This window comes from Acomys russatus, chromosome 24, assembly GCF_903995435.1.
Source record: "Acomys russatus chromosome 24, mAcoRus1.1, whole genome shotgun sequence".
Classification (NCBI taxonomy): Eukaryota; Metazoa; Chordata; class Mammalia; order Rodentia; family Muridae; genus Acomys; species Acomys russatus.
Window position 1 is genome coordinate 57383510 of NC_067160.1, and position 133317 is coordinate 57516826.

General features: G+C 52.8%; 14 protein-coding genes and 1 pseudogene across 26 annotated transcripts; 7 read left to right on the forward strand and 8 right to left on the reverse strand.

The window, feature by feature from the left end:
- Positions 1–2115: 2115 nt before the first annotated feature.
- Slc34a3 (solute carrier family 34 member 3) lies at positions 2116–7887 on the reverse strand. The gene is made up of 13 exons (XM_051166744.1): positions 7791–7887; positions 6952–7079; positions 6616–6705; positions 6044–6172; positions 5605–5748; positions 5416–5527; positions 5130–5325; positions 4894–4974; positions 4676–4757; positions 4400–4567; positions 4013–4129; positions 3811–3935; positions 2116–2747 (listed from the first exon to the last, which is right to left on the reverse strand). The coding sequence occupies exons 1-13, from the start codon at positions 7871–7873 to the stop codon at positions 2283–2285; spliced, it is 1920 nt and encodes a 639-aa protein (XP_051022701.1). The 5' UTR covers positions 7874–7887; the 3' UTR covers positions 2116–2282.
- A 1664-nt stretch (positions 7888–9551) lies between these two features.
- On the reverse strand, positions 9552–10083 carry Rnf224 (ring finger protein 224). Its single transcript, XM_051166935.1, has one exon. It carries the CDS (start codon positions 10026–10028, stop codon positions 9558–9560), a length of 471 nt encoding a protein of 156 aa, XP_051022892.1. The 5' UTR covers positions 10029–10083; the 3' UTR covers positions 9552–9557.
- A 2092-nt stretch (positions 10084–12175) lies between these two features.
- Cysrt1 (cysteine rich tail 1) lies at positions 12176–14979 on the reverse strand. 2 transcript variants are annotated; one of them, XM_051166333.1, is made up of 2 exons: positions 14907–14979; positions 12176–12869 (listed from the first exon to the last, which is right to left on the reverse strand). In XM_051166333.1, the coding sequence occupies exon 2, from the start codon at positions 12859–12861 to the stop codon at positions 12427–12429; it is 435 nt and encodes a 144-aa protein (XP_051022290.1). In that variant the 5' UTR covers positions 12862–12869; positions 14907–14979; the 3' UTR covers positions 12176–12426. The 2 variants fall into 2 exon arrangements, with proteins under 2 accessions (XP_051022290.1, XP_051022289.1); XM_051166332.1 differs by lacking the exon at positions 14907–14979 and adding an exon at positions 13183–13350.
- A 1119-nt stretch (positions 14980–16098) lies between these two features.
- Rnf208 (ring finger protein 208) lies at positions 16099–18198 on the forward strand. 2 transcript variants are annotated; one of them, XM_051166679.1, is made up of 3 exons: positions 16287–16381; positions 16498–16727; positions 17016–18198. In XM_051166679.1, the coding sequence occupies exon 3, from the start codon at positions 17024–17026 to the stop codon at positions 17819–17821; it is 798 nt and encodes a 265-aa protein (XP_051022636.1). In that variant the 5' UTR covers positions 16287–16381; positions 16498–16727; positions 17016–17023; the 3' UTR covers positions 17822–18198. The 2 variants fall into 2 exon arrangements, with proteins under 2 accessions (XP_051022634.1, XP_051022636.1); XM_051166677.1 differs by lacking the exon at positions 16287–16381 and adding an exon at positions 16099–16222 and having other exon boundaries at positions 16498–18197.
- Positions 18199–19222: 1024 nt separating this feature from the next.
- Positions 19223–20902, reverse strand: LOC127207014 (uncharacterized). Its single transcript, XM_051166305.1, has 2 exons — positions 20864–20902; positions 19223–20345 (listed from the first exon to the last, which is right to left on the reverse strand). Exons 1-2 carry the CDS (start codon positions 20900–20902, stop codon positions 19314–19316), a joined length of 1071 nt encoding a protein of 356 aa, XP_051022262.1. The 3' UTR covers positions 19223–19313.
- Positions 20903–21413: 511 nt separating this feature from the next.
- Positions 21414–29715, reverse strand: Ndor1 (NADPH dependent diflavin oxidoreductase 1). Of its 3 annotated transcripts, none has more exons than XM_051166531.1 (14): positions 29534–29715; positions 29196–29273; positions 25725–25822; positions 24097–24195; positions 23913–24014; positions 23592–23801; positions 23183–23304; positions 22879–23099; positions 22688–22795; positions 22411–22525; positions 22121–22267; positions 21912–22030; positions 21751–21845; positions 21414–21635 (listed from the first exon to the last, which is right to left on the reverse strand). In XM_051166531.1, exons 1-14 carry the CDS (start codon positions 29666–29668, stop codon positions 21491–21493), a joined length of 1794 nt encoding a protein of 597 aa, XP_051022488.1. In that variant the 5' UTR covers positions 29669–29715; the 3' UTR covers positions 21414–21490. The 3 variants fall into 3 exon arrangements, with proteins under 3 accessions (XP_051022488.1, XP_051022486.1, XP_051022485.1); XM_051166529.1 differs by having other exon boundaries at positions 22121–22270; XM_051166528.1 differs by having other exon boundaries at positions 21751–22030.
- Positions 29716–29921: 206 nt separating this feature from the next.
- On the forward strand, positions 29922–31177 carry Tmem203 (transmembrane protein 203). Its single transcript, XM_051166696.1, has one exon. The coding sequence runs from the start codon at positions 30015–30017 to the stop codon at positions 30423–30425; it is 411 nt and encodes a 136-aa protein (XP_051022653.1). The 5' UTR covers positions 29922–30014; the 3' UTR covers positions 30426–31177.
- A 4785-nt stretch (positions 31178–35962) lies between these two features.
- On the forward strand, positions 35963–43653 carry Tprn (taperin). The gene is made up of 4 exons (XM_051166410.1): positions 35963–37879; positions 42585–42816; positions 42904–43010; positions 43129–43653. The coding sequence occupies exons 1-4, from the start codon at positions 36014–36016 to the stop codon at positions 43189–43191; spliced, it is 2268 nt and encodes a 755-aa protein (XP_051022367.1). The 5' UTR covers positions 35963–36013; the 3' UTR covers positions 43192–43653.
- Positions 43654–45888: 2235 nt separating this feature from the next.
- Positions 45889–46911, reverse strand: Ssna1 (SS nuclear autoantigen 1). Its single transcript, XM_051166355.1, has 3 exons — positions 46800–46911; positions 46420–46619; positions 45889–46082 (listed from the first exon to the last, which is right to left on the reverse strand). The coding sequence occupies exons 1-3, from the start codon at positions 46849–46851 to the stop codon at positions 45975–45977; spliced, it is 360 nt and encodes a 119-aa protein (XP_051022312.1). The 5' UTR covers positions 46852–46911; the 3' UTR covers positions 45889–45974.
- Positions 46912–47016: 105 nt separating this feature from the next.
- Anapc2 (anaphase promoting complex subunit 2) lies at positions 47017–59188 on the forward strand. Of its 2 annotated transcripts, XM_051166454.1 has the most exons (14): positions 47017–47189; positions 47401–47842; positions 47951–48023; positions 48288–48420; positions 49177–49351; positions 50082–50201; positions 51353–51470; positions 52141–52322; positions 52971–53112; positions 53359–53434; positions 53517–53720; positions 58271–58400; positions 58660–58895; positions 58974–59188. In XM_051166454.1, the coding sequence occupies exons 1-14, from the start codon at positions 47034–47036 to the stop codon at positions 59184–59186; spliced, it is 2400 nt and encodes a 799-aa protein (XP_051022411.1). In that variant the 5' UTR covers positions 47017–47033; the 3' UTR covers positions 59187–59188. The 2 variants fall into 2 exon arrangements, with proteins under 2 accessions (XP_051022411.1, XP_051022410.1); XM_051166453.1 differs by having other exon boundaries at positions 47401–48023.
- Positions 59189–61992: 2804 nt separating this feature from the next.
- On the forward strand, positions 61993–63009 carry Tmem210 (transmembrane protein 210). The gene is made up of 4 exons (XM_051166780.1): positions 61993–62080; positions 62244–62379; positions 62615–62644; positions 62797–63009. Exons 1-4 carry the CDS (start codon positions 61993–61995, stop codon positions 62984–62986), a joined length of 444 nt encoding a protein of 147 aa, XP_051022737.1. The 3' UTR covers positions 62987–63009.
- A 636-nt stretch (positions 63010–63645) lies between these two features.
- On the forward strand, positions 63646–65221 carry Lrrc26 (leucine rich repeat containing 26). Its single transcript, XM_051166856.1, has 2 exons — positions 63646–64507; positions 64581–65221. Exons 1-2 carry the CDS (start codon positions 63835–63837, stop codon positions 64901–64903), a joined length of 996 nt encoding a protein of 331 aa, XP_051022813.1. The 5' UTR covers positions 63646–63834; the 3' UTR covers positions 64904–65221.
- Positions 65222–65341: 120 nt separating this feature from the next.
- Positions 65342–90195, reverse strand: Grin1 (glutamate ionotropic receptor NMDA type subunit 1). 8 transcript variants are annotated; one of them, XM_051166425.1, is made up of 21 exons: positions 89658–90195; positions 88188–88322; positions 86172–86348; positions 83978–84040; positions 83069–83169; positions 78611–78732; positions 78365–78539; positions 77107–77251; positions 76926–77009; positions 72343–72484; positions 72134–72261; positions 71670–71834; positions 71468–71586; positions 71238–71350; positions 71015–71163; positions 70751–70908; positions 70431–70592; positions 69821–69930; positions 69579–69724; positions 68217–68327; positions 65342–65962 (listed from the first exon to the last, which is right to left on the reverse strand). In XM_051166425.1, exons 1-21 carry the CDS (start codon positions 89913–89915, stop codon positions 65894–65896), a joined length of 2832 nt encoding a protein of 943 aa, XP_051022382.1. In that variant the 5' UTR covers positions 89916–90195; the 3' UTR covers positions 65342–65893. The 8 variants fall into 8 exon arrangements, with proteins under 8 accessions (XP_051022382.1, XP_051022384.1, XP_051022386.1 ...); XM_051166424.1 differs by lacking the exon at positions 65342–65962 and adding an exon at positions 66087–66322; XM_051166427.1 differs by lacking the exon at positions 83978–84040.
- A 13268-nt stretch (positions 90196–103463) lies between these two features.
- LOC127206886 (NHP2-like protein 1) lies at positions 103464–104044 on the reverse strand (annotated as a pseudogene).
- A 7863-nt stretch (positions 104045–111907) lies between these two features.
- Positions 111908–133026, forward strand: Man1b1 (mannosidase alpha class 1B member 1). Its single transcript, XM_051166423.1, is given in 16 exon segments — positions 111908–112141; positions 112595–112703; positions 113599–113714; positions 117424–117572; positions 120391–120500; positions 122052–122237; positions 124847–124995; positions 126022–126160; positions 126163–126209; positions 130528–130627; positions 130630–130717; positions 131039–131159; positions 131627–131741; positions 131744–131823; positions 131906–132037; positions 132737–133026. Coding segments are annotated over 16 exon segments (1956 nt in total). The 5' UTR covers positions 111908–112030; the 3' UTR covers positions 132941–133026.
- The last annotated feature ends 291 nt before the right edge of the window (positions 133027–133317 follow it).

A 133317-nucleotide genomic window follows, 5' to 3' on the forward strand; every position in this document is an offset into this window, starting at 1 on the left:
GAAGGCTCTGTTTACTGGTGGCCATGGTCCCAGTGGGAGGGTGCATTACTGCCAGGCAGGAGCAGCAGGCAGACAGTCTCTGCGGCCTTAAAGGACCCTGTGGCCAGCTTTTGTGGAAGGCCTCCCCTCACCCCGGAAGGAGAGGTGCCAAGGTGCTTCCTCAGCAGACTAGGCCTCACTTCCAGGGAAGCAGTGTGGCTCGGCCCCTCCTCCGGAACATCAGAGAACACCATGAGGCTCTGAAGAGCACCCTGCAATCAGTTGTAAGAGTGGGTGAACTGAGGCTACGCTGCACAGACCTTGCTCTGTCCTTGCTGGAGCTCTTCTCCCCAAGTCCTCCGCTCAGCCAGTCAGTTCTCCTGGTGGACAGAGTAAATCCTGGGCCTAGGAAGTCTTGGGGCTGAGGGTAGGGAAAGGCACAGGACCTGGGTGACACTAGAGGTAAAGACCGCCTGGGATGTCCTAAAATGACAGAAAGGACCATGGGCACACCCACTGTGTGTGAGGATCAAAGGAAATTTATAAATATAAAGGGAGCTGGCTGTGGCTCAGGGTTAAAGAGTTCCTGTTGTGGGCTGGGCGTGCGTACCTGCCTTTAATCCCAGCACTCAGGAGGCTGAGGCAGAAGGATCACTGTGAGTTTGAGGCCAGCCTGGTCTACAAAGTGAGTCCAGGACAGCCAAGGCTATACAGAAAAACCCTGTCTTGAAAAACCAGGAAAAAAAAAAAAAAAAAAAAAAAAAAAGGTCTTGTTGTAGGCTTAAGAGATGGCTCAGAGGTTAAGAGCACTGTTTGTTCTTCCGGAGGCTTAAGTTCAATTCCCAGCAACCACTTGGTGGCTCTCAACCATCTGTACTGGGATCTGATGCCCTCTTTTGGCCTGTAGGTGTGCACATGTACACAGAGCACTCACATAAAATAAATACACCTTTAAATAAAAAGAGTTCTTGTTGCTCCTGCAGAGGGCTCAAGTTTGGGTCTCAGTACCTACATGGTGATCTGACGCCTTCTGACCTCCGATGGCACCAGGCACAGGAGGTGCATGTACAAAACACGCAGCCGAAAAGGACCCCACTCAAGCTGGGCAGTGGTGGCGCACGCCTTTAATCCCAGCACTCAGGAGGCAGAGGTAGGCGGATCTCTGAGTTCCAGGCCAGCCGGGGCTACACAGAGAAACCCTGTCTCAAATATCAAAACAAAAAGAACCCCACTCAATTAAACGAACAAGCCGGGTGTGGTGGCACACCTTGGTCTGATCGCTATAACCTAGTTTCTGAGTTTTAGGTTGTTTTCTTTGGTGGTGTGGAAGGGGTGGTATTCAGGTTGAGAGCAGCCTTAAACTGTAGGAGGTGTGGCTGGGTGCCGTGGCGGCGCTGTAATCCCAGGCAGAGGCAGGTTGATCTTTGTAAATTCAAGGCCAGCCTGGTCTACAAAGTGAGTGTGGAACAGCTGGGGCTACACAGAGAAACCCTGCCTCGAAAAACCAAAACAAAACCAACTATAGGAGGTGTCTCCAGGAGAGGTCTGTGCCTCTTCTCTGGTGTCCGGTTACCTGTTGGCTGTGGGACAAACCTGTTTGAAAACCAGAAATGTCCCGCAGGAGGAGAGGAGGAAGGGCGAGAGCCCCAACCAGGGCCCCATGCTCTTCCCAGGTCTGTCCTTAAACACCCAGGTGAAGAAAATGGTGTTTAGGCCTCGTATCCTTTCACCTAGTTGGGCAAGTCTTAGCAGGCTTTCTGGACAAGTCTGGGCACCAAGGTGGCGGAGGATGGGGGGAAGGGTGCCCCCTGGCGGCTGGGGAGAGCGTGCTTGACAGAGCTTGCCGGCAGGACGAAAACTCAGCCTCTTGTACAAGTCATATTCTCTATTGCAGCTCACTCCCACCCATCGTTGGGGGGGGGGGGGCGGCGTCTCTCTGCCCTGCCCAACCAGTCTTCCCAGGCTGCGCTCGCCCTGAAGGCCTCCGGTAAACCGGCTGTTACCAGCCACCGCAGAAATAAACAAGCCGTGGCCACGGGGTGGGTGGGGGTGAGTATAAGACCCTAATCCCCGAGACTCCCGCTAGGGGCAGCATAGCGCCACTTGTTCTTGTCCACTCAGACAACCCAGTTTGAGAGAGAAAGTCAACACTCCTCAGTAATAGCCTCGTTTATTTTCAAAGAAGATGATGCAGGAGACTAAGAGGTCCACGTGGAGCCCTGGGAAGACCGGCAGGCAGTCTCGCCAGGCTCCACTGCCCTGAAGCTAATGGAGCTGGGTTGATGGACTATGGCTCCTACTTTTCACAACTGCTGGGAAGCTAGGACCTGTGGGTTCTCATAGCAGTGAGCCACTTTGTTGGTCTCATGGGAGTTGCTGCAGGCCCTGCAGGGGCAGCAGCCAGTCACCAGCCGGTCCCAGGGCTCCAGAGAACGGAGCCAGAGTGGCAGCCAGGCCCAGGCCTGAAGACAGCGTGGCAGCCAAGATGGCCGGTGCCTTTGCAGGACGTTAACCAGAATGACAAGGAGCACCAGTCCCACCAGAGGACCCCCCACTGCGACCAGCACCAAGCCCCCTGCCAGGGAGAGTCCGAAGGCTGCCAGGGGCAGCAGCAGGAAGGTGAAGAGCAGGTAGACGATGGCCACCCAGCGGTACTGGGCGGTCAGCTCCCCAAAGCGCTTGGCCAGTGGAATGGGCAGTCTCAGGACAGGCACCATGTACCACAGCAGGATGCCAGCCAGGTTGAAAAAGAAGTGGATGAGCGCAACCTGGTGGGCCGGAAGGGCAGGAAGGGGTGAGGAGCTTGGATCAGATGACACGGGCCGCCCGGGCTCCTCAGAAACCAGGCCTTTCCCTACTTTGTTCAATTCGAAAGCTTGTCTGCTGTGGCCTGTGGATTGGTTCACACAGACCACGTAGGACAGCACGTGCCCCTCCCCCACATTCTAGGAGATAAGGGCCTACGCCCCACCTGTGTGGGGAGCACATGCCTGCTGGTGTCAGAGACTACGGGAGGTGGGCAGGGAACACTACACATGGCCTTAAGTGAAGGAGCATCATCCAGAGGGCCAGGAGAGGGCGGTACAGGGTCAGGAGGGTCTAAGTGACACAGACGGTACAGAGGCAAAGTGGCAGAGGCAGGCGGGATGCAGGGGGAGCTAGACTCATTTCCTTCCTAGGAGCAGCAGACAGTGCAACCCAAGATTTCATACCCTGATCCCATCCTGGGCAGAGGGTAGCTAGGGTCAGGGCAGTGGACCAAAGACTAAGGTGATTTGGAGAGTCAGAGCTCAAATAGGGCTAAGAGTGAGGCACAGAGCTGGGCTGTTTGGGGTTAGAGGGAGACCATTTAGAGGCAGAATCAGGTCTCAGCTCGGGTGGCCTGACTAAGCTGACACAGTTGGGCAGCCCCAGGATGGAGTCTGGGAAGACAAGACACTCTTTAGTTAGTGATCTTGGTACGTGGAAGAACAGGAATTTGGGAACAGTCACGCTGGAAGTGTGGACCAGAGAACCATCCCTGGATGCCCAAGGGGTCTCAGTGAAGAGTCCAGGATGGAGGGGCCAGAGGGGCAGTGGTCCTTGGGGGCAATCTGGAGATGCTGCCAATGATAGAAGGATAACGGGCACAAGATGACCACAGGTCATTCTGGGAAAGCAGTCCTGGAAAGGACTAACTGAGCCGAGGGCTGTGAGATGGCTGCACTGTCTCCTTGGGTCTGTGAGGTGGTGCTGCGGGCTTGCCGGTGGAGTCTAGGGAGGCCAAGGGCCGCTGGGGATGTCACCAGCCTGGGCTGTGCTGGCAGCAGGGGCATGGTTGAGGGGAGGTACCTGGACAGCGATGAGCAACCTGTCTACAGGGCTGGCCAGAGCAGCCAGCAGGGCTGTGGTGGTGGTGCCAATGTTGGAACCCACGAAGAGGGGGTAGGCCCGCTCCAGGTTGATCACCCCAACCCCTGAAGGAAAGAAAGGTCACCAGGAGGCCAAAGCCCAGCTATCCCGACCCCAAGCCCTCCTGCCGACTTCAGCTTACCCATGAGGGGCACGATGGCTGCTGTGAACACACTACTGCTCTGAAGCAAGAAAGTTAGGCCTGCACCAACGAGGATGGCCAAATAGCCACTGAGCCAGCCAAAGGGGAAAGGAAAATCTGCAAGTATGTATGGTGGGGGTGTTGAGTCATTCTTTTATTTTTATTTTATTTTTTTTTTTTGAGCCAAGGTTTCTCTGTGTAGCCTTGGCTGTCCTGGACTCACTGTGTAGACCAGGCTGGCCTTGAAGTCACAGAGATCCACCTGCCTCTGCCTCCCTAGTGCTGGGATGAAAGGCATGCGCCACCAAGCCCGGCCTGTTGAATGATTCTTAAATCCAGGCCTTGTCCTCTAGCCCAGGCCCAAGCCCAGGCCCTCCTCACACCTACCTGCGTTGATGGTGGTTCTCACAGCCTGTGCAACACGGCCCTGCAGCACAGAGTTGAGTAGCTTCACCAGGAGGACCAGGCAGGCACAGAGCACCAGCAGAGAGCCAGCCAGCAGCATGAAGCCCACAGCCAGGTCTGTGAGTTCTGAGCCCACAAACAGGTGGTGGCCTGCGACAGGGCAGGGCAGGGCAGGGCAGGGCAGGGTGGTGAGGAGGAGGAGGAGAGGAAGAGGAGGAAGAAGTCAGGGCACCTAGCAGGATGGGTGGAGGTACTCACAGGGTAGCTTGCTCTCCTCTGGAGATGCTGTGCTGTTCCTCTCTGTGCAGGAGTTGGAGGTGCCGCAATCCTCTCCGCTCCCCTGGGGTCGAGGGATAGGGAGGACTCAGGCCAGGCTCACAGCAGGCCAAACAGAGGTCAGAAGGCTCAAGATCAAGTGGCTGGGATGATTCAGCAGGTCAGAGGTCAAAGGAGAGATAGAGTCAGAGGCACCTCACCGGCTCCCCCCTGGTGCCGCACCATTGCTTAATCAGGCTGCTGTTAGTGGCGTTGTTGCTGGCAATCAGGCTGCTATCCAGCTGGCAGACAGAAGAGATGTGAGTATGTGTCTGGCACCCCTATACCCCAGCCTGTGACCAACCTAGACCCTCTTCTGTCCCATTCCAGGACAGGGCTTCTGCCGCCTCCTCATTAGCCCAGCGCAGGTACCTTCCTACAGCACAACTGTCCTCACCTGGATGATAAGGTGTGTGAAAGGCTGCGTCAGTGCCTTGAGGATGTCAGGGGCCTGCCCCCCTGGCTGCAGGCTAGCAGTACCCAGGGCCAGCTCACTCAGCCTCTCTAATGCTGCTGTGGCACTCTCCAGCGGCAGCAATACCAACACTGTCAGCCAGTTGAAGATGCCATGAACAGCCGAGCCGCTGAAGGCCCTGCAGTCATCACACGGGCCAGGCTGTCTGTCTGAGGAGCCTCCACTGAGGTCAACGCAGACCCAGCCTGGCCCTTCAGCTCTCACTCACCTCCGGAACTCATTCCGGTCCCCTGACTGTGCCATGGAGACCAGGGTGCTGGTAATGGAAGTGCCCACGTTGACACCCATGATGATAGGCACGGATCCCTGGACGGTCAGCACTGTAGGGGTGCCATTGTCAGCACTGCCTGTTCACCAAGCCACCCACCTCTACCCTGGGACCCAGAGGTGCACTCACACTTAGAGGCCACCATGCTGACCACAATAGAGGATGATGTACTGGAGCTCTGTACAAGAACTGTGACCAGGACGCCAATGACCAAGCCAGCCACAGGGTTGGACAGCACCACATTGTCCTTGAAAATGTCTCCAGCCATTTTGCCTATACACACACACACACACACACACACACACACACAAACATACACACACGGGAGTGGGGAGGGGAGATATGCAATGAGGCTGTAAGAAACGTTGACTTCCATAGCCGGGCGTGGTGGCGCACGCCTTTAATCCCAGCACTTGGGAGGCAGAGGCAGGCGGATCGCTGTGAGTTCGAGGCCAGCCTGGTCTACAAAGTGAGTCCAGGATGGCCAAGGCTACACAGAGAAACCCTGTCTCGAAAAAACAAAAAAAACATGTTGACTTCCCACCCCAGCCTCCCACCTGTCACTCACTGCCTAGTAGCTGGAAGGCCGAGCTGAGGATGTCCAGGGAACAGATGAAAAAGTAGAGGCTTCCCAGGAGTCCACACGCCTTGAGGAAGCCGATGACCACCCGGTGGAGCCTGTTGGCCATGCTGACCTCTAGGGACACCGGATAGGACTATTTTTAACCAGCTAGCCACTGCCCAGCAGCAGCACCCTGCCTCCACTTTGCTCCCTGAGAACAGGGACCATATTTCCTGTTGCCTTGCAGGGAGAGCACAGATCTCCCTTCTGTCCCATTGGGCAGGATCCCATGTGTCCCCTTGTGTTTGCTTCCCGGGGCATAGTCTGTGTCCCCTGCTCTGTCCTCCCTTGCTCCTTTGCCATATGACTAAGCCCGTGACCTTGAAGCGGGGAGTCCCAGAATTGGAGCCATCAGCAGGGAGTGAGGAGAGGACAAGAGGCCGGAAGAGGGGTTTTCTCACGCAGAGCAATGTGGGTCTCTAATGAGATGTGTCCTGTTAGGTCCCAGACTACTCTGCTGGAAAAGGGGAAGCCAGGAGCGGCCTGCCTGCATGCTGTCTCATCACCCTGAGTCCTACCTTTCCGTAGGCCAGTGTTCTTCAGGTGAGAGAAGGCCCAGGGGTCTGTGCCTTCCTCCTCCTCCAAGCCTGGGACAGAACTGGAGATCCCTGCAGGGGTCAAGTCAAGTAGAGCTGTTTGTAGAACTCCCTCCCCCAAGGAGGAGAAGCAAGAGGTGAAAGGAGCTGGGGGCACAAGGGGACGTGGGTGAGGTACAGAAACAGGAAGTGTTTCAGTGAGTCTGGCTCAGGCCAGAGGTGTGAGGAAAGCCCTCCACTCTTCCCGAGGAAAGAGAGAGACACCTTGCTGTGCCCAGAGCAGCTGGCAAGAGGTAGGAGCCCTGGGCCACCTGATACCTGCATTTTTCAGACTCTGGTCCGCCAGGTCAATCGCAGCCAGAGTAGGGTTGGGGGCCTGGCCACCAGCGAGGGAATTCGGCATGGATTTCGAGCAGAGAAAAGATCCAGGCCCAATCCTAGATTTGCTGAGGGCAAGGCAGGTAAGAGCTGGTCGTCCCTCCTACTTCAGCTTCTATCCCACCAAGCAAGGCTAAAGTTAGGCCCCCAACCTGAAACTTCAGCGGCAGCCCCCACCTTGCCAGTCTTGGTAGCTCTCCCTTCCCTCTGACCACAGATGGATGGCTACAGTGACCTCAGGTGGTTGTCAGGCGAGCCCAGGCTAGTTTCGGGGGCCAGGTGAGAAGGGCCACTGGCTCCCCAGCTCCCTCACTGGTCTTAGCTGGAAGAAAGTTTGGCAGCTGACTGAGGGCACAGGGTTCTGGAGTGCTGGCAGGAAGTAGATAAGAGAACCCTGGGATTTCTCCTATGAAGTGTCACTAAGGACACTGCAGATGGTCCCAGCTTAGACTTTGGTATTTGATACCAAACAAGTGACATCTTCACTTGATAAGAGCCCCACCCCCACCCCCAGACTTAGGAGCAGGGCTTGGGAGCCCCCTATCCACATCAGGGCCCTCCTGACAGCTCTGGCCCATGGGCCTCTGGGTCTGGTACTCTTTGAATCTTAACTCTACCCTGGCCCCTTCCCTAGAGCTTGGGCTCAGGCCCAGGGGTCCTTTGTGCCTCCTCCCTCCTGCCTGTCCCTAGGTTCTAAATGGCACCCAAAGCCTGGACCTGGTGGTCACTCAGCTCTGGTCCCAGTGGCCTAGAGCTTGTCTGGTTGTAGGAGCTCCTACCTGCATGCGTGGTGAGGGGGTACCAGCGGGGAGGAGGCACAGCGGGAACAGCTGCAGGTCAAAGATCTGCTGGGTGCGCACATGACCTGCTGTGTGTGGCGCCCCATTAATGTTTACCCAGGAGCTGGGGCCCCCAAAGGGAGACCCTGCCTGGTCCCAAGGCCTTCTTCAGACCCTTGTCATCTTAGGGCTAGGAGTTCTGAGCCCCTAGCCCGACTCTCTTGGGGTGGGACTTCTTCCAGAGATGGGCGACATCTGGCCAGTATAACAGAGCTAGAGACTGCAGCCACCAGTAGGCATCTGATACATTTAATGGACAGTTTCCACCACCCAGGCAGGAGATGCTGTCATTCTGGCTGGGGTGGCTTAGGGACCCCGTGAGAAAGTTGTTCTCCTCCTCCTCTTCCTCCTCCTGTGTTCCTCTGAACTCTGCAAATTTTATCTTGGTCATCCCTGCACCTGATAGAGGTAAGAGGGGGAAGCCCTTTGTACCAGGTGGGTGTGGAAGATGGATTTCCTCAGGTGGCTTGGGGACGTACCCAGGCTCTGAGGTCAGCAGATTCAAATCTGAGTGTACGGGGTGGGGCCAGATCCAGTAGGGCTTTCTGTGGAGGCAAGCAGGGGGTCCAGGACATGGAGTCTCTGTCGGCAAAGAGGATGGAAGTAGGAGGGCAGAGCTCATTGCCTGACTCGGTTCAATATCGATTCCCACTGGAGCCCTGTCCTGTCCCCACGTGCATGTGCAGTGTCCCTTTCTGTGGATCAGGCCCCTTCCAGGCCCTGGGATGGGGACTGGGCCCTCCCCTGCAGGCTTTCTCTGCTCACTGACCAGCCCTGTCCTTGGCTGCTTTGAGGGACTTTGCCCAGGAAAGAAGCTTTCTCACAGTCTATTCAGCAAATTCTCTTTCCTCCCTTCCTACATCCACTGCCCAAGAGGCCCCTCCCAGGGGCTTCCGAATACAGCTCTTTCCTAGAGGGACGGAGGCTTCGGCCTGGAGTTGTCAGCAATTTATGACCTCTAGCACCTCCAGAAAGGTCTGCGTTATGGCCACTGGTGGCAGAAAGAAGCCGAGAGTCTTGATATAGGATACTGCGCTGTAAGACCTCAGGCAAGACCCCCTGTCAGAGCTAGCCCTCTTGTGACACCCTTCTTTAGTGCCTGTGAAAAAGAGGGAGCTTTGGGCTGCAGCAGACCCACCCTTGCTAAATGATAGGATGTAAGGCTCGGGTGATAAAGGAGGCCACTTGCCCTCCTTCCTGGCTCACACTTCTGCTTGTTTACAGAGAGGACAACCTGCTCTGACACCAGCTACTCACGTACAACCATAGCCTGGCCCTGTCCAGGCCCCTGCACCCCCGCCCGCCCCCACACACAGACTCTTCGGAGGGAGCCATTCTCTGAGCTGAGTCCCGGGTTTGCAAGTGACATAGCCAGCCAGCCAGCCAAACAGCCGGATGCTGGCTAGCCAAACAAAACCAGGCTAGTTTGGGGTATGGGAATCTAAACCAGGATAATGGGAGATCACCAGCCTACTGTGGGGTCTTGTGGCACCATGGCCATTGACTCTGACCTTAAGCTATGGCCTGAAATGTTTCTGGTCAGGGTGACAGTACTATCTTGGGTCATGTAAAACGATAAGACGGATACGCGGCTAGCAGGGATGTTCCATCTCCACTGTGTATGATTATTGGCTCCAAGGCAGGCAAACTACTAAGCAGTTTCCTTTGTGTGTGTGTGGAGGGGTAGGGGGTGGGGATAGCCAGAACTTAGACTTCAGGGCTCCCAGGGGGGAACCAGCATAGTCTCCCCCAGCCCCAGCAGCAGCATCCAGGCTGAGGAAAATGGGGCTGGGGGCCCAAGGTCGGGTAGAGTGCAGCCGGCTGCTGAGTGATGGCAGTGCTGACTTTGAGGGGGACAGAGGACCTGGGTTCTGTTCTCAATGGTTCCCGTTCAGCTTTGACTGCCAAGAAGGCAGCCAGGTCCAGGTCCAACATTGTCACCCCTCCGCGGGGCACAGGGGTACTTTGACGGCACTGTGGGCAGGGGATCCAGTGTTGGTCGTGGGCTGGAGTGTCCAGCCGCCGCACGCACGCCTGGCAGAAGGTGTGGCCGCAGTAGAGGCGGCGAGGCAAGTGTGCGGAGAGATCGTAGGCTGAGTAACAGATGATGCAGTCGTTCCGTGGGGCTGTCGGGGCTGCCCCCTCCTCCAAGCCTCGGAGGCCTTCAGGCTGCAGCATCCTAGGGAAAGTACGAGGGAGCCAACAGGGCAACAGCACAAGCTACAGTTCACCTCTGCCCACCTATGTGACAGTTTCGCCCATGCTGGCCTTAGAATGCCTTCCAAGAAGACAGAAGCCAGGACTGTGGGACCGTAGATGTCTGCACATCTGGAGGGAAGATGGTAGCCTCAGGCTATCACAAACTCTGGGCATATCTGTTTCTGTGGCCATTGGCTGGAATGGCACACTATCCCACTGATGAAACCTTTCTATGGCCCCTCCTGCTTGCCCCACTGCCACCCCCCCTAGCCTTCCTGAACCCCAGGCTTCTTACCTGCATCCACTCCACCAGAAAGCTATTCCCAGCTAGAGGATTGTGGGAGGAGGGGTGGGGACCCTGGACACCTCATGGCTCCCTCCTTGGGCTCGCATTACTGGCCACACAGGCAAGACGGCAGGAGGCAGGTGGTGGCTGCATCAAGTGAGAGTGGGCTCCCCTTTCAGCTACAAAGGCCTGCAACTGGATCTGATGCACCACCCACTGGGCAGGAGATAAGGTGAGCCAGCCCCCTGCATAGAACCGGATGCAGACCAGACCACTCCCCCCTCCCCCCCCCCATAACTCTTAGAGACCTGGCTTTGGCTTTGTCCACCCTAGATGTCCCCAGTGTTTCTGTCTGTCCCCCTCCACCCCGTTCTTGTACTCTTCTCCTAGGCTCAAGCCTTCACCCGTCTCATCCGATCCTCCCCACCCCCCACCCCCACTGCAGTATCTTCCTGCTTTGGCCTGAGTGATGGCCACCCTTGGGGAGCCTGCTCCCACCCTGAACTGGCTCCAGAGTAGGGTGCATATTCATGATAATTTGTGGCACTTCTCAGCATCACCTTCCTCCCTACCTAGACTGGGTCTATCTTGTGATGTCACAGGCAGCAGCCAGCCCATTGGCCCTGAAGTGGAACTCAGACACAACCAAAAAAACCCCAAAAGCACTCCCCCAGCCCCATCGGAAGCATCTCCGAGTTGGCTGCCCATCTGACCTTCAGCCTTTGCTATAAATAGTCTGGGGAGACAGTGCAGGGAAGTGAGGTCAGTGTTCCCCGTGATGAGGACTGGAGACAGCACAGAATTAGGAAGATCCAGTTGTGTTGGGATAGGCTAGCAGGGCCCCTAGGACTGCACACTGGGTTGCAGACCAATCCTCCCTTACTCACTTTCACCCACTCTTTTAGCCCTTGGCAGACCAGCTGCCTTTAAGACTTGTCAAACGGGTTCCTGTGCCCGCCTTCACTGGCACAGGGGACAAAGAGCTCAGAAAGGAGAGTCGGGGCAATGACCTATCTGCCCAAACCTGGAGACCCTGACACACCGCACATCTAGCCTGCCCTCTTGTATGACCCGTCTCTGCATCAGAGGAGGGCCAACTTCAGGAGGACTCGTTTGTCTTGTGAGGCCAGCTCTTCCTCCTCCCTCACGTGGTGCCGTGGCTCTGCCCCGCCCCGGAAACACCAGGCTGCCAGAGCTGAACTTGCACACTCCCTCCCTTGGCATCTCATACGTGGCCCCCCTGACAGGCATCTTACGTTGCTTGGACAGACAAAAAGAGGACACTCCCCCTCGGCCCTTCACTGCCTCGACTTCAAGGCTTGAAATCGTTCTGCAGAACTCTACACTGTAAGAATTACAGTTTGTGGGAAACCAGAAGCAAACCTGGCTGAGGCTGAGAGGTGACTCACGTTGGGCAGGGCTGGGTTCTGGGCTCTGCATCCCAAGCTCCAACTCCCTGAAACCTCTAACACCAGCCCCGCCCACCAGTAGTCCTCCAATCTGATCCTCCCCCCAGGGTGTTATCCTGGAGCCCCCCACAGTGGCATGCACTGGCACCCTCCTGCCTCATGACTCCAGGTTAGCCTTGTTTACTATCTCAGCTTTAGCCCTAGGGAGTACAGGGCCCTGGACATACTACCACCTACAAGCCCCTGGGCAGACTGAGACCTACAAAGCGTCTAAATTATGGATGTCACAAGGCAATGGCTTTCCAGTCTCTGGAAGATCCCACAGAGTCTGGGAGCCTGTTGGGCAGACTGTATTTGTCCTGACTGGGACCCTCTCTCAAACGGACGAGCCCTGGTAAAAATAAAAAATAATTTTACAAAAAGGACTCACTGGTACAATGCTCACCCAGCTTTATTGCCAAAGTCTTGCAAGAACTGAAGGGTGTCCCTGTTGCTGCCAGCATGGCTAGCAGCTGGAACCCTATTCCAGAGGGTTCCAGATAAACCTTCCTGGTGGACAGGCTCCCCTGTCCAGGGAAGGAAGTGGCTGATGCCCATGACAGTAGCTGCCCCTGATATCCAGTACCACTTTGGCATTGAGCAGAGGCCTGAGCCCCACAGCCCCGGAGGGTGGATAGTCAGGCTAGGAAACAACACAACAGCAGCTGTGACAACGGCAGAACCGTGGACAGTGGCAGCAGGAGCAGCAAGGGCAGCAGCAGCAGTGGTGGGCGATGTCATCGCCGCGCCCCACAGGCGGCAGGCCAGCATAGGTCAGTCCTGATGGACGTTGCCCACTGCCATAAGGATTGCAGGGTGACTGCCAGGTCTGGGGGCTCTGCTCAGAAGCAGTACCCTTGACGCCCTTGATACCTTTGGGCTCCGGGGCTTCAGTAGTTTGCAAGAGGCCCGCTGGCTCGGGGTTACAGGTTCCTGAAGGCAGAGACTGAATCTCAGAGGAGGAGGAGGATGAAGCCGGAACCTCCTCTAACTGCTGCCCCAGGTCAGAGCGCAGATGAGCCCGAGGGATGCTGATGTGGGCATATGGATTCTTCACAACCATCTCATGGGGGTCCATGGCCCAGGCTGCAGGGGTGAACAGAGACACATATATGGACTCCAGGAAAGAGAAGCTGCCTGAAAGCCTGTAGCCCAAGAAAACATCCATTTAGGAAGAGTCTGCCCTGTGGAGAGCCATATCCCTGAGGCATCTATGTGCAGATGTGGACACATTAGAATGTGTGCAAGGTCTGTGTGTGCGCAGTCGCCACCCTCCACCAAGTATCCAAGAAATGCTCCAGGATGCAGCTGAGAACGGGGACGAAAGGCTAAGAGCCACTGATGAGCTGGTCCAAGGGAGAGCAGGGGCTGTCCAGTCAGTCTCTGGACAATCACTCACCTGCAGCAGGCAGCAGCAGTACGGCTCCCAGTCAACCAGCTCCAGGTCCCAGTGCCTGTGAGGAGAGCTACCAGCAAGTGCCTTTTCCCTCCTAGAGCGGGGTGGGGCCTTGGGGGCGGAGCTCAAAGATGGGGTTCCAAGATCCCAAGAGGCTGGAACGACTAGAGCATACGGCCAGGCAGCGAGTCACCCTTCATTCCCAGATGGGTGAGGCCAAGATTTGGACTCTTAAGGGGCATTTGCCAATCTGGGGTGACTCAATCAGGATGCATCTGAGCATGCCCTACCTCAGTAGGGTCATGGCCCCAGAAAGGAAGTGGAGGCAGGCCTTCAGATTCTGGGGCCTTCAGATGGGCTGGGTTACCCAGCCATTGCTCACATATCTGCAGCCACTGTTCAGAGCTCCTTCTTGCCACCTACCGCCCATACCCAGCAGATACTGGGATGTTTGAATCCGCAGGACCTTTTTTTTTTTTTTTTTTGGTTCGTTTTTCGAGACAGGGTTTCTCTGTGTTGCCTTGGCTGTCCTGGACTCGATTTGTAGACCAGGCTGGCCTCGAACTCACAGCGATCCACCTGCCTCTGCCTCCCAAGTGCTGGGATTAAAGACGTGTGCCACCACCACCCACCTGCTTTTATTATTTTTTAATTTTTTATTTTGGTTTTTCGAGACAGGGTTTCTCTGTGTAGCCCTGGCTGTCATGGATTCCCTTTGTAGACCAGGCTGGCCTCGAACTCACAGAGATCCACTCTGTCTCCTGAGTGCTGGGATTAAAGGCATGCGCCACCACCTGCCTAGCAACTGTCCACTTTTCTAATACCAAAAAAAAAAAAAAAAAGTTTGACACAACTTTACTTATCTTACTGTTAGTGACGTGGGGTTCAGACACAAATGGCATTTTCAGCTCGTTTCTGAAACTGCATTTTCCTGTGTTGGTGAGTTGGAGTGAAAGCGCCCCGAAGTTTTCTGTTGCTAGTATCCATCCTTGGTCCTGGCACCCTTCTCCTTTTGTAGCTTCACCTCTTTGCCCATAGTGGGCACGGGACGGTGAGGATAGGGGTTAGGCAATGGTTGCAAGCTTACTAGCCGACCGATGGGCTCCCCTGGGTCTACACTACAGTGGGACAGGCTCAGACTCCATTCTGGAAAGGAGAGACCAAGTAGGACAGGCCTGCAAGCCAGGGTGACTGAGTAGCCTGAGCTACAACAGTGCTACCAGCTTAGCAAGTAGAAGGAAGTGAGTCTGGGGGAAACATGGTTAAGAGATGGAAAACAGAGCTCATCACATGAGCACCTTTAATCTTGCCCATTGCCCCTATAGACTCCGCCCCTAGCCGCGAGCATGCGTAAAACCGGCCGAGAAGCCCAGTGGAAACTTAATTCCCCAGAAGCCTCCGCGCTCCAGGGTTTCCTAAAGACCCGGCTTGGAAGGATCCTTGGCTGGCGTCGCTCAGTTCAGAACGGCACGGAGGCGGGAGGGGGGGGGAGCGGGACGGGGGGGGCTTTTCTCCCATGGGGCGTGGCTTCATTTCACGGGGCGGGACTCTGGGCAGAGGGTGGGGCCGTAGGTGGCTGAGTGGGTGGGTAAGCTAGCCCTTCCCGGAAGGGTGGGCTCATTCCTTCCTCTGGCCACAGCTACCTGAGTTACCCCAGCATCATGCCATGATCCCCAAAACGCCTCCCCTCTACAGCCCCTCGTATCGTATCTGACCCCTTCTCTCACCTGGTCTTGCTGAAGGAGCCGCGATGTGGGCCCTTGGTTCCACAGAATTGTAAAGTCTGGCCCGGCTTTGGTTCCATTCGTCAAATTGTACAGAAAGGGGCTGGCCTGAAGAAAATGTAGACTGTCCAGGGTCAGGCATAGTACTCGGTGTTGGTCACAGGTATCGCGGCCACAAGAGGGTAGAGGATGGCATTCTGAACATTTAAACATTTAAACATCCTTTGTCTTTTCCTCACGGAGGGCTTCCCTGAGGCAAAGGTGTAGCCCAGGTAGAAGAGGACTAGGTAGGAGGAGGAAGGGGAAAGGAATGGGGCCTCTGCTGGGTGCGGTCAGTTTACTACATAGCTGTGAAACATAGAAGCACGTGCTGACCCAATGATGAGATACAAGAATGGGCTACCCCACCCTTGGCAGGTGAGTGTGCTCAGGGGGCCCTCCACCCTACACATGGAGTGCCAGCCTGTCCAGGTATTTCCAAGTCCCCACCTCTGGTCAGTAAACCCTCCGAGCCTCCTCGTGACTGCCCCAGCTTTCTCTGTCCACTCTTCTGCTATCTGGTTAAACTCTTACCCGTTTTGTTATCACACATCGCTCTCTTAGAGTTGACGAATCCTGGTACAGTGTGGATACGTCAATGAGTTGGAAAACTCCGGGCGTTCACACAGGGGGTGTGTCGGGGTTTGGAGGGAAAGGACCCTGCCCTTTCAGAGCTTGAAAGGTAGCCGAGACACAGGTGGACGGCTAGGACCCCTGCGAGGGCATTGTGAGGCTCAAAATGTGAGAGAGTAAATTGTGAGAGTTTCCCTTACAAAATTCGGCGAAGGGTTTGGCCCCTCGTGGGATCAGCAAAGAGGGGAGGGAATGCTGGCGACACGGGGATTCTGACCCGCCGGTAGCTAGCCCCGAGGTCGACACTAAGAGCAGACGCCAGGCCTGGCGTGGATCGAGGGGCGGCAGGGAGACTGGCCCCGCCCCGTGGACCCCGCGCGGGTCCCCAGACGGGGGGTGGCGCTGCGGGCGCGGGCGGGCGCCGCGCGCACTGCGGTCCCCGCGCCTCCGCCGCAGAACGCGCCACGCTCCGCACGCACCTGCCGCCGCCGTCGCCGCTGTCGCCGCCGCCGTGCCGAGCCTTGCGTCCAGCACCAGCGCTCGCGCCCCTGGGTGCCGCCTGCGCCCGCCATCGCCCCAGGTCGCCGCTGGAGCTACCGGAGCCGCTGGAGCCGGAGAGCCAAGGTGCGAGCGCCGCATCCGGGCCTGCCTTTGAGACAACCTCTGCTGCGGCGGCGGCGCAGCCAGGGAACGCCAGGCTGGGGCAGGTGAGCGGGGATGGGGGGGCGGGGGGGAGGGGCGGGGGTCAGACACATCGCTCCTTCCCTTTCTCATAGGGTCAGTCCTCCGGACAGTGAGTCCGGCCTCGGCGAGTATACTGGGGAGGGGGTTGCATGTTCCGTGGAGACTTGGAGCCCACGGATGAGGTCAGGGTCAGAGGTCGGGCACCCTGTCCTTTGTGCCGGGGTGGGGGCAAGGGCGAGAGTGAGGGGGAAGTGGCCCCCCCCCCCCGTGCTGCCCTCACGCTATCTCTCACCCGCAGCTCGGGCCTGGTGCAGGCCTCTCCATTGCTGTTGCCGCGGAGCCTGCAGCCCAGGTCCTCCGGCAGCCAGGGATCAGGCTAGCTGCCTTCCCTGGGCGCCCTGTCCTGGAGCCATGGGGCCCACCTAGCCCCTGCCTGCCCAGATGTCCCGGCCCAGGGACTGCTGACCTCTGCTACAGGAGGAGGCCCCTCCACGCCCCCTTGCCAGCCTCAGCAGACAGAGACCCTGGGTGAGCCTCTGGGTGAACCTCACAGCCCAAGACAGCCTCCCATACCCCCTTGTCCCCGCCTGCTTCCCCCTCCCCCTCCTCTCCCTCCCCCTCTTCGGACTGAACCAGATAAGCCATTGTGGCCACTAGGAGCGGGGCTGTCCTCCAAGCTGTCACCGGCTGCCCCTTGCAGTCCACGGAGTAACCGGGGTCCTCACCAGGCCTGGCAGGACCAGGATGCAGCCCCCTCTCTTCCCCCACGGCCCCACCCAACACCCCCACCTGTGCCAACGTCCGGTCTGACTGTAGAGAGCCGGATGCCAGCTGACCCTGGGCCCGAGGTGGGCAGCGGATGGCCGGGCCTCCTCATGTCCTGCCTGAAAGGCCCCCATGTCATCCTCAAAATGGAGGCCATGAAGATTGTCCACCCTGAAAAGTTCCCTGAGCTCCAGGCGGCCACCCCCTGCTTCCCACCTGCACCCAGGCCAACTCCCACTCTGGCACCCAAGCGTGCTTGGCCCTCAGACACAGAGATCATTGTCAACCAGGCATGTGGGGGGGACATGCCTACCTTGGAAGGAGCACCCCACACTCCACCCTTGCCAAGGCGGCCCCGCAAGGGCAGTTCTGAGTTGGGCTTCCCCCGGGGGGCACCAGTGGATGAGGTCATTGTAAATCAATATGTGATTCGGCCCGGCCCAACAGCCTCTGCATCTTCATCATCTGGGCCGGTGGTAGCAGGTGAGCCCCTGGAGTGCCCCACCTGTGGGCACACATACAACGTCACCCAGCGGAGGCCCCGAGTGCTGTCTTGCCTGCACTCTGTGTGTGAGCAGTGCCTGCAGATTCTATACGAGTCTTGCCCTAAGTACAAGTTCATCTCCTGTCCCACTTGCCACCGTGAGACTGTGCTCTTCACTGACTATGGCCTGGCTGCGCTGGCTGTCAACACGTCCATCCTGAGCCGCCTGCCACCTGAAGCCCTGACGGCCCCATCCGGTGGCCAGTGGGGGGGTGAATCCGAAGGCAGCTGCTACCAGACCTTCCGGCAGTACTGTGGGGCTGCATGCACTTGCCATGTTCGGAACCCACTGTCTGCCTGTTCCATTATGTAGTATTCACCTGCCCACTGCTGCCTGCCGGCCCTTGCTCGCCGCTTCTTCAGGGAACTGGCCCTGTCCTGTTGCCCGCTGACCCTTTCTTGCCCACCGTGGCTTCTGGCCCTACCCCGTGTGGCATTGTCGCTACAGCCAACTTTGCCATTAAAACTCTTTGCCAAAGTTTGCACTTGTTCATTGACTGAAGGTTACTCCTGTGGGCTGTGCTGGGCCCAGGGCAGGTTCCTAGGGCTGTAGTCCAAACAGGGTCTAACTGGAGCTTCTAGAAGGCGACCCAGCTCCACTCAAGGTTGGCCTACTCTGCTTGTTGAAGGCCAAGCTGGGCCAAGGGTGCTGCTCGGGTCTGGGACTGGCTATGGACATAATGTTAAAGAGGACTGCTAATATGTGGCCCAGCTAGGCAGACAGAACCTTCAACTGTGTGTGGTGGTGCTCACTGGTAGTCCCAGCACTCTGGAAGCTGAGGCAGGAGGATTGTGAGGTGAGCATGGGTTACCCAGTGGGATCCTGCGCCCCCTCCCCAAAGTACCTTTCTTCTGGCCAAGGGTGTGTGGAAATGGCCTTTGGACGGTGTGAGTAGAGGCTCGCAGCTAGCAAAGATGGCAGGGACAAGGACCCAGCAGTCTCTTGTATGGCACTGTTGTGCCTGCAACTGGAACGGGTATCACTGAAGGGTTGTGAGGAGAGCTGCCTGGATGGCAGACACGGGTAATGAAGATGGCTGTGGTAAAGACAGTATCATTAACAGCTGTTTATTGAGAGCCTTTCTTGTACTGGTTACAGCACTCAGTCTGAAACATCCCACTTTTCATTGTGTCACCAACAAACCATGAGGTGGACTTGCATTTGTCTGCATCTCCCAGGCGAGGGCTCCTGGCCCAGTGACATGAACTGCATGGTCAATTAAGGACAGAGCTGAACCTTGGGCCTTTGTAGGGTTCAAGGTCTTGGCCCTTGTAGGACAAAACCCAGCTGTCGCAGGCTCCCCTGTCTGGCGAGGGTATCTTAGGTTGGGTGAGGAGCCTTTGAAAGCAGGGTCTGTGCAGTGCAGGCCTCACTTGCTAGCTCTTGTGGCCTTCAGGGGACCCCAACAACTTCTGTCTGGAACAGGTGAGAGTCCCTGCAGCCCCCGCCTTCTCCTACAATCACTGCCAGATCTCTGTTTACATTTGTGGACACCCTTAGCAGCTGGACACAGGAGCTGGCGGTATGGCCCCGCCTCTGCCTGTGGCCAGTAGAGTGCCTGTCCACGGGGAGCACATGGGCTTCTGTTCACAGTCCCTCCTGCTGGGCCACAGTCTCCTTCAGACGCTGTCCTTGGCTTAGTGTCCTTGACTTTAGCCAGTATCTGGGCCACAGGGGAGTGTAAGCCTTCTGGCTGGCTCAGGCTCTTGGGCAGATCTGGTCTTGGTGTTGGTGATAACAAGTCTTTGCTGATTACCAGAATCGGTGCATGGACTTTAAAGCTTGGCCAACACCACGGGTCTGCTTAGTGGCTGGAGCGGTCCAGGAGCATCAGGAGCACCCCTAGTAACATGAGTGGCATAAAAATGAGTGCCAGCCCCAGCAGTTCAAGTGCCAGCAGGCTCAGCAGGGACAGGCGGCGGGCACAGGGGCCACGTTCCCGCAGTGTCCACAGCCAGATACCTAGGCTGGGGGGGCAAGGCAGGAAGGGGAGACAACTCCGTCCTCCCACGGGCCCTGCCAGGAAGCGCAGCCGGTAGCGGTGCTCTAAGGACCCCCAGGGCCCAGGGCCAGGGCGCAGGGGTGTGGCAGGTGCAGTGGGCACTGGGCGCTGAGGTCCATCAGCTTGAAGCAATTCCTCCTGTAACTGACAGATCTCCCATTCTAGCATGGGCGTCTTCTGACGACACAGCGGACAGCACACACGGCCCGGGTCAGCTCTTGGGGTCATGCCTAACAGCTGGTGCAAGCAGCCCACACACAGGTTGTGGCCACAGTTCAGCAGGGCCAGGTAATGCTCACCGGGCCCGTAAGGCTCAGTGCAGATGGGGCATTCCTCCTCCTCCTCCTCTCTCTGCTCCTCACCTTCTTCCTGCTCCTCCACAGTGGATAGGGCCCAGGCGCGGGTGGGGTCTCTGGCCCCCAGTTCCAGCTCACCACCTGGAGTTCCGGCACCCTGAGAAGCCCTGAGATTATTCTCTTCATCTGCTGGTAGCTGGCACAGTGGGTCCAGGAGCTCAGGGCACAGAGCATCACAGGGTGAACTAGTGGGTGCAGAGCTGTTGTCATTAAGCCTCAGGGTAGAGCCACCAGAACACAAGTCAGGATGGGCAGATTTTGACTCCAGGGTGACAGCGGGGGCTGTCGCTGGTGTGAGATTAGTGTGGCCCTCAGGAGCTAGGCAGAGCTTGGCCTCCACCCACTCACTGGAGTGCTGGCATCCAGATACAGCTTTTAGTTTGCTGGCCCCACTGGAAGTAAACTTCACTTGTGCCCCTGCAGTGTTGGCAGCTCCTGGTTTCTCAGGCCTAAGAGTGGTGTTGGCCAGGTCTGGTCCCTGCTCCAGCAGTTGATGGACAAAACAGGTTCCTCGGCTCCCAGCTGCCCTCTGGACCTGTCTGACTCCTCCAACTGGGTTTCTTTTTCCAGGCTGAGGCCCTGCCCATGGGCGGGCCACCTCATGTCACACACCCCTCCACCTGCTCATTCTTCCAGCTTTTTTTTTTTTTTTTAAGATTTATTTATTATGTATACAGTATGCACCAGATCACATTACAGATGCTTATGAGCCACCATGTGGTTGCTGGGAATTGAACTCAGGACCTCTGGAAGAGCAGACAATGCTCTTAACCTCTGAGCCATCTCTCCAACTCTTTGGGAAGGAAAAAAATTAGTGTGTTCCAGCACTTGGCTGGGACTTCCCACTAGTTCCCCGGGCCCTGTTTGGCCACCAGAGAAGAGCATGAGCTGGCTCGGCTGTGTGACATTCAGGAGGGGACTAGCTTGGCTCAGCTGTTAAAGGACAGAATCAGGACCTATTCTCTAAGTACAAAGAGGACACAGCCAGGCACTTACGTATCTGACATCCAGGGCAGTGCAGTGTGACTCAGGCATAGGTATCTGACAAGCATCTATGTACAAAGGCTGTACTCATGTCCTGAACGGGTCTTTGGCCACCACTAGCAGACGCAGATAACCCATGTCCCACCCACCACCCTCAGATCTAAGAGAAGCAGGAAAGCACAAGGTGGCAGCTCCCCACGCAGTTTACTGAAGATGTTTATGGACCTGAAGGCAAAGTGATTGAGTTGCCCATTCTCAATGCTCAGGAGACTCGCCCCACAGGGCTCAGGACGAATGGAAAGAACATGAGGTCAGAGGGGCAGTGCAGCCCCCCAGGGCTCCACACCCCTCGGAGTGTTTAGCAGGCCCCTGGTGCTATGGACCATAATGTGGATCTGGGGCAGAATGAACGGGACTGAGAGGAAAGCAAGAATGCAGGCTACACTGGGGTTGGGGCTCAGTGTGAGCCACTGGGTTCCACCGAGTTTGCCTGTATGCAGGGAGTGTCCACCTGGCCACCTAGAACCAACTAACAAGTGTTCTGGCACCAGATAAGGCTGGGGGCGATAATGGGCCCTCTAGACCCCAGGAGGCTCTCCAGTGGAGCTGTTAGTGTGGTATGAGCTGGCAAGTTGCTCCTCAGGCCCAGGTCTCAGTCTGGAAGCGCAGTGTCTGCTGGAGCCTAGCAAGGTAGGTGTCTGCGTCTGTGTTGGAGAGTTGTCCTTCTTCTTGAAAAATGGACTTCAGGGCTTCCGAGACGTCCGTAGGCATGTCCTTAGCATTGCTGGGGGGTGGAGGGGGAAGAGGCAGGCCTCAGAAAGCTCAATGACCCTGGGGCCCAAGCCCAACTCCCAACCCTACAGCGTGGTCCACTCCTCTGCAATCCCAAGTCAGCTCACCCTGCGAGGTAGAAGTAGGCAGCACGGCGATCCAGCAGCTCCCAGACAAGCGGCCCCAGCTCTCGGAGCCGGTGCTGCACATATATCTTCCGCTCCTGCGGGCGGCAGAGGCTGAGCATCAGCCATCCCGACTCCTGCCCCTCTCCCCTGAGCACACTCACCTGCTCCCGGGAGAAGGCTGTCACCAGGGTCAGGCTGCCCTTCTTCTCCAGTTCCTGCCACTCAGTCTCCCAGTAGAAGTCCTGGTCCCGCAGGCGGCAGCCAAAGAACAACAAGTTTCCTGGGATATATAGGGCGGCCCCCATCTGAATGCAGGGACTCAGCCAGACCAGTCTTAGTGGTCACACTGCCCTGGGAATCCTGTACTCACCAGTTTGGCCATGGGCCACTCGCTCTTGAATGGCAGCTCGGAAGGGGGCCACACCAGTTCCAGGCCCCACCATGATAACGGGTGTGTCTGGTGTTTCTGGGAACCGGAAGCTCCCAGGCCGTACCCACAGAGGCACCCGGACAGGTCCTGCTGCAAGACGGGGATGCATAAAGGAGATCAAAAGACAAGGCTGAGGCGCTGGCTGGGGTTTGAGCTCCTGCGGCAGAAGGAACAGGGAAAGACAGGAGCTAGAGGCTACAGTCTCTCCCACCCCCAGAAATACGGATTACCTTGCCCAGGATTCAGGGATGCCAGCCAAGAGGAGCAGAGGCCACGGCGGGGCTCCTTGAGGCGAGTCTGGTACTCTACCACAGCCACAAGGATCTGTAGCCTCCCGGGATGAGCCTAGGGGACGAGAGTTGAGGGCCCTGCCCTGCTAAACCACTCCTGCCTGCTACTAACCCCACCCAGGCAGTCCCTGTTCATAAGGCTGCCCCTGTGGGCACCACCCTGCCCGGTCCCAGCTTTCCCACACCAGTCCTCAGCCTTACTCAAAGAGTTCCTCACCAGCAGAGAGGAAGCAATGGAGAAGGCCCGCGGGCGGATCCGAGGGATTAAGTCCAAAAGGCAGTCGGGAGGGATGGCAGCTGCTGTGTGTGGAAAGTCACACAGCACCTGGAGGGAGGGAGTCTTAGCATGGCAGTGGTGTGTGCACACACTGCCCAGGGCCCATCCCGCCTGCCTGCTCACTAGCCCACCTCCACGATGGTCCTGCGGGGCCGATTACAGTACTCCCAGAGCTCTTCCTGACCTCTGGCAGAGCTGAATTCTAGCAGCTTCTCCCGCTCCAGCGCATGGGGGGAGAGACAAGCCAAGAGCTCAAAGAAGGAACGGCGGGGTACACTGGCAATGTCCAAGTACTGTGACACTAGATGCCACACAGTGCAGGGCTGAGGCAGCCCTGGTGGGTAAGGGACACCTGCAGGAATGGCGTGGAGATTTAGTGGTCAGGGACATCAAGTGGTGCCTTAGACTCAGAGGTGGCCCATCTCCCATACTCACCTGGCTCCCGTGGCTTAAGCATGAAATACTGATTGGGGTCCAGGCACAGTACTTGGCAGAACTGCTGGGTGTGGGCCTCTGAGTTAGAGGGCAGAATTAATACGACATCGCCCGCAGCAAAACTGTATGGAAAAGTCACCAGAGATGTGGGAATGGTATGGGACAAACACAGGAGCTGAAGGGAGGGACTTTGCGGGAGGATGAAGGGACTAAAGAGACCAAGGATGAAAAAGTGAATATTCACAGGGGCTGCTGCCGGCAGGGATCTCCAAGCTGCTGGGCCGCCTAGTCCTTGGCTTTGGCAGACCCTTCTGAACCCCACCTACTGCCTACCTTCTCCCTGACCACATCAGCTTCTTAGGAGCACTCTGGCACCTTGCCTTATGGCTTGAGGGCTTTGGGCCCTTACCTGATGCTCGAGTCTGTAATGTCAAACTCAATCAGCCGAACATCCTGGAAATGCTGGGGGCCAGTGACCCTCTGGTTGGTGACCATGGGTGCCAGGAAGGGCTGTAACTCTGATGGGGGTCTCTGAGGGGCTGAGCTGGCTATGTTCAGCTCCTCAGCTCCTATCCTGGGGGCCTCCTGAAGAAACTGGAAGATGTACTTGGAAGGTAAGCTGTGGAAAATGGAAATATCAGTTGTGCAGGGGCCGCTCAACCATACCAGGGGCGGGGAATTAACTGGCTTGAAGTCCCTTGGTATTCATATGCCCAAGGTTCAGACTCACGGAACGCCGGGAGGGATCTCAGGAAGGTCGAGGGGTGCTGGGTACAGACCCTTTATCTTCTCCCAAAGGTTTCCCAACCAGGGGTCAATGGCGGCATCAGGCCTAGGGGACAGCACAAGCATTGGCTTCTGCTGGCCAGAGCCACGGTGAGGGGACACAGTGGGACACTGGTACCGACACTTACCCCAGCTCATGCTGGTCATCGCCCAGACATGGGGGCAGGAGGGCATTTCCCCCGAGCTGCAGCAGCCGGCGATGCAGCTTCTTGGCCACAAAGTTGAACCTGTAGAGGCAGCAAGGCAGACCCAGGGTCTGAGGTAACCAACAGCGAGGAGTGGTAACTTAACCGACCTCCTGTGCAGAGTAGGGCAGTACAGGGCTTCCCTCAAGGGTGACTGCCTCAGTGGTGCACACTGGAACATTCTAGGAGAGGGTGGGGCTTCAGCATGCAGGGAATGAGAGACTGGAGCAACAGCTAGAACTACCAACAGCAGGTCCCCGATCTCAAGAAGGTGCCATGTGGAGGCCAGTCTCATTTTATTCATCACCCGTGTCTCTGACGTGACCAAGACTCTGGTTGTTGATGGGGTGAAGGTGGGGGTGAGGGGCAGATAACCATGTTTTCCTGTAAGAGGATTTCCTTTCTTTGGTCTGTAAAGACTCACCTGTCCCTGTACCAGCTTGAGCTTTTGGGAACCACAAGCATAGTCGGATTCCCTCCCACCTCCTCGGTGCATCCACACACTAGCAGTGAGCCAAACCTCCAGTAGAGCAAGGCTACACCCCCCCACCTTCCTATTTCTATTCCTTTTGGTTTAGTGGGAGAGGGTCCTGCTCCTGAGTGCTGGGGTTGTAGGTGAGTGAGCCACCATGCCTAGGCTCCTGAGTGCCAAGGTTGTAGGTGAGTGAGCCACCATGCCCAGCTTCCATCTTCTATTCTTGTTATCTGAAGTAAGTAAGAACCCTGCCATTGGGCTGTAGAGATAGATGGCTTAGAGGTTAAGAGCACTGAAATAAAAATTTTAAAAATGATTTATTTATTATTATGTATACAGTGCTCTGCCTGCATGTACACCTGCAGGCCAGAAGAGGGCACCATTATAGATGGCTGTGAGCCAACATGTGGTTGCTGGGAATTGAACTCAGGAGCTCCGGAATAGCAGTCAGTGCGCTTAACCTCTGAGCCATCTCTCCAGCCCTATAATAAATAAATCTTAAAAAAAAAAAAAAAAAAAAAGAGCCCTGCCATGCAGACAACTTCTTAGGTTGCTGGAGTGGCCCTCAATGATGGGTGACACTAACCTCTATGACAGAAAGTTCAAAGTGCTGTTATCTTAGGTATTAGATAGCTAGTTGCACCTTTGAGCAGAAACCCCTCATTACCACCCCCAACATGAACGATGCTAACAGCACTGCTTGGTTGGGAGCACAGCTGCTCACCTCAGTGTTCTTTTCAAGTTTCAAATACTTCACAGTATGTAGGCACCTAGTGAGGACCAGGGGCAGACTGGGTGCGACTGACCTTCATCACGCATTTTAATGCAACGCTGGTGGTCTGAGCCTTATCATGCCCTGAATCCCATGGGGGTACCCTGGCACCCTGTTCCTTCCCCAACAGTGGCCTCCTCTGTGCTGAGTCCTTACAAAGAGTTGGGTGCCCACTAGGAAGTATCTGTGGAGGTTGGTCACCCAACAGTGCACAGCCACATGGTCTATGGTGGATGGATATCTGGGGACTCTGCTGCCTGTCTCATTTCTTGCTTGATCTTTAGAACTGTCCCTATCTGGCTAGCAAGTCTACCCGCTACTCACTTGGCGTATGAGGAGTCCCCGAGGCCCAGGACAGCAAAATCCATTTGACAGAGCGAGGTGGACAGCAGGCTCTTCCGAAATATGAACTTCCAGAAGTTCTGTAGCCATAGGACATTGTGTTAGAACCCCGTTTCAGGAGGGTTTTCTGTCTGTCTGCGGCCCCAGCATGGAGCAGATGGTGTTAGGGGCCAGGAACCTGCACACAGAGAAAATTCACCCTACCCGTGTAAGTACTTCTCATAAATGCCGACCTGTAGCTCAATGCTCTGTGCTACAGGCAGAATCTAGTTACCCTCTTGAGTATACTCGGCACACTATTCTTCCTGTCCTGGTCTAAAGGATGAATTCACTTGCCACCCACCCACTAGAAGGGATGCGCCAGACAGAAGTTCTGACTGAAGTCCTCTGGGTGGAAAAAGGAGATGGGCTGTTCCCTGACTCTCTGAAGGTGTCAACTCACGGATTCATGCTCTCAAACTCTGGGTTTATACTGACCTCTTCCAGTTTGGGGACTACTGTTTGTTCTCTGTCCTGCCCCAATAGCTAACCCTGCACTCTGGGGGTGCCTCTTTGCAAGCGCACTGAGGCTGCAGTCTGTCTGTCTGTCTTTCTTTCTTTTTTTTTTTTTTTTTTAAGATTTATTGATTCATTATTATGCATACAGTGCTCTATCTGCATGTACACCTGCAGGCCAGAAGAGGGCCTCAGATCACATTATAGATGGTTGTGAGCCACCACGTGGTTGCTGGGAATTGAACTCAGGACCTATGGAAGAGCAGTCAGTGAGCCATTTCTCCAGCCCTCAGGCTGCAGTCTTGTGTATTATGTGACAGGTGTTTTTTTTTGGGGGGGAGGGGTTGTTGTTTTTTGTTTTTCAGAGACAGAGTTTCTCTGTGTAGCCTTGGCTGTCTTGGACTCTCTCTGTAGACCAGGCTGGCCTCAACTCACAGCAATCTACCTGCCTCTGCCTCCCAAGTGCTGGGATTAAAGGCGTGCACCACAATGACCACCATGCCAGGCAGGTTTGTCTGTTTGTTTAAGATTTATTATGTATACAATGTTCTGCCTACACGTGTGCCTGCCTGCCAGAAGAGGGTACCAGATCTCATAGATGGTTATGAACTACCATGTGGCTGCTGGGAATTGAACTCAGAACCTCTGGAAGAGCAGTGTTCTTAACCTCTGAGCTATCTCTGCAGCCCCATGTGACAGTTTCTTGTTTGTTTGTTTGTCTTGGTTTTTCGAGACAGGGTTTCTCTGTGTAGCCTTGGCTGTCCTGGACTCACTTTGTAGACCAGGCTGGCCTCAAACTCACAGAGATCTGCCTGCTTCTGCCTCCCAAGTGCTGGGATTAAAGGTGTACGCCACCACAGCCAGCTGTGACATTGTCACTGTCCTTAGTAATTTCCTGCCTACACCTTTCTTTCCATTACTCCTGCACGATCTGTAAGTTGTTATTTGTTTCCCTCCATTTTCCAATTTGTCCTTTGTTACAGTTCTTGGGAGAACCTCTCAGTTATGTCTTCCAACACTTTGAAGATCTTTTCCTGCTTCCCCACCTCTGTCGGCCAGGAATCTACTCTGCATTCTGAGTTCTGTTTGTCTTTGTCTTTCGCTAGAGTCTTATTCCAGGAGACACATTCATTCATTCATATTCTTGTGTGTGTGTGACTTAAGGAGCCGATGGAAAAGCTCTAGGACATGCCTGTCACACAGAGGGTTTCACCAGCAGGGGATATAATTCCAATGTATTGGAAAGAGGACCAAGGCAAAGAGGACCAAGGCCTTCCTGTCCGACAGACAGACTGAGGAGCCATGTCCCTACATGTGCTTTCAGGCACTGGGTCTGTTTTGTTTTAGTTTTTTTTCTTTTTTTTTTTTTTTGAGACAGGGCTTCTCTGTGTAGCCTTGGCTGTCCTGGACTGGCTTTGTAGACCAGGCTGGTCTCGAACTCGAGTGTTGGGATTAAAGGCACTACTTCACCTTTTCTAGTGCTGGCAATTTCAGAGCTCGCCCCACACAGACCGTTTTCCTTGACAATCACCAATACTCCTAGGGACACCTCTTAAGTTTCCCATCTTCCCATCGGCCTTGGGATCGGGGAACTTCTCTTGTCTGACCCTGACCATGTCAGATGGCGGTCGTGGCGAATCGGGGCTTTGGTTTCTCACAATTTGATTTGGCTGCTTCAACAGTGACTCATGCCAGGGCCTTCCTGGTACTACACAGCTACCCGCAGCTCTTCTGCGTGCCTCCTGGCACCTGCGCATGGTCCTCTTGTTCCACAGGTGGAACTACTGTGAACCTTGTTTCCTCTGTTGTGATTCTGTCCCTCACCTTTAAATTACACGTCCTGCTGACTCTATCTTTTTGGCCTTTCTGGAATGTGCCTGCTTTATTCTGCCTTGTGTCACCATGTTTGTGGTGGGGTGCTCTCTAGCATCATTCTCGCCACCTTTACACAGGTGGCAGTCTTGCTACACTGCCAGTGCCCCTGTGTCACTTCCATAGTTTCTATAGCTTTCATCTTAAGCACACGTGTGTCACTGTGGCCATCCAAGTTTGTGGGATGAACCTTTCTTCCTTCCCTTCTTCTGCCGGCACAGTCCATGGCTGGGGGATTCCAACTTTCTGCTCTTCACACAGGTTGCTTCTCACCACCACCCACCCCTGCCTTTTATTAACTTATTTTGGAGACAGGATCTCACTATGCAGCCCTGGCTAACCTGGGACTCACAGAGCTCCACTTGCCTCTGCCTCCCAAGTGTTGGAATGAAAGGTGTGCTCCTTCCTTCCAAAAAGTTGTGTCTGATTCCATGACCCCCTTTACTTCCAGAACATCTGGCGCTTTCGTTAGCATTGGATATTTTCTGGTAATTGACCACTAAACCTGCTTTCTTTCTTGCTTGCCTTTTTTTTTTTTCTTTAACCAGTGAGCTCCATGAAGGAGAAATGTGGCTGTGTTCCATATGGTGCCAAGAATATATGTGCTTGAAAAAAATAGAGAGCGGGGTGAGGAGAGGTTAGGGGAGTGGGGGTGGCATGGTGACACATGCCTTTAATCCCAGCACTTGAGGAGGCAGGTCTCTGTGAGTTCAAGGCCAGCCTGGTCTACAAAGTGAGTTCAGGACAGCCAAGGCTACATAGAGAAACCCTGTCTCGAAAAACTAAAAAAAGAAAAAGAAAAAGGGAAAAAATAGAGGATTAAAGATTGTTTCTCAATGTTACAAAGCTTGAACGTCAACACTCGACTCAGACCAAATGCCTATGCAGGTCTGGGAGACAAACAAAGTGACTAAATGTGGAGATCAAGATTATTAAGAGCTATTTCTCTCCCTAGAGCTACTCAAAGACTATCTCTCAAAGCCACCTCTCATAGACACATGCTTTGAAGGGAAGCCATTTCCTCTGCACCTTGGGACTCTCACAGCAATGAAAATGGGGTGAGGGAACACATCAGGCCAGCCTTACCTTCATGTTGTCAGGAGGGTCTCCTTGGCCTGTGGTCGCACAAACAAATATCACCAGGGGCTCCCTAATGAGATTCGCCTCAAGGACAAGACACAAGTAGGTGTAAGGCCTCTGTCCCCTCCCTGTATCCGCATCCCCCCACCCCAATTCACCTAGGGTACCAGAGTAAAGTGTTTGAAGAATTATCCCAATGGCTACCAGGCATTCTCTTTCTCAGGCTGTGGCCTCATGCCAAGCCTCTTTCTCCCCAAATCCGCCTGGGGCCAAAGGGCCGCATTCAAAACATCCTCCTCCGGATGGTCATGTGGAGGGTCTCCGCAGTAGCGCCCGAGCCTCACCACCGGATAAGAGTCCAGCGGCTGCACACAGCAATCTAGCCGCCGGCGCCGGGCATGGCGGCCCAACCTCTCTGCCTCGTCCTGGGCTGTGCCAGTCTGGCTGCCGAAAAGCACCAGGAGCTGTGGAACGGGCATTACTGCACACGCCGATCAGAACTGCACACTCCTCTAACTTCCCGTTTCCGCTGTCAACAGGAAATGACGCGTTTAGTGTGCGCCGCGAGGCGGCGGCGGGGGTAGGGTGGGGATAGCATCCAAACGTCGCGGGCTTCTGCTAGCATCCCGTTCCTGGTCCAGGTTCGGGCTCCGGAGGGCGGCAGAGCCCTGGGGTCGAGGCCCCCCCCCCCCCAGGCTGGGCTGCTTGCTACTTCGCGTGTGCAGTGGCGCCAGCAGGCGGTAGCCAGGCCCGCGGACGGAGGGCTCACGGCTCGATGCGCAGCGCCGTCGTCGGCCAGACTCGGGCCGCTGTTAAACAGGCGCGATGTTATTCTCGCTGCGGGAGCTGGTGCAATGGCTGGGCTTCGCCACCTTTGAGATCTTCGTGCACCTGCTGGCCCTGTTGGTGTTCTCTGTGCTGCTGGCACTGCGAGTGGATGGCCTGGCCCCGGGCCTATCCTGGTGGAACGTATTTGTGCCCTTTTTCGCCGCCGACGGGCTCAGCACCTACTTCACCACCATCGTGTCCATTCGTCTCTTCCAAGACGGGGAGAAGCGACTGGCTGTACTGCGCCTCTTCTGGGTTCTCACCGTCCTTAGCCTCAAGTTTGTCTTTGAGATGCTCCTGTGCCAGAAGCTTGTGGAGCAGACTCGAGAGCTCTGGTTCGGCCTGATCACGTCTCCGGTGTTCATTCTCCTGCAGCTGCTCATGATCCGGGCCTGTCGCGTCAACTAAGCCTCCTGCATGGGGCTGGAAATAGAGCGCTGCGTGCAGCTGGAGTGCTGGACCTTCCAATCCAGACCCTACTTGGTGCCACACTGGAGGAGCTTTGGTCAGAAATCAGTGTCTGCTTGTGCCCAGTTTACCGTCCAGTTTTTCCTTATATCTAAGATTGTTTCCTCAGCAAAACTTAAAAGCGAAGCCTCGGTTATTAAAATGTATTTCTTGTTAGCCATGCTCTTGAGTTGCCAGACAATGCTGAACTTTTCTGACATTTTGGAAACTGCATATAAGTAAAATATCCTGATAGACTCTGATTATTTCTCATGGTGATATGCCCCTGTATAAATCAGCTTGTTCACTCAGCAGTACTGATCTCAGAGCTTACCCCTCCATCTGTCCATGCCAGACTTCTTTATACAATTGATAATGTGCGAGGGCTTGTGTCACCTTTTCTCTGTTCTGGGGAAGAATAGTCTTTTCTTCATTGCATCTCACATAGAGCCAGCAGACTGTTGAAAGGAGCTTGACCAGGACCCTGTGTGGCTATCTGCCATCCTGAGATGGAAAAATCTGGTCTCAAGACACTGTTTGATTTCCTGTCCCAACAGATAGAAGTCTCACGGACTTTCCCACCACCTTGTGGCAGGCATTATTAGTACACCTGAGACAGACAGACTTGATAAGGGACCAAAGACAGGAACTGGCGCTCATATGCCCCTGGAAATGTATACTTACACATAGAATTGTGAACAGCTTGAGTTCTTTGGTCTTTTGTTTTATGTCGGTCATGTGCCAAATGAGACCATTTGCTGAGATGGAAAAAAAATGTTTTTTGAAATCAACAATACACTCCTAAGCATCTCAATGTTTGAGTAAGGAGAAGGCTAAGGTGTTCCTTGCCGTGTTGACAGCTGGTCAGAGGGTTGAGGTTGATAGTGCACCAGAAAATATGGCTGGAACACAATGGGTGCTAGAGTGTTTTTGGAAAGTCCCTGTTTCTTGTTTTAGGAGATAGGTAACTTGCACCACTTACCTGCCCCCCCCCCCTCCCTCTGAAACAAGTGGCTCTACTATGTGACACCAGAGCTGTCGCTTCTTATTAGTGTATAGCCATTGGTGACTCTGATGACACTCCATAGAGTTGAGATGACAAATGATCGACTGAGGCCTGTTTTTTCATGGCCCAGATGTGAGGATGATTTTTACATTTTTAATCAACAGGGATGACCTTTAACTTACAGTCTTATGTGATTCTGGGAATCAGATCTGCAGCATCATGCATACTAGGCAAGCCTTCTTCTTCTTCTTCTTCTTCTTCTTCTTCTTCTTCTTCTTATTATTATTATTATTATTATTATTATTATTATTATTATTATTATTATTATATCTTCATCATCACTACTACTACTACTACTGAAACAGGAACTCACTGTGAAGCCTTGACGGGTGTGGAACTCATAGAGGCCTGCCTCTGCCTTCCAAGTGCTAGGTTAAAGGCATGTACTACCACATCTGCTTAGGCAAGCATCCTAGCAACTGAGCTATCTTATGTTTTTTACATTCTAAGACTATTTCTGTGTGTGTGTGAATGCAGGTGCATGCATACCATACCACTCATGCAAATTATTTCTTTTGGCCTTGTGATATTGGGAAGCAAACTCAGGTGGTCTGGCCTGCTTGCAAGTGCCTGTATCTGCTGAGCCATCTCATAAGCTCTAAGTTTTACGTTTTTAGAGGCTTTAGAACAGGATGCCACACTTTCCTGAAGTGGCTGAAAAAAAAGAAAAGAAAAGGGACGTGTGGCTATAGCTTTGTTGGTAGTGTTTACTGGTAATCCCACTTTGGGTGGGGTGGAAGCAGGAGGATCAGAATTATGTTGTCATTGGAAGCATAGCTGGAAGCCAGCCTGGGCTGGGAGGGGGGAAGGGGAGGGGGTAGAGGGGGGGAGGGGAGCAGAGAGTCTAAAAGAACATCAATAAAAGTTAATAGTTGACAGATCAGATGTGCCGTGCAGATCACAGGGTTCCTCAGCATGCTTAGCTATTTGAGCTGGATCATTCTTCCATTTTGCTTTGTCTTTCAAGACAGGGTTTCTCTTGTGTAGCCCTGGCTGTCCTGGAACTCTTTTGTAGACCAGGCTGGCCTTGAACTCAGAGAGATCTGTCTGCCTCTGCCTCCCAAGTGGTGGGATTAAAGGCGTGCGCCATCACCGCCCAGCCCCTGGATCATTCGTTATTGTAGATGAAGAAGAGACTGCCCTGGTGATGTGAGACCTGTAGTAGTGAGCCCGGTCTTTACTTACTGGATGTCAGTAGCAGCCTTCATTTGTGATAATCAAAAGCTTATCCTCATGTCGCCATGTTTCCTGGTGACAGAGCTGTCGTTGCTGAGAGTCACTAGGGTGATAACTTAGTGTGGCCCTTTGCAGAGCGGGCAGGTATGCGGGTCTGGGCTCCAGCATGGCAGCTTATGCCTCTTCTGCTGGGGACAAATAGTCTTGTCACACACTAAGCAAGATATGAGTTAAGAGGTGACATGGTTGCTTTGCCCCCAGCTAGAAAACATGTCTCCAATTCAGGATTGGGCTAATTTTTTTCAAAAGAAGACACAAGCTGAACTTTGGACTGGTTTTCCTTGTAACGTTTCTTAGGTTTGGTTTTGTGTGTTTTTGTTTTATTTTGGTAATTTGGAATTGGGAAGTCTGAGTATAGAAGCCTTGAGTAGTAGAAGTTTCCCTTGGAGAAGTGATTTGAGGGGCGGGGGCCATATATAGCTCAGTGGTGGAGTGTGTGTCCAGCATTCAAAGGCTCTATGTTCAATTCCTGATACTACCAAGGGGTAAATAAGTTGTTTGTGTGTGTGTGTGTGTGTGTGTGTGTGTGTGTGTGTGTGTGTGTGTGTGTTTTAAAGCTTTTTTATTTGGGATTTTATTTTATTTTTAATTCTTTTTTTTTTCATTTTTTAATTATTTTATTAATTTATTCTTGTTACATCTCAATAGTTATCCCATCCCTTGTATCCTCCCATTCTTCCCTCCCTCCCATTTTCCCCTTATTCCCCTCCCCTATGACTGTTCCTGAGGGGGATTGCCTCCCCCTGTATATGCTCATAGGGTATCAAGTCTCTTCTTGGTAACCTGCTGTCCCATGGTCAAATGTGAGGCACCAGAGTATGTGAGAAAGTCATATCCCATTATTTGGGATTTTATACCTCTACCTCTCTTCCAATCCTTATCCACCCTAATCCCTTCCAACACCCCAGCAGCAGGTAAGAGAAAAAGGTTAGTGGAAAAGGGGTTGGCATATGTCTCTTTAGAGACATAGTTCCTAGGGGCAAGTCCAATCTTCGTTGTCAGGATATCCTGTAGTTCACCAAACCAGCAATAGCAAATACAGCTGCAGGACAAACCGGCAGTGGAGGAGGGGGGAGTGCAGGGAGAGCAACAGCTGGCAGTGGAGCAGGAGTGGGGGGGTGGGGGGCATGCAGGGAGAGCAGCAGCCGGCAGTGGAGAGGGGGTGCAGGGAGAGCAGCAATTGGCAGTGGAGGGTGGTGGGTGGGGAGAATGCAGGGAGAGCAGCAGCAGGCAGTGGAGGGGGGTGCAGGGAGAGCAGCAGCTGGCAGTGGAGGGGGTGCAGGGAGAGCAGCAGCCTTTCAGAGTACCTGTTCCCTCTGCCCCCGACATATATCCTTCTCCAGAGTCCCCAGAATTAAAACTCTCTGCAACTAGCAAAGTACATGCCCTTCTCAGAGCCTGCACAAGATTGATTTATCCGTTGTTATTATGAATACAGTGGTCGGCCTGCATGTACACCTGAAGGCCAGAAGAGGGCACCAGATCACATTATAGATGGTTGTGAGCCACCATGTGGTGGCTGGGAATTGCACTCAGGACCTCTGGAAGAGCTGACTGCTATCTCTCCAGCCCTGTTTATTTTTTGAGACAGGGTTTTTTTTTTTTTTTTTTTTTTTTTTTTTTTTTTGTTTGTTTGTTTTGGTGTGTGTGTGTAGCCTTAGGCTGTCCTGGAACTCACATTGTAGACCAGGCTGGCCTTGAACTCACTGAGATCTACCTGCCTCTGCCTCCTGAGTGCTGAGATTAAAGGCGTGTGCCACCACTGCCCAGGATCATAACTGAGTTTTAAAAGAAACCAAACTATCACTACAATAAGTGATTTGGGAAAGATTTCTCGAAAGCAAGAATTTAGTTTATAGTCTTCAGTTTAATGACGTGGGCAGGCAGGTAAGCTAAAGTTACGGTTAAAGTGGTGCCAGCTATAGACTGCAATGCAACCCGGAAGCCAGTAAAGGTACCTCCCCGCTCCCCTCCCCAGGCTGAATTTTCTATTTCCATGAAGCAGAGTCCCTGAAAGGCACGTAGCAGCAGAGGCAGCAATGCCAGGCCTCAGCTGGCTGTTGACTTGTAGGGCAGATAAAGGAAAAATAGACCAGCAGTCTGTAGCCCCCAATTCCTAATGCCGTCAAGCACTTGCCCTGCTGTGTACGCTGGGAAGGGGTGTGTGTTGAGCACTAGGCAGCTCTGCCCAAAGAAACTGCAAGACTTGGGGGGGGGGGGCGGGGAGGAATGGGAGGATACAAGGGATGGGATAAACATTGAGATGTAACAAGAATTAAAAAAAAAAAAAGAAAAAGAAAAAAGAAACTGCAAGACTTGTCGGCTGTGAGGTTGTGCCCTTCAGTCACTAGTCCCTACCCGTTCTTGGAGTGGCTGAGACCTGCTCTTACCCTAGCGTTTGTACTCTTCTGCACGACAGAAGTGTGAGGCTCTGTTTCCATGTGTAATCTGTGTACAGAAATGAGGCTATTTGGAGCCTCGTACACATACGGGTACATGGCAAGACCATGGACAGCAAGCTGTGTATCAGATAGTCACACACGTAGATCTAATCAACAGGTCTGGGACCTACAAAACTAAGATTCTTGAAAAAACATTTCCTTATGCCTGGGTGGATTTCAGAAGGAGCATCCATCTCTAAGTCCGGAAGGGGCCCTTGCCCCGGCTGCCCATGGCGGTTCAAGGACTCCAGACTGACGCAGGGCCGGGGTCTAAATGTGGCGGGCAGGTGCAGCTTGTGTACTTTCTACAGAAGCAACGACCTCCTAGGTCCCGCGTAAAGCTCTCTGCCAAGAAAACAGAGCGGATGCCAGAACGACGATATAGTCAGAACGGGGCGAAGATCTTCTAGGTCGCGAGGGTCCGCGAGTCGATAAACCAAACGAGCCATGTTTTAACTAGGGATGCAAGGCACCGGGTCAAGAGCTCAGAGGCGGAAGTGAGGAGCAGCCATTGAACGGCGCCTTACTAGGGAGCCTGTCGACGGACCTTCACCAATAGGGACTGGTCGATGCCGGTCTTAGTCCAATGAAAACGCCAGAGGGGCGGGCCTAAATGGGTGTTCTCCAATCAACCGAGCCGTATGCCTCTGCTATGGGTGGGCAGGTCTGCTCTTGGAAGCAAGCGAACTTGCCCAATTGGCGGCCACTAAGGGGGGGCGTGGCACGGCGCGGTACTAAGGCAGGACCTGAGAGTCTGTCCGGCGAGCGGCCGCCGGTGCAGTCCAGTCGGCGGCCGCATCCACAGCATGGCCGGCCTGGGGCGGCCCGACCCGGGGCCGCGCACCGCGATGCCCGCCTGGAAGCGGGAGATCCTTGAGCGGAGGCGAGCTAAACTGGCTGCCCTGAGCGGAGGACCGGGACCCGGAGCGGCGTCGGAGGGATCGAACGAGCGGCTGGTGCTGGCCGAGAGTCTAGGTCCACTGAGCGAGAACCCGTTCATGCGACTTGAATCGGAGCGGCGGCGCGGGGCACGGCCCGCTCAGCAACTGCTGGAGCTGTACTGTCGTGTGCCCGGCGTGCGTACCATTCGAGCCGACAACATCCTCATCATCGAGTCAGCGCCTGGCTTCCCGCCCGCTGTGCGGCCCGCTGCGGGCATCCGCGCAGCCGAGGTAGTGGTGTACGAAGCGCCACAGCCCGGCCGTGTCAGCCGCCTGCTGGAGAAGTTCGATTCGTCAGCGGTGCCGCGCCGCCGCGGGAGCCCCGAGCGCTTCCGCCCTGCGCTCCCGCTGCTTCCCGTGGCGTCTGCACCTACTGCCAAGCGCGCTCCCAACAATCGGTCGTTGGCTCCTGCCCCACCTGTGTCCCCCTGCCAGCCTGCACTCCCTATTTCACCTGTCCCCGTTACCCAGCGCGCGGGTCATCGTTCCGCCTGTTTCGAGCCCGCGCACCCCGATAACACTGTAGGCCCCGCTCGGCGCGGCGACTTCCTACAGAAGACCGGCAGCAACTCTTTCACCGTTCATCCCCGGGGCCTGCCCCGCGGTGCGGACAATCGCTCGCTTTCTAATGGACCCATGACCCAGGAGTCCCCTGCCAGCCCTGCCAATGGGCTGTCGGGCTCTCCGCCTGTGCCGGGCAAGTGGAAGCCAAAGGTGGAGTCAGGGGAACCCTCCCTCCACCCGTCCTCAAGCCTTGGGACCCCAAGTGCCACTACAGTTGGGCCCCCTGCCTTTCCGGCGCCCAGCCCAGCCAGTGCCACCCCCAGCCAGCGTCAGTGGGTCTCCTCTGCTACCAGCGCCAATGATTCCTTTGAAATAAGGCCAGCCCCCAAGCCAGACATGGAAACTATCCCAATAGGGGACCTTCAGGCCAGGGCCCTGGCCAACCTCCGTGTGAACTCCCGAAACTCCTTCGTGTTGATCCCCAAGCGCAAGGCCCCTGGAAACTATCCTTCGCAAGGGAGGCAATCCGAGGAGCCAAACGGGGAAATGGGCCGGGCCTCCAAGAGCCAGGGGCTCGGAGCCCAGCTGGTGTCTACAGATGATGGTTCACCTGCCCCAGAGAGGAGTCCCTTGGTTGCTGAGATGCAGTGGGCGGTCAGGGAGGGGGGATGCCCTAGGCCAGCCACTTCCATCACAGACAGGTCTGTTAGGTGGCAGAGGCCATCCTCGCCACCTCCATTTCTACCAACCACTGTTGAAGCTGAGCCAGTGGAGGGCTTGGAGGTTCCTGGCTTGGCCAAGGATGGCCAGGAGCCTGTGAGGCCAGGACTTCCAGTCACCTTCATTGATGAAGTAGACTCAGAGGAGGAGGCCTTTCAAGAAGCCAAACTGTCCTCCTCAGCAGTTGGTGTGCCTCCCCAGGACTACCTGCACCTTGCCAGGCCTGGGCACACCTCAGAACTCCCCAACCGAGGCAGCAACACTTTCATAGTAGTGCCTAAGAGGAAGCCAGGGACCCTTCAGGAGCCACACTTGATTAAGACCAATGGGCAGTCCCAGCAACAGGAGGCTGAGGAACAGGATGCTGACAGCCTCTCAGGCCCCCACACTGCCCTGGAGAACACCCTAAAGAAACGCTACCCCACTGTGCATGAAATCGAGGTGATTGGTGGATACCTGGCCCTGCAGAAGTCCTGCCTCATCAAGGCTGGCTCCTCAAGAAAAAAGGTAAGTGCTAAGGAGAGGGCTGCTGGCATAGACAGCTTGTACATAAATCACGGAAGAATTGGGCTGTGTGGCTGTGCCAGGTCCAGGGCCTTTGTTGAGCTGTGACTGCCCAAGCTTACTACTGTTTACCTCAGAGATGTGGGAGACTGGTTAGGTAATGCAGAGCTCCTGGATCTCTTTGGAATGGGTAGTTCCAACTAACTGCAGGTCTACCTTCAGCCTGGTCTGGCCTGGCTTTTGATTTGAAGGTAGCCTGACAAATTCCTATGGGACTCGGCTTGGACAGATATCCAGAGCCTAGATGGAAACAGAAGGAAGTAGGCCAGTCGTTCTTTGTAGGTTCTCCTCACTTTGAGTTCAGTCTGGGCACATAAGCCAGTTGGAGGGGGTGCTCAGCACCCTAGAAGGTGCAGGAGCCAGAGCTTGGCAGGCCTTTGCCTTCTGCAAGCAAGGATTGAGCACTAAGGCCCATGCCAGGCTTGGTCAAGAAGGCCTTGGGCAGAGAGACTCAAGAACAGTCCTCCCCAGAGGCTCAGAGCTGGCCTGGGTGAACTGTATTTCCTGGTTAGCTCTGGCCAGTGGCTTGGAACCCTGTGGGCACATGGAAAGCGTTCCTCAGATTCTTCCTGATTCCAGGGTCTGTGTTTGTCCCCTGGGGCAAATTCCAAGGCCAGCTCCACATGACTCTCAGTCAGCTGGTACAGGGAGGTGCACCTTTCCCTTCTGCTGAGATGGTACCTGCAGTGTCTTCTCCACAGCAGCTAGAGTCGAGGTTCGCCCGGGTTAAGCACCCCACCCCCACCCCTTGCCTCAATTTCCTTGGGGGACCTTTTGTAATGAACTGTTTACCATCTCATCACTCTTTGTTTTCTCCCTCACATTTGGCTTCCTGTCACAGTTGGCCTTGGCATCATCTCTCCTGCGGGCTCCATCTGCCGGGTCAGGTAGCCATGTGATTTTTGTGAGGGGATTGTGGTGAGGGGACTCAGGGCTGTAACAGTTTTTTTTGCCCCATGAGATCATGTCTCTCCCACTTGCCCCTGGGCTCTGTACCCTGAGTCCTTGGGGCAGCTGATCTCGATCCCTTCCCCTTCTTTTCTGCTCCTCCCCTCCTTGCTTCTTAGTCTCCACTGTGGCTTCTCTGTGATGCTGCTCTCTATGTGGATGAGGTCCTGAGGCTTGGGACATCCATGAGGCCACGGAGCTATACTCAGGCTCCTATTTTCAGAGCCTTGCTCCTATCCTGGGATACTCCTTCACCTTGAATTTGGCTTCTTGAAAAAAAAATTTTTTTTCTTTCCCCAGACAGGGTTTCTCTGTGTAGCCTTGGCTGTCCTGGACTCGCTTTGTAGACTAGGCTGGCCTCGAACTCACATAGATCCACCTACCTCTGCCTCCGAAGTGCTGGGATTAAAGGCGTGAGCCACCATGCCCAGTCTGCTTCTTGAAACTTAAAGGCTGCCACTAAGAGCCTGGCTCTCCTGCGCCTGTCTAGAGACAACTGTGAGAATCATTCATGGCTGGGTTAAAGTGAGAAGGGCAGGGCTACCAGGTAAGGCCTGGGATGGGGCCCTGGCCAGCAGCCTGCTGTCCAGCCAATCTGAGGGAGCTGGGGTCCAGATGGATGATATTTATGATGGCCAAGTGGCCTGGGCAGGGCTTCCATAGCAGCACAACCTGCTGGTTGTGCTGTCCTGCCTGTGCATGCACCAGATGCCCTGCCCAGCAAGACACAGAATGCCTGTGGGAGGGGGAGGGTACAAAGCTGCCCAACCTTCAGAGCAGTGTGCAGGGTGAGGCCCTCTCGTACTTTGTCCTTCCCCTGACATTTCTCCTACCTGCAGCCCCTGGGGAAGCCCAGGGTGCTCCTTCTGAAGGCCAAGCCTTTGGCCTACCACAGGCTCGCTCCTCCTGTGGGAGCAGGGGGTCCAGAGGACCTTGGGGGCAACTGCACCCTTTGTTTCCCTTCCCCACTGTGACTGGGTGACCCCAGGGCAATGCTGCTGGCTTTCTAGGGTAGAAGTGAGGGATTGCTCTTCATTGGGCCTTCTAGGTAGTAAAGCATGGTGTGAGGTAGCCTGCCTCGGGTTGGCAGTTTGGCAGCACATTTCCATTTAGGTTATCTATTGGGAGAAAGGGGCCTTCTCTGCGCTTGTGGAGGATGTTGCAGCCTCCCAGTCCCACTGTTTTTCTGGTAAAAGGATGTCCTTTCACCTTTCCCTCCCTGGCTGGGAGCACCAGTGGCTCCTACCTGTCTGGCTGCTTCTTCCTCTTTCCCACCTCCTGTTCCTGTGCCACACCCAAACATGTTAGTGTCCTCAGGGTTCAGGTCTCCCACCCTCCCCGGCAGTGGAGCCTCCACCCGAACTTCTGTGGCCTAGTTATGGGCCTCAGCCTGGCTCCCACTTGAAGGTGTATCTATCTGTTGGCTCTTCCCAGCAACATCGTCTTCTTCTAGTCTGCAACTATCTTCCTGAGTTGAAGCTGGCCTGAATTCAGTTCCTCTCACCCAACTCTTTTCATGAGGAACCCCTAGATGGTCTTTCTGGAGCCAGGGACCCCAGAGAGGGACTGGGCCCTTACTGATGAAATCTCACTGGCACAGGGTCTGCCCTCGGGAGGAAGCAGCTGTGGATATCCCAGTTGGTTAGCTCTGATCTATTGTCCTGGCACCCTTGGGAACTTTGGCTGGGGGCCAAGGTGGGGGATGGGAGCCGACAGTATATGCAGGGAGTGGGGGCAGGGTCCGGCCAGTTGAGCAGTTTCCCAGCTTTGAGTCCCAGGGTGGACACCTTTTGGTAACCCAAGCTGGGTGTGTATGGGTAGAGCAGGCTGAGGGAGAACAAAAGGGCCCTGTAAAAGCTGGGAGGTTCTGCCACCAAAGGCCCTGTGAGGGCCCAGAGGTTCCATCACCTGCCTGCCGTATTAGGTGTGCTGGGTAAAGTCCCCCAGACACTGGTGACCAGGTATATACAGTGACAATCCCTGTCTATACCTTTCCCACCTGCCCTGGCGGCTCCACCCGGGGAAGGGGTCATAAACATGAGTCACCCATCCGACCCACTGACCTACGCTAGGAGGAGGAGGAGGCCTAGAACACTGGTCTGGCAGACAGACAAGGGAGATAGTAAGTGACTGGGGTCGGGGGAGGGGGACTAGGTTCCAGCTGAGATGCGCAGGCTTATGAGCCATTCCCCACCCCCAGCCTGGCCAGGCTGTGCCAGGCACCGTACCCACACGTGTCTATCCCCTCAGCCTCCCTGCTGGGAACTGGTCATGCAGACTAATAGGGTGTGCTAATCTAGCTGGGCTTGTATTCTTAGTAGGGGGATGGGCCTCAAGGACTCCATCCAGGGGCTTTTTTCGTATAGAAGGTCCCAGGCCTGTCAGGCCCTATCCTGCCCTGGGCTCCTCCTAGGGTACCTGTCTCAGAATGTTAGTCAGGAAGGCCAGGTGACAACATCCCTCAGCTCACACCTCATTGTCTCCAATGGGATCTAGTCTTCAAGGTCCATCTGGTCCTTGGGGCGAGAACAGGGTACACTGTGTATTCATACGGCAGGAGTGGACATCTCTCTGTTTTGCCTGATGGGGGAGAGGACCTCCCCATCTGCCTGTTCATGAGTGGAAATGGACAAAGTATGGAGGGCCTGGGAGAATAGATGCCTCTGAGCAGGCTGAGGAGGATCCAGGAGCTCTGGTTCCTGGGGCAGAGGATCTCTCAGTGGGTAGAGGGCTCAGGGGTATGATAGCCAAGTGGGCAAGTGTGACCATTGCTTGAGAGGGATGGAGGGCCTCCTGCTTTTGTGGGCCCTGGGTGCCTTCTGTGGCCTGTGCGAGGGTCACTTTGCTGCCTCAGGACAGGCTCAACCCTCCTGCCAGGCTGCTCTTCTATCCTGCTGGGCCTCTGGCTCCTTCCAGGGGAAGAGGGGGAACCTGAGCTGGCTGTTGGTGTCCTGTGCCTGGGAGTTTAATATTTCGAGCCCAGCAAGGCTGCCCCATCTGCTGCAGCGAGTGCTCAGGTTCACTACCAACCCACCGTGGAGCCCAGCTGAGAGGGCTGGGGAGCTCCAGGCTGAGCCCAGCTGAGAGGGCTGGGGAGCTCCAGCAGAGATTGTGGAGCTGGGCTCCCAGCCCATGTAGCAGGCAGGAGGAGCATCTGAGGGTTGCCCACTGCTTTCTGTCCCTCAGATCCAGGCCACTGGGAGAGAAGGGAGACTTCGCTTGAATATGAGAGGTACAGAGTATGGTAGGAGCTGGGGAAGTCCCTGATGGTATTGCTGGTACCCTAGACTAGGGAAGTGGGACTCCCCACCAGCCTGAAACACGGGTGACGTCCAGCACCTTTTGTTTCCTGTTTGAGAAAGGGTTTCTCTGTGTAGCCCTGGCCATCCTGGAACTCATTCTGTAGTTCAGGCTGCCCTCAAACTCAGAGACCTGCCTGTCTTTGCTGCCTCGGTGCTGGGATTAAAGGCTTGTGCCACCACTGCCAGCCTCTTAAGCAGGCCTCAACAGTACGACGGCTGGTGCCCAGGATCCTTTAGTATACAGATACCCAGAACATGGAATTAGCTTCAGGAGCTGCTGCCGGCAGAGGGTGGGGGTAGGTGGGGCCTATAACTCTTGGAATAGGGTCTTCTCTTCCTGCGTAGCATCTCTGCCTCCCTGGGTGGTAGGGCCCTGCTGACATGGCTCTTACTTCTAGATGAAGATCTCCTTCAATGACAAGAGCCTGCATACAACATTTGAGTACCCCTCTGAGAGCTCCCTGGCACAAGGCGAGGCAGAGGAGGAGGAAGAGGAAGGAGAGGAAGATGAGGAAGAGGAGGAGGAAGCAGGACCTGACTCGGAGAAGCCCTTTGCCCTTTTCCTGCCGCGGGCCACGTTTGTAAGCAGTGTGGGACCTGAGAGCCCCCGACTACTAGATGGCAGCTCAGGTAACACTACCTGTTGGGACGGGCAGCCTGGGAGCTGAATCTGGGCCACATTTCCAGGGATCCATGCCTATTCTCTTTGGCGCACAGGTCTATCCAGCTACACTCCAAAGCATTCCGTGGCCTTCAGTAAGTGGCAGGAGCAGACACTGGTGCAGGCTCCAAGTGAGGTGGAACTCCCACCAAAGGATGTGATGGTAAGCCAGATGGGGAGGGTGGTAGGGGTGAACACCCAGACCACCAAAGGCTGACTGGCCTGGGGAAGGGCCGATGCCTGAATAAACCTTAGTGGCTATATTCTGTTTTTTCTCTCAGCTCACACCTGCCAGTCAGAATGATCTCTCGGACTTCCGCAGCGAGCCAGCCCTCTATTTCTGATCCCTGGAACTGTCAAGATGGCCAAGACTTAGCCCTAGGTGTGGTGGTCCTGGAAGCCAGTCAATACCCAGGAGCCCTGACTCTACCCTGTGCCCCTTCCGTCTGGCTCTCCCTGTCCTCTTCACTCTCTGTTGCCTCCTTCTGCCTTTAGGGCCAGGCCTGAAATCTCACTCCAAGGAAGAACAAGTGGAAATTGCCTGTGGGACAGGCTGACGTCTGTCCGTACTGTCCCAACTGGGATGAGGTGGAGGCCTGAAGGGATCTTGCCTTAGGGTGCTGTTTTGTCCTGACTTGCAGCTCCTGCCTTCTGGAGTGCTCACTGTCAGGAGTGAGAGGCTATCTTGGCTATTTGTTCTTTGCTGAACCCCAAGTTCCTGCCCTCAGCCCATGATTCTACTATGGTGGAACTCAGCTACCCTTCAAAACAGATGGCAGGGTGTTGTCTCTCCCCCCCCCCCCCATCCCTTTTTGGACTTAATAAACAGCACTGTAACAAGGCTATTTCCTTCTTTACACACCCTCAGTCTGAGCACAAGGTGGAGGCTGAACTTGGGCACCTGTGTGCAAAGAAGCGGAAGGTGAGCTCAGTCGGGTGTGCTTGTATCGAGGGCTTGCTGGTCCAGGCTCTTGCTCTTGTTCTCTCTCCACCCCGAGCCTGTTAGGTTCTCCCTTGGGGCTAATCTAGTGGGAAGTAGACATAATCTCTGAGGTCTAGAAGTCCATGACTCAGGGGCCTAAGTGTCAGATGGGAGGAAGGTGAGTGTTACAAATGACTGGACTCACCATGAGGCCAGAAGCCTGGTAAGGCAGTTAGTTGTGTATAGCACAGGAATGGAGTTAAGCTCAACTCTGGGGCTTTCTCCTGTCTGATTTGGATACTACCTGACCATGAGCCTGTAACAAGGCTGTAGCAACAGAATTCCCAAGGGTCTAGGGAGATGCAGAGCTGTCTGCTTGGAAACTGTTCTCAGAGGCCTGGGCAACCAGTGCAGAGACAGGGCTATTTCCAGATACAAAGTGTCTTCGAAACTGAATGCAAGTGTCTTTTTCCTGTCACCTAAGAACAGATGTACTGCTTGACTGGGCTCAGGTGGAGTGTTACATATGTTTCCCTCAGAGAATAAACCTAGCTTTATGGATCCTCTGTTTGTTTGTTTGTTTGTTTGTTTAAGAAAGGGTCTCAGAGGTCCGGCAATGGTAGTGCTCGCCTTTAACCTCAGCACTTAGGAGGCAGAGGCAGAGGCAGGTGGATCGCTGTGAGTTCGAGGCCAGCCTGGTCTACAAAGCGAGTCTAACACAGTCAAGGCTACACAGAGAAACCCTGTCTCAAAAAACAAAAAAAGGGTCTTGGGGCTAGAGAGATGGCTCAGTGCTTAAGAGCGCTGGCTGCTCTTCCTAAGGATCTGGGTTCAATTCCCAGCACCAACATGGCAACTTACAATTGTCTATAATTCCAGTTCTAGGGAATCTGACACCCTATAGACATATGTACAGGCAGAACACCAATGTACATAAATTTAAAAAAAAAAAAAAGGTGGTCTCACAAGCCAGGTGTGGTGGCACACACCTTTAATCCCAGCACTCGGGAGGCAGAGGCAGGCAGATAGCTGAGAGTTCAAGGCCAGCCTGGTCTGCAAAGTGAGTCTAGGACAGCCAAGGCTACAGAGAAACCCTGTCTCGGTAAAAAAAAAAAAAAAAAAAAACAAAAATCAAACAAACAAACAAACAAAAGGGTCTTAAAGACGAAGTGTCTCACATTGCATCCCAAGCTGGCCTACAGTTTACTCTGCAGACTAGGATGGTTTTGAGTTTAAGGCAAACCTTCTTTCCTCAATGCCGGGGTTATAGGTGTAAACAATCATACCTGTTTTATGGCTCTTCTTGGTTAACAAGTAATTCCAAACTTGCCCCCGAGAAGCCAAGGCAAAGGGCCGGGCTACAGGGCACACGGAACTAGGAAGTAAGCAGCATGGCTGGGAGCTGGGCCCTGGCAGCAGTAGCAGGGCACTGGACCACACAGAACTTGGTACTGAGGAACGGATATATATTGTATGAAGAATCCCAGTCTATGCTGAGGCCTAGAGCCAGAACAGCTGTCTCTGAGCTCTGCACTGAGCACTGTGGTATAGCAAAGCCCCCACAGCAAAGTTGTTTGTGTGCTAGATTCAGGGAAAAGACCAACAGCTTTACAAGGAGAGTTAAGGGCTATGGCTGGCCTGAATGAGGTAGGCACCCTCAGCTCTGTTTTGAAGATGGGATAGTCAGAGAAAACCACAGGCCTTCCCTACCAACAACAGGATACATTGTTGGCTCTGTTTCTTAACAATTAAGGTAGCTGGTGGACGATGCCACAGATCTTTGCAAAACATCTTTATTCAATCACCAGACGCCATGGGGATGGGCCCTTAGGTTTTGGTTCTGGAGTCAAGATTCTTTCCTCGACATGCCTGGGCTAAGCCCCTAGCAGCTGAGGAGACACAGTGTGGGGCTCCCATAGTATTTGGACAAAGACCAGGACTTCCCTGGCAGCCCAAGGGGGTACAGGAGCGTCAGAGAGAGGCCCCAAATGGCGCTGACCGGGAGCTCAGGGTCCCCAAGGTACTTTTGAGTACAGAGCCAGGAACCCCTTTCCCATAGACTGTCTTAGAGCTTTTCTTGTCACCCAAGGCAGGTGGAGGTCACAAGTTGCCCAGGCATCTGAGGTCACGAAGAAGAAAGACGCTTTAGGGCAGACGTGTTGGGGACTGAGCAGCCATTTAAGGCACGGCTGGGACAGCCACTTGTCAGCTCTCCTTGCCTCCACTGCTCTTCTGGTCTGAGGCTGTGGCTTTTGTCAGGTTCCCAGCTTCCCTTTTGAGGACGCTAAGCAGAGTCTGAGAGCTCTCCAGGATCTGGGGCCAGAGGATTAAAATAAGATTATTTCTCTGGTAGGAAAGTTCCATCGCCTCAGGGACGGGAATCTCAATCTGGCCATTTGTGCTGCAGCCAACTGGCCACAGCAGAGTGGGTAAAATCCTTCTCCCTCCGACATCTGTCCCACAGCCCTTCCTCCCACCCTGCAAAGCCTGGGTTAGCTCTGACCCACACTGTGTACTCCTTCCAACACACCGCGGCTCCCTCTCTTGGATCCCGGAGAGAGCCCACTGTCCCGCCTACAGCCTCTGAACAGCAACGAGCCCTAGCTTTAGATGCTACTGCGGACTGCCGGCGCACATCCGAGAGCCCCACCTTGAGGTAGGCGGCCTCTGTCTCGGCGATGGTCCGGTCAAACTCGTTGCGAGAGGCTATCTTGCGCGCCAGGTTCTCGTTGACGCGGGCCAACTTCTCCGTCAGCTGCCTCATCTCATTCTGCAGCCGTTGCTTTTCGTCCTCCTCCTGCTGGATCTGGCGGCACAGCTCCTCTCGCTTCTGACACAACTCCTCGATGCCTAGGATGGGCGGGAAGACAAGAGGTGTGGGCTAGGGCTCGTGAGCTTCGGACCCCGACCAGCAGCACGACACGGGGGCAAGCCGCAGAGCGGGGCTCGTGAGGAGTGTCCGCGAGGCCTCCCGACTGGCTCGGTCGGACCCCGGCCCGGGGCCCTTAGCCTCCAGCTCCCGTTGCTCACACTTGACCAACTCGTTGTTGTAGTTCTGCAGCGCCGCGCCCTGTTGGGTCATGGTCCGCGCCGTGTCCGGAAGCCTCAACCGCCGCCGGTGCGGCAAGGCCCGCGCCTGCGCACTGCCTCCTCCAAAGCGCGCGCGCACGAGCGACGTCACAGCCGCGCGCCGATTTCCCTCCCCCCCCCCCGCTCACATCATCACGGTGCGCCACGCTGGGCGGGTCTGTTCCGTGGACGCTGATGGAGGCCGAGGTTGTGGCGGGGACTGCTGTGCCGATTCCGGCGCCGGCGGCAATCGCCTCTGCTGATGACTGCGACTCTAGGCCTGGACAGGAGCTCTTGGTTGCCTGGAATACCGTGAGCACTGGTCTGGTGCCACCGGCCGCGCTGGGGCTGGTGAGACCAGGGAAAGGTTGGCGGGCCTGTGCTGATCTGCGAGGTTTAGGGAGTGCACCCTTTTTGGTCCTCACAGCTCTGTGCAGGCTGCACGTAGTGGCATTTGTTTGGTTTCCTGGCGGCCCTTCGGCTGCTGTTTCCATCCCCTCCCCCGCCCCCCCCACCTTTTACCCCGACTCTGCCCCTCTGCTTATGATTTTCCCTGCTCCAGGCATCTTCCCGGACCAGCGGTGCGGTCCCACCAAAGGAAGAAGAGCTCCGAGCCGCGGTGGAGGTTCTGAAGGGCCACGGTCTGCACTCCGTCTTGGAGGAGTGGTTCGTGGAGGTGCTGCAGAATGACCTTCAGGGCAGCATTGCCCCGGAGTTCTGGAATGCCATCGCCCAGCGCGAAAACTCTGTCGATGAACCCCAATGCCTTCTCCTGCTCCTGGATGCTTTCGGCCTACTGGAAAGCCGCTTGGATCCCTACCTGCATAGCCTAGAACTCCTGGAGAAATGGACTCGTCTGGGCTTGCTGATGGGCACTGGAGCTCAGGGGCTTCGGGAGAAAGTTCACACCATGTTGCGGGGAGTCCTGTTCTTTTCCACCCCCAGAACATTCCAGGAGATGATCCAGCGCCTCTATGGCCGTTTCCTGAGAGTCTATATGCAGAGCAAGAGGAAAGGAGAAGGGGGCACAGACCCGGAACTAGAGGGTGAGCTGGATAGCCGATATGCCCGCCGCAGGTACTACCGACTTTTGCAGAGCCCTCTGTGCGCAGGATGTGGCAGTGACAAACAGCAGTGCTGGTGCCGACAGGCATTGGAGCAGTTCCACCAGCTAAGCCAGGTTCTGTAAGTTCTGCCCGCTGGCCTGTCCTGTTTTCTATGGATGCACCGTTTGTCCTGAATTCAGTATACCTCTTAATAGAGCTAGTAAACTGGCTGGTGAGGTATTTTCCACCTATACTTGTAGCCAGGGATTATTGTTTAGCAAGTTTACACTGTCCTGGGCATAGGTATTGGGTACGTGTGCTGCATGTCCTTATGGGAAGAGCCCTCCTAGGTAAGGGACAGAGGTGGTGTGTTGGGTTTTCCATGATCAGGGATCTCCTTTAGGCATAGACTCAGTCTGCTGGAGCGGGTCAGTGCTGAGGCTGTGACAACCACCCTGCATCAGGTGACCCGGGAAAGGATGGAAGACCGCTGCCGAGGAGAATATGAGCGCTCCTTCCTGCGTGAGTTCCACAAGGTGAGAATCTTCTCCCTGGCCTGTGTCCTGTTAAGGGCAAAAGTGGATTTGTGCCAGACCTGATCCCAAATAGGAGGCAGGTTGACCAGAGTGGTGATTGTTGAGGTTATCTTGGTCCTGTGTAGAGGCCAATCCTGGACCCTGGTGACAAGGACAAATTGGGCATGTACTAAATAGGTCTGTGTAGAATCCTGTGGCTAGAAGCAGATTCCTGGGCTTCCTCAGGCAGATATGGCAAGACAGGCCTACGAGACCCTTTTTTTTCCACTGCCCTACAGAATGTATGCTCACTTAGCAGTTGTCTTCGGGATTAACCTACAACCAATGTGTACCCTGGCACGGAGCTAGGGTATCCCAGTGAAGGGCTCTGGTTGCCCATGCTGCTGAGGTATGCTGTGTACTTCTATGGGGCTCCCAGCATTGTGAAAAGGCTAGGTTCAGCCTCACGGAGCTGTATGCCATGTTTCTGCCTCACTCCCTACCTCCCGTTTTTCAAGTGTGTCTCATCCGCTGTGGGTGAAGATGAGTCATGATGGGGAGTGATCAAAGTGGGTGTCCCAAACAATGTTGGCCTAGAGTCCTGAGCCTGGAAATTCTTGGGCAGTTGTATTGAGCCCTGGGAGTGTAGATTTGATGCGTCTAGCCTCAAGACACAGGTGGGGGCTACTCTAGGGTTCTGCCAAAGGTGTGTGGTTACTGGTTGAGGTTGGAGCTTTGACGTGTAGTCACACCTCACACACTAATGATCTTCCACAGTGGATCGAGAGAGTCGTGGGTTGGCTTGGCAAAGTGTTCCTTCAGGACAACCCCACCAGACCAACTTCTCCAGAAGCTGGGAATACGCTGCGTCGCTGGCGCTGCCATGTCCAGAGATTCTTCTACCGTATCTACGCCAGCCTACGCATTGAGGAGCTTTTCAGCATCATCAGAGGTTGGTCCTGCTTCTTCCCTTGCAGGACCTACCCTGTCCAGTGATTTCCTGTGTTTTACCATCAGGTGTCAGCGTGGTGGTGAGTTGAGTAGAGCCTGGACCTTCTCTGACATGGCTCAGAGTCTAGCCCAGCGCCAAGCAGGTGCTTCTGGGTTTCCACTCTTTTCTCTTTTTTATTTTTTGGTTATTTTTCAAGACAGGGCTTCTCTGTGTTAGCCTTGGCTGTCGTAGGCTCACTTTGTAGACCAGGCTGGCCTCAAACTCACAGAGATCCACCTGCCTCTGCCTCCAGAATGCTGGGATTAAAGACGTGCGCCACCACACCTGGCCCCATATACGAACGTTTTAAATGTTAAGAAAACCAAGATTATGCCAGGTGGTGGCGGCGCATGCCTTTCCGAGAGCTAGTACAGCTGGGGGCAGTTGAGTACCACTGTGCACCACAGGAGGGGTGCTTGTTGTGTGAGCTTCAGCACCTCCTGCTTTACTGCTGCACTACTGATCCACAGTGGATGGAGAGAGTAGTGGGCTTGGCAAAGTGTTCCTCCAGTCAAACAGTCAGCTGTGCCCAGACTGGCATCGAGTGAACGTTGCGTTGACAGTAGAACAGTTTTTACCTCATGGTGGCTTTTGTCTGGGCCCTGCAGGTGTGTGTTTTGTACTAGGTCTATCACTTAGTGCTTATTATGCCTTCTCACTTAGCTGTCCCTGTGGCATGGTTCTCTTCCAGACTTCCCAGACTCTCGCCCAGCTATCGAGGACCTTAAGTACTGCTTGGAAAGGACAGATCAGCGGCAGCAGCTGCTTGTATCCCTGAAGGTGGCCCTAGAGACGCGGCTCCTTCACCCAGGTATCATGTGTGGCCACTGAGGACTGGCCACTCAAGTAGCGCTCAGGGCTCACATGCAGTTCTTGCCCTTCAGTTTGTAGGCCTGAGAAAGGAGCATTTGTTTGTTTTATGAGACAGGGTTTCACCGTGTAGCCTTGGCTGTCCTCGACTCACTTTGTAGACCAGGCCAGTCTCAAACTCACAGTGATCCACCTGCCTCTGCCTCCTGAGTGCTGGGGTTAAAGGTGTGCGCCACCACACCTGGCTAAAGGAGCATGTTAAGAAACAAGTTTTGAGCCAGGTGTGATGGCGCACGCCTTTAATTCCACCACTTGGGAGGTAGAGGCAGGCAGATTGCTGTGAGTTTGAGGCCATCCTGATCTACATTGTGAGTCCAGCGCAGCCAAGGCTACATGGTGAAACCCTGTCTCAAAAAACCAAACAAACAAACAAAAAACCCCCTAAGTTTTGAAGTCCTTGGGAGAGCTGGGTTAACCCTGACCTTTATCTATCTTGGAAGGAGTCAGAGCCTTTGGTTTGGTCCAGGTTAGGTATGTGATCTTTTCAGAATATGCTGCCCGGTAAGGGCAAGGCTCATGTGTCCATGACCAAATACATGACAGAATCAACTTCGGGGCAGAGGGTTACAGTTCATTACCTCATAATGGAGAAGGTTTGTGGCATAGGCACACGGTGAGAAACCAAAACTTCAGGAAGTAACTTACTTTCACTAGTAAACCCTGCCTATTAAAGGCTTCTGTTGTTATTGTTTTAAGACAGGGTCTTTTTATATAGACCAGACTGGCCTTGAACTCACAAAGATCCGCCTTCCTCTGACTCCCAGTTGCTGGGATTAAAGGCATGTGCCACTGTACCTGGCTTACTAAAGGATCTTGGGCTTTTAAAATAGCAACACAAGTTGGGAGTCAAGAATTCAAAGCATGAGCCCATAGGGGACATATTCTACATCAAACCACACAGGCTGTTCTTGGAAAATTCTAGAGACTACCTATAAATGGATTGAGATGAGGTGGGGGGACACAAAGTTAACTCTGTAGTTTCCGTGAATGAGGGTTCCGTGATAACCAGTGTGGCCAGGTGCCCACTCAGGTGTTGGTATTCAGAGGGCTGCTGTCCAGGCCGCTGTGTGACCTCCAGCTCGTCCTCTGTAGGTGTCAACACGTGTGACATCATCACTCTCTACATTTCTGCCATCAAGGCATTACGTGTGCTAGATCCCTCTATGGTCATCCTGGAGGTGGCTTGTGAGCCCATCCGTCGCTACCTGAGGTGAGTGCCACTGCCACTTGGCTCTCTCTCTGCGAAGCTCTGTTTGTGTTTGCAGAGGTCAGACATTGAGCCCTGGCATGCCATAGACAGGAGGCTCTGCCTGGCTTGAGCTGGATTGCCTCAGGGTACGGAGCCCCTTTCTTTTTGCTAGCACTAGGTAATTGTCCTTCTCACCACTGGTGTGCGTGCATGCGTGCGAGGGGGAGAGTGTCGGGGCCTGCTTCTCTTATTCCTCCAACAAAGAGCAGCTTATCCAGGGCCTAACCTTGGTGATGGAACCTGACAGATGAGAAGAGGCCTGGTCTTGGTACTGCTTCCGCCTTAAGGAGCTCTGTGACCTCTGTGGTGGATTTCTTGGCAAAGCTGGCCTGAAAGCCCTCAGCAGCAGAGTGTATAGGATTAGGGATTAATGACCCTAGTACCCGAGAGGCAGACGGTGTCAGGTCCCGCTCTGGGTTTGGTTTTTCTGCTTCCTGGTCCCTGAGCCCTTCCCATATGTCACCCCTGCATGTTTCAGAGCAGTGCTGGGTTGGATTTCCTGTTTTCTGTGAAGCCAGATGGGCATGGCTTTGGTGCATGCTAGTTAGCACTGACCACACTAGGATGCGCCATAGCAGATGCCGTGATGCCTATACACACTGTTGGGGACAGCAGTATTCAATCCTGGCAGGACACGAGAGGACACAGTACGGCAGATTGTGGCTGGGCTGACAGGGGACTCGGATGGGACTGGGGACTTGGCTATTGAGCTGTCTAAGACTGACCCGGCCAGTCTGGAGACTGGCCAGGACAGTGAGGATGATTCTGGCGAGCCCGAAGACTGGGTCCCTGACCCTGTGGATGCGGATCCAGGTCAGTTTACTGCTTGGCCTCACCCCTGCTCTTTCCTGGGCTTCTTTGTAGGTCTGTGGGGTTCTGGTGTTGTATGTGGCTACCATGCCACAGCAGCAACAGCTATTTCCTTAAACATGAGCGGTCAGAGGCCAGGGCCGTGCTGAACGCCAGTTTGTTTGCTGTATGTTCCTCACTGTCTGGCCTTTGTGGGTTATACCTGAGGGAACAGATGGATGGGAGGCCTTCTACCTCACTTCTGCCTGTGGTTTGGTCCTGGTTCTCATGTGAATTAAGGTGGCATCCTCTGGCCAGGTCCCATCTCTTGCTTGGCCACACTCTGGTGGGTTTTCAATGGCTGTGGAGTGTTTGTCCTGTTCAGCTCTTAGCAGCCTTTTAAAGGAAAACCCAAGGACCTTTGTTCTATTCGTTATGGCTGATTGAGAATCCAGGAAGGTCCTTGTGAGATACAAGGCACCGTGGATCAGAACAGTTGCCTTAGGAACTGACACTGGGCTTAGTGGGAGGCATATTACTCCCAGCTGCCTGGGACATGGAGAGCAAGCCCTTCAGGCTATGCTGGGCTGCTGTGTCCAGCAGATGAACTCTGAGGTGTCACTGTCCTTGTCAAGGTACTAGTGGTATACCCTCCATCCCCGTACTGTTCAGGGAAGTCGAGTTCCAAGCGACGCTCCTCAGACATCATCAGCCTGCTGGTCAGCATCTATGGCAGCAAGGACCTCTTCATCAATGAGTACCGCTCACTGCTTGCAGACCGGCTCCTTCACCAGTTCAGTTTCAGCCCTGAGAGGTAAGGCAACGGGCCGGCTGACCTCCAGGGGGCGCTGAGGCCTAAAGCCTTCATTCTGTATTTGTAGGGAAACATGATTAGTACTGCCCTTAAGCCGGGCCAAGATGACTGGCTCTGGCCTAGTGTGCTTCCTGCCTTCCCTCCAGCCCAGGGTATCCTGAGCAGGTGGCTTGGACAGGGTCTGCTTAGGGTACCAGTTGAAATGGAGGCACAGTGCAAGCCCCTCCCAGAAACTTTTTCTTCCAGGGAGATCCGTAATGTGGAGCTGTTGAAGCTGCGCTTTGGTGAAGCCCCCATGCACTTTTGTGAGGTCATGCTCAAGGTAAACGTCCAGGGCTCCCTGGCCAGCTGCCACCCCACCACTACCACTAAGCCCAGGCCACTGATGAGGTGCCCTCTCCTAGGACATGGCTGATTCCCGCCGCATCAATGCCAACATCCGCGAGGAGGATGAGAAGCGGCCTGTAGAGGAACAGCCACCGTTTGGGGTCTATGCAGTCATACTGTCCAGTGAATTTTGGCCTCCCTTCAAAGATGAAAAGCTGGAGGTCCCCGAGGACATCAGGGCGGCCCTGGACGTTTACTGCAAGAAGTATGAGAAGCTGAAGGTACAGCGAGAGGGCCGCCTGGTCACATCACCACACCCCACGTGGGATGAGCTCATGTGGCACGTGGCCAGGCAGCACAGCTGATATTGCAGGCGCTGGAGTTCCAGTGGGTGGTGTGCCGAGCTCAAGCATCCTTCCTCCTGCGCTTGTGGTCAGTGGTAGCAGGGGAGGCACGAGGCTGACAGTCCACAGGTGGAGACGCCCACTCTAGACCATAGCATAAAGCCTAGAGTGTTCTGCGTGCCGAGAGAAGGCAGTAGGACCCAGTGTCTAGGGAGCATGCCCTGACTGAAAAAGCATGTGGGACTTTTTGCTTTAAGCTAAGGATCTGTGGCCCTGGATGAGCCCCTGAGAACTTGAGAACACGTTTCCTTCAAGGGGCAGCAGAGTGGGACCCAGATGGAGGGCCCTGACTGAGAAAGTCACAGAAGGGGGGCAGTGTTTGTGTCAGTGGTTATGAGAACCTTGCTGTCCTCAACTCTGGCTCAGGTTCTGGAAGAGACTAGCTATGGTCGTTGTGGCCTTGACTGACACCAGGTGAAAGTGTGTCCTGCTTTGGCATGGCAGTGTGTCCAGTTAGCAGTCTCTGAGCACCATAGCCCTACCACTTCCAGGGTGGCGATGTCTGAGTGGCCAGTCCTGTGGATTTAATGTCTTCCACTGTCCTCTGACTACTGAGGTAGTGTGAGGTACTTGCTGCTGCCTTCGCTGAGTTTTCACCCTGGGTCTCAGACATAGCTTGATCCCATCTTTTTTCCTTTTTTGTTTTTCAAGACAGGGTGTCTCTATATTATTCTGGCTGTCCTAGACTCACTTTGTAGACCAGGCTGGCCTCGAACTCAGCGACCCACCTGCCTCGGCCTCCCGCGCGCCACCACGCCCGGCTTTTGCTTGATCACATCTTGTTGATGAGGCCCGAAGAGTTAGGACAGCCATACTCTAGGGCCCTTTGGCTCCATTTTTGCTGGATACTGGAATGGCTCTGGTAAATGGCAGGGTTATGCTAAAAGGTCAGGCCTCTGGCCACAGTTTTTTTATCTTTCACCAGAAGAGCTTCTAGAAGATCTTACTGGGTCTGTGGGTGGATGACTGTGCAGCCCATGTATTGTGCCCCTTTTGCAGGTCATGGCTTTAGAACCAATGTTACCAGGGAAAGCCATGGCTACTGTCTCATTAAGAGCAACAAGGGTCCCAGAGGGACTAAGAGCATCACTTGGCCACCAGAACAGTAGAATCGGTGTCCTGGGCACTACCTTAATAAAATACTAAAAGTTATAGGGTTTGCCAGCTTAGAAATGTAATGGCATTATTGGGTTGTGCTCCCCCAGAATGTGCTAGGGTAAAGTATCCTTCCTTCCTTCTTTCTTTCTTATTTTTTTTTTTTAGATAGGATTTTTCTATGTAGCCCTATCCATCCTGGAACTCACTTTGTAGATCAGGCTGACCTCAAACTTCCAGATCCACCTGTCTGTGCCTCCTGAGTGCTGGCATTAAAGGCGTGCACTACCACGCCCAGCTGGTAAATGCATTTCTTTATGTCTTAGGATACTAGGGACCTATTCTGTTCCAGGACAACCTCATTTTAACAGATTATATAGTTAATGATTGCACTTCCAAATAAGGAATGTCACTGGAGTTAGGGCTTTACTATTTGAAGAGATAGTTTGGCCCGTGACAGTCTTCCTATGAGCAAAGCACATTTAGCCAGTACCAGTATCACCAAGGTTAACCACTTTAGCATGAATTTTTTTTTTCTAATATGGTTTCGATTTGTTTTGTTTTTCCCAAAACAGGGTTTCTCTGTGTAGCCTTGGCTGTCCTGGACTTGCTTTGTAGACCAGGCTGGCCTTGAACTCACAGTGATCTGCCTGCCTCTTCCTCCCAGAGTGCTGGGATTACAGGCATGTGCCACAGTACCTGTCTCAGCATGAATTTTTTTTCCCCTCAAGACAGGGTTTCTCTATGTAGCCCTGGCTGTCCTGGAACTCTCTTTGTAGATCAGGCTGTCCTTGAATTCACAGAGATCCATCTGCCTCTGCCTCTGCCTCCCAAGTGCTAGGATTAAAGGTGTACACCAACATGCTCAGCCTCAACATTAATTTTTTTTTTTTTAAGATTTGTTTATTATGTATACAACATTTTGCCTGTGTGTTGTACCTGCCTGAAGAGGGCATCAGATGCCAGTGTAGATGGTTGTGAGCCACCATGTGGTTGCTGGGAATTGAACTCCGGACCTCTGGAAGAGCAGCCAGTGCTCTTAACCTCTGAGCCATCTCTCCAGCCTTCAACATGAATTCTTAAATCAAAAACTCTCTTCTAATCCAGGTATGGTGGTACACATCTGTGATCCTGTTAGTCTAAAGCAGAAGGACATGTGGTTCCAGGCCAGCTCCATAGAAACAGTTCTTCCCCATTTGAAGCAAGTTTCTTCTTCAGCTTGATAACTGTCAGGTTGCTTTGATCCAAATACAGTGATGACGCAAGTCTAGTTTAGAAATAGACAGGCAATCCTGAAGGCAGCGAGTAGAGGGGTCGTGAGCCCCAAAGCAAATCTGACGCCCAACAAAAGGAATTCTCTGAGTGTTCAAGGTCTGGTAACAGTCTCCTGGCTCAGCACTTTGTCCTCTTGGCTTACCAACGACATCACATACCAATATGGACTTTTCTATTGTCTCTGTCACTTTCATTCAAACTGTTAGCATTGCTGCTGGCATAAAACCCAAAACCCTGGTGGTTTCCCAGGAGGTTTGAGGTGTCCAAGCTATCAGGTGATAGCATGGTCCTGAGTCAGGTACGGTGGTGCGTGCCTGTCATCCCAGCACTTGGAAGACGGGCACAGCAGCAGCGTTACCAGCTTGTATGTAGCAAGTTCTAAGACAACGAGGGCTATATAGTAAGGTCCTGTCTGAACAAACAATGTGGGGAGAGGGAGCCAGGTGTGGTGGTGCAGCCTGTAATCCCAGCACCTGGGAGGCAGAGGCAGGCAGTTATCTGAGTTCGAGGCCAGCCTGGTCTACAAAGTGAGTTCTAGGACAGCCAGGGCTACACAGAGAAACCCTGTCTCAAGAAATTTGAGGGAGGGAGGGAGAGAGAGAGACACGGAAGGGTTGTCTGTCCATGTTAACAGTTTGTGTTGAGATCATCAGCTGGATCTACAAGTCACATTTGTCTCTAGGAAATGTCTGGGCACAAGCTGGTAGTTTTCTGCCAGCTTTCCCACGATGTCTGGTAGTGTGTCCCTCATTTCCCCCGACCCCTCCTCACCAGAAGGTCCTCTTATGTCCACATGTCTCCCAACACTGTTCTCCATTGTGTGTGTGTCCTCTAGGATGACAAAGCTCTTCTCCCTCCTGACCCTTTACCTGAACTTCATCCTTATGTTCCATGCTATAGCAATGGTCTCCAGCAAATCGAGGGCTTCACTTTTATGTCCTCCTACACTGTGCAAAGCTACTATATTTCAGGCATTTATATAACAGTATTATATATTATATAATAAGATGTATTTATATATCTTTCTCCCTAGAACGAAAGTTTGTTTTGAAACAGGGTTTCTTTGTGTATAGCTTTTGGCTGCCCTGGACACACTTTGTAGACTAGGCTGGCCTCAAAATCACATCAATCCACCTGCCTCTGCCTCCCGAGTGCTGGGATTAAAGGCGTGCACCCCCATGCCTGGCCTTTATTTTTGGTTTTTGAGGCAGTTTCTCTGTGTAGCCCAGGCTGTCCTGGGACTTTAGACTGATCCTTCTGCCTCTGCCTCCTGAGTGCTGTGAGTAAAGGCGTGGGCCACTGCTGCACAGCAGAATCTTTATTTATTATAACTTGTGTAACAAAATGTCCTGGGCTGGGTGGTTTTAAACAGCAAGTATATTGCTTTAGTTCTGGGAAGTAGAAATCCGGTGTGTGTTGGTGGGGCTGTGCTTTTTCCGACACCTTTAATGAAGTACTCATTTTTCTCGGTTTTTGGTACGTCACCATACTCTCATGGCTACCCACTGTCTTCCGTGCCTGTTTTTTTTTGTTTGTTTGCTTGTTTTTTGTTTTTTTTTGAGACAAGATCTCTCTGTGCAGCCTTGGCTGTCTTGGACTCACCTTGTACACCAGGCTGGCCTCTAACTCACAGCAAAACGCCTGCCTCTGCCTCCCGAGTGCTGGGTTTAAAGGTGTGTGCCACCATGCCTGGCTTTTCTGTCCCTGTTTTAATCTTGTTCTTTCAAGAAAAGGACATCAGTCTATTAAATTAAAACCTACCTACTTCAGTATGACCTCTTCTTAACTAATTATTGACTCTGCAAGTATTTCATGTTCTAAGCTCCTGGGACATGATTTATCAGCAATGCCCATTGTTCAGTCATGGTTGCTCAGGAGCTGGGCACTGGAACCAGGTCTCCTGCTCTTGCTGCTGACTAGCTGCCTGCCAGGGATGGCACTGGTACAGGCTGTTGGTGCTAGAGCCATTCCTTGTGAGGCAGCAAGGCATGTGAGTCTGTGCCTCTTTCTGGACCTGGCTGGAACCCATTGGACTATTCTTGATGATTCCTGCTCAGGCTATGCGGACACTCAGTTGGAAGCACACCCTGGGCTTGGTGACAATGGATGTGGAGCTGGCTGACCGCACCCTGTCTGTTGCAGTGACCCCAGTGCAGGCAGTGGTTTTGCTGTATTTCCAGGACCAAGGTAAGTCTGTAGAACCCCACCTGGTCTGTCTTGAACACACAGCCTTGGGGCCAATGCTAGACACCACTATTTGATGAACTGAGGTGACACACTGCTTCCCCCCTACCCCTGTGTAGGCAGGATCTAGGGGTAGCAGCCATTCTTTTCACCTGTGAGTCATGCAGGACAGTGCACATCCCTGTGGTGGTCCAGCTGGCTAGCTGGTACTGGAGAAGGTGTAAGCTCCAGTGTACCCTGAGTCCTGTGGCTCTGCACACAGCCAGCTGGACCCTGGAGGAGCTGAGCAAGGTGGTGAAGATGCCTGTGGCACTGCTGCGAAGGCGTATGTCAGTGTGGCTGCAGCAGGGTGTGCTGCGGGAGGAGCCTCCAGGTACCTTCTCTGTCATTGAGGAAGAACGGCCCCAGGACAGGGACAACATGGTGCTGATTGACAGCGATGATGAGAGCGACTCGGGCATGGCTTCCCAGGCTGACCAGAAGGAAGAGGAGCTGCTGGTGCGTTGGCCACTTCCACCCCGGGCTGGGGGTGGGCCAGTAGGTGGCTAACTGAGCATGCCTGGCTTCTGTTCCCAGCTCTTCTGGACATACATCCAGGCCATGTTGACCAACCTAGAGAGTCTCTCTCTGGAGCGCATCTACAGCATGCTCCGGATGTTTGTGGTGACTGGCCCAGCACTGGCAGAGATTGACCTGCAGGAACTCCAGGGCTACCTGCAGAAGAAAGTCCATGACCAGCAGCTCATCTACTCTGCAGGTGTCTACCGCCTTCCCAAGAACTGCAGCTGATGTGCCCCTTCCAGGTTCTGACTTACACACAGCATTCATGCCTGTGTGACGCCTGGATGGACAGCTAGGGTACCTTCTGTCTCCTTGTCCCTGTGCACGGGCCCCACCTGTCCCCTGCCTAACACCCAGAGAACAAATAAAGCAGTGGTTCATCCTTTCATGTAGTTTGTTGTGTCCCATGAACACATGCAAGTTTGCCCTCTCTGACCACCCTACCATATAGGGTCTGGGTTCCCCAAGCCGCCAGGCCGACCTCAGCCTGCGTTTCTGTGGTTTGGCAGTAGACCCCCTGAAGCTGTCTTCTGTGGCCTGCCCAGGACCCGTGCAGGGACTTGTTCTAGCAAGAGTGAATAGGATTGGCCACCCAGCCTCCGGAGTTAGACTTGTAGCCGCAGTCTGCTCTGGTGCCCTTTAAAAGGAACTCGGGTCTTTTCACTTCCAGTAGCCTGTGTGAGGTCAGTGTGAGGCTTTGTGCTGTTAGGACATTTGCACTCTCTCAGACCCTCTAAGCGGAGGCAACCTGAGACAAGTGCGTTCCTCGTGTCTAGTCACGAGCTCCTTAAGTACGTACTCTAGTGCCCTTGTCGTCCTTGTGTCAGGATATGTGGCCATGCTGCTTGGCCACACTTCCGTGTCCCCCAGACCTGTAGTCGGAAGTACAGGGTAAGGGCACGGGTGAGACGAGAATACAGGAAGCAATTTAATCCTTTCCCTCATGTTAGGGCTCAACCACCTTTGAGAGCAGGCCATGTCCCAGACACCTGTTGAGGACAGGTTGGTCCTGCCCTCCTCAACCTTGGGTCTGTGCTCACCTTAGACTACAGAACCTGGGTGGAGCACAGCACGGCCCCTGTCTCCCTGTCCCAGAACAGCTGTTGTCAGGCAGGAAATGCCCTGACCTGAGGTGCCATCCTCAGAGACAAAAGCCCTTTGGAATCATTGCTGGCACACCTACACCCTACCCAAGGTGGATCCCAGGCCACAAGCCACACCCATCTTTAGCTGCTGCCACTACTTCCCCCTCCCCCCCACATGCCCTTCTGAGTCCCCTCAGCCCCAGCTGGTGCTACAGAACCACCACCTCTCTCATCCTCAGCTACTGGCTTGGACTTATTCTGCGCTTGGGTCCTGAGCAGAGATCCCCTTCAAGGGTTTCACCTCACCCGTCTCCTTCTAGAAGGATCTTCTTGCCTCAGGTTTTAAAGCATGGAAGTAGGTATTAGGCCCACAACCTTGGCCATCGGCCTAAGGTTTCCCACAAACCTAGGAAACTGTGTACAATACTTCAGAAATGGGGTTTGCTCTCTTCTAGCTCCCAGTCCTCAAACCCTGCCCCACCCCCACCCCACTAGGGTGCTGTTGCTGCAGGAGTTCTGGTGGCAGCAGGGGCCATGAAGTTCCCTCCACAGAGTGTTTCTATCCGGCTCATACCACCTGGCCACAGACGGGTGTGCCTTTGTCCTAACCAGGATATAAACTTGCTAGGCTGGCCTGGCAGGGAGACAGTGCCAGCCCTGGGCCTCAGGCACACCTTCTGGCCTGCATTCCTTCAGATTAAGTTTGTGGATGTGTCCTAAAGACCTGAGAGGACGTCTTGCTTCTCATCACTGAAGCCAATGTCAGGAGCTGCTAGCTCTTTCTAGACTACCAAGCCTAGAAGGGTACCTGTGTCTGCCTGCCGTTGGGGATGTCCCCAGTGATTAGAGCCACTGGGTTCAAGCTGTGCCCTGCCCTCCTGGCACCCCGTTGGCCCCAGTTGGCAGGAGGTTGGGCTCAGTGAGCTGCAGGCTGGCATTTCCTCCTACTGCCTCTTACTTTGCTTGGCAGGTCTCTGAGAGGAGAGTAGTGGCAGGGTGGGGCTGGGACAGAGGCGTAGGTTAACCCTCATCCTGCCAGTGTATAGGCAAACTTGTACCCTTGGGCAGTGGCTATCTGATCTCGGAGGCAACAGACCCTCAGAGCATTGAGCTCTGACTAATGACACAGCACGTGTGAACTAGACACTGCAACTGTCTGCTACCTGGGTGGGTGGGGGGGGATGTTGTAAGGGTGTGACGTGGCATCCTGCTCAGGGGCATGTAGCCAGTGACTGTCGCAGGGGATGATCAAGGATTCCTTACATAGCAGCAATCCTCTAACCTGGGCTTTCAGGGCTACGTGAGCTCAGCCCTCCAAAGCAACCAAGAAGAGCAACTGAACACATGTACCCACCCCACCTTCCACTGCTCCCTTCTCCGTTGTCTCAACTTGGGGAGGGGCTTATTGGCAGGACTCAGAGCTCTGCTTTCCTGATGCTGAAAAGCAAACTGAGGCGATGGTCCCCAGCATCAGAGAGCAAAGTAGGTTTCTCACCCATTTAACTGGAAGTGCTACCTGTCACGAAAGCTTATAGCGTTGGCCGGGTGTGGTGGCGCACGCCTTTAATCCCAGCACTCAGGAGGCAGAGGCAGGTGGATCTCTGTGAGTTCAAGGCCAGCCTGGTCTACAAAGGGAGTCCAGGACAGCTAAGGCTACACGGAGAAACCCTGTGTCGAAAAACAAAAACAAACAAACCAAGCTGTAGCCTCTACTATCCCCTGACTGAGATCTGCCCAGAGCCTGCAAACCCTGCCCCCTTTACCTGCCACATCCAGGCCTGTCTGCCCAGGACTTCTGGAACTCCAGCATCCAAGTGTGAAGGACGTTCAAGCCAGCCTGCGTGCTCTGAGGCCCTGCCCCCACACCCTCTGCCTCACAGCCCCACTGTGAGGTCAGCACCTTCCAATGAGTTCCGTCCAGAGGCATGTGGCGGGGCTGGGGGCTGGACATGGCCCCCTGTCCCCAGCCTGACTTCTGCCCAGCTGGCAGCCCCCTTGGCCTGATATGTCTGACCCTTTTGCTCATCCCTGCTGCAGGTGCCTCCTCCTGATAGCTCCCCACCCCCAGCCAGAGCCCCTCCCTTTTCCAGGCAGGGCAAGCCATTTGTGTCCTTCTGAGGGCCACTGGGGTGGGGGGTGGGGTCTGAGGTCCTCCACAGGCCGGTGACTAGCCCCTGGTCTTGTGGCCTTGTTTCTGCAGCTGGAACCTACTGTGAATGCAGCCTTGGCCTCAGCCGCGAGGCCCTTATTGCTCTCATTGTGGTGCTGGCTGGTGTCAGTGCCAGCTGCTTCTGTGCCCTCGTTGTTGTGGCGATTGGTGTCTTTCGAGCCAAGGGGTGCGTGAGCTAGGCACTGGGTGCAGCGGGGGGTGAGGCCATGCTACTGGCCCTGGGCTATTATTAGTCATGCTTTGAGGGGCCTTTTCCTGGGGTGGTAAGTCATGAGAGGCTGGGGATAGTGATTTCCAGGGTGTGTGTTGGGTATGGGGGTTCCAAGAAGAGGTTCCAGGGGGGCTTCCAGGCATGTGGGATAAGCATTTCCCCCAAGTTCACACCTACTTTTGTCCCTCAGTGATACGTGCCCAGGACGCTTGGAAAACAGGTAAGTGTGCCAGGGGAAGCCTCAAGGGTGAACTGTGTCCTTTCTCTGGCCTCTCCTGAAAGTGCAGTTCACAGTGGCATTGAGAGCAATGTCAAGAGCTTTCCCTGGGCAGCCAAGGCTGCCAGATCATGCTAACTTAGCCCATTATGCAGGTTGGCGGGGCCCTTCGGGGTCCAGGAGGATCGCATGGACCTGCGCTCAGTCCACGTGGAGTCCCACCTCATGGACCCTGAGCTGGATGTATCCATGATGACATCCTTGGACGGCCATGGTCTCCTCCCCATGGAGGTTTCTCTGGAGCCGCCACCTCCAACCCCTCCCCCTCCCCCTCCCCCAGAGTAGCGGAGGAAAGCTAGGATTGGAAATTAAACAGTATTTAGTGATTATGTGCTGTCCTTCTTGCAGGGCCCTCAAGAGGTAGTGTTTGTGCATGGGTCATAGTGGGTGTCTCCACCCTGGGCACTGAACCACACCCTTGGGGTTTCTCTAGCTCCTAGCCCAGCTGGCCAGTTCATCTCTTTCCTGAACCTTCCTACTGTTGGTTTTACAAAGATGGCTGGTCCCGGGCCCTCCCACCTTCCCAGATTTCCCCTTAACAGGACCTATATACCCTGTATGCTGACAAGTCAAGAGAGAGCTGCACTGGCCAGACTTAGGGCAGTGCCCCTGTCCACTGACACTGTCCTCAAGGCTCCAAGGTGGCGCCTCTTTTGCCTTAGGTGTGTTGTCTTTCCTACACTTCAAGGTCTCTTCCTCTTTGTTTAGGCTCTATCATGTGCTTAAACCTCCACCTGTGTCAAGGGACTGGGGCAGTCCCCGTGGGGTCTTTTTGCTGAATAGGAATGGAGTTTAAGTGAGGTACGGAGCAAGGCACTGTGGGTTGCATTCTATATGGTGGGTTTGATCCTGCTCTTTAGGTCTCAGCGGGGAGTCCAGTGGTCTCATGAGCTGTTTTACGGGCTCCGGGCCAAGCCTAGGCTGGAGCCCTGGACAGGTGGTTGGCAGTGTTGGGTATTGGCTCTGTGCCTAGCCCCCGCCCAAGTCAAGGAACCAGCTGTGGGACAGAAAACTGTTGTGCTTGGGCAGGAGAGCTAATACTTGTGCGGGCGAGGCAGGTACAAACGACGGGTCACCTGGACTCCCGAAGCAGCACAGGGATCAAGGTCGCCTTGTGTTCTCGAGCCGCCCCCATGCGGGGCTCTTTTTTCTCCCGGCTTCCGCCGCAACTCTGTCTACTGCTACTGTTATCCTTGAAGCGAGTCTGGACCCAGGAGCACGTTGGAACTTCCCCTTCCAGATCCCCGGTGGCCCCCGAATGTCCCGAGGCATGTTCGTGTTCCCTAGGCGGCAAGGCCAATTGCTCCGCACTCGCGCTGCCCACGGTACCAGCGGGCCTGAGCTGGCGAGTACGCTCACTGTTGCTGGATCACAATCGCGTGAGCTCACTGCCTCCAGGCGCCTTCGCCGATGCGGGCGCACTGCTATACCTAGACCTCCGGGAGAACCGGCTTTGGTCGGTGCACTCACGAGCTTTCTGGGGTCTGGGAGGGTTGCAGTGGCTGGACCTGAGCGCCAATCAGCTGGAAACTCTGTCTCCCGGCACCTTCGCGCCGCTGCGCGCGCTGAGTTTCCTCTCCCTAGCGGGTAATCGGCTGATGCTCCTGGAGCCTTCGATCCTGGGCCGGCTCCCATTACTGCGCGTGCTCAGCCTGCAGGACAATTCGTTGTCTGCGCTCGAGGCGGGTTTGCTGAATAGCCTGCCCGCGCTCGACGTGTTGCGCTTGCGTGGCAACCCCTGGGCGTGCAGCTGCGCTCTGCGCCCGCTTTGCACCTGGCTGCGCAAGCACCCGCGTCCCGCTTCAGGTGAGCCATCTGGGGCGCAGGAAGGATGTTTGGTGCAGTTGCTGCCATCTGACGCCGCTCCTGTGTCCCGCAGAAACTGAGACCCTGTTTTGCGTGTCTCCAAGACGCCAGACGCTCAGCCTACTGACAGCCTTTCCGGACGCCGCCTTCAGACACTGCTCTCAGTCGCTCGCAGCTCGAGACCTGGCGGTGGTCTACGCTCTCGGTCCGGTCTCTTTCCTTGCCAGTCTGGCCATCTGCATGGCACTGGGTTCCATGCTCACTGCCTGTGGTGCACGGCGCCGCCGCCGCCGCCGCACCATGGTGCGCCACTTACTAAGGAGACAGCTAGATCCCGTGGGCCCAGCTTCCCTGGAGAATGCTGGGAGCCCTGCAGCTGCAGCTACCCAAGCCTAAGGGAGCTGCGGTTGTTTCTAGCGCTCCCGCAGGGCCCCCGCACTTTGAAAACAACCCCTCCCGCGCCCCGCAAATCCCTGGTCCTCCCTTCATCCTCCCTGTAGGCGGAACAATAGACAGAACTCGGAAATTTTCTGACATTCCTTTAGGCATCACCACTGAATACCGGGATTAGGGGTGGGTGTGCGAGCCCTGTGTCCCTGGGGCAAAGGGGCAGCGCGCCACTGCGCACAGGCAGCACTGGGAAGGCACACGCTTGGACACTGGGAGAGCTGGTCACGTACAAGGTGGTGGGTGGATGACACCCGAATGGGAGGCAGAAGGCACTCCCTGGTGCCCAAGGTACGGGAGGGGGGGCTCGTCGCGAGCCAGCGTCTGAAAAAGCCTCTTGTGGCAGCAGGTAGAAGAGAAGGCTCAGCCCTCTTGGAGTCTGGAGCAAGAGAGGACCCCTGGGAAGGACTGCCACTAGGGCAGTGGGGGCTAGCCCTGGGAAAGGTCAGGGCCAGCCCAGTAAATGGGATAGGGAAGGGTCTTAGGAGGGTGGTGCTGCAGGAGAGAGAGGTGGAACTCGGGTTGCAGAGAGCAGGCGCTGGAGGAGGGGGGCGGTGACCTAGCAAGCTGGGGCCATGGGCCCCCACTGTAGCTTAGGGTGGTGGCTGGAGGAAGGATGGGGCTGTCATTTCTGCTCCAGACCCCTCCGGCCGGGGCCACTTAGGCCCCTCACCCCACTGCTCAGAGACCCCAGGGCCCTGCCTCTGCCGGAGCGCCCTGTGGCCCTGCCCAGCCGGCTCAGCTCTGGCCCATCCTCAGCCGCTCTGGTCCGCACCTTGGTCCTGCAGGGGCTGCCCGCCAGGCAGCAGGGCAGGCGGACGGGAGGCCCAGGGTGGGCAGTCTCTGGGGCGGGTGGGCTTCCCTCAAGCCTTCCCGAGCAGCAGGACTCATCAGTGTCCTTGGCCGGGCTAACTGGGCAGGTGGGCGCCTCCGGGGGCCTCACACCACGGTGCTGACCGAGGGATCTGAGAGGTTGAGCGGGCCCGTGATATCAGTGGGATGGTACTGCTGTAAAATAGAAATACACAGACAAGGCGGCCCGTTAGCTCCGACGTCGGGGGCACGCGCGGGGCCGGGACAGGGTGGACCGGCCAGCCGGCCGACCGGCGGGCAGGCGGGCACGGCCCGGGGGAGGCTGGGGGTGCTCCTCCCCCGACCCCGTCGTGCTCCGGGGTTCTGCGTGGGCCAGGCCGCTGTCCCGTGCGTCTGTCTGTCTGCGGGGGAGGGGCAGAGGAGGGCGGGCGGGGCGTCTCAGCTCTCCCTATGACGGGAACACAGCTGCAGCTGGCCCTCCTCCCTCTCAATAGCGCGTCGCGGCAGCACTGTGTCTTTTTGGTTTTGCAAAGCGCCGCGTCCACCCCCGGTGCTCTATAAATAAGAACCAACAATCAATACCTGCTGGCCCCGCCGGCCACCGGGGATCCCAGCCCTGAGCGCCCAGTGCTGCCCTGGCCCAGACCGGCCACAGGACAGGGGCAGAGGATCTCAGCAGCTGGACCGACCCCACCCGACCCAAAGGAGCCCCCACCCAGGCCTCCCTCTGAACAGCACCCGGCCCCAGAGACAGGGTGGGAGCTGGGCTGCCCTCCCCCACCCAGCCCACAGTGGCAATGCCCAGGGGTCAACCCTGCAGGATGGGGGCCAGCTCCAGATGGCCCAGAAGAACCGGTCCCTGGGGCCCTGGGAGGCTCAGGTAAAGATTGAACTGAGAACAAGTCCCCAGAAAGGAACCATATAGTCTCTGAGTAGTACCTGGCCAGCTCCAGATGGGGACCCAAAACTGAGTGGCACCCACTGAAAATGGCCTGTCACCTGCGGGACTTTTGTACTTTTCCCTCTGGCCACCTGGCCCCAAAGGTACAGATTCTTGTCTGTCAGATTTCCCTTTTCCACACACAAATTCCAGCCCACAGCGCCCTCGGCCCTGCTGTCCCTCCCCTGCGCCCCCTCGTGGGGGTTCTGGCTCAGACCTTGTAGCATAGGCCTCGCCCACTTTCCCTGGTCTAGGTGACCCTGGAAATAGTGTTCGCATCAGCTTCTGGAGCCTTGAGTTGGTGCAGCCCACAGACCCTTAATCCTCACCCACTCTTTCTGCACCAAGGACCTCAGAGAGCTGAGCAGCCAGGCCTCATGGGTCTCTCTGGAGCACCCTAGTGCTTTGAACTGCGACTGCTTTGTACCATAATCCTGTCTGTGTGGCTTTCTTCCTGGCCATAGGGGGTGTTAACTACAAACCCAGATTCCTCATGAGACACTAGCTCCTTGTGGGTGACATCGTCCACTGGCTAGAGGGGAACTGGCTAGGACCACGGTGACTCTAGCAAAGTGGAAACCCGTTGGAAGACTTTCTTCTGAGTATGCGTATCTGGTCCCCAAGGCAGGGGACAGGTAGAAGGTCTAGCTCTGACAGTGGCCTTGTGGCAATGCTTGGGGGTTTGAGCTGAAGCACTGGTCTTAGCCTCCCCTTTCTGGGGCTCCCTCTGAGAACCTCAGTTTTGCCTTAGGTACTCAGGCCAGGGCTTTCCTGGGCACCCTATCCATGCTTAGATCATCTGGGCACTGCTGCCACATCTCCATCAGAGACCTGTTCGGCTTGGCTCCACCCCCACCCCACCCCCACCTGGCCGTCTTCCCTGTGACGGAAGGTCAGTGCCAACGCTAGGCCCCAGTCGTCCACCCAGATGGACCCAGGCCCGGCCCCCAGCCCCCGGCCCACACAGAGACCACAGGGAAGATGCAACACGCATGGCTCTGGTGAGACAGGTGAGACAGGTGTCTGGGGGGCGGGGCCAGCGGCCAGACAGACGGACGTGATGGGACATCACAGCTACACTCTCCAGGGCTGTTGCAGGGCAAGAGTGAAGGCACCGAGCCCCTTGTGGAGGCAAGAGAAACAGGGATGAAACAGAGGTGGCGTGGCCTCCTGGCAGGGGCAACCTGGGACAGGGGCTACTCTGGTTCCCACGGTTCGGGTAGCCCAGAGAGGTGGTGAGGCTGACTGACTGACAACATGACACGGCTTCCGGATGGTGTGTGGGTCACGGCATGGGGGGGGGGAGGTGGGCAGACTAACGTGGAGACACATGGGGAAGCTGAGGACCAGTGGATGGCTTGAGGAGAGAGCTCTGGAGAGTTCTAGAGGACAGCACCCTTGAATGGGTGGAGGGTGGGTGGTGGGGGGGACAGGGGTGGGATGGTAAGGGAGACAGACATGGGGCAGGGGAGGAGTCAGGGACGCGGGACTGGGGTGCTCCCCCCTTACCGTGTCTTTGGAGGACCTACGTCTCTTGAAGCTGGAGGCCAGGGTGGAGGTGATAGCCCTAAATGTGGCTTTCTTTTTAGGGTCGGGCTCTGCTCTACCACTCTTTCTATCCTAAAATGAATATGTATAAGTGATTAGATGGCTAAGGGTAGAGGCCACACCTGCCCTTGCCTGCTCCTTGGGGGGGGCCGCTGCCAGGCCTGGCCGGCCACTCAGGCCCTGACTCCTGCCTGCCTCATTGTGCTGTACAGATGGGCCAGCAGCCAGAACTTTCGAGAGTGGCCTCTTCTGCCCAGGGTTGGGCCTGTCCTTGTGATGGCACTCTTCCTGGGATGTCCGCCTGGCTCCCTGGCTCCTGGGTGGCCCTGGCTTAGAGGCATCCTGAGGAGGAGGGGCCCCTGACGACAGGAAGAGTTTCCCCTCAGGCCACACCAGCCTTTTTGTTCAGAAGCTGCTGACCCCAGAGGGCACACACCAGGAAGGGGCCAAGGACCCAGGGAGGTGTCCAGTTGGAATTGGAGTGATAGACAGAGATAGACAGTTCCGGGGACGCTGGCCTGCAGTCTGATGGCCAACATGGCCCCGGGCAGTTGTGGCCAGGTCCCCTGGGGACCTGTAGGGCCAAAAGCAAGAATGGGTGGATGAGAGGTGTGGGGGTTCCAATAGCCCTGTCCCCCACCCCAACCCCCCACAGCCCTCTCTGCAATGTCAATGTCAACTCAGGACACAGCTCCAGGAAGACACCCAGAGAAAGAGAAGCGACAAGTGGATCAGAACCTGACCGTTGGCCGGTAGTCCTCAGGCCTGCGTGAACCTCACTGCCCACCCTGTCCTTCTCCCTGGTGGTATCTGACCAGCCCACATGCGGCCTCATCCCTGCTAGCCACAAATCCACATGGATGTGGCCTGAGGCAGATCAGCCCCACTTCAGTTGGAGTCACAAAGCAAGACGCGGGAAGAAAAGAGGTCCCCAAATGGTGTCAAAGGACTTTGGATGATAGAGGGCTAAATGCATCTCGGATTCACGTGCTATACCCAGGTGGGCAGGTCTTACCCTGCCTGCTTGCCTTCCTATGGACTGGGTGCCAGTAGGTGACCCTGGAGACAGAGGGGCCAGGTAGGAACTTGAAGCAGGGTGCACGGCCTCCCTCGGCCCAGCTTGGCAGTGGGTGACCACCCGCAGGCAGCCCCTTGCCTGTGCTGCCCCTGTGCCTTGGGAACACTCACCACTGCCCCTGGCCATGGCTCCTAGCACCAGTGCTGCCCAGGAGCCAGAGCCAGTGCCACGGCCTGTAGGGACAAAGCAGGGCCGTGGCCTGGCGGGGCCCTGGACGCCAGGCCTCGGAGGGTGGCCTGTCCTACCTGCAGGTTCTTCCTCCACACGTTCACTGCCGCAAAAGCCAGCTGCATCTGCTTCCTCCGGGCATCCTTGTGTCGCTTGTAGGCAATCTCGATGAAAATCAGGAAGATCCCAGCTACGATGCCTCCAGCCACCAGCATGAAAACCCCTGGGTGAGTGAAGGACCCCGTGTGTGTCACCTGCCTGCCCGGAGGCTAGCGCCTAGAGAATCCATCCCGCTATCAGGGCAGCGTGGCAAGCCCACCTGCCATGTTCTCAAAAGTGAGAGTCGCAGGAGCATTGCTGCGGGAGTCACATTCCTGATAGCGAACCCATGTCTTATCCAGGTCTTCCATGAAGCCGTTCTCATGGGACCTGGGTAGGGAAGGGGACAGGAAAGGGAGGGCTGGCAGCAGGACTCGGGCAAGGAACGGGCAGGTCTTGAGTCGAGGAATGGGGCTGTGTAAGTGTGCAGGACACTCGGGGGGGGGGGGAGGAGAAGGCTGGGGAGCAGGCAGGACTTGTAGCCTCAGTGGGGCTGGCTGTGGGAATGAGGGAAGCTTGTAGTCATTGGAGGCCAAGGACAGGATTGGGATGGGCAAGGCTCACAGAGGAGGCAGCACCTTGGAACAAGACTTGTAGTGCTAGGGGGCTTTGGGAGTGGGGGAGGCCTGTAGCTTTGGCTGGCCTGGCAGTGAGAGGTTCTCCAATGGGGGGGTGGTGGTGGTGATGCCTGGTTTGGGTGGAGTGGATCCACCCAAGATGATGTCAGTGTCTACTGAACAGCTGTTGGCCTGGGGTAGAACGGTGTAGTGCGCTGCTGCTGGGGGAACTGGGAAGGAGGAAAAGGAGGGTCCCAGCACAGGGTGACTCACTTGAGGATGGACAGGGACACGTTCTGTTTCCAGGGGCTGTCCTTGCGCATGCCGATGCCAAAGCCCGAGCGGAAGAAGAGCTCTCCGGTGGTCACCAGGTCGCATTTCTGTGACGCCTCAAACTCTAGCACCGCTGAGTCCCAGATGAAGGCGTGGAGCTTGCTGCCGGCAGAGGCAGGGTCAAAGGAGCCCCACTTAGCCTGTTCACCCTCCGCCTGCTCACACTTCAGTACCGACAGTCTCCACGTGTGTTTCCCGTGTGAGCAGACTTCCCTTTGCCACCCCACCCAGCCAGGGTGGCCCTTTGTCTGCCTGCTCACTTGTCCCTCACAGCCTGGATGGCCTCGGCCGCACTCTCATAGTTGTGTTTTTCCATGTGCCGGTACATGGTGCTCAACTCCACCTGCCTCCGGAAGTAGATGTCCACAGAACTCTGCTTTACGGTTGCGTAGATGAACTTGTCTGAGGGGTTTCTGAGCTGTAGGGACAGAGACCTCAGCTCATGGCTGCTCCCAGGCCTCATGGGAAACAGACATTCCCTCTTAACCTCTTGACCCTTTCCCCCCCAAGCCCGAGGGCCTCACCCTCGGGTCGTTGATGCCTGTGATGCGCTCCTCAGGCCGATCCAGCACCAGGAAAGCTGCCAGGTTGGCAGTATAGGAAGCCACGATGATCATGGCAAAACCAGCCCACACCATGCCTAGGATACGTGCAGAGAAACTTCGGGGGGCACCTGTGGGCAGAGCCTGGGGTCAGCTCCTGGAAAGCAGGGAGTGCGGCCAGGCAGGCCCTGGGGCCTCCTCTCACCTTCCCCAATGCCAGAGTTGAGCAAGACACCCCAGGAGAACCACATGGCAGAAGACAGGGTCAGCGCATCCTCCTCCTCCTCCTCACTGTTCACCTTGAATCGGCCGAACGGACTGCAGAGTGCAAAGGGGAGGCGGGAGAGAGGACGGGAGAGGCAGCTCTGCCGGGTCCTGCCTGGTTCTGCCCACCCTGTAGACAGAGGGGGTCCGGGCTCTCTGCCTGGTGCTCACCTGAAGCGGTCCAGCAGGTACAGCATCACAGCCACCACATGGACTGACAGCCCCACCAGCAGCCAGAGCGTGCTCTGGAAAGGCTGCATGAATGAGTCTAGGGTGCTCCTCGGGATCTCCTGCAGGCGATGGGGCGTGGCGGGGGTCAGTGTCGCCCGGACCTTCCGCTCCCCTCTCTCATCCCCACCTCGTCCGTACCTACCTTCTTGACCAGAATGGTCAGGCCCTGGTACTTGAAGGGCTTGGAGAACTCTATGTACTGCGCTCGCTCGTTATTGATGGTCAGCGGTGCGACGATCATGTCGGCCTGGCCGCTGAGCAGCTCCCCCATCATTCCGTTCCACTCTTTTTTGTTGCTGTTGTTCACCTGCAAAAAGGACAGAACCAGTGGGGCTGCAGATAGGGTGGGCGCAGCTCCTTGGACAAGAACTCCTACATTACGTGGTCCTGGCACACAAGGAACGCCTCTCCCCTCCGCCGCCCCCCCGCCCCCCGCCCCGTGCTCCATTAACGAGCTCATCTCTAACACCCAGCCCCAACCAACAAGCCCCTCCTAAAAAGGCTCCACCTGACCCACGGGCTTTCCAATTAGTCATCTCAACCCACATCTCTACCCTCCCACCAGCTCCTTCACTCCAGGCCCTGCCCCTGCCATCCACTCCATACCCGCTCCTGTGTGCCAAACTTGCCATCTGCCACCAGGTGCACCTCGTAGGTAAAGTTCATGGTCCGTGCCAGTTTGATGAGCAGGTCAATGCAGAAGCCATAGCAGCACTGGGGCACCGTGTGGCGGGCTGTGGGCAGTCAGGGAATAGTAACGGTGGGCTCCTGGCTTCGCCGCCCTAATCCCCTACCACACTTTGCCCAGCACTCACGGCTGCCTGGTGATGTGTCATTAGGCCCCGTGCAGATCACCTTCTTCACTGGGTCACCATTGACTGTGAATTCCTCTTTGCACGTCCCGTCACTCATTGTGGGCTTGACATACACGAAGGGCTCTTGGTGGATTGTCACTATCTGGAGGGAAGACAAGAACCAGCCTGGGCCACCTGCCCTTGGCTGTCTTCTCAGCACACAGAAAGCCCTCGGCTCCATTTCTGCCTCAAATCCCATGCCTGAACCACATCCCAAGCCTGGAAACTCCCTGACTGGTTTGCAGAGGTCAGTTCACATCCTTCCACCATGGTAAGCATTGCCTGCCTGCTGCCTTTTGGGGAACAGATACAAGTCTGGGGGGTGGTGCTGAAGTGGGGCACAGACTTCACCGGCCATCTTCCCTGACTCATCAAAATTGTCTCCTTCGATGCTGTCCTCGCTGGTGGCCCCTTTTCCTCAGGTCCAAGTTTATGCATCAGTCTATCACAGTACTACTGTGTAGTAAGTGTGTACCAGGAACTCTCTCTGACCAATCCTTGCCAAAGCCACCCTGGCCTCCACTGGCATGTAGCTTTAAGTCTCTGATCCTTGTATGCTTACATGTATGTTTGTGTTCCTGTGTATTCATGCATGTGTGCAAGTGCACATGGAGGCCAGAGGTCAGGTGTTTTCCTCTATCACTGTTAATATTATTTATTATTTATTTATTTTGGGGGAGGGTTTTGAGACAGGGTCTCTGTGTTGCTTTGACTGTCCTGGACTCACTTTGTAGACCAGGCTGACCTTGAACTCACAGAGATCCGCCTGCCTCTGCCTCCCGAGTGCTGGGATTAAAGGCACGCGCCACCACGCCCAGCCTTACTTATTATTTAAATATTTACTATTTGTTTTATTTTATGTGTGTGTGCCTGAGTGTATGTGTACGTATCACATACATACAGGAGCCAACAGAAATCAGAAGGAGGCGTCAGATTCCCTGAACTGAAATTACAGATGATTGTAAATTACCATGTGGGTGCTTGGAATTAATCTGGAAGAGCAGCAAAGGATCCTAACCTGTGAGAGGATACCTTTCCAGTTCCTATTTTATTTTACCTTTTTTTTTTTTTTTAAGATTTATCATGTATACAATGCTCTGCCTGCACGTACCCCTGCAGGCCAGAAGAGGGCATCAGATCACATGCTAGATGGTTGTGAGCTACCATGTAGCTGTTGGGAATTGAACTCAGGACCTCTGGAAGAGCAGCTAGTTCTCTTAACCTCTGACCCATCTCTCTAGCCTCTTTTTGTTTGTTTGTTTGTTTGTTTGTTTTTGTTTTTGTTTTTCAAGACAGGGTTTCTTTGTGTAGGCGTGGCTGTCCTGGGCTCACTTTGTAGACTCAAACTCACAGCGATCTGCCTGCCTCTGCCTCTTACTTTATTTTAAAGACTTTATATATACATCTGTGCTCCAGGTACATACAGTGTCCACAGATGCCAGAAAAAACACTGGATCCCCTGAAACTGCATAGACAGATGGTTGTTAGCTGCCATGGGTACTGAGGCTTGAGCCACTGAGCAATCTCTCCAGCCCCATCCTCCTCCTCTTCCTCGACAAGTCTTCACTAAGCCTGGAGCACAGTAATTGGCTAGGCTGGTTAGTCAGCAAGCTCTAGTGATATGCCTGCCTCTATCCCCTCCTTCCACCGATGACAGGGTTAGGATGAGTACAGTGTGCAGCCATGGCCAGACTTTTACATGGGTGCTGGGATCCAAATTCATGCTACTCATTGGGATATTTATAAATATATGTATATATATTTAGTCAGGGCCTTACTATGTACCTCTGGCCTGGAACTCACAGAGATCCACCCAACTCTGCATCTTAAAGGTGTATGCTACTTCCTCCAGCTTTTTTTCTTTTTCTTTCTTTTTTTCATTCATTCATTTATTCATTCTTTCTTTTTGGTTTTGGTTTTGTTTTGTTTAGTTTAGTTTTTTTTTTTTTTCAAGACAAGGTTTCTCTGTGTATCCTTGGCTGTCCTGGACTTGCTTTGTAGACCAGGCTGGCCTTGAACTCTGCCTCTCTGCCTGCCTCTGTGTCCCTGAGTGCTGGGATTACGGGCGTGGGCCACCAGGCCTGGCTCATCCATTCTTTTTTGTTTTTTTTTTTAAAGACAGGGTTTCACTGTGTACCCCCATCTATTCTGGAACCTGCCTCTGACTCCTGAGGGCTGGGATTAAAGGCGTGTGCCACCATTGCCTGGCATTTTCTTTCTTTCTTTTTTTTTGGTTCTTTGAGACATGGTTTCTCTGTGTAGCCCTGACTATCCCAGGTTTGCTTTGTAGACCAGGCTAGTCTCAAACCCACAGTAATTCACCTGACTCCCAAGTTCATGTGCCACTGCACCCAGTTTTTCTTTTCTTTTTTTTTTAAGGGCTTTATAGAGGGAAGAAAAAGTACAGTCAGGATATAATATACAAAAGAAGAGTAAATTAATTAATTAATTCAAAATGAAGAAAAAAAGAAAATGCCTCTATAAAGTCAGGTGTGTAGACAAGCCTATAGGGTATTTGCTTAATTAGGAGCAAGCTGGTAGGCAATACTCCTCCATGGCCTCTGCATCAGCTCCTGCCTCCAGGTTCCTGCCCTGCTTGGGCTCCTGTCCTGACTTCCTTTGATGATGAACAGCAATATGGAAGTGAACAAATCAAATAAACCAAACCAAACCAAACACCACCACAACAACAGCAGCAACAACTGGAAAGGGGCTCATATAATCCAGCTTGGCCTCCTACTTGCTATGTAGCCGAGGATGACCTTGAACCTACTGATTCTCCCTCATCTGCCTCCAAGGTGCTGGGTTTAAAGTGGTGCTTCTCCCTACCCAGTTAATGCTTCTTTTCCAAGGCTGCCTCCTCAGCCCAGACTTCAGCTTTGACATTCTCCCCTTCCTGCTCTCTAGGGCCACAGCCTGGCAGTTGGGGGATTCTGGAGTGGAACACAGGCAGTTGCTGTGGAGAGCAGAGGGGTAGGCAGCCCAGGCAGGACTGGACAACAAGGCATGGAGTGGTGACACACCGTGGAGGAGGTAGCCTCTGCTGGGAGTCTTGAGAAGGGAGAGTGAAGGCAAGGGGACAGGGCCATATTTTTTCTTATCATATAAGTCTATATGCTAGTGCTGTCAAAAAAAATATCAGTGATGGGGTTAGACAAATGTGTCAGCAGTGAAGAGCATTTGACATTCTTACAGAAGACCCAGGCTCTGTTCGTGCCACCTACACGGTGGCCTACAGCCACCCATTCCAGTTACGGGGGCCCCAATATTTTCTTCTGACCTCTGTGGGTACCAGGCACACACATGGTACACAGGCAGACAAAACACTTATCCACATAAAATAAAATGTAACAAATTAGTGAGGCCAGAAACATTATTAATGGCCATCTGCACTTTGGTGGGATTTTTTTATTTGATTTGTTTTTGGTTTTGTTTTGTTTTTTTCCTTTTTTAAGATTGTATTTATTTATTTTTTAGATGAATGCTCTACCTGCATGTACACCTGCCTGACAGAAGAGAGCATCAGATTCCAGTATAGATGGCCACAAGCCACCATGTAGGTGCTGGGAATTGAACTTAGGACCTCTAGGAGAGCAGCTAGTGCTCCAATCCACTGAGCCATCTCTCTAGCCCCATCTGTATCTTAATGGGTCCCTTGGTTATTGATGTTTGGCTTTCAGCTTTTTCCCCCTTTTGGTTTTTTGAGTCAGGGTTTTATTTTATAGCCCTGGCTGTCCTAGAACTAGTTGTGTAGACCAGATCCACCTGCCTCTGCCTCTGGAGTGCTGGCATTAAAGGGGCACACCACTACCTCCCAGAGTGCTCAGACTTTTCAGCATCGGGCACCAGAGCCGCAAAGAGAGATCACATCGGCTTTGCAGGGAGACACTCTCACCGCCTTGTGAGGAATGGAAGCAGGAACTCACTCAATAGTGAGACCGCGGGCCCCAGAGGTGAGTTCGGATGCTAGCAGGGCTGAGATGGTGGGTGACACAAGGAAGGTTAGCTAGGTGTGTGGTGGTTTGTGATGTCAGAGCTGGGTGTGGTGTGACTCAGCATGAAGAGGGAAGAGGAATTCTCAGAAGAGCCTTTAGCCAGAGGAAAGGGCCCATGGGATGAACCCAGGGAATGTATAAATCAGGCTGAAGACAGAAACAAGCTATGCAGGAGGGAGTCCAGCTCAAGGAGGGGGTTCCTGGGTGCCCAAGGAGAAATGGGACACTCAGGACAGTAAGTTCTAAGCTAAACTCTGCATCGAGGCTCAGAGTACCTGCTGCTGCCTCTCTACCCTCACCACTCAGTTCTTCCTCAGACTTTGCTAGAGTCAGGCCAGAATAAAGTGCTAGAGAGTCTGTCAGATAGAAATGGCTGCTTCTTCCTCCATCTAGACTCCTGCTTCCTGTGCTGTGTGTGCCAGAACTAGGTGACGGCAGACCATTCTGCCCTTCCTTCATTTGTGACCTCACCCCCTTTCCTCCTGGCCTGAAGAGGTAGATGAAGTGTTGGGATGGGAATGTTGGGGTATGCCAACTGGGGTGCCCCACCTTTAGTCTGGTGGACATCTGATACCCTCGAGGCTTCTCTGTCTCTCCTCCTGGCCAGATGATCTTCCTGTCATTTGGGATGACCTGGGGGTGGGAGTATGAGATGGAGGGTGGCCACGCAGGGGTCTTGGCCCCAGGACCCTAAGGCCCCAGCCCCCACCCCCTCATGACCCCCACCTACATGGGTGCCATTGTAAATGCCCACTTGCACCAGCTTGCGGTTCTGCAGGTTCATGATACTATAGTTGGCAAACTTCCGGTCCCCATCCTCATTGAACTCCACACGGCCGGTCACTCCATCCGCATACTTGGAAGACATCAGCACCCTGGGAAGAGAGGGCAGTTTAGACCTATTGAGAACGTCTATCTTGCTGGCTTCTGTGCAGCCTTCGCTCCCACCGCTTCTGCCCTAGTGTCAAAAAAGGGAAGAGAAGCAGATGGCAGCTCCTTACGCGGAGTGGAGGACACGGCAGATTCCTGCCAGCACCAGATGGGCAGCACAGCTCTTGTATCTGAGAGGTGCCAGGCCCCATGTCAAAGGCTTCTCCGGACTAGGACATATGACCAGCGGATATCCTGGTTTGCAGGGAAGGTAGAAGCCCGGAGGACCTCGGGTCCATTGGCCATCAAATGGGGGAAACAGATGGAGCCTGCACCTAGTTCTAGCCACTGGGTGCCTTACTTAGCTGCACGTTTGCTCACTGGAGCATATATCCACAAGCTCATGTGCCTGCAGCTCAACTGTAGGGGTCACCCCTGTGAGTGTGCTCTTGCGGTGTAAATATGTCATGTTGTGCTTTGAGTTTCTGTGTGCATTCACTGGCATGTGTGTGCAGCCTGTAGCTGCACGGATGCCTGGGAAGCTGTGGCCAGTGGCTCTGGAGTTAATTCTGCAGCCGTTCCTTTGGTCAACCTTGAATCCATAGCGTCTATGGATGCCTACTCTGAATTTCTCTGTTCCTAGAAGGTCCCAGGTCCCATCTGCAGCAAGAACTTCCTTCTGGGGCCCCGGGCACCTCGGGGAGTGAAGGCCCTACACACCTCTGCAGTGTGGACAGGACGGGGTGGAGAAGTGGAGGCTGCCACAACTTCAGTGACAGTGGAAAGGATTATCATAGTAAAGACAGAAGATGCAGTGCTAGGCTATGGGCAGGCGGCGGAGGTGACGTCCTAGGTAAGTTCTGCTGCACCACCCTTGGCAAAGTGAACCTCTGCATAATAACAGCCGGGCGAGGTGACGCACGCCTTTAATCCCAGCACTCAGGAGGCAGAAGCAGGCGGATCTCTGTGAATTCAAGGCCAGCCTGGTCTACAAAGCGAGTCTAGGACAGCCAGGGCAGTTACACACAGAAACCCTATTTCGGGCAAACTAAAACTACCCAGCCCATCCCACCGCCTTACAGTGACTCCTCCCACTTCCTGAGAGCAACCCCGCCTACCTCTTGAACAGCGGTCCTGTCTTCCAGATGTTGGTGTTGCCCACGCAACCCCGCGGCGGGTCAGTGATGTTCTCCTTCTCCAGGAGCTCGTGAACTGCCTGGGCCACCACGCCTACGGCGTCACTAATGTGGGCCGACTCGTTCTTGCCGTTGATGAGCTGCAGGCCGATGATGCCTGCAGGACCCCCGCAGCTTAGAGCCTGGACAGCCCTCCGGGCCCAAGCAACCCCACAGCCCAGCACTCACCGTCAGGAGCATAGCGCAGGGCGTTCCCCGAGATCTCGCGCTCCCCCACCAGCCACACGTACCCGGAGCCGGTCATGTTCAGCATCGCGGCTGCGCGGTACACGGTGGCAGCGTCGTCCTCGCTGTGGGGCAGACCCGGGTGACAAGCCAGGACTCCAGCTCTCTCCCTACCCCCGGTCACAGCCTCTCCCTACGCTCTGGGGAGCGTGCCTATGCCCACAACCCTTCCTGCAGCCAGGCCCGGATGTCTGCCCAGGAGGGGCGAGGCTGCACCCGGGGCCTTTCCAGTTGCTAGTCTGCTGCCTTTAGGATGCAGGATAATGATGGCTCACTGTTGGGCACTTGCGCTGTGCTCCAGATACTACGCTGGGAACCATCTCAGCATCCTTACAGAGAAGGCATTTGGGGTACAGTAATGGTAAGTGGTAGAGTAGGGTCCGTGCCTGGATAGTGCACTCCAGCACCTGTGACACAGTGAGCTCTAGACAAGCCACAGGCCTTGTGGACCTCTATGCTCAAGGATGTAAAATGACAAGGCCAGGGCTTTGGGCGGAGGAGATGCCAATAGGATCCAGTGCCCTCCCCGCATCCAGTGAGCTGAGCATCCTGAAGATACTAGTGGTTTCTCCTCTGAGAAACCACTCTCACCGTAGCTAGTCCCCCTGACTAGGACAAGCCTCACTTAGCAGGGACATATGGTCCTTAGTGCTTCAGGTGTCCTTAGAAGTAATTTCTGTGGACAGCAAAACAGGGGGCCTTGTCCCCTGAGGCTGTGTCTCCCAGGTCATAACGATGGGCCTAGGGTCTGCCGCGTCTCCCAAATGTGTCAGACTTCCACTCAGGGTCCAACCATGCCTGGCACGTGGCTTCTGCAGCACATGTTCGGGAGATACAGTGAAGCCAAGTGGATTACCTGATACTGGGTATTTTTTTAAAATCTTTATTTTACGTTTAGCTTGTTTTCTGTGTATTAGTATAACCCCCGTGCATATATGTCCACCAAACAAGTGCCTAGTGCCTGCGGCCATTAGAAGACAGTGCCGGATCTCCTAGAATTGGAGTTAGGAATGGTTGTGAGTAACTGTGGGTGCTCTGCAAGCCCTAGGCCATCTCTACAGCCCTTACTGGGTTATTTTTACACCAGATGATTCATACCCAAGAGAACCCCCCAGAAGCCTGCTCCCAACTTTCACAATGATTAATCAACCAAAAGAAATGCTCTAAATGACTATGCTGTTGGTCATGTAAGCTACACTAAAAAAACAAAAAACAAACCCCAAAAAACCAAAACACCAAAAAAACCCCTCCAACAACCCAGGCAGTACTTCATCCTATATATGTCAGGGCCAAATGTCATACATCTGACTTTAATACCACCCCTTGGGAGGTAGAGGCATATCCCCACAAGTTCAAGGCCAGCCTGGAATACACAGCAGGTTCAAGGACCTAGAGAGACCCTGTCTCAAAATAAACAAAACAAAAACAATACACGATGGGGGGAGGGGTGCTGTGCACTGAACGTGGAAGAACCCGCCCAGGACCACACATGTCAAAGAGTGCGTCTGATGTCAGCCGCCAAACCTGACGGAGAAGCCCATCTTCCCAACACAATGTCGCTTGGTGGAATGGTTGTGATCAACGAAATGGTGATAGACAGAAGGTCTGCTCAATCGTGAAGCCTCGCCAGACCTTCTTATGGAAACAGTGGTACCAACAGAGACAATGTGAAGACAATAAAGATGAAGAGTTTTGGAAAGGAATGCTGTGTATCCTATAGACCAACGAAGTCTGAAAAACAACTTAACCCTCGTCGTGAGGAGGGAGCCGAAATGTGAGGAGGGCTGGGCTGTTGCTCAGCTGTGGATCCTCACTCACTTAACATGTGTAAGCTTTAGGCTCCACGGGCTCTTCAGGGCTTAAAAATCAGTGCGGAGTGTGGCTATAACTCAGTGTGCATGTAACATGCAGTCTGTTCACATGATGGGTAAGGATATAAACGGCACAAACACGGTGCATGGTAACATGTGTATATTTGTATGTGAATGCCGTGTGCGTGCGTGCTGTGTGCTCAGTGCGCTGGGGGGAGGTGTCCACTCTCATAGTCACGCTGGTACCTCTCTCTCCCATGACTGCTCTGCTGCTGACTTCTTTCATAGAGGCGTGTCTGACAAGCCTGTCTTTAGCCCTTGGGTCATCAACATGAGGGAGGCCCTTCTCACCCAATGTCCCAAGAGAAAGGAGACTCCCTTCAGCTACAGTGGGTTGTACTGGAAATTATTGGCCTGGAAGTGGCAAGTGTCCACTCTTCTGCTGGGATTCCATGAGTGGCTGTCCTCTGCCCTGCGTCCTGTTCACCCTCACTATAACACAGAAGTCGAGCAGGTCTGTTTGGCTTTGCCCATTCCAAAGGAGCCAAGTAGTTGGATAGGTATTCTTAAAGAGAGTGGCTTCCCTAAGTAGCATTGACCTCAAGAAAGTCTTCTTGCTTGACCCACCATCCTGAACATTCTTTTATCCCAATTGAATAAATCTCTCTCAAGCCCTATGATGAGAAGTCTAAATAATCAAAAAAACAGGAGGGGAGGGCACTGTTCCTTGGGCAACCTGGGCTGGGCTTGCCTTCCAAGGACCTTTTCTGCCCTGCTTTCTTTTCTGGACACATTTCTCTCTCCCTCCCTACTCCCCCCCCCAAACACGCCTTCCTCTTTTCCTCCCTCCCTCTGATAGGGTCTCAAACGCTGGCCTTGAACTTGCCAAGTAGTTGAGAATGATCCTGAACTCCTAATCCTCCGGCCCTGAGGGCTGGGGTTACAGGTGTGCACCATCATTCCTGCTCCTCTGTGGTGCTGAAGATGGGACCCAGGGGGCACTGTTCACACTAGGTAAGTGTGCTATCAACTGAGCCTCATCTGCGTGTATTTTTCATCCACTCTCTGGGAGCCCTGAACTATCCCTTACCTCAGAGGATGCAGTTAGAAGCAGCTGCTCTCAACCTGTGGGTCGAGACCCCTTGGGGAGGGTGTTGTGTATCAGATATCCTGAATATCGTATATTTACATTATGATTTGTAATTAGCAAAATTACAGTTATGAAGCAGCAATGGAATAATTGTGTGATTTGGGGTCACCACAACGTGAGGAGCCATATTAAAGGGTCTCAGGGTTAGGAAGGCTGAGAACCACTGAGGTGGATTAACCCACTGAGGTGGATGAATAAATAGCAAAGGCAAATGGCCCATGACTGCAGTGTAGCTTTGCCCTCCCACAGTGCACGTGTGTGCAGTGGTAGTGGGGCGATTGGCACGTGCTTGCTGATGCTCCTGGAGGAACTGCTGAAGCTAAGGACATCATTCAATCCCACGTCCGACCACTGTCACCCTCAGAGCATCTGACCACTGCCCTCCTCAGAGTTGGACAGTAGTCCGAGTCCTGCCGTTTGCTTTCCAAGCTGAGTCCTGTTGTCCTGCCTACACCTAAAACCTGTAGGCAATGGGCTGCGTGCCTCTGGCACATAGATATCTATCCTGCCCTTTCCTGTCTGTAGGACAGCAGGATTTGGGGTACCTTCCTCCGAGCTGGGTGACCATGATGTTTTTTTCCTCCACTCTACTGGAGCCCAGCAGAGCTGTGCTGACTACAGACTGGACCCACCTGCACCACTCTGTTGTTAGTAGCTCTGCCATCCTACCCTTCTCATTTTTTCCTCTCCATGGGTCTTAGGTTCTAGTCTTTCCCTTTACCGGAAAACCTAATCGTTTGTAAACAGAGAGGTTTTGCTGTGTCCACTTTCACAGTGTCGAAATGGGACGGGAGGCAGGCCCTATGTAGGACCAGCCTGTTTTTCACAAGTCCCCATCAGCGGTCTGGGACCTTGGGCTCGCCTGCACACCTGCATTGCACTTGGCTGGGCTCCTTCTCTGTCCTCAGCCCTGGGGATATTTACACAGCTATGTCTCCCAGGCTCAGGGCTTCTTAGCATTGTATCTCCAACCCCACCCCCACCCCCAAAGCTGAGTTTAGGGCAAATGGTTGTATGCAACTGCAAAAAAGAGAGAGCCCAGGGAGGGGCACATGGGATAAGGAGTTGGCTAGGCTCCTTGTGAGGAGGAAGGTGGGGTGGGATGGGGTACAGCTCTTCTTGGTGGATTTTTTAAAAAGATTTATTTATTTTAATTTTATGTCATTGGTGTTTTCCTGTGTGGATGTCTGTGTGATGGTGCCAGGTTCCCTGGAAGTGAAGTTACAGACAGTTGTGAACTACTACTTGTGGGTGCTGGGAATCGAACCCTAGTCCTCACCTAGTGTTCTTACTGATGGGCCAGCTCTCCAAGTGAAGATTTTTTTTTTTCAAATTGGAGCTCATTTTTCTCAATAGTGTCCCAGACTTAAGCCCAGTGGTGCACTTGTGCCACAGACAAGAGTCACAGTGATGTGATGAGGAGGAACCCAGCCTACTCACCTCGCAGACAGGATGATGACCCGGGCCTCCAGTTCCCGCGCCTCCATCAGCAGAGCCGTCACGTTCTTGGTTCCCGGGTCAAACTGCAGCACCTTCTCCGCCTGTGGTGTGAGCGGGAGCATTAGCAGGTGGCTGGGAAAGGTAACATCGTGCCTCAGTGGCAAGAGTGGGGCCAAAGCTGCTAGGAACCCCGAGGCAGCTTAGCTAGAGCTGCTGTGGCCTGTCCTTGCCACCTGCACTGTGCACCTGCCTCCTTGCTCCTCCTTGCTGGCCTGGCCTTGCTTGTCTGTCTTTTCTTCAGCCTGCTTGGTGTCCTGTACTCGCTCTCAGCTCGCCTTTCTTTATGCTTTCTTCAGGTCTCTCTCTCTCCATCTTACTCCTGTCCTTATTTTTGCACTGAGCATGCAAGCTGAAGTGGACCGAGACTTAGAAAGAGACGTGCAGCGAACAGGAAATAGAAGTTTTGGAATGCAACTGGGAACAGAGACGGGGTTGACTTTTTTCCAAAACCGTGAGAGAGCTCAGCTCAGACCTGATTCCTTCTTGCTCCTATAGGAGCGGCCCAGACTCTGACGTCACCAGGTGGGCAGGCTCCCTCCCTGGGTTCCGCTAAGAAACCCTGGCGGACCTGGAGATTCGCATGCACTTCCCAGAGCAGCGCCTCCTGTGGCCGAGCTTGTCTTGAGGATGCCGGCCAGGGTCACGGCGGGTGGGCCATGGGCACCCACACCGCCCACCCCTGCCCTCTCTCCTGCCTGCCTGCTGCCTGCCTTAACCATCTGTCTCTCCTCACTACTCAGGCCTGCGGCTCGGCTCAGCGCGGTGGGGCCAGATAGCACCCAGTGGCTGAGGCACCGCAGGCCGGGACTCGCTAGTCGGTGGGTGGCGTGCACGTCCATGCATATATACCTTGGGTCCGCGCTTGTTGTCATAGGACAGTTGGTCGAGGTTTTCATAGTTCCTTTTTTTACTCTGATGAATAATGTGCACAGAGAAAATATGCAGACACAGAAGAAGATTATAAACGGTTGAAAATGACGGCGCTAAAGCAATCACACCACCTCCTCGGCACGTCTGCAGACGGGCACGTACCTGGAGCTCGCAAACACCGAGACCCGGGTGGGGCTTGGGGCTGGGGTAGAGATCTGAGGGTGGAAGGGACACGGTGGGGGGCAAGGGCCACGGAGGCTCCCTGCCACGGGGCTATGCTCTTGGAAACAGTCACTTTCAGGAGAGAGTGCGGCCCTGTCCACCACCCCTGGGGGTCCCGCCTGCCACCCCCGCCCCTGTCATGCACCTGCCGTGTGGTCCCAGCAGTACCCACCCCCACCCACATCAGTCCTGAGTGACCCTCCCACTCCTCCCCCCCTTGGCCTCCCTCCTGCTCTCTGGAGACGAAGGGGTCCTCTTCTCACTAACTGGTATGCTCACACCCAAATGCCCACATTTGTGTCTGAGACTGAGTGTGATCCGATGTGTATGTATGTGTGCAAGTGTGACATGCCTGTCACATTCAAAGAAGGTAAACCTGTGACAGTCTGTGAGGGAAGGGCAGTATAGCATAAGCACATGCGTGTGTGCATGCATGTGTGTGTGCATGCATGCATGTGTGTGTGTGTGTGTGTGTGGTGTGTAGTGTCCTCGAGTGCACATGCAGGTGTGTAAGCTTGTGGTTACAAGCAAGGGTGAGCAGGTACGCTTGCACGAGGAAGCACTTGTACGTGATCCTCTTGCGCAGAGCAGAGGCATATGGAGATGAGTGAGTGAGGCCTGTCTTTACGAAAGGTGTGGTGTGCCACTCAAATATCCAGGAACTGAATAACTGTGTGTGTGTGTGTGTGTGTGTGTGTGTGTCTGTGTGCTTGTGAGTGTGTGAGCAGGCCGTTGGGTGCTCAGGGCTCAGGCTGATGAGCATGTTGGTAGTATGTGTCTAGGATGGACACGGTAGAATTGTGCAGCAACCTGCCAGATGCTGATCAGGAGTGGGACTTTTCAGAGAGATGGAGCCTGTGGTTCTAATAACCAGCCCTCCTTCCCAGACTCAATGGACCACCATAATGGATTCACTTTGGGCCTGCCTCTAGCCTCGAGCCCCGCCCCCACCGCATGCCCCCCTCCATTCCCTCCAGAGGCCTATGGCACGTGGGTGTGGGGGACAATGGTTGGTGCTAAGTATGATGAGACCAGCTATGATTTTGCAGGCAGAACATGCTCCCACCCGTCTCCCTCCCCCATATGCCCTTTGGGGCCCCTCCCCAGCCTGGGCCTCCTCTTCTATACTATCTGAAGAGCACCACCTGGTTCTTGGTGCTCTGGGCCCTGGGACTGAGCAGGGATAAGGGGCCACATCCTTATTAGGCTGAATGTAAGTGTTGGGAAGAAAGGGCCTAGGGGTCACTTTGACCCCCCCCCCCCACCATCCCAAATCCTGCTTCTGGTCTCTGGCAGTTCCTCACAGTGGAGGCCAGGCTGAGATGGGAGTGTATGTGTCCTGGAATCGTTGGCGTCTACACAGTCCCATGAGGGATGCAGAGCTCAGTCCTGAGGTGGGAGGGAGGTGGAGAGGGCAGGGGCACAAAATGGGGATGGGGTTGCAGATGAGTGGGGCTTCAGTTAGGATCCTGGGCAACCATGAGGCAGCAGGCTTTTAGAAAGATAAAGCCTCTGGGAGGACATGGATTGTAGCCCAGCAGATAAAGGACCTCAGTGCTGTCCTGGGAGGGACTCTGTAGAGGGTGTCCTTAAAAGGCAGATGGGACATGGTGTCTGGCAGAGGGGCACTGAAGAGAAAAAGGTCCTGAGTTATGAGTCTGACTGGGGCCTCAGCTGGGGGCAGGGAGGCCTAAGGCTGGTGGGGAGCGGGACAGGGGTGTTTGCGGAGCTCCAGGTGGTCCAGCCCTCGCGCAGCAGGGACTGACACGAAGGAGATTTCGACTAATGGCAAAAGCAAGTGAAATGAGCCGAGGACAGGCCGGGGCGGGCGCCGCCAGACGCAGTGGTGCTGAGCATGCAGGATGGAGAGAGAGTGTTCACAAGGAGCCACAGACATGGCATGGCCCGCCTGCTCCTGCTCAATGAGACCTCTTCAGGGCCAGGGCCTCACCTTGGACTCACGCTCCTCCAGCAATGTCTCCAGGCGTTTCTGCGCTGCCCGGCCCTCATGGTCATCGCTGACCAGCAGGATGATATGGTTCCAGCTGTAGACGCGCATCATCTCAAACCAGACACTGGACTGGTGGGAGTAGGGAGGCACGGTGCGGAGGAAGCTCAGGTGGATGCTCTGTGGGTGGGATGGAGAAGCTGAGCAGGCTTTCCCCTTTCCCACGGATGAGGTCACTACCTCCCTCTTGCCCTTACTTGTGAGAGGAGAGGCTTTGCATTTTCCCAGCGACACCCTGACTTGAAGAATCTGACTTGACTGCCATCTTGCCAACACTTCTCTAGAAACGTTAACAGTAGAAGACCTCAACGGGCTCTCAGGGTGCTCTCCCCAGGCTCAATCATTGTCTTTTGGGATGGGGTACAGTGGTAGAGCATTTGCCTGGTACACATAAGGCTCTGGGTTCTGTCCCAGGCACTGGTGGGAAAATAACTACATATACTAATAAACGTTTTGTTTTCCCAGGCCCTAGAAGCTGTGGCTTCACTAGTTTCTAGTTTCTGTGCTGCTCAAAATATCCTAGCTGCCAGGGCCGGTCTGTGTCTATCAAGGTGAACATGGCCCCTTCCGTATCCCTGTGAGTCACACTGCTCTTGGTCTGCTGAGGCTTCTGGGTTATTTATTTATTTATTTATTTATTTTACCAGTTAGTTCCCTCTTGGTGGCCAGGGGCAGTGTTTTGGAGTGAAAGAATGTTCACTGCTTCTGCAACAGGCTGCATTACAGACTGGCTCCGGGTGGTCTCGCTGGCCTGCGTGCTGGGCAGAAGGCTCATTTTGAGTTGGAGCCACAGGGGAACAGAGTGTGCCTGTGATATTTGGCCCCACACAGGCCCAATGAGTTTGCCTGTGGTCAGTCTCTAGGTTGCTTCAATTGTACGGGGCCTCCCAGCCTCTTGTTTGTCCCTGTCTACTTGGCCTCTATCGGTCAGTCCTGTCTTATACACACGAGAGTGAAGGTGTCCCAGAGGGAAAATGGCCAAGAAGCACAGGATGGGAGCCTGTTCCTCATGTGCATAGGGAGTGTGGTTCAGGCACCTTGGTCCCTAGTCCAGTGCTCTCTAAGGGGAGGCCCTCCCACAGGTCCCCTTTTCATCTCCAGAGGGCAGACCTGTCACATGCTTAGACCTAAATGGCCAGTCTCCCTTTCTTAAGGCGGAGTTTTCAAGGACTGTTAGCTCTGGGCAGGAAGACCTGGAGGCCTACTAGCCCTCTGGCTGATCCCAGGCACCAGCTGGTTGACCTCAAGAGGCTTGTGGATGCCTGCAGGATTCTTGGGTCTGCAGATTATGGGGGGACAGGCTATGTGGCCTGTTAGGCCACTGGGTGGCTGGATTGCCTCCCAGTTGATAGGTCCTCACAAAATCACCAAAAAATTTAAAGAGCATATGACCTAGAGCAAGTTTCTCATGTCTCTGGGCTGTGGTTTCCTATAACCCAGTAGCTACTCTTCAGCTCTTAGGACCAGTTGCACGGAGGGTATCCCAGCCTTTGGGCCACGAGCTCTCCAGAATGCTGAGCTGGGACCCTTTAGTCCCTGAGGCCACGGGGCCTCCTGTCGCAAGCTGCCTGTTCTGTGTGCCCTGCCTACCATCTCCTATGTGCACCTCAGTTGTCAAGGCTGGGGTCCATGGCACTCCTGCCTACCCTGAGTGCTTTTCTGCAACTCTTTCACTGTTGAATGCAAAACCTGTTTTCTAGCTCACGAAGCTCTCTTCTTCCCAAAGCGTGTTAATGTATGTGACTGAATTGTCAGTATGGGTAACTCATGTACCAATATCTGAGAGTCAGTGTGGGGTATGCATGTGTGGTTGTGCGTGAGTATCCCAAGGTCCCTCAAGGGCAGCCTGTAGCCTAAGCATCCCACCCCACCTGGAAGCAATGCCCAGTGCCAATCCACCTGGCTCAGCTGTGTGACCCTGGAGCTACCTGTGGGTCTGAGTCCGGTGGCCAGGCTTACCTTGTCAGAGTAGATGGACATTCGGGTAGTCAGTCCCAGAACGGGGATCCTGTAGAAGCCAGCTGTGTAGGAGACGGGGGTGGGGGTGAAGTGGTCGTTGGGGGTCGGCGGGTGGCTAACTAGGATAGCGTAGACCTGCGGATACAGGAGTCGGGGTCAGCTCCGTGGGCTGGGATGGACATTGTACTAGGGTTTGAGGTCCAGAAGTAGCAAGAACTAGACCAACACACCAGATGGTGCCATTTGTGCACATGGTCCCACATATCCAAGAGACAGGAGAATGAGCCAAGCCACTGTGCTCTGATGGTAAAGCCATTGCAAAGAGGGGGCAGCACTGAGCATCACCCCAGGGATATAGAAGACATGCACACACACCACACACACACACACACACACACACACACACACACACACACACACACACACGCATGCACACAGAGTTGGCAGATCAGATCCCCTTTCTGCCATGGCTCACCTCTTATAAACTGAGGAGAGGGACAAGTTTCTGAGCAAAACTCTGGGATGTGAGGACTGGTTCTCCCCGCCCCCACCACGATACCCAGCCTGCACCCGTGAGGCCACATAGGTGTATGCAGGCCTGTATGTGACTAGGTAGGAGTTCATGAACACATGCTGGAACACGTATGCACTATACGCATCGACATGGCCATGTTTATATATTGTCTACGATGATGGAATCAAGGTTGCTATATGCATTGAGCATACAAAGCGGTGTGTCCATGGATGTGCAAATGTATATGAGTGAGCAGGTGTGGTTGATTGCGTCATATTGAGATGCAGTGCATGCCGGTGCATAAACACGCATGTGAGCAGACATGTTCATGCACGTAAATGTCCTTTGAAGAGCATGTATGAACAGCCTCGGCACAGTCCCCGTCCCCATGATCTTCTTACATAAACTGGTGCATTGCAGTGACCCTCGTAGCTTCATTGGAATTCAAGAGGCAGTTCAGCCAGGGGCGGACAGCTTCAACAGCCACATGTCCTCCCACGCTGTGCCATGGTGTCTCTGGCATGCGCAATCCTCACTTCCCACCCCTGCAGAGCCTGCTTGCTCTGGCACCCCGGGCCATCCATTGCAGACCCATGAATGGGGGAAGGGATGAGAGGTAAGAAAAGGAACAAAGATGGCCCCAGGTCTCACCCAGTCAGTGCCCTGAAGTGCTCCTCCATCATGTGCCCAGAATGTCTAGACCCACACTAACTGGATGGATGAAATTACTAACGACAGTCACATGACAGCACACATGGTCCTTCTGAGGACCAGTCCAGAGGGAAACGGCAGACACAGATGTTTGCTCCAGGCCTCTCCAGGTGCCAGTTGGCTTGGAATGGTCAGGGAAGGAGACGGAGAAGGACCAGGGAAGGATCGAATGAAACTGGGACAGTGGGAGGATGACGGAGGAGGAGAAGGAGGAGGAGGAGAAAGGGGAAGCAGTTAGTGGTCACCTGGCTGGAGATGAGGTCCTCACACACTGACAGGGCCATCTGTATGGCGTTGGGCTTGTGGGTAACAGAGGTGGCGTTGAGCTGTATCTTCCAAGAGCCGTGTCGCTTATTGGCCTGGTTCACGGCCTCGCGGAACATCTGCTCGTGCTTGCGCGTGCTCAGCACCGCGCCGATGTTGACGATCTTGGGGTCGCAGGCGGCGCGGGCGAAGGAGCAGGAGAAAAGCAGGGCAAATGTCAGCAGGTGCATGGTGCTCATGAGCTCCGGGCACGGCAGGCCTGGCTTTGGGTGGCGCGAGTGCGACGACCTCGCGGTGTTACGACCCGCGGGCCGCTTGCGCGGTCAAGCACCCGCGGGTCCCCCGGGAGCCAGGGGCGAGCGCGGCGGACGCTGTCCGAGGTGCTGAAGCGTGTTTGGCGCCGCTCGAACACCCGCGCGGAAAGGGCGGAAAGGACCGCAGCGCGGGCTGCGCGACTGGTCCCGATGCTGCGGCGACTGCGGCAGCTGCGGAGTCATAAGCGGGACCTACGCGTCCTACCCCTCCCACCGCCCCCGCTTCCTGACGCCGAGTCGAGCGCGCGCCTCCTGACGGGCGCGCCTGCGTTGGCGTGAATGCTTTAGGCACGCGCGCGCGCGACCACTAGGGTGTGTGCACGTGCATTAGCGGACAGCGACCCAGGAACTCCCATCCGTGTGGTCCCAGACCTGCAATAGCTGACCTGGGAAGGCTAGAGGGGAGTTCTTATCACCACGTGCGCCTGCACTCTTGAGTGTATTTTAACATGATGGAATGTGCCGTGCACGCCTGTGTGCGCGTGCGCGTGCCTGTAAGTCCTTACCCATAGTCCTTAATATTTTGGGACTTGATTCTTCCAAGGATAGGGAGAGACTCTGTTCCTCTAAACCTCTGGGGGAAGGGCATTGGTGCACCCTCCCGACAGGGCTCAGTAATGTCGGAGAGTTGGGCACACTTTAAAGGCTAAGACTGCCTAGCGTTCAAGACCAGCCTGGGCTACGTTGTAAGGACCAGGCTAGCCAATGATACATAATAGGATCTGTCTATACAAAAATAGCACCAAAGGGGGAGGGGGCTAACTACGCCTTCTTGGGTTTGTTACTTAGACTCCCCTCAGGAGGTTAAGAATAGTGTGATCTCAAAAACCCAAAAACCCAAAAACAAAACAAAACAAAACAAAACAAAACAAAAAAAAACAAAAGAAAGAAAGAAAGAAAAGAAAAGTGTCCTACTATAGAGTGATGCCTTCTAGGAGACCTGAGGACCAAGGACAGAGGCAGCTGTTTACAGCAGCTAAAGCAGGCTTGACATCAAGCTGCAAGGCGGGCTCCTGCGTGTCATGCCTGAGTTAGGTGTTTTGTGTTTCTCTTTGACTTCTCTTTAATTTGTTGCCAGGCCTTGCTCCCAGCTGTCACTTCCCACTTCTCCTGCACCTGGCCATCCTAATTCTTTGTCCCCTCTTCAGCCATATAGACTACATCCCTCCCCAAATGCAGAGAACAGATGAAGCCCCACCCCTGCCAGTGACATCACTATTTCCAATAGCAACCAAGGGTTTTGCAGGCTCCACTGTAAATGCTTCCCAGGGGACAAAGGAGGTATCTCCACACCTAAGTGCTGAGCAGTGCAGAGGGGAATCTGGACCCTCAAGTTCACACTCCGGCTTCACAGAGCAGAGGGCAGACAGGCCTGTGGCACTGTTGAAGGCCCCTGTCTTGGCTCCTTTTCTTCTTTCTGCTGCCTAGGGGTTACACGCCTGCGCCCAGGGTCCTGATGCTCCAACTGCTTTCAGGAGGCCCAGATCGGACACCACCTGTAGATGGGTGGCAGCCACCTCCCGACATCTGTGGCCTCTGGCAAGGCAGGACCTGGAGGCTGTGTAGGGGTGGGCCTGGGTTCTGTTATTCCATGATAGGTCAGGCTACCCCACCAGGCTACCCTCTGCCCTCAGGGAGTACTGGAGACTGTTCCCTGCTCCAACTGGCACCTTAGAGCTTACTGCTGAATATTCAGTGATCAGTAAGCAGTTGCTCCTAGCTAGGAATCCAAAATTGACCATGATATGTTGTTTAGCGTCTGGCTGGTAGCCTGAGTTCCCTGTGCAGTGGGTCAGTCCAGACACTGCTTGCTTTGGACGAGAACTGGCGGACCTTGAGATCAAGGCTCCCAAGGTCCCGTTTCTCGCTCAGGGTGACTTTGAGTGCTCAGGGTGAACCAGGTTCCCGATCTTATGGAGGTTTGGGGGTGTGGGGGATGGGACAGGGTATGTGTTTCAGTTTAGCTATTTTAGAATGAGGTTGCTGGCATCAGATGGCAGTGGAAACTCAGGAGCTCCCTAAGTCTGTGATGATACCAAAGTGCTATGGCCCATTCTTAAGCTGCTGTGCTAAGCATGGCAGAGGAAGCAGGTGACTGTCAGGCAAGATGGGTCAGCACCGAGTAAGCGACAGATGGACCAGGCTCTAGTGGCTGCCAAGGCAGTTCTGGAAGCACGTGGAAGCCAGGCCACCCTCCGGACACTGAGCAACAATGGTAGAGTTCTTTTGTCCCCCCCCCCCCCCCCCGCCCCACCCCAAAGCTGAGGACTGAACCCAGGGCCTTACGCTTGCTAGGTAAGCACTCTACCACTGAGCTAAATCCCCAACCCCAACAATGGTATAGTTATTTATTTATACCATAGAAGATTTGCCAAGCAGCAGGGCTTCCTCCCTGCCCCTGCCCCCGCCGGCCTCCTTTCTGAGAGCCTGTTTGCCAGCATACAATTGCCCCTCTCAGGTTGTGGGTCCTCAATCTTTTGGTCAGGGAGGAAGCTGAGCCTACTTCACCCATCATCTCCTTTGACTTTATTCCATATTATTCGTTAAGGGCTTCTTTTACACCTCTATCATGGTTGGTTGCTGTGATAGAAGCCACCACCCTTGCTTCTCCCTGCTGCAGTAATAGAGAGACTGACAAGCTGGTGTGGGTTGGGACCTGTCTGGGTCCTGGGGAGACAAAGGCTATGAACATGACCAAAGATGCAAGCTTGAGGCTGAGGCCCAGTTCTGCCCCCAGGCCGCTGTGGGGGAAGTCCTGCTCTACAAAGAACACCATCGAAGGAGGCTGTGGAGTAGATGTTCACAATTCTACCCATGATCCTCCACTGCTCTGGAAGTTGCAGTCCAACCATGAAGGAGTTTGCCCTCTAAACTAGTTTTAGTCAATTAGACACAGGACCCATTGACCTCAGTTCACAGACAAAGATGGAATTTTTCTGTTGTCTTGTTTTTCAGGACAAGGTTTCTCTGTGTAACAGTCCTGGGTGTCCTGGAACTCACTCTGTAGACCAGGCTGACCTCAAGCGCAGCGCTCTGCCTGCTTCTGCCTCCCGAGTGCTAGGATTAAAGGCGCGCACCACCATAGTTTTGGCCAAATATGGGTTGTTAACCAACCCAGGCTGTCCCATTGGGTTCTTCCCTCATATTTCAGATCAGAGATTGGGATAGGAAATAGGTTTTGGGGCTGGAGAGATGGCTCAGGTGTTAAAGGCTCTGGAGCTTGAGAGATTGCTCAGGCATTAAAGGCTGGGCTCACAACCCAAAATATAAGAAATTAGTTCTGTGTTCTCTCTGGAGGTTAATTTCTGCAATCCAGGCTCAGGGTCAACCTATGGATACATTCTCTCTGAGTTTGAAAGGAGGAAGCTACCAGTCCCCGAAGAGAGGAAAGGTAAGAGCCATGTATGGACATCGCTACCCATACTGGCCCCATGGTCAGAGGACAGGCCTTTATCTGAAGTCCAAGTTGTGGAGCAGTTTGTGCCTGGAGTGGAGATTGGCCAGCATTATGCCTGGCCACCACATAGAGTAACTGGACCTGGGATTCTATGCTTGACCTAGGGCAGGCAAGGGCCTCCCAGACAACAGCCCACCACCAGCAAGAATTCCAAGTCTGCCTATATCATCTGCTGACCCACAGTATTATCTCACTGCCTGCCTCCACCATCCTCCTCCTCCCTGTACCCTGTCCCATTCTTCTCTGGTGCTTCGTGGAGAGAAGAAAGTCCCAGAACTTTAAGTGCTCCGAGCATCGAGCTTATGGTTACCACAGACTTTGAAACAGGCATAAGCAAAGGAGTCTGTCTTTAGGTCTCACTTGAGGAACTCAGCTACTGCAGACTTGCTGGTTTGGCTGCCTTCTTCATGTCTCATGTCAAATCAGCCAGCTAGACAAAAATGACCTATTAAAGGTTAACTGGATGGGGGCTGGAGAGATGGCTCAGAGGTTAAGAGCACTGCCTGCTCTTCCAAAGGTCCTGAGTTAAATTCCCAGCAACCACATGGTGGCTCACAACCATCTATAATGAGATATGGTGCCCTCTTATGGCAAGCAGGTGTACATGCAGGCAGAGCATTGCACACAATGTGTGGGAGTGCACATGTGTGTGCGGTGTATTTTATATATATTGATGTATATGGACACAGGGGAGTGTGGGTGTGTGTAGGTCAGAGGGCAACATACGGTGTTTTCCTCAGTCACTCTCTACATTATTTTCTAGTATGTGTGCATGCCTTTGCAAGCATGTGGAGGTCAGAGGACAACTTGTGCGAATCCTTCCGTGGTGTGAACCCGAGGGATAGCACCCAGGTTATCACATTGGCTTGACAACAGGATCTTTACCCATTGAGCCACCTTCCAGGACAGTTACTTTTTAAATTTTTAGTTATTTATTTTTTAAAAAGATTTATTTATTATGTGTACAGTGCTCTGGCTGCAGGTACACCTGCAGGCCAGAAGAGGGCATCAGATCTCACGCTAGATGGTTGTGAGCCACCATGTGGTTGCTGGGAATTGAACTCAGGACCTCTGGGTGAACAGTCAGCGCCCTTAACCTCTGAGCCATCTCTTTTATTTATTTATTTATTTATTTATTTATTTATTTTTATCTGAGACAGGGTCTATCACTACTGAGGCTGAAGCTTACCAATTTAACTAGATCAGCTGACTAAGTCTCTGGAACCTTCCTGAGCCTAGCGTTCCTACTCTAGGACTACAGATAGCATGACTTTTTTACATGGGTCTGGGATCCAAACTGAGGCCCCATGCTTGCACACAGCGCTCGACAGTCTGTGGTATCTCCTCAGTTCTCGTAAGTAGGTCAGGAACACGGATGCTTTCGGTTTAGTCGGGATCAGTATAAAGGGGCGTTGGGGCTTTAATGACCTGGCATCTAGGCTTTGGGGAAAGATATGTTTAAGGGAAATTTTTTCCAACAGTTCCTTTCTCTTTGTGATGGGGGAGGGGCGCGTCTTTTTCCTTTTCTACTGATCTGGGGTCAGGAGGGAGGTCCCCCTGAGAGTGCTGCCTGGAGGGCAGACACTGCGTTCACTTATTAGTGCTGCTCAGCCACAACTTTAGAAGAAATTTCCAGGACTTCTCAGGGAAACCAACCACATTTCTGATTATGACCCGATATTACTCTGTGTCCCTCTTGTATAATCCACCCCCCCCCCCAAGTTTTTTTGCTTAAAAGCCACACATTTAAATATGGCTACAGCCTCAGGACATTTGCTGAGGCTTGACAGGGGTCCTTTCCTCTGCTAGGACTGAAAAGATGGCACAGTTGTTGTGCTGAGTAGTTTAATGTCAGCTTGGCACATGTGTGCCATGGCAGGAGCATCCACACTGCTCTCTGTCAACAAATCATGTAGTCCTCTAAAAAAAAGAGAACTAAGCCTTGGTTGAATATTGGACACTACATTATGCAGAGAATCTTTATTGTTTTTCATATTTGATTGGCATTTTTATTTAAAATCATCAGTGCTGAGAGTGTTGCTTCATATAAATATGTAATATAAAATGGCAGAAGTATGTTTAGGGCCACTTTAGAAATTTTCAGAAACTCAGTCCCAATTCCAAACCAAAACCCACTTAGCAATTGTTTTGAAATTGAAGTCAGAAACTCAAATGAAAAGGCAAGCATGGTGCCACACACCTTTAATCCCAGCACTCAGGAAGCAGAGGCAGGCAGATCTCCGAGTTGCAGGTCAGCTTAGTTTACAGAGCTGAGTTCCAGGACAACCAGGATTACACAGAGAAACTTTATCTCAAAAAAAAAAAAGAAAGAAAGAAAGAAAGAAAGAAAGAAAGAAAAGAAATTAAAATGAAACTTTAAAAAATAGGAACAGAGCCGGGTGTGGTGGCGCACGCCTGTAATCCCAGCACTCTGGAGGCAGAGGCAGGTGGATTGCTGTGAGTTCGAGGTCAGCCTGGTCTACAAAGAGAGTCCAAGACAGCCAAGGCTACCCAGAGAGACCCTGTCTTAAAAAATAAAAAAATAAAAAATAGAAACATTTTTATATGATACAATCAAAAGATACAGCAACTCAATACATGTTTAGGAATAATGGTAATAAAACAATAAAGTATTTGTTTTATACAATTAAGCTATTATGTTTCTGTGATGAGAGAAAGCTTGATATGTACACCCAAAACCCTGGAATCCATAGCATCAACAACTCTGGGCCAAGGTACTTCAGGTGGCCCGTTGGTATTACTTGTTAGGCCATCATACGAAATATAAAGTTCATATGCTGTTTGTTAACCACGGCTTCGGTGAATATGTGCTGTGTGACTGTGTGACGTGGTTAAGCTAGGAAAGGGGGTTTGTATATGTTCACACAGGAGAAGAAAAACTACGGATCCCATCCAAGTTGATAAAATCAGATATGACAGAAGGAGACTCCCCGGAAGGTCTTGACCACACACAAGATGAAGCAAACCAAAACCAAAGCAGGTGATGCTTTGCTGGTCTCTCCATTGGAGAATAGCTCTTAAAATTGCTGAAGCATGCAACCGAAGGGCCAATCAGACCATTCCATCTTGCCTCAGCCACCAATAGCAATCAGTTAGGTTAGGTTGGGATAGCTATGAGGAAATGTGGGGGGACAAGGTCACCTCAAGAGACTTCGTAAAGAAGGGGGAAGCAGTCACCGCCCTAGCCTCGGATCCATTTTGAGACTTCACCAGTGTGCTAGGCGTCCCTAGCAGATCAGCGCTGTGTGCGGTGGATCAGGACCGCTGGAGGAGTCCCAGAAACTGCTGATGCTTCCCTCGCCATTCTCTGTGGCCTCCAAAGGCGGCTTCTCCACGCTCCCCACAGATTTCCCCTCTGTTTTAATTGCAAAGTTCAAAATCTCCAGCAGGAAAGCCTTGGTACACTGATTTTAGAGGCGTGTATGATTTGTAAGTCACACCAGGAAAAATATAATAAGTAAAACTATAGTTGCCATGGTGAGTTTGGAAGCCACATCCTGGAAGAAATGTCCCAGATCAGATAAGGTAACTACATCCACTCTGGTGGTGTTTATAGCCACTGTCTCCTCATGGAGGGAAAGGCAGGATGTGTTCCAGCAGCCTTTGATATATTGGTGCTGGAGCCGTATGGCACTACTCTTTCGTTGTTGTTTGGTTTGGTTTTTCGAGATAGGGTTTCTCTGTGCAGCCTTGCCTGTCCTGGACTCACTTTGTAGACCAGGCTGGCCTTGAACTCACAGAGATCCTCCTGCCTCCTGAGTGCTGGGACTAAAGGTATGTGTCCTTGTGCCTGGCATGGTGCTACTCTTATTGGTTAAAAATTCCTCCTGATGATCTGGCATCCGGAACCATGGGATGGAGGGCGTCATCCTCTCCCTCACTCGGATAGCCTCTCCAGAACTGTCCGGAGCAGTCCCATCGTTTCCCACAGAGCAGGTGTACGGCTTTATGGAGCAATCAGAAACCCAAACTGGCTTGTCTGTTTCCTCTGGAAACACACACAAACCCTCATCCCCTGGTTAAGAAAAGGGCAGGACCCTTCCACGTATTGTCCATAGGATCCCACCAGTAGACTAATGGTAAGGGGGTGATCCTGGGAAGCATCATACCCCAATGTTTGGAGGCAGCGGACAGACCATTTTTGTCAAAAATTTAAAAATTAATGGTAAAAGGAGCCTCAGTAAATTTATCCTGTGGTCATATCCCTGATGTCCCCCTTTTATTTTTAATTAATTAATTAATTAATTTATTTATTTATTTATTTTTGGTTTTTTGAGACAGGGTTTCTCTGTGTAGCCTTGCCTGTCCTGGACTCACTTTGTAGACCAGGCTGGCCTCGAACTCATAGCGATCTGCCTGCTGCTGCTTCCCGAGGGCTAGGATTAAAGGCGTGCGCCACCACGCCCAGCTCTTAATTATTTTTTAAGACAGGCAGGGACTCTTTTTTAGTATGGCTTGACCTTGGGGATTGTAAGGAATCCATTCCATACAGAGAAAAAGGCTGTAAAAGCTGACCTAGTATATGCTGGCCCATTGTCAGTCTTAATTGAATATTGCAAGCCGATAACCAACATGGCAGTTTTAACAACCATCTTGGCATTTTCATCAGGTTGGGCCATAGCAAAGATGAATGGTGAGAAAGTGTCCATTATGACGTGTACATACTTAAGACGACCAAACTCTGGAACATGGGTCATGTCCATTTGCCACAAGCTGTTCGGATGAAGACCTCTAGGATTGGCACCAGCTGGCTGTAAGTGACCTAACAGCAACAAGGGGAAACAAATAGTACAGGCGCGTATTAAATGCTTTCAGGGATTTATAGACAATTGTGGGGAAAGCTTGTGGAGTGATAGAGCTGAGTTGTGAAATCTAGAGTGGAGCCATCAGGCTTGTTCTAATGGGGATGACTGGAAGGCTGTCCCTAGATGGTCAATTTCCCTGTTTCCCTCTGAACCGGCCCCAGGGAGCCCCCAAAGGAGAGCGTCCGCACTGAATAAGGAAAGGAGCCTGTCTTTGCTCAATCATTGTTTGGAGTTGAATCATGGCGCAATACAGAGGACCCTCGGCAGGTTTAACTACACAGCTAAACATGCAACCTTAGGAACATTAGTAGCATATTGGCTGTCACTGAATATATCAATGGGGTCTTGCCAATCCCTTTTTTTTTTTTTTTTTTTTTTTTTGGTTTTTCGAGACAGGGTTTCTCTGTGTAGCCTTGGCCATCCTGGACTCACTTTGTAGACCAGGCTGGCCTCGAACTCACAGCGATCCGCCTGCCTCTGCCTCCCGAGTGCTGGGATTAAAGGCGTGTGCCACCACGCCCGGCTTGCCAATCCCTTAAAAGGCTAACATGGCCAACAATTCTCCTAACTGCACAGCTCCCTTGAAGAGACTAGTAAACACTTCAGGTTTGTGGGAATGGCAAGAGTGAATAGCAAGCCAAAATGTGTCCTTGAAGAGTCTGTAAAACCTGGAGTGGGTTTTTCTCATAAGTACCACCTAGGAGTCACAGGTGTTAAAGGAAGCATGGAAAGGATTTTATTTTTTAGGGAAATGGTTATCAATTTTACCCTGGAAATTTAACACAAAGAGCTGAGCGATATAGTGGGATGAAAATGTCCAGGCAAGTAAATCCTGAAAAACTGGAAGAATAATTGTATCTGGCTTTTTACCCAACAATATGAGGGATGTTTTAAGCACCTTTAATGCAAGAGTGAAAATATTAGCTATAAAAGGCGTAACATTAGGAGCAGAAGACTAAGCCAAACGAACCCAGTATAATTTTATTTATTTATTTATTTATTTCTTATTTTTGTTTTTTGAGACAGAGTTTCTCTGTATAGCCTTGGCTGTCCTGAACTCACTGTGTAGAGCAGCCTGGTCTCGAACTCACAGCGATTCGCCTGCTTCTGTCTCCCAAATGCTGAGATTAAAGGTGTGCCCCACCGCGCCCGGCATAATATTTTATTGAGTGGTTGGAAGAGTGGCCCAGTAGGAAATCCCTGTGTGGGCATCACGAGGCCCCAAACCTCACTAGCAGGATGAGGGGTGATGTAGGAGGGCTGGATTACAGTTTGCCTTAACACCCTGTGAAGTCTCTTTTGCTTTCTTGGTAATGGTTAAAATCTCCTCTGGCTGTTTGGCTCCAAGAAGCAGGAGAAAGAAGGACGAGAGCTGTCCTGTGGCCACAGGTAGGCAAGGTGTAATCCATGCCAAGTGCCCCAGAAAGATCTGCACGGAAGCCAGCACGGGAGGTGTGAGAACTTTTGAGGCCTAACAGCATGGGAGGTAACTATGTGGCTCCCAAAAACAAATATTGTTCTTGGGTTTGTACCTTTGCAGCTGCAATGTGAAGGCCAGCTGCCCGCAGAGCTGTAAAGATATCCCGGAGCTTGAGCTGTAAGCTTTGTTGCTCAGGGTGGACAATCAAAATTCAAAATGTGATCCATAAAATGGATCACATAACAGTCACTGGCGCTCTCTCTCTCTCTATATATATATATATTTGGGGGGGTTGAGACAGGGTCCCTCTGTGTAGCCTTGGCTGTCCTGGACTCACTTTGTAGACCAGGCTGGCCTTGAACTCACAGAGATCTGCCTGCCTCTGCCTCCTGAGTGCTGGGATTAAAGGTGTGCGCCACCGTGCCCAGCTCATTTGCCACCTTTTTAATAGACTCCCACACATAAATATGATAAACAGTGGGATTATTTTATTCCCTGTGACAATACCTTTCAGTGATATCTTCTCATAGTTTTATTATTAGTTACAGGCAGAGAGAAGGCAAATCTTTCTTTGTCCTCTGGATGTAGAAGAATAGAGAAAAAAAAAATCTGTAATATCTATAGTGACAATGTAGTATCCACGAGGCACTGCAGATACTGCAGGAAGGCCAGGCAGGGAGCCTCCATCACCTGCACAGTAGCATTGACAGACCTGAGGCCACAGAAGAATCTAAATTTGCAAGCCAGGTGGTGGTGGTGCGCACCTTTAATCCTTGCACTCAGGAAGCAGAGGCAGGTGGATCTCTGTGAGTTCGAGGCCAGCCTGGTCTACAAAGTGAATCCAGGACAGCCAAGGCTACTCATAGAAACCTTGTGTAGGATTTGCCTGACTTCTTTTTTATGACAAAGATAGGAGAATTCCAAAGACTGGTAGAAAACTCTATATGACCACAGTCAAGTTGTTCTTGGACAAGCTATAGCAATTTCTAGTGCCTGTTTCCCCTTCCGGCCCTGATCTACCCACACAGGCTTAACAGAATTCCATTATCAACTTTAGGGGGAGTTGGAATCCTGTTGGAGCTGTGGCCCTTAGAATTGGGGGTAGGTGGCTGCCTCAAATGTAGTTTATCTTGTACAATGCAATAAAAGGCTTTATTGTCTGTGGTAATGACTACCCGTATCTTCCAAGACATTTCTCCAGAGGTTATTGGGAAGGTCTGCTAGCACCAGGGGTGTGATTGTCCCTTGACTACCACCATTGTCACACTGTGCGATCGGCCCAGCTGTTTGCCAAGACTGTGTGAGGCCACAACATCTCCAGGGTGAAGTTTCCAAGAAGACTACAGAACAGTGAATGTGGCCCATCCTCACTGCTTTTCTCATTTTCACAGCGATCACATGGAATGGACTTCCCAAGCTCTCTGAGGAAGGTTGTCACCACCCTGAGGCTGAAGACTTACAGGGAAAGCTCAGGTGGCGGGAGAGTCATCCTTTTTAGGGTTTAACATGGCCTTATAGAGGGGCACCAGAGGTGTCGCAGAAGTAGAGGGGACCACCTAAGGATGTCCATGGGAGGCCGCTCCCTCAACCACAGTGGGCCGTGTCCCTACAGGGAAACAGGAAGCTGCTGCTGTTCCCAGTGAAGCTGCACCTTGCAGGTGGCAGCAGTTACGCTGCAGTCCCAGTTTCACTGAATTGACCCAGGGTATAGAGGAATTACTTTTGGTTTGGCTGGGTCTTTATCTATGGTCAAAATATGCCTGGCAGAGTCCTCAGCTTTTTCTGTCTCTCCCACCAAAGAAGGTCAAGTGATAGCAGATCCCCAAAGGCAATTAAGAATAGCTGTGACTGCCGGGTGTGGTGGCACACGCCTTTAACCCCAGCACTCGGGAGGCAGAGGCAGGCTCTTAAAATTGTCTTGATCAGGGGAAAAGCAAGTTATAGAAACAGACTCAGGGGCTTCTCTCTTTCCTTTTCTTTTCTCTATCCTTTCTTTCTTAGGTAAGGGGAAAGGAGTTGAAAAGAAAAAGGAGAAATATAGGAATATAAAGCAGAAATAATAGAAAGGGTAAGTAATTGAATTTACTCCTCAACTATAGAGCTATTGTTATTCTCATTTCTTTTCAGGGCAGGAGCTGGAGCGATGGCTCAGTGGTTAAGAGCACTGTCTGCTCTTCTAGAGGACCTGGGTTCAATTCCCAGCACCCATATGGCAGCTTACACCTGTTTGTAACTCCAAGATCTCACACCGTCACACAGACATACATGCAGGCAAAACACCAATACATACATACATACATACATACATACATACATACATACACAGACAGACAGACAGACAGACAGACAGGGTTTCTCTGTAGCCTTGGTTGTCCTGGACTTGCTTTGTAGACCAGATTGGCCTTGAACTCACAGAGATCCACCTGCCTCTGCCTCCCAAGTGCTGGGATTACAGGTGTGCCCACCATGGCTGGCTGTTCTCAAATATTTTAAGTGATCTGGATTATTGTACATTGATACAATTTTAAAGTTATTTTTATACACATGATGCATGTATATTTCAATTCTTGTAAAAAAAAAAAAGTATTGGACATTTGCAACTCATTTAAAAATACAAAGTTTACTTCCAGTTCTGGCAATGAAACATATCAGTTCCTGACAGTACTCCCAGACTACCTCAAAGATGACAGGCATCAAAGAACCTCCATTAGGAGATGGCCTCAAATGTGGCAAGCTAGCCACTGGGCAAAGACGCTCTCTTCCCTCTGCAGACAAAATGCTGTCCCAAATGGGCAAACCTGGAGGTGGGGAAGTTAACTGTCAAGCTCTGCCAAGACAGGGTAAGCAAGTTCTTCACAAGTATATGTCTGTCAGAAATGCTGGGCCGGAAGGCTGAAGATTGATGCTCCAACGTTATAGAGAAATCCTGGGTAGCTGTCCAGGCAGCCAGGTTGTCTCTGCCATTTCTATAGTTTTGGAAGCTGCTTTCCTGCACTTCCTGTTAACTCAGGTAATATGTATCCCTAATGTATCAGGTCTCTGATAGAATTATTTAGTCTCACATTTAGGCTTAAGCTGTTAAGATTTAGAAAATGTTTTAAGAGGATATTTTTTTTTAAAAATATTTATTTATTATTATGCATACAGTGTTGAAAAGGGCATCAGATCACATTATAAATGGTTGTGAACCACCATGTGGTTGCTGGGAATTGAACTCATGACCTCTGGAAGAGCAATCAGTGCTCTTAACCGCTGAGGCGTCTCTCCAGCCCTTTTTTTTTTTTTTTTTTTTTTTTTTTTTTTTTTTTTTTTAATTATTTAATTGGAACTGGAGTTACAGACAGGTGTGAGCTGCCATATGGGTGCTGGGAATTGAACCCGGGTCCTTTGGAAGAGCAGACAATCCTCTTAACCACTGAGTTAAAAGGATATTTTAGGTCTAAATAAAAATGTTAGGTTATTAGATACAATCTATGATAAAAATAATTTGGGTACAAGACTTTAAACTCACCAAGATAGAATAGGTAGTAGAGTATTTTCTCCTAAGTTGCGAAATTTAAAGAGTACACATTGTAGATGTAGTAATTACATGATAGTTTTCATAACTGTTTCCTATCTCTTCTTACTGTATGGGGTTTATTGTAAGAGAAAGAGCCTTATTGTGTAGTACAATATTTATAATAGAAACTGGCTGAAAACACTACATGCTAACAGACAATACAATATACAAACAGGGTCGGAGTCGACAGGAAAGGGCAGAGGCCACAGGCCTACACCAAGAGCCTTTCAAAAATAGACTGCTGGCCTGGTGGTGGTGGCACACGCCTTTAAGTCCCGCACTCAGGAGGCGGAGGCAGAGGCAGGCGGATCGCTGTGAGTTCAAGGCCAGCCTGGTCTACATAGTGAGTTCCAGGACAGCTAGAGCTGTTACACGCAGAGACCCTGTCTTGAAAAACCAAAAAAGGAAAAAAGAAAAAAAAAAAAAAAGAAAGAAAGAAAGAAAGACCGCTGACCGGACTGGACCTGCTGCTTTAGCTGTGACCGGTCTTTGATGGTAACAGAACAGGCAATGACAGGCCCGACCTAAAGCCTGCTTGGCACACACACATACATAGGGACATTCTTGTCCTCACACAGCAGTGGGAGGTGCAGGGTGATCTTCAAGGGCTCAGCGTCTGCTGCCATCACAGTGAACTCTGAGATGCCCCTGTCGAGTGTTTTGGTGGCTTCACTGGCTCCTTTCCGAAGCTGCTTACAGTTGCACGATGGCTGAACAGTGTCCAGTACCTTCTAAGTGAGGTGGGCATCTGCGAGGGGGGCAGGCCTTTGGGTTCACACCAGCCTCCCTCATGGTCACAGCGTGCCGGCCTCACTGCCATCTGGGCGCACAGTCCACCCCAGACAGACTGAAACACCACGCAGAAAAAGAAAGAGAAAGAGCCTTTTTATTTAGACAAAAGGGGACCTGGTGGGGGTTGGTCTGGTGCTGTATATTCTAATGCTAATTACTAGTCCCCAAGATCTGATCACACCTCAGCAGAGCCTATTCTCACACACACCAAGAGACGCTGTGTAGACGAAATCCACTGGGTGCCATTTGTTGAATGACTAATTACATCTAATATCGATTCACACAGTTATTAAGGTGGCAGGTACGCCTTAACCCGCTATCATATAAATAAATAGGCACAGAAGCCAGGTAGATTCTTGATAAGCCTTAAACGCACTGAGGCTGGGCAGGTGTTAGCCCCTAAGCTAGCTTGTATGCTTCCCAGCCAAGCCCACATAGAAACTTGCACATGTTTTCCTTTTGGACTGCATGCCAGTCCTCAGAGCAAGCACCTCCTGGGCGCGTCCTTCTAGATCACGTTAATGCACATGACCTGCTCCTTTCTTTCATCTTCCTCTCCCCACCACCCTCGAGCATGCGAACCATTGGCTCCTCCTCCCCCACTCAGTCCCATCCAGGCTGTAGGCTACTTTATTTAGCCAACCAGGGATAGTTTGTGAGGCAAGGTTTACATGGAGTCATTTTGTATTCATGACCATAGGGATCTTGGGGGGCAAGCAGTTAACATTTGGCCCCAACACAGGACTCACTGGGCTGCTATCCTCCTCTGTCTTGTGGAAGCCCACTCTAATTTCTCTGAGGATTTCCTGCTTTGATTTTGATTCGCTAAATAAACTTATTCTTAAATTTGTCTGTGTCAGGGCTGGAGAAATGGCTCAGTGGTTAAGAGCACTAACTGCTCTTCCAAAGGACCTGGGTTCAATTCCTAGCACCCACATAGCAGCTCACAACTGTCTGTAACTCCAAGATCTGACAGCCTCACACAGACATACATGCAAGCAAAATATTGATGCACAAAAATTAAAATAAATATAAATAAATTGTCTGTGTCTTTCACCCAATTTTCTTTTATTTTCTTTTTTTTTTTGAGACAGGGTCTCACTCTGTAGCTCTGGCTAGCCTGGAACTCACTACGTAGACCAGGCTGGCCTAGAACTCAAAGAGATCTACCTGCCTCTGCCTCTCAAGTGCTGGGACTAATGCTGCAGGATGTTTGATCACACTGTGAACCCCGAGACTGTGTTATTTACCAGAAAAAAAACCCTGCTTTTAGTTATGGTGTGGCTCAGCTTTAGCACACATCTTTAATCCAAGAGCTTTCTGCTTGAATATTGTAAGAAGGATTAAAGTCAAGGCAGAGCAAGAAACTAGTTGACAGGAAGTGAACATAGGATTATTAAAACATATCATTAAAAAAAAAATAAGAGAGGAAGTCAGGAGGATGGACAGAGAAGCATAGCAAACAGAAAGGAGGAATATTCCGTTTGAAGGAGGATTTTTGAAGAGATGAGGGAGAGGGGACTCTTTCTGGGATGTCTGCTGAGGACAAAGATCAGCTGGGTGCCTTCTCTGCCTCTCTGAGCTAGCAGGCTTTTACCCCAGCATCTGGCTCCTGAATCTTTATTGATAAAATTGAACAATTCAGATTTTGGTAAAAAACAAAGACAAAAACAAAAACAAAAAAACACCACTGCCACTGACTGGCAGTGTGGCACATGCCTTTAATCCCTGCACTGGGAGGCAGAAGCAGGTGGATCTCTGTGACTTTGAGGCCAGCCTGGTCTACAAAGCAAGTTCCAAGACAGCCAAGGCTACACAGAGAAACCCTGCCTCAAAAAAACAAAAACAAACAAAACAAAAAGCAAGAAAACCCACCACCACCACACCCAGCTTTTTTCCTTCAAGGAGACAAAAACCCAAGAGACCCATGCAACAAGACCCTGTCTCAACAAAAAGATCCTTTACGTATATTACATATGTACGTCTTTAAAAATACTTGCCTCAGGGACTGAAAAGATTTCTCTGTGGTAAAGAGCGCTGAAGGCTCTTCCAGGATCCAGTCCCAGTACCACCAGGCCGCTAACAATTATTTGAAACTCCAGTCCCAGGGGAAACAGTGTCCTCTTCTGGACTGTATGGGCACTGCACACAAACACTAGGCCTACAGGCCTGCAAAACACCGGTAAGGGTGTGGCGGCGCATACCTTTGATCCCAGCACTCAGGAGGCAGAGGCAGGAGAATCTCTGTGAGTTCCAGGCCAGCCTGGTCTACAAAGCGAGTCCAGGACGGCTTTGCCACGGCTACACAGAGAAACCCTGTCTTGAAAAACCAAAAAGAAAAAGAAAGAAAGAAAAAAACCATAAATAAATATCTCCCAAAAAAAATTTTTTTCCTTCACCCATCTTCTTGTGGCAGTTTCAGGTTTTGGTCAGAGACCATTGTCCTGCTAGCAGCCTTGAAATTATAGTTGGATTGAGTCTACGGTGTTTCCCTAGGGGTCAGGAACTCCGTAACACAAAGCCTTACATGAAAAGCCAGACACGGCAGCACATTTCTGCAGGTACATATCGGAGTAGCAGAAACAGCAAGCTCCAGGGCCAGCAAGAGACCTTGTTTCAAAAAAATAAGGTAGGGAAATAATTGAAGGAGACCCTCATCGGCCTCTGCCCTCCACACTGCATACATTAGTAACCATATCCTCGAAAGGACAGTGGGAGGGAGGGAGGGAGGGAGGGAGGGAGGGAGGGAGGGAGGGAGGGAGGCAGGCATCTGGGTAGAAGTTTTTACTACTCTTCACATTTGTGAATGTTTCTTTTTTTAATATGTATTTATTTATTATGTATACAGTGCTCTGCCTGCATGTACACCTGCAGGCCAGAAGAGGGCATCACACAAGATTGTAGATGGTTGTGAGCCACCATATGGTTGCTGGGAATTGAACTCAGGACCTCTGGAGGAGCAGTTAGCGCTCTTAACCTCTGAGCCACCTCTCCAGCCCCTGTGAATGTTTCTTACCCATCCAGAGTAATTACATGTTTTGTAATACCGAGATCACCCAGTATAATACCGAGATCACCCAGATTGTGAGACACCCACCCCCCCAAAAAAAATGACCACCAGGACTCAATACCCGATACAACATACAAATACAGGCTCAGAGCTTCGGACCACAAACCTTCCTGACGCAGCAGGATAGGAGAGTGATACCGGAGCTTCAAGGGTAATGGGTTTATAAGGGGAAAACTGTAATTGGGAAGTAAGGAAAAAAACATAAGCAGGGTTTGTGGGTCTCAGGGAGGTTGGGTGGAGGCCGAGTCTGGAGGGGAAGTTTTTTGTTTTTTTAAAAGATTTATTTGTCATATATACACAGTGTTTTGCCTGTATGCACACCAGAAGAGGGCACCAGATCACAACCAGATGGTTGTGAGCCACCATGTGGTTGCTGGGAACTGAACTCAGGACCTTTGGAAGACAGGCAGCGCTCTTAACCTCTGAGCCATCTCTCCAGTTCCTTTTTTTTTTTTTTTTTAAATCTCAGAGGAACATTGGGAGATAATTGCTTCTGGAAACTGCTGGTAGGCCCAGTTTATGGTAGTGCGTGGTCTTTCCCGAAACGCAGGAAGTGAAGTCACCTGGGGGACAAGTTCTCATACAGAACATCATAAATTGTAGAATATACATTACATCTAGAATATAGCATTAATTTTGCCCTTACAGTATAAGTTCCTACCTTCGTTCTTTAGTCATAGGGTTTTCCCCAGGACGAGATCTCTGCTGCTGAATTAAATATGAGTAACTGTTAAAGACCATGGCTCATGTAGTAGGTTTAGATAAACCACAACGGCCAGGTGGTGGCGCACGCCTTTAATCCCAGCACTTGGGAGGTGGATCGCTGTGAGTCTGAGGCCAGCCTGGTCTATAGAGGGAGTTTCAGGGCAGCCAGGGCTACACAGAGAAACCCTGTCCAAAATACAAAAAGAGAGAAAGAGAAAAAGGTAAGACAGCGTATGGAGGAAAGAATTCACTTGGCTTACATTCCGAAGGGCAGTCTGCATGGTGGAGGAGACCGGGCAGCAGGCGGCCAGAGCAGGAAACTTGCAGAGCACATCTCCATCCACACGCCGGAAGCAGAGAACACAGCGGAAGTGGGTGAGGCTATAACCTCCCAAGCTCCACCCCCAACAAGACTCCACTTCTTAAAGATTCCGCAGTGTCACCCAAACAGCGCCACCAACTGGAGAACAATTGTTAAAACACTTGAGCCGTTTCTCACTCAAACCATCAAGCCCTGTATGTAGGCTTTCTGGAGCGGATGGTTTGGTCTCCGTTAACTGGACTTCATAAAGGCTTTGCAGCATGCTTTCCAAATGTAGAGGTTTTAAAAAATGATTTATTTATAGTCTGTTTCATGTGCATTGGTGTTTTGCTTGAATGTACGTCTGTGTGAGGATGTTAGATCCCCTGAGACTGGAGTTACAGTTGTGAGATGCCGTGTAGCTGCTGGGAATTGAATCTGGCTCCTCTTAAGCGCCGAGCCATCTCTCCAGCCCCAAAATGTGTTGTTTTTAATCACACACAAATTTCTTGGTGTGTAGTAAGGTCTGAGTGACTATTAGAGGGGCCTCTGTGTTTTGCATTTCTAGGGGTTTTTCCCGATGTTGAGTAAGGATCAAGCTTAGACTAAAGGCTTGGCTGTATTCTTTGTATTTGAAGGGTTGCTGTCTAGTACGGAATGTGGAAGATGCCGACCCAGGGATAACTCTAACTGGAAGAATGCTGGTGTGACCTTCTGAGAAGGGGGCGGGGCGTGTATAGGATGAGGGTCTTTTCGGCGATGCTTGTTTTTGTCTGAGATGGGGCTTCACTGTGTATCCCCTGCTGGCCTTGAACTCACTGTGTAGTTTACACTAGCCTCAAGCTCACAATAATTCTCTTGGGTCAACCACCACGTCTGAACTTGAACTTGAGACCCCTCTGCCTTAGCCTCCAGATTGTTGGGACTGTAGGGCGTGCAGATTTTAAGTGACTGCCTTTTATAGGTATTTCTCGAGTTCTCACTTCTTGAGTTGGGCTTGGCAGCTTGTATCTTTTCGGGAATGTTTCTGGTTCACCTAAGCTTCTTCATGTATGTGTTGTCCTGGTCTCTTATAATCTCTTACTCTCCCCATTTCTCCCTGCCCCCACCCTCCCCAACAGGGTCTCCTTCTGTTCGTTGAACTTGAACTCCTCCTGTGCCAGCCTCCTGAGCACTGAAAGCCTAAGTGTGCGCTGCAATTAACCCTTTCTCAAGACTATTAATGTGCAAGCATTTAAGGCTGTCCTTCTCAGGTAGGTAGAGTGTATATAGTCAGTTTCCACCTCTACAAAAGTCCTCACTGCATCTTATATTTCATACTATGTGTACAGGTGTGAGCACATGAGTGAAGGTACTCACAGAGGCCAGAGACACCAAATACCTTGGGTCTGGAGTTACGGGTGGCTGAAGGTGCCTGATGTGGGAGCCAACCCTTCCCCACAAGAATAGAACTCATTTTCAGTCAATGAGCCATATCTCCCGCCCATCCTAACATTCTGGTTTTTCGAGACAGGGTTTCTCTGTGTAGCCCTGGCTGTCCTGGACTCACTTTGTAGACCAGGCTGGCCTCGAACTCACAGCGATCCGCCTGCCTCTGCTTCCCGAGTGCTGGGATTAAAGGCGTGCGCCACCACGCCCAGCTCTATTTTGTGATTTCTTTTTTTGTTTGTTTGTTTTTTGTTTTTGTTTTTTTGTTTGTTTGTTTCTCAAGACAGGGTCTCTCTGTGTAGCCTTGGCTGTCCTGGACTCACTTTGTAGACCAGGTTGGCCTCGAACTCACAGTGATACGCCTGCCTCTGCCTCCCAAGTGCTGGGATTAAAGGCGTGCGTCACCACTCCCAGCTATTTTGTGATTTCTTGATCTCTAATTTATTGTTCATTTAAACTTTTCAAATAATTACTTATTTTTTAAATTTTTAGTTCCAGTGTGGCTAAAAATGTGTGATTAGTTGGAGGTGGTGGCACACGCCTTTAATCCCAGCACTCAGGAGGCAGAGGCAGGCTGATTGCTATGAGTTCGAGACCAGCCTGGTCTACAAAGTGAGTCCGGGACAGGCAAGGCTACACAGAGAAACCCTGTCTCAAAAAAACAAAATTAATAAAAAATTCAAGTTTATTTAGACTTCTTTTAGGCCTTAAAAATATGGCCTATGATGATCTGTGCACTTCAAGATATAGCTTCCTGTTTGAGTACCGTTAGGTCAAATCCCCACACTGGACTGCTCCGTCTCTCCCCCACTCTCCCTCTCCCTTGTCCTTAGCCTTCCTTTTCTCTCTCCCTTCTTGGCCACCGTGCTCTGACACACTGCTGTGCATGTGTGCATTTTAATGTCTCACCAGAGCTTTAATCCCAAGCCCTCTCCTCTACTTCCCAAGTGTCATAGTTACAGGCACAGAGCACCACCAAATTGGGCTTGATTTATTTATTTACGGTTTTTCGAGATAGGGTCTCTCTGTGTTGCCTTGGCTGTCCTGGACTCCCTTTGTAGACCAGGCTGGCCTCAAACTCACAGCGATCCACCTGCCTCTGCCTCCCGAGTGCTGGGATTAAAGGCATGTGCCACCATGCCCAGCCTTTCTTTCTTTCTTTGTGTGTGTGTGTGTGTGTGTCAGGGTACTAATGAGAAGGCTGAGGCTACCTCCCCATTGCTGTCTGTGGCTGACTTGATTTTCCCTCAATTGATGCTAGGTTCTGAACCTTAACAAGGATTTGTCCCATGGTGGCTTATCATTTATTCTTGCCTGGCTTGAACTGGAAGATTTTCAGCTACAGGTTTGTTTGATTAGTCTAACACACTCCTCCTTCCTACTTTCTCTTTCAAGAACTACTCTTTAATTTCGAGCTCTAACCAGCCCCTTGGTATGATCATGATCATAGCCATCTCAGTGGTGGTGCACACCTTTAATCCCTGCACTTAGGAGGCAGAAGCAGAAACAAGAGGATCTCTGTGAGTTCGAGGCCAGCCTGGTCTAAAGAGCAAGTCTAGGATAGCGAGGGATATCACACAGAGAAACCCTGCCTCGGAAAAACCAAACCAACCAACCAAACAAAACAAAACAAAAAACAGCGAGGCAGGATCAGGTGGGTCTTCTGTAGGACATTCAGACAAACCAAAAGCTCGCAACGCAGGGGACCCTCCACACACAGACATGACACCGCTAATCTGTTCCGAAGCAGCTGTTTGGGCTACCGAACCGTAGACAGTTTTTGCCGTTTTAAGTGTTTTCCTCGAGGGAACCACGCGCACGGGGAAAGTGCGGTCGTTTTTTTAACGCATCGCCAAAGTTCGTGGGGGCTCGGAGTGTGATGGTCGGAGGAAGGGTCGCTTTACGACCGCAGCAACAGGAGATGAGCCATAGCCTCAGGTCGCAGAGCCAGGACAGGACTGAGCCTCAGCGGGGCCGACCCTTCCCTCGGCCGGGAGTTCCGCGATTCACCTCCAAGCGCGTCAGGGCGACGCCCGTCCTAGATCCGGGAGACCGAGCGCAGGGCCCCTGCAAGGGAGACTGTTCGAGACTCAAGGAAGACAAAACTGAGACGAGGACCACACCTCCAAGTCCCACCCCACCCGCCCACATCAAGGAGTCCGCACGACGCAGGCGCTGGCGCGGGAGCACGCGGTGCAGTGACGTAAGGGCGCAATGCCATGGCGTCAAAGGGTGCAGGGGCGGGTACTCTGACGAAAGCGACACACCAGGAAATGTCAACGCAAGGCTGTACGCACGCGCAGTGATCAGACTAAGGGTTTGCGCTTGCGCAAAGCCCGAAGAAGACGCGGCGCGTGCGCAATGGTGTATAGGGCGATGGGCGGGGTGTGGACTCCTTCGCTATGGCAGCCCGCGGTCTTTCTCAGTCTTGCACTTCCTGACTCCTCCTGCAAGCGAGGTCTCGTGGGCCGGCTTCGCAGTCATGTACCCGCCGCCGCCGCCGGCGCCTCACCGGGACTTCATCTCGGTGACGCTGAGCCTGGGCGAGAGCTACGACAACAGCAAGAGCCGGCGGCGGCGTTCGTGCTGGAGGGTGAGGCTGGGTCCGGGTCGGGGAAGTCCCGCAGAGGGTAGTGCCCAGCTGGAGCGACCGGGTCTTCCCCCCCGCCCCCCCCTGCTTCCAGGAGTCCCTCTGCCGCGTCTGGTTCTCGCAGCTTGAGTCCCGGTGTTGTTGGTTTCCCCTGCCTAATGCCAGGTGTTCTGGGCCGGGGGGGCGCGAGGGTTTTTGCCCGAGGGGCGCCGACACAGCATGTATGGTCCTATGTGTATGGTCGGTCCATGGCTGAGCCAGGTCATGGGGATTTCAGGAGTTTTCCTCCCGTGCACGTTGCAGCTGGCCAGATGGTGCCCAGTGCTTTGGCCACGTATGAGCTAGTGTGCTGCCCTAGCAGTGTAAACTTTGTCCTCAAGCAAGGTCTCTCCGAATTGCTCTCCTCGCCGAATCGGTGACAGGTGTCTTTTTTTTTTATTTCTGGCTCTTTCTTAGAAGTGGAAGCAGCTTTCGAGGTTACAGCGGAATGTGGTTCTCTTCCTCCTGGGCTTTCTGATTCTCTGTGGATTCCTGTACAGTCTTCAGGCGGCTGACCAGTGGAAAGGTATCGGAAATACCAGCGGTGCTAGGGCAGAGGGGGGGATGCAGTCTGACGTCAGACACGTGGTTGCAGATGAAACAGCACCAGGAAGCATAGGTGGTGACAGATTGACAAGAAATGCAGGGGTGGGGCCGGGTGGGGGATGGGGTGGGAGGTGGCAGGGTGGAGCTCAGTGCCACCACCTACCTGCTCCTGTAGGCTGCTCTCGAGATACTTGGTGCCAACACTGCTGCCCCTCTGTCAGAGACCATCAGTCAAGAGCATCAGCATTTAGTCACGTCCCTGCCATGTGCTACTATGTGTTTGCCAAGGACCAACTGGTTTCCTGAGAGGTTGCCTGGGATCTGATCCTTCTGGGCTTCTTTAAGGTTGCTGCTCATGATGACCAAGACAGTGCTTCAAGTTGCTCAAATCAAGCTGCCTGTTTACCTCCATGTAGTTCTTTTCAGTATAGGCACTATTAAGTGGGTAACGTTGTGAGGGGCTGGGGAGGTTGCGTGTTGTGCCATATGCTTAGGAAAGAGTTGCTTCAGCCTGGGATAGGCTGTAGACCCAGCACTTGGCAAGTAGAGGCAGGAGGATCAGGACATGAGGCCAGCCTGGGCTGATTTCTCTGGACCTTATTTATTTATTTACATTAATGTTTTGCCTGCATGTGTGAGGGTGTTGGATCCTCTGGAACAGGAGTTACAGACAGTTATGAGCTGCCATGTGGTTGCTGGGAATTGACCCTAGGTCCTCTACAAGCGAACAATCAGTGCTCTTAACCGATGAGCCCCTTTTTAGACCTCGAATTCAGTAGCTTTTTGGAGGTCTCACTACCTAAAACAAATGGCACCTGTTTAGACATCTCCTGTGAAGCCTCTCTGGGCCTTACGGTGAAAATTGTCTTCCACAGTTCTGAGTGGCAGACTGGCAGAAGAACAGAAGATGAAACCAGAAGTTCCGCCTGTCTTACCAGCTCCTCAGAGGGAAAGTGCCAAACCAGAAGGCTTTCCAGACACAGTCCTTCAGGTAAATTCCAGTAAAGGCTATGTGGAGTTGCCACTGGGGTCTGTTTTGGAGCATTGCAAGTTGGCAAATGCTGCCTCCAAGAGGCTGAAGGTTTTCTTTTCCCTGTCACATTCAGCCTCTATACTGGCTCAGTTGAGGCTGTCTGTATAAAGTTGGGGAAAGAAGAGGCAGGTACTTGCGTCCTTTCATTCGCTTTGAACACCACCATGACGCAGCTCCTGTCTTAGGTGCTGGCTTGCCCACTTATGAGGAACCACAGAGGCTGATGGGATGGGCAGGTGAGAGGCCACCAACAAGTAGCATCAGACAGTTGGCACATGGCGGGGTGCAGACCGGTGTGGAGGGGAAGAGCCGCCTGTGGAAGCAAGTGTTGAAGAAGCCAGTTTCTGTCTGGGTGGGCAGAGCAAGGCTGAAAGAGAGAGACCTCTGCACAGTGACCTTCCAATGGAGCTAGGCTGGGGCATGGGAACTGGGAATCTGTCCAGTTGTGGCTCTTGTCGCGCCTAAGGGGTGTGGACGGTGCTCAGGAAGAGCTGAGGAGGGCCTGCAGGGATGTGCTCTGTTGGAGATGCTTCCCAGTGGAGGAAGGTGTGGGACGGTTAGGGTCTCCACCCAGAAGGGCCTGTGAGAAATGAGCTTAGGACCACCGAGGTGCCCCATCTGACTGCCGTGTTGTGCCTTGGAGGCGGCATGGGGCCACTGTGGGTGGGTGGCACTAGAATCACCTGTCAGGGGGGTTCTGTGTAGAGGTAGTGTAGTTTATCTAGAAGGGGTTGTGGGAACAGCCAGGTCTCATCCTGGGGTACCCACTCTGTGAAGCTTAGGGCTGTGGGCAGCGGGGCAGATGGAGTGGAGCCTCGAGGTAGGTCAGAGGCCACAGAACAACCAGTTGCTGAGAGGACCGGACTCAGATTTCTTGAGAGTCGGGGCAGTTGCCCACTGCAGTTGAATTCCTCTACACCTCTGAAGCCTTTGGCTACTTCCCCCACCCCCACATAGCCAGCACTACACTTAGCAGATGTTAGAGGACTTCAGCTTCCCCTGTGGGTAGGGTCTTGGGCACAGGTGGAGGTTTCATATCTCTGCGCACCACAGGGCGTCATACAAACCGGAAGCCCTGGCTGACAGCCAGTCTAGGAGACTACCTCCTCAGGACTGGTTCCTGATTGAGAAATGGATGCACACTGGCCTGGGATCCAAGAATGGGATGTCAGTCTTGGTGAATTTGGGGGAGCCGTCATTCTAAGCAGAGAGGGTTTATATTGTTCAGAAAGCTTGCTGTTGCTAAGCTGCCAGATTACACACTAGAAAGTACAGGAAGGGAGACAGAAGCCAGTGCTGGCAAGCCCCCTTGGATAGGCCATAATAGGTAGAGTTTGGGATAAGTTAATGAGTGTGCCATCCCTGGGGACTGTTGATAGAACTTTGGGGTGACAAGGTCTCTGTACACAGGCTAGTTTCCTCACGGAATGATGCTCCCAGCTGCTTTATGTTCTTTGGCCTGTCCCCCTTGAAATCCCCTAACAGAAACAATGCAGAGGTGTGTGATAAACCCTTCCTGTGGAAACGGAACACACGCATCTGCTCACCCCTGTAGGGATCCCACGACAGTGAAAATCCAGCTTGGTAGTCCAGTGTCTTGTATTGGGGTGACTTGCAGGAGCAGAAATGACTCATGATAGCGGCATCACCAAAGCCCACCCCAGCATGGCTCAGAAAACTGGGAGCCTGGAATGCACCCCCCAACCTGCAGGCGGTTCAACAGGTTGGGGAGTGCCCTTTCCAGAGGCCTCAGGTGATCTAAACGTCTTCCTTCAGGCAGCTGGTCTGGTCTCAGTCTTCCTTGCAGCTTGGCCTGTTTGAGGAACCTTCACTGCAGCTCGGCTTCTCTCGGCCCCTCAGCTTTATTTGTTGACTCTGGCAGAGAGGGGCTTGCTGGAGCTGGCCGCTTCCAGGGGCTTCTCACTGAAGGAGCTTGCCTGCAGGACGGAATGTTTCAGTCAGGGAGAAACTTTACTGCTCTGGGGTTTCCCTGAAGCGGTCGTGTTGCCAGGTGCAAGAGGAAGTCTCCTGAATCTTTTTTCCAATGGTTCAGTGCGCTGCTACCCTCAACAGCTTTATGAGCATGTCAGTTCTCAGCCTCTGACTTTTCTCTACAGGAGGAGGAAGAACATTCTAATATTTATGCTTAAGTGATCCCAGTGCCACAGGTGTTTAAGTAGGGAAATTGGACTGCTAGGACAGATATAATGTGAAGGCATGTGTTGTCACCTTATTCAAGGCAGCTTTTTACATATTTGCTGTACTTCAGTAGATTTAATTGAGCATACACATTGGTGTTAGTGAGCCAATGAGTTAGTTTTTTGAAACAGGGTTTCTCTGTGTATCCCGCCCATCAGAACTGATCTGTAGACCAAGCTGGCTTCCAACTCAGAGTTTGGCCTGCCTTGAGTCCGGAGTGCTGGGATTAGGTTTTTATCATGTGCACTTTTGTTGTTGTTGTTGTTGTTTGGGGTTATGTTTTGTTTTCAAGACAGGGTTTCTCCATGTAGCCCTGGCTGTCCTGGAACTCACTGTAGACCAGGCTGGCCTAGAACTCAGAGATCCGCCTATCTTGGCCTCCTGAGTGCTGGGTTTAAAGGCAAGTGCCACCCCAGGCCTCATGTAAGTTCTTTCCCCCGCTTCCCCAGTTTTTCAAGACAGGGTTTCTCTGTGTAGCCTTGCCTGTCCTAGACTCGCTTTTAGACCAGGCTGGCCTCGAACTCATAGCAGTCTGCCTGCCTCTGCCTCCCAAGTGCTAGGATTAAAGGTGAGTGCCACCACGCCAGGCCTCATATGAGTTTTTTTTTTTTTTGGTTTTTCGAGACAGGGTTTCTCTGTGTAGCCTTGGCCATCCTGGACTCACTTTGTAGACCAGGCTGGCCTCAAACTCACAGCGATCCACCTGCCTCTGCCTCCCGAGTGCTGGGATTAAAGGCGTGCGCCACCACGCCCGGCTTCATATGAGTTTTTATAGCTGGGCCATTCATTGTATGTATGCTTTACCAAATAATTTATTGAGGATATAAATAAAGCTACTGGCGAACTTCTGTGCTTGCTGCTATGGAAGCAAAGAACATGTCTGGACATACACCATCCTGTTGACACCATCTGACACCATCTGGGTGTGAGGGTGGCAGTGGGGACCCAGCCCTGTGATTTGTAGAACTCAACATTTTCTACACTATAGTATGGAGAGTGATTAACCCTGGCTGTCATCCACAGAGTCTTCATCTTTTTTTTGGTTGTTGTTTTGTTTTGTTTATGTTTTTTGAGACAGAGTTTCTCTGTGTAGCCTTGACTGTCCTGGACTCACTTTGTAGATCAGGCTGGCCTCGAACTCACAGCGATCCCAAGTCCTGGGATCAAAGGTGTGTGCCACCACCGCCCAGCTGAGTCTTTTGCCATTCTTATCTCTGGGGGATAGTTTCAGTTTTAAACTATCCCAACAAGGACTCTCAACTCTTTATCCAGACCTATACTGGCTATCTGGTATTTCTCCAAGTCTCTGAGCAGCTTATCTCTCAAACTGCAGACTGCTAAAAAGTGAAACATTTCCCACAGTGCTTGGTTGAGCACAGTAGCCCTCTCTCCTCTTTGAGTGTGAGTTCACACTTGAGGGGCAGGACAGGTGATATATTTTGGCATGTGACTCTTGATTTTGGTTTAGAAGCGGCAAAGGCATCGCGGCCCTCCCCACCTGCAGATCAGGCCCCCCAACATGGTCTCCAAGGACGGGGTGCAAGATGATGCTAAGGAGAGGGAAACAGCCCTGGGGAAGGCTCCGCAGGAAGAGGACACACAGAGAACCGTCATCAGGTACCGGCAGCAGGGAATGGGTCTGAGTGTGCCCTGCCTGCCGCCAGCATGGCTGATTTTGTTTTGTTTTAATGAAAATTCATTTTGTTTATGTCATATTCCTCATTTGAAACAGGCTGGATTCTAAAGGTGGCTTCAGTAAGTGTTACTATACAGTCACATTTTAGAGCTACGTTTGGTCTATGGCTTGTTCATGGTGTGCGGTCATGTCTGAGAGCAAGGCTCTTTTAAGGAATATGAGGATGGCGGGTCAAGGGGGAGAGGAGGTTAGGAGGAAAGTGCCTTCTTCTGTGGGAGTGACAACTAGTTGACAGGCACCTCCTCTTCTACTCACTTCTGGCTTAGTAGTGACGTAACAGCATCGTGTGGTGCCTCACATTTGGTTGTTAATTATTTTATTCCCCGAGGTCTGTTTGTTGTCTTTTACGAGCAGATACTCACAGAATCCAAACTGACCCTCATAACCGTGCTTAAGAAATGATTCCTGGGCTGGAGAGATGGCTCAGCAGTTAAGAGCAGTGTCTGCTCTTCCCGAGGTCCTGAGTTCAATTCCCAGCAACTACATGGTGGCTCACAACCTTCTGTAATGTGATCTGATGCCCTCTTCTGGCCTGCAGGTGTACATGCAGGCAGAGCTCTGTATACATAATAGTAAATAAATATTTCTAAAAAAGAAATGATTCCTGATAAAGGAAGCAGCAGAGCTGAGGTCCTTGGGCTTTGAGGACCGAAAGATCATAGAGGAGACAGGTACCAGAGGAGAAAGAAAGAAAACAGAGTCGCTGCAGGATAGAAAAAACCATGTGAGCCGGGAGGAGGAACTCTGAATTTCACATGGGGAGAAGCGGCCCAGATGCGGAGCATAAGCAAGTGTTTGGGGACGATGGGAGGAGGTGGCCCAGTTGGAAGTGATTAAGGCAGGGGCATGGGATGGGGGCTTAGAGAGTAATACCTGCCGAGCCCGGGGGAAATACGGCCTAGCTGAAATCTGTCAGATGTCTGTGATTTAATGGCAGGCTAATTCATAGTGCTGTAATAATTTTAGGCTTTTAGTAATTAAAATTAATAGCCTATGTATTTTCTGCAACACAGCAAAATGAGAGGGCATGGCTTGGTCCCCTGGACTGAGCTGACACTTGTTGGCCCAACAAGTTTCTTGCTTGCAGTACCAAGAGGCGCCTCAGTCTAGATGGTGCTGGGCCTCATCTCCTACTCAGTGTCACACTTGGAAACATCAGGTGCAGCTCTGCCAGGGGGCGTGGCCTGAGCTCTACGCCTGCGCGGCTGTTCTGAGGGTGTAAAACCTGAGGTCTTAGACCCCTGAGCACATAAAGAAACAGTGTGGAAGCAGTAGTGTAGGAAGGAGAACAGTAGCCTGTTGCTCTTGTTTGCAGGAGGAAAAGGTTTGCTCCCAAAGCCAGTGTCTGATTCAGTTTATAATGTGCTCTTTAAAGACAGGGGCTCTCTGAGGGGAGGGCCGGAGCTGAGCCTGGGCCCAGTGCTGCTCAGGTTACTGAAGGAATCCTCTGTGTTCTTGCTTCCCCTGCATGTGCTAAAGTTGAAATGACAGAGAAGACTAGCCTGGCCCTGTGTAAGGACAGCATGCAAATCTGTGGAGCATTCTATTCTACAGAAAACACAGAAAAAAAGCCAGATAATCCCAGCCCTTAAGAGCTAGAGGCTGGCAGATAGCTGTAAGTTTGAGGCCATCCTGGTCTAGATAGCAAGCTCCAGGCAAGCCAAGAAAAAAAAAAGAAAGAAAGAAAGAAAGAAAGAAAGGGGGGGTGGTTCTAAAGAGATAGATTAGATAGAGGTTAAGAACATTTTCATGGGGCTGGAGAGATGGCTCAGAGGTTAAGAGCACTGTCTGCTCTTCCAGAGGTCCTGAGTTCAATTCCCAGCAACCACATGGTAGCTTACAAGCATCTATAATGAGATCTGGCACCCTCTTCTGGTGTGCAGATGTACGTGCAGGCAAAACACTATATACATAATAAATAAATCAATCTTAAAAAAACAAACAAAAAAAAAAAACACTTGTTGCAAAGGACCCAGGCTCAGTTCCCAGCACCCACATAGTAGCTCACAACAATACATAATCACAGTGGGTACCCGACATCCTCTGACTTCTGAGGGCACCAGGCACACATGTGGCACAATTACATGCATGCAGGCAAACATTCAGTACACACACACACACACACACATACACACCCGCACGCACACATGCATGCACATGCCTTTAGCTCCAGCACTCCAGAGGCAGAGGCAGGCAGATCTCTGTGAGTTCGATGCCAGCCTGTTCTACAGAGTGACTCCAGGACAGCCAGGGCTGTCAGAGAAATCCTGCTCAAAAAACCAAAAAAAAAAAAAAAAAAAAAAAAAAGGCCTTTTGGTCCAGGTTTACCCAAGTGTCATGTGGCCAGCCTCTGCTTCCCCAGATGCTGTGTCTGTGCGTCGAGACACTGTGAGTGTAGGCAGCTACCCTGCCTGCTGTGCCTGCCTTCCCTCAGCGGGGCTGCTTCCAGGGTTCTTGACAGAGCTGAGGACCTCCTCTTACTCAGGGCTGTGATCTGGACTCTCCTTTAGAGCAGCCCCGGGTTGTCTTCTCCACATCCAGGTGGCTGTACCCAGGATGAGTTCCCATGGTCCAGATAGTCTGTGGGGTGTCAGGACGGCTTGGTTGTTTTCCTGTCCCTCTGCTGTGGCTCCCACTGAGATGAGTCCCTCTGGGAGCAGGCAGGCCTTGTCCTGGGCATAGTGTGGGGTTAGGAGGGTGTAAACAGCAATCCCTTGATGCCTTCCTCTTCTCCCCTAGCTGGCGGGGCGCAGTGATTGAGCCTGAACAGGCCACTGAGCTCCCTTCAAAAAGAGCTGAAGCCTCCACCAAAGCGCCTTTTCTGTCAGTCAAGATGTGGAAAGAGCCAGGTGAGTTCTCCTGCCCCCTCGCCTCGTGAGAGCCTGTGCCCGAGAGCCTGGGGATTGACACTCTCCTCCCAGGTCAGCACCTCCCGCCTGACATCTGTGCACTCACCCTTCAGCACCCGTGCTGTGTGCACACGCTTGTTACAACCCTTGTGACATCTGTGGCTTCTTAGCTGCCCTGGTTCTTGCCTGAGCACTGAGTAGCCAGACAAGATGCTTGTTTGAGAAGTTTGATTTTGCCATCCTGCTCCTGGGCCAGGACGTGCCTTAGCATAAGAAGCACAAGATTAAAGTCATACATTTTAAGAATAAAGATGCAGGCCAGGCGTGGTGGTGCATGCCTTTAGTTCCAGCACTTGAGAGGCAGAGGCAGGTAGATCACTGTGAGTTCGAGGCTAATTGGTCTACAAAGCAAGTCTAGGACAGCCAAGGCTACACAGAGAAACCCTGTCTTGAAAAACCAAAAAAAAAAAAAAAAAAAAAAAAACCCAAAAACAAAAACGAAGAATAAAGATTTAGTAAAAATACTTTTTATTGTTGTTTTGTTTTTCAATTTTTTTCTTTTTGGAGACAGGGTTTCTCTGTGTTGCCATGGCTGTCCTGGAACTCGGTCTGTAGACCAGGCTGGCCTTGAACTCAGATCTGCCTGCCTCTGTCTCCTGAGTGCTGGGATTAAAGGTGTGTGCCACCACTGACTAGCGTCAATAAAAGTAAATTCTTTGTTAAAGAAAAGAGACACAAGTGTCCCTTAATGTGTCAACTTACTTGTAGACCTCATAGGCCTTTGGGCCAGTGTGTGGTCACTAGCATTGTAGCCTTATTATTGAGCTCTGCTCGGTCCTAGCCTTGTGCTAAGAGTTCTGTGTGTACCAGCCCGTTTCCATTCTCATAGTGTCTGACCTGTTTCTGCTATAACCTTTGAGGTAAAGGATGTCCACAGAGCTCCATTGGACATACAGGAGCTGAGCCTCATGAGGTCCAGCACCAACTGGTCTGGCACATAGAGACTGCTGTGTTAAGAGTGGTAGGGTCAGGCCATGTCTGTCAGCAGGAACTAAAGAACCTAGTGGGAAGAGGCGTGTGGTGTGACACTGCACACACTGCCACATGCGGCCTAGTGTGAAGAAGAAAGCTCCCCAAGGACGTGAGGCAGCACCTGCCTTGTTTTCATGGGACGCTGTTTGGCAGTTAATCTGTTCAGATAATATTCCCAAGCACTGGTTCCTGCTTACTGCTAAGTTCACATCACACACGCCAGGCCCTGGTGCACCATGGGAGTGCTGCCCTCTTCCCCTTGAGCAGAGAGAGGCCTGAGGTCCCCGTGCTCTTGAGTGTAGCCTGTAGATAACACGCTCGCTGTCGCTGTGTGTGCCGCTGAGGGGCTAGCGTTTGGCTTTGGCTGCCTGCCTTGTTTATCTGCTGCCCTGTGACTCACTCCTCATGGCTCTGCCCGGGGTCCATCTCTCTGAAGGCTCATGGCTGCTCTTGGGAAGCCCTGCCTGCCTCCAGAGTGGCCAGGACTGTCCACTACCACTTGTGCCTTCTTCTCTCCAGTCCCCCCGAATGAGCGCCAGAAGGGAGTGATTGAGGCCTTTCTCCATGCTTGGAAGGGTTACCGCAAGTTCGCTTGGGGCCATGATGAGTTGAAGCCTGTGTCGAAAACCTTCAGTGAGTGGTTTGGCCTGGGCCTCACCCTGGTCGACGCCTTGGATACCATGTGGATTTTGGGTCTGAAGCAAGGTAATGACTCCTTTTTTGGTTGGACTTTTTTGGTTGACACATACACCAAAGCAGTGTGTGAGGGCCCCCTCCATGTGGGCCATGCATGTGTGACGTCCACATGTGACACATACGCCAAAGCAGTGTGTGAGGGCCTCCTCCATGTGGGCAATGCATGTGTGACATCCGCATGTGACACATACGCCAACGCAGTGTGTGAGGGCCCCTCCATGTGGGCCATGCATGTGTGACATCCGCATGTGACACATACGCCAACGCAGTGTGTGAGGGCCCCTCCATGTGGGCCATGCATGTGTGACATCCATATGTGACACATATGCCAAAGCAGTGTGTGAGGCCCTCCTCCATGTGGGCCATGCATGTGTGACATCCACATGTGACACATACGCCAACGCAGTGTGTGAGGGCCCCTCCATGTGGGCCATGCATGTGTGACATCCACATGTGACACATACGCCAACGCAGTGTGTGAGGGCCCCTCCATGTGGGCCATGCATGTGTGACACCCACATGTGACACATACGCCAAAGCAGTGTGTGAGGGCCCCCTCCATGTGGGCCATGCATGTGTGACACCCACATGTGGCACATACGCCAAAGCAGTGTGTGAGGGCCCCCTCCATGTGGGCCATGCATGTGTGACACCCACATGTGGCACATACATCAAAGCAGTGTGTGAGGGCCCCCTCCATGTGGGCCATGCATGTGTGATACCCACACGTGACACATACGCCAAAGCAGTGTGTGAGGGCTCCTCCATGTGGGCCATGCATGTGTGACATCCACATGTGACACATACGCCAAAGCAGTGTGTGAGGGCTCCTCCATGTGGGCCATGCATGTTGACATCCACATGTGACACATACGCCAACGCAGTGTGTGAGGGCCCTCCATGTGGGCCATGCATGTGTGACACCCACATGTGACACATACGCCAAAGCAGTGTGTGAGGCCCTCCTCCATGTGGGCCATGCATGTGTGACACCCACATGTGGCACATACATCAAAGCAGTGTGTGAGGGCCCCTCCATGTGGGCCATGCATGTGTGACATCCACATGTGGCACATACGCCAACGCAGTGTGTGAGGTCCCCTCCATGTGGGCCAGGCATGTGTGACACCCACATGTGACACATACGCCAAAGCAGTGTGTGAGGGCCCCCTCCATGTGGGCCATGCATGTGTGACACCCACATGTGGCACATACACCAAAGCAGTGTGTGAGGGCCCCCTCCATGTGGGCCATGCATGTGTGATACCCACACGTGACACATACGCCAAAGCAGTGTGTGAGGGCTCCTCCATGTGGGCCATGCATGTGTGACATCCACATGTGACACATACGCCAAAGCAGTGTGTGAGGGCTCCTCCATGTGGGCCATGCATGTGTGACATCCACATGTGACACATACGCCAACGCAGTGTGTGAGGGCCCCTCCATGTGGGCCATGCATGTGTGACATCCACATGTGGCACATACGCCAAAGCAGTGTGTGAGGCCCTCCTCCATGTGGGCCATGCATGTGTGACACCCACGTGTGGCACATATGCCAAAGCAGTGTGTGAGGCCCTCCTCCATGTGGGCCATGCATGTGTGACACCCATGTGTGACACATACGCCAAAGCAGTGTGTGAGGCCCCCCTCCATGTGGGCCATGCATGTGTGACATCCACGTGTGGCACATATGTCAAAGCAGTGCTACTCCATTGGACTTTGGTTTTCTCCTGTCCTGGATACAGGAAAATGTGTGCTTGGGGGGGAGGGGGGCACAGGAGGGTCAGGGCCTGTTTTCATCCAGCGACTCAATTGGCAGCTGTCTGTTATCTCCCGAAGAGCTGAGTGTGGCCTTGGAATCTCATCCAGGCTGCTCTGACACAGCTGATACAGTAAGGGGCTGGACTTGCCTTAACTCTATCTCCAAGAGGGCCTCCTTAGGTTATGCACATCCCATTTAAATTGGTAGTGTGTGCTTTCCTCCTTCGTGGGTCCCAGGGATTGAACCCAGGTCATCAGATGTGGTGGTGAGAGTTTCACCCACTGACCGTCTCACTCACCCTTTTTGCTTTTTAATGGCGGGTCTCAGATAGCCATATAGCTGAGAATACCTACTTCCGCTGCATGCTGCACCATGCCTGGATTTTTTTTATTTTTATTTTTTGGTTTTGATTCTAAAAGACAGTGTCTTGGGGGATAGAGAGATAGCTCAATGTTTAAGAGTAGTGGCTTCCAAAGGACCAGGTTGTTTCCAATACCCAGAAGGCAGCTCACAACTGTAGATGTAGACGCACATACACAGTATACAGACATTCATACAAGCAAAACATCCATACCTGTAAAATCTCAAAGTACATTTTATTTTGGTTTGGTTTGGTTTTGGTTTTTCAAAACAGGGTTTCTCTGTGTATCCTTGGCTATCCAAGACTCCCTTTGTAGACCAGGCTGGCCTCGAACTCACAGTGATCCACCTGCCTTTGCCTCCTGAGGACTAGGACTAAAGGTGTGTGCCACCACACCCCACTAAAAAACAGGGTCTTAGTATATAGCTTTGGCTGGCAGATATGTGTGTAAATTTGTTTTGTTTTGTTTGCTTTCAATTTTTCATTACACAGAATTTAACGAAGCCAGGAAGTGGGTGTCACAGAGGTTAAACTTTAAGAAAAATGTGGACGTCAACCTGTTTGAGAGCACCATCCGCATCTTAGGGGGCCTGCTGAGCACCTACCACCTATCGGGGGACAGCCTCTTCCTGAGAAAAGCTGTGAGTGTTCTTGGCTGGGTTCACCTGGGCAGGGCAGATAGTAATCCCCTCAACAGCCTCCCTTATCTCCCTGCCAAAACTCTAGGCCATCTGCTTCTTTTTTTTTTTTTTTTTTTTTTTTTTTTTTTTTTTTGGTTTTTTCGAGACAGGGTTTCTCTGTGTAGCCTTGGCCATCCTGGACTCACTTTGTAGACCAGGCTGGCCTCGAACTCACAGCGATCCACCTGCCTCTGCCTCCCGAGTGCTGGGATTAAAGGCGTGCGCCACCACGCCCGGCTTTAGGCCATCTGCTTCTAATAGTTTCTGTCAGGGCTGCCTCCCATCCAGTATCCCAAAATACTTGCTAATATTCTGCATCTCTTCCCATGAGGAACTTCAGAGTTCCTCCTCTGGGCCATGTGGCCTTCTTCCTATCCCATCCATGGTGACTCTCCTTCTTCCTCTTCCTCTGTCCAGTCTCTCCTTTCTCCCAAGATTCCATCTGCCCAAAGCCCCGGGGACCTTCACTCTGTCCCTTCCTCCTGCCTTGCCCAGGTGTGTGTGTGTCTGTGTGTAGATATGTATATACACACACATATATGGTTCTTTCTTTCTTTCTTTTGTTTTTCAAGACAGGGTTTCTTTGTGTACCCTTGGCTGTCCTAGACTCACTTTGTAGACCAGGTTGGCCTAGAACTCATGAATATCTACCTGCCTCTGCCTCCCGAGTACTGGGATCGTGCACCACCAAGCCTGGCCTTTGCCTAGGTATATTTATTCAGCCAATCAGAGAGGCACGGTTCAGGGCATTAATAAGATCTCTTGAGCCAGCAATTAGCACCAGAATACACCAGAGCAATCTCCAGCAGTGTCTTGTGCTTTGGAGTGGAGGAGCTGCCACAGCATTGTCCTCTGCTGCTGTGATGTTTTGCTGTGTGATGGGTGTTAGAGAGTCTCAAACTACGTTTCTCCACTTGCTTGGGTGCAGCTGGGTGACAGGTGGGAAAAACCACTCTAATTTGAATGTTTTTTGTGCTTTGATGCTAGGAAGATTTCGGAAACCGGCTAATGCCTGCCTTCACCACACCCTCCAAGATTCCATACTCTGATGTGAACATTGGCACTGGATTTGCCCACTCACCACAGTGGACTTCAGACAGCACGGTGGCAGAAGTGACAAGCATTCAGTTGAGTTCCGGGAGCTCTCTCGGCTTACTGGAATTAAGAAGTTCCAGGTAGGGGCCGGAGGGACAGCTTAGCATTAAGAAGCACTGTCTGCTCTTGCAGCAGCCCAGGTTCAACACCAGCTACCATGTGGTGGCTCACAGCCCTCTGTTTTGTGCTTTTTTTGTTGTTTGTTTGTGCATTTGTTTGTTTGAGGCAGTTTCACTCTATCACCCTGGCTCACCCGAAGCTCACCATATAGACCAGGCTAGTCTGGAACTCAGAGAAATCCACCTGCCTCTAGAGTGCTGGGTTTACAGGTATGAGTCACCACCCCAGGCCCTTACAACTCTCTGTAACTCCAATTTCAGGGCGCCTGACACCCTCTGCTGGCTTCCATGTGTACTAGGCATGTATGTAGGCAACCATTCATATATAAAATAAAATCTCAGAGGGGCAAAACAAAGATAAAAACAAAAAAACACCAAAACAGTTGCAGTAGAATGGGCAAGTTCTAGCCAGAAATGGTTTCCCTGGGTCTGTGTGCTTCTCACAGGTGTATTGCTATGGGGCTTTGTTTTTTGGTTTTTGTTTTTTTTTCTCTGTGTGAATTTCATTTTTTTTTTTTAATGAAAAATGTTAAAATAATTTATGTGGCGGGGTGTATTGCTAAGGTATGTGTGGAGATAAGAGGACAACTGAGGTGAACTCTGTTCTCTCTCTTTTTTTTCCCCGAGACAGGGTTTCTCTGTGTAGCCTTGGCTGTCCTGGACTCACTTTGTAGACCAGGCTGGCCTCAAATTCACAGTGATCCAGCTGTCTGTGCCTCCCGAGTGCTGGGATTGGGATTAAAGGTGTGCGCCACCACGCCTGCCCGGCAGAGCTCTGTTCTCTTTTTACCTTTATACACGTGCTTCCAAGGCTCAAGCTCAGGTCTCAGGTTGCATGGCAAACTCCTTTACCTGCCGGGCCGTCTGATGGGCCCTTACTCACCTTCAGTATCTCTGTTATATAAAACCATCTGCTAATAGCCTTCCTCGTCCTGTGAAATGGCAACTTGTGCCAATTAAAAGCTGTGCTTCCGTTGCCCCGCCCCTGTGAGCTGCAGTCTCCTGTCTGCCTCTGTGAAGGGGTATGTGTAAGGGGCTTGTGTGGGTAGAGTCCCAACTCTGCCCTGTCCCGAGGTCTTTCTCAACTCAGCTCCCTCTGGGTGGCGGCAGTTGTTGGGGTTCCAATCTTTCCCACACGTGACGACCTCACCATGGCCGTGCTGCTCCTGGTGATGCTACTGTGTATGTGGCAGCAGATCTGTGACACAGATGCCCTGTCAGCTCCCCAGCTTCATCACTTGCACTGGACTTGCTGGATGACATGGATTCTTGTTCACTGTTTCAGAGAACCAGCAAACCGCTTTCCACTTGCACCATTTGACTCTACTTTGTCCACTTCCTCAACAACACATATTCCTTTCAACAGACTTTCTATGAGATGCTAACGTGACTGGTGTGAGGCAGTGTCTCACTGTGGTTTCACCTGTATTTCCCTAGTGTTCCCGACGATGAACGTCTTATCCTGTGCTTATATTACTGCCCTGGAGAACCATTTATCTGAGTTCTCTTGACCTTTGCCTCTTCCTATTAAGTTTTAGGGATTAAACTCAGAGCCCTACATACCCTTGCAAATCCTCCAGCACCAAAGCTGCACCCTGCATTGCCTCTTAGCCCACATGCTAAATGGATTGGTATTACTTTGATTTGTTTGGGTAGGAGCTGTGAGTCTTGCAACTTTATTCATTCTCTTTTTTTTAATTCTGTCATACTGCACATGCCTACTGCATTGCAGTTTCCTCTCCCTGCATTCCTCCTAGTCTCCTCACCATCCCCCCCAACTCCCACCCCACATCCACTTCTCCTCCGTTTCCCTTCAGAAAAGAACAGGCCTCCCAGGGAAAGCAACTAAACACAGCATAACAAGATATAGACTAGCACAAACCCCCACATCTGGCTTGGACAAAGCGACCTAGTAGAGAAGAGGGTCCCAAGAGCAGGCGAAAGAGTCAGACACAGCACCCATTCCCACTGTTAGGAGTCCCACATAACCCCAACCTACACAGCCACACACACATGCAGAGGACCCATTGAAGACCACGCAGGCTCTGTGATGGCCGCCTGAGTCTTGGTGAGCCCCTGTGAGGCCTGCTTACTTGGTTCTGTGGGCCATGTTCTCCTGGTGTCCCCAACCCCTCGGGTTCCTACCGTTCTTCCTCCCCATCTTCACTGTGTTCCCCAAGCTCCAAAGGGAGGGCCCAGATGGAGATCTCCAGTCTGGGTGCTCTCTCCACCTAATGTCTGGCTCTGGGTCTCTGCATCTGCCCCCATCAGCTGCTGGAGGAGCCTCTCTGGTGGCAACTGGGCTTAGTCACTGATCTGGTGATTTGAAAAAAAAATTTTTTTTTTTTTTTGAGACAAGGTTTCTCTGTGTCGCCTTGGCCATCCTGGACTCACTTTGTAGACCAGGCTGGCCTCGAACTCACAGCGATCCACCTGCCTCTGCCTCCCAAGTGCTGGGATTAAAGGGGTGCACCACCACCGCCCGGCTCGTGATTTGAAATTTCTTGAGAATTATATGTAAGTTTAGAGTAGGCTCTTTTTTGTTTTGCAAAAAAATACTGGTCTTATAAGAGCGATTGCATTGACTTTGTAGATTACTTTGGGAGCGTGGATTGAGTCTTCCAACTTATGAACATAAGAGGCTTTATTTATTTATACCAGTTTTTTGTTTGTTTTGTTGGTTGGTTTGGCTTTTGTTTGGTTGGTTTTTTTGTTTGTTTGTTTTTGTTTTTAAGATTTATTTATTTATTATATATACAGTGTTCTGTCTGTATGTATGCCTGAAGGCCAGAAGAAGGCACCAGATCACATTACAGATGGTTGGGAACCATGTGGTTGCTGGGAATTGAACTCAGGACCTCTGGAAATGCAGCTGGTGCTCTTAACCTCTGAGCCATCTCTCCAGCCCTTGTTTTGTTTTTGTTATTGTTTTGAGACAGGGTTTTTCTGTATAGCCTTGGCTGTCCTAGTCTCACATTGTAGACCAGGCTGGCCTTGAACTCACAGAGATCTGTCTGCTTCTGCCTTCCTGTGTGCTGTGATTATAGGTGTGAGCCACTGCGCCTGGCTTCTTGTTATTTTGAGACAGGGTTTCTCTGTATAGCTGTGGTGTCCTGGAGCTTTCCCTGTACACAAGGCTGGCCTCAAACTCAAAGATCTGCCTGCCTTTTGAGAGCTAGGATTAAAGGTATGTGCCACCACTGCCCAGCTGTTTAAATCAGTTGTTTTGGTTTTTTGGTTTGTTTTGGTTTTGGTTGGTTGGTTGGTTGGTTGGCTTTTGGTTTTTTGAGAGGGTTTCTCTGTGTGCAGTCTTGGCTGATCTAGACTCATTTTGTAGACCAGGCTGGCCTTGAACTCACAGAGATCCTCCCGCCTCTGCCTCCCAAGGCGTGCACCACCATGCCCGGCTATATCAGTTTAAATACCTTTCTTCGGTGGTGTTTTGTTTTGAGACAGGATTTCACTATATAGTCCTAACTGGCCTGGAACTCACAGTCTAGACAAGGCTAGTCTCAAAGTAACAGGGGTCTGCCTTCTGTTCGCTCACCCAGCCCTTTCTTCAGCCTTGTATAGGTTATTATTGAAGTCTTGTACCTCTGCAATTGATTTCTAAATATCCCATCTTATTCTTTATGAAATATTTGTGATTTTTCTCACATACAGCTTTTATTATATTGAGCTGGTCCCCTTCTTTGGTTTATTTGGCCTTTTTGTGGTACTGAGGATTGCCAAATCTAAGTCCCAATGCACACTAGATCCCACCAAGCCGCAGTCAAGCCCAAGGCAGCTCCTTTTTGCCTCCCTGTGGTTGGCCATGTTGTTGTTGTCGCTGGGTATCTTTACCAGGAAAGGTGGCAAGAGCTGGTTTTCTCCTGATGGTGCTGGGGTTTTTGTTTGTTTGTTTGTATTTGTTTAGACAAGGTCTCGGTCTGTAGCCCAGGCTGGTCTTGAACTTGACGCCGTTCTCCTGAGTTACAGGCCCGAGCTATTGAGCGATCATCCTGTTGGTGTTTGGGCACTTAGTGATTGTCCTGTGCTGAGCCACCATTGCATTTTGAGTCATGAAGCATACAGGTTAACACATTGCTAAATGCTCACTAGCCTGCTGTGGAGGGTCTCTGCATCCACTTAGGTAAACACACCGGTTTAGTTTTCTTCCTGCAGTGCTGTCGTGTGGCTTTGGTGCTAGGGCACTGTTGGCTTCAAGGAAGTGTTCCCCTTTCCGTTTCCCGTTGGGAGAATTGACTGGAGTAAGCCCACTTCCCCTTGTCTGCCACAGGAGGCCGTGGAGGAAGTGACAAAGCACATCCACTCCCTGTCTGGGAAGAAAGACGGGCTGGTGCCCATGTTCATCAACACGAACAGCGGCCTCTTCACCCACCGGGAGTGTTCACCTTGGGTGCCAGGGCCGACAGCTACTACGAATACCTGCTGAAGCAGTGGATCCAGGGTGGCAAGAAGGAGACACAGTGAGGCCTGGTCCGCTGCCATGCTGCAGGGCCCCAAGCTCCTGTCCCCGCCCTTTGCTAGGCCTCAGTAGTGGTGCAGGTGGCTTGGCTCCTCTACATGAGCCTACCTCCCAAATGGCATGGGTCGTTCAGCAAGGCCCATCGCATCAGTGTTCGCGTTGGCAGGTGCTCAAGGGCCCGAGCTGTGACGGGGGCTGTGTGTGCAGTATCTGCTCCCTGGGCAGGGCCAGGTCTAGAGATGCCATGTGTGGGTCAGGGTTAGCTCTGAGGAAGACACCGCCGTGGCCAGGCTCAGAGGAAGCTGACTTCTGCTCCTTGCAGGTTGCTGGAAGACTATGTGAAAGCCATCGAGGGCGTGAAAGCTCACCTGATACAGCATTCTCAGCCCGGAAAGCTCACCTTCGTGGGAGAGCTTGCCCACGGCCGCTTCAACGCCAAGATGGTGAGTTGTGTGGGCCAGCAAGCCTTCAAAAAGCTGCTGCCTTCTTTGTGACTTCCAAGGCCTTAGCATTTGTTTGTCAGAAGTAACAAGGAAATCTGGCCATCAGCTCCGTGCCATGGCCGTGGGTTGACCTTTGCTGCCTGCTTTGACCTATTCTTGTGATAGCCCCCAAGCAGAGGCCCCACATAGCCTGTGGTAACAGGCCTGGGCTCTCCCGGGCCGGCTGCTTCCTGGGGTTCTCTCTGGCTCCTGAAGTGCAGCGGGCCTCTGGAGGTATTTGTGGGCAGGTTGAAGGGATGGCCCGTGGGTTTCAGGGCACAGAGGGCTTTGCCTGACCCTGAGTCAGGATGTGAGGAGTGTTGCTTAGCCTGGCTGCCCCTGGGGCTTCTCCCCTCCAGGTAGGCCCAGGGCGCTTGGCTAAGCAGCACAGGCCTAGGTCCCGAAGTGAGGAGACATTTTGATTCCAGGACCACTTGGTGTGCTTCCTGCCAGGGACGCTGGCCCTGGGCGTCCACCATGGCCTGCCAGCTGACCACATGGACCTGGCTCGCGCACTCATGGAGACCTGCTACCAGATGAACCGACAATGGAGACAGGTCTGAGCCCTGAGATTGCACATTTCAACTTGTACCCTCGGGGAGATCATAAGGATGTGGAGGTCAAGGTGAGCTGGGTGTGGGCTGCACTTGGGCAGGGGTGATGCCAGCAGGGGTGGACACTCTATGAGCCTCTTGCTGTCCCCTTAGCCAGCTGACAGGCACAACCTGCTGCGGCCGGAGACCGTGGAAAGCCTGTTCTATCTGTACCGGGTCACAAGGGACCGCAAGTACCAGGACTGGGGCTGGGAAATCCTACAGAGCTTCAACAAGTACACACGGGTGAGCTGCTGGGCGCCTCTCTGTGGTCTCGGCTGGTGACAGAGCTCAGGCTGGATCAACCCTTGAGACTGCTGTGCCACAGATGGGGAGGAGCCAGCTTTCTGGGGCCTCTAGTTGGCTGCTCCATAGTCACATGGCCTAGATAGTGTAGTCACCCTGCTGAGCTTGCTGGTGTCAGGGCCCTGTTGTCTTTAGAGGCACAGCAATGTCCAGCGTTTCTGGGCTCTCTCAGGACCCAGGGTTTTCTGAGAAGGGTCTCTCTCTCATGCTCGCGGTTTATGAAACCCACCCATTGACCCTCACCCCGACCCTCCCCAACTGGGATTGATGGCCTGCCTTGCCCTCGCTCTTCCTGGGAAGTGGTCAGGAAAGGGGTATGTGTGGTCCAGGTGTAACCCTAGCTCTCTGCCCCAGAAGTCAGCAGGTCAGAAGCCGAAGCCTCTTGCCTGTGCCTGTGCTGGCTTATATGTAACAAGCTAGACCCTGGGCATGGCCAGTGGCTGTACCCTTTCAGCGGTGGCTTCTACCTGTTCAGGGCTTGTTAGCATTTTACAGGGTCCTCTGTGGAATTGTAGTTGACCTTGGCCATTACTTGGGGGGTTGCTAGGCCTGAGCCTACCCTGGGGCCATATATATGGAGTTAAGCAAGTAGCCCCAAGCTCTGCCACCGGTGTCATCGAGGCTTTGGCCCTTGCGCAGGTCCCCTCAGGTGGCTACTCTTCTATCAACAACGTCCAGAATTCCCACAAGCCTGAGCCCAGGGACAAGATGGAGAGCTTCTTTGTGGGAGAGACGCTGAAGTACCTCTACCTGCTGTTCTCTGATGACATGGAGCTGCTCAGCCTGGACACCTGTGTGTTCAACACAGAAGCCCATCCCTTACCCATCTGGGCTCCTGCCTAGAATAACCTGGCCTGGGGACGGATGGAGGGCCGAGGTGGTCCTGTTGGGTCTGTGACCTTCTCAGGGCCCATATAGCTCTGGGCAGGCCGTCATGTGTGATGCTCCTGTCCGGCTCTAGGTCCCACCTGTCTCAGCTTTTCCTGACAACGGTGGGAGGAGCAGGAGTGAGATGACCAGGTGTGGGATTCTGGGGTTGAGGCAGACTGGCCTACCAGAGCCTTTGACCCCTGGAATACTCTGTCATGACTCCTGACTCCTATGCCTGAAGGACCCTGCCAGCTGGCTGCAGGCAGCCTCAATGCGGTAGTCCCAAGACTTCTTATCACCCCCCTGGGACCACTCAGAACCCCAGTGCCTGTATCAAGTTCAGAGTGACA

What these genes read in the sequence shown, in the direction of transcription:
- Slc34a3 (XM_051166744.1), bottom strand. Translation starts at nt 7,873, where the DNA reads ATGTGCGCACCCAGCAGATCTTTGACCTGCAGCTGTTCCCGCTGTGCC. An exon ending in GGCCTTCCAGCTACTAGGCA is followed by an intron (nt 5,749 to 6,043) that starts GTGAGTGACAGG and finishes GTGTGTGTATAG; the next exon opens with GCAAAATGGCTGGAGACATT. An exon ending in GACCGGAATGAGTTCCGGAG is followed by an intron (nt 5,326 to 5,415) that starts GTGAGTGAGAGC and finishes TGATGACTGCAG; the next exon opens with GGCCTTCAGCGGCTCGGCTG.
- Rnf224 (XM_051166935.1), bottom strand. Translation starts at nt 10,028, where the DNA reads ATGCTGCAGCCTGAAGGCCTCCGAGGCTTGGAGGAGGGGGCAGCCCCG.
- Cysrt1 (XM_051166333.1), bottom strand. Translation starts at nt 12,861, where the DNA reads ATGGACCCCCATGAGATGGTTGTGAAGAATCCATATGCCCACATCAGC.
- Rnf208 (XM_051166677.1), top strand. Translation starts at nt 17,024, where the DNA reads ATGCCAGCTGACCCTGGGCCCGAGGTGGGCAGCGGATGGCCGGGCCTC.
- LOC127207014 (XM_051166305.1), bottom strand. Translation starts at nt 20,902, where the DNA reads ATGCCTGAGTCACACTGCACTGCCCTGGATGTCAGATAC. An exon ending in CTGCCCTGGATGTCAGATAC is followed by an intron (nt 20,346 to 20,863) that starts GTAAGTGCCTGG and finishes CTGCTGGAGCAG; the next exon opens with GGACCAGACCTGGCCAACAC.
- Ndor1 (XM_051166528.1), bottom strand. Translation starts at nt 29,668, where the DNA reads ATGCCCGTTCCACAGCTCCTGGTGCTTTTCGGCAGCCAGACTGGCACA. An exon ending in ATTACAGACTCGAGCATCAG is followed by an intron (nt 23,305 to 23,591) that starts GTAAGGGCCCAA and finishes TTTTCCATACAG; the next exon opens with TTTTGCTGCGGGCGATGTCG. An exon ending in GCCTACTTCTACCTCGCAGG is followed by an intron (nt 21,636 to 21,750) that starts GTGAGCTGACTT and finishes TCCACCCCCCAG; the next exon opens with CAATGCTAAGGACATGCCTA.
- Tmem203 (XM_051166696.1), top strand. Translation starts at nt 30,015, where the DNA reads ATGTTATTCTCGCTGCGGGAGCTGGTGCAATGGCTGGGCTTCGCCACC.
- Tprn (XM_051166410.1), top strand. Translation starts at nt 36,014, where the DNA reads ATGGCCGGCCTGGGGCGGCCCGACCCGGGGCCGCGCACCGCGATGCCC. An exon ending in CTGGCTCCTCAAGAAAAAAG is followed by an intron (nt 37,880 to 42,584) that starts GTAAGTGCTAAG and finishes TCTTACTTCTAG; the next exon opens with ATGAAGATCTCCTTCAATGA. An exon ending in TCCCACCAAAGGATGTGATG is followed by an intron (nt 43,011 to 43,128) that starts GTAAGCCAGATG and finishes TTTTTCTCTCAG; the next exon opens with CTCACACCTGCCAGTCAGAA.
- Ssna1 (XM_051166355.1), bottom strand. Translation starts at nt 46,851, where the DNA reads ATGACCCAACAGGGCGCGGCGCTGCAGAACTACAACAACGAGTTGGTC. An exon ending in CAACAACGAGTTGGTCAAGT is followed by an intron (nt 46,620 to 46,799) that starts GTGAGCAACGGG and finishes CGCCCATCCTAG; the next exon opens with GCATCGAGGAGTTGTGTCAG. An exon ending in CAGAGGCCGCCTACCTCAAG is followed by an intron (nt 46,083 to 46,419) that starts GTGGGGCTCTCG and finishes CTCTGGCCCCAG; the next exon opens with ATCCTGGAGAGCTCTCAGAC.
- Anapc2 (XM_051166453.1), top strand. Translation starts at nt 47,034, where the DNA reads ATGGAGGCCGAGGTTGTGGCGGGGACTGCTGTGCCGATTCCGGCGCCG. An exon ending in TTTGTGAGGTCATGCTCAAG is followed by an intron (nt 53,435 to 53,516) that starts GTAAACGTCCAG and finishes GCCCTCTCCTAG; the next exon opens with GACATGGCTGATTCCCGCCG. An exon ending in AGAAGGAAGAGGAGCTGCTG is followed by an intron (nt 58,896 to 58,973) that starts GTGCGTTGGCCA and finishes TTCTGTTCCCAG; the next exon opens with CTCTTCTGGACATACATCCA.
- Tmem210 (XM_051166780.1), top strand. Translation starts at nt 61,993, where the DNA reads ATGGCCCCCTGTCCCCAGCCTGACTTCTGCCCAGCTGGCAGCCCCCTT. An exon ending in GGTGTCTTTCGAGCCAAGGG is followed by an intron (nt 62,380 to 62,614) that starts GTGCGTGAGCTA and finishes TTTGTCCCTCAG; the next exon opens with TGATACGTGCCCAGGACGCT. An exon ending in CCAGGACGCTTGGAAAACAG is followed by an intron (nt 62,645 to 62,796) that starts GTAAGTGTGCCA and finishes CCCATTATGCAG; the next exon opens with GTTGGCGGGGCCCTTCGGGG.
- Lrrc26 (XM_051166856.1), top strand. Translation starts at nt 63,835, where the DNA reads ATGCGGGGCTCTTTTTTCTCCCGGCTTCCGCCGCAACTCTGTCTACTG. An exon ending in GCACCCGCGTCCCGCTTCAG is followed by an intron (nt 64,508 to 64,580) that starts GTGAGCCATCTG and finishes TGTGTCCCGCAG; the next exon opens with AAACTGAGACCCTGTTTTGC.
- Grin1 (XM_051166424.1), bottom strand. Translation starts at nt 89,915, where the DNA reads ATGAGCACCATGCACCTGCTGACATTTGCCCTGCTTTTCTCCTGCTCC. An exon ending in ACAGGACCGCTGTTCAAGAG is followed by an intron (nt 77,252 to 78,364) that starts GTAGGCGGGGTT and finishes CTCTCTTCCCAG; the next exon opens with GGTGCTGATGTCTTCCAAGT. An exon ending in ATCCAGGCTGTGAGGGACAA is followed by an intron (nt 70,593 to 70,750) that starts GTGAGCAGGCAG and finishes CTCTGCCGGCAG; the next exon opens with CAAGCTCCACGCCTTCATCT.